This window comes from Ctenopharyngodon idella, chromosome 22 (assembly GCF_019924925.1).
Source record: "Ctenopharyngodon idella isolate HZGC_01 chromosome 22, HZGC01, whole genome shotgun sequence".
Lineage (NCBI taxonomy): Eukaryota > Metazoa > Chordata > Actinopteri > Cypriniformes > Xenocyprididae > Ctenopharyngodon > Ctenopharyngodon idella.
This window is the reverse complement of record NC_067241.1, coordinates 20,572,737-20,689,082: the sequence shown is the minus strand read 5'-3', so window position 1 is coordinate 20,689,082 and position 116,346 is coordinate 20,572,737. Positions and strand designations below refer to the sequence as shown.

Sequence of the window (116,346 nt, the reverse complement as noted above, 5' to 3'; positions counted from 1 at the left end):
TAAAATGTGAAAAAAATGAAGGGGTCTGAATACTTTCACAAGGCACTGTATACACACACAAACAATAATAAAATGAAATGCATGTACAGTAGCTGAAAACACCATTCGTCCAAAACAAAAACTTGCTTTAAAATGGCCAATATATATTTGTTTGTCAATAATATTATGAGAGGACATGTGAAACTAAGCAAATCTAACCTAACAAAACAAAGTCCTTAAACAACCAGAAAGGGGCAGTGTGGTAGTCTCTTTAGATCGAGAGCAAAATATTACAGAAAAACTGTGGGGGGAAAAATCATGTGTATGAGTATTTTTATTAATAAATAGCGAAAAGTAACAATTTACATCTGTATTAGGGTGCTACTAATCACAACAAACAGATTATTGCAGATATTTACTGTATAGTTATGTTATCAGAAAATAACTTTACTTGGTCTATTTACTGTATAAACAGTTTTAAGGGAGTAATTGAAAACCAAAGGCCAGGTCGGTACAAATATGTGGTTTATTATTGTTCATAAATATTTTATTCAATTTTTGACAAACAACCTCTTGGAAAGCACAGGTAGCCTTCAGTTATTTATGGACATTAATGTTTAAAAGTCCTATTATTTTTTAATTCTGTTTGAACAACATGAGGTTTATGAACATAACTTAAAAACCTAAGACCCTTCTGACAATTACATGACTGAACGCTTATGTACTGAAAACACGGCCTGGGTGTCTGCAGTCAATCATCAAATCTTGACAGGCTGAGACAAAGTAAGGCATGGACAAAACACATCTTTCTTGCTTCAGAGTCTTCAAAAATGAAATGTCCTCAAGCATTTCAATTACTAGCTAGTCAAGTGATCAATATGGTTAATGAAAAAGAAAATGACAACCAAAAAAATTAATTATTGAGAGGCCACAAATTTATTAAAATAATTCTTAATAAGATCTAATTGTTGTTTACTACTACTAAAAAAAAAAACGAACAGAAATTGTATTTATATTTTTATTCAGTGATATTTTTATAATAGATAATAAATAGAACACTTTATTACTTTATGACATTTGCATTTATGCATTTGGCAGACACTTTTACCCAAAGAGACTTACATTGTATTTAAAGTGTTTTATCTGTTCATGCAGTTTATCAAACCCATGGCACAAAAAGAATAAGACAATACATTCTTCTAAACATTCTAAAATGTAACATGCATTATTCAGTCACTCTCTATGCAACTTATTTTCTCACTTAATCAGTCTGTATAGAAGAACAACTTAATTTATGCATTCTTTATATTATTTGCATTCCTTCATTTAAGAATTTAATTAAAATAGTTTAAAAGCTGAAGTGGGACAGGATGAAGCATGGCATACGGAGCATATATCAAGCATTAGAACACCATCTGGAAAGCACTTCACACCACACAGACGAAAAAACAGATGTTTCTAAGATCCTTCACAACAGCGTGTTCCTTGTGAGCTGGCAAAGATCAAGAAAACATGCTCTCAATCCCACCGCAGAACAAACAGATGAAACTCAGAAATCAACAGTTTCTTCAAATCCCCACCCCTTCCAATTCACAGATGTCAAACAAATAGGATTTCTGGGAAAGATTCTTGTCTTCATTTAGCACTAACATGTCATTCTGAACCACTATCAAACCATTTAGTTGAAAATAAATACTTACAAGCTCATTATTGTATACAGGCACATACTTTATTATCAGTACTGTAATATCTCAGTCATTAAATATAAAAATCTTCAAATACCAAGAAATTATGTTACTGCGTCTTTTAAAGGGTTAGTTGACCCAGAAATGAAAATTCTGTCATTAATTACTCACCCTCATGTTGTTCCACACCCGTAAGACCTTCGGAACACAAATTAAGATATTTTTGATAAAATCCGATGGCTCAGTGAGGCCTACATAGCCAGCAAGATAATTAACACTTTCAAATGCCCTGAAAGGTACTAAAGATGTAATTAAAACAGTTCATGTGACTACAGTGCTTCAACCTTAATGTTATGAAGCGACAAGAAAACAAAATAGCGACTTTATTCAACAATATCTAGTGATGGGTGATTTCAAAACACTGCTTCATGAAGCTTCGAAGCTTTACGAATCTTTTGTTTTGAATCAGTGGTTCGGAGCACCAAAGTTACGTGATTTCAGTAAACAAGGCTTTCTTTATGGTTCACGTGACTTTGGCAGCTTGATTCACGCTCTGAACCACTGATTCGAAAGATAATATTCGTAAAGCTTCATGAAGCAGTGTTCTGAAATCGCCCATCACTAGATATTGTTGAATAAAGTCGCTATTTTGAGTTTTTTTGCCGCACAAAAAGTATTCTCATCACTTCATAACCTTAAGGTTGAACCACTGTAGTCACATGAACTGTTTTAAATATGTCTTTAGTACCTTTTTGGGTGTTTGAAAGTGTTAATTATCTTGCTGGCAATGATCTCACTGAAATTTCATTTTTGGGTGAACTAACCCTTTAATTATCTGTTATATACACTACTATTCAAAAGCGTGGGGTCTGTCAGATTTTTTAATGTTTCTGAAAGATGTCTCTTATGCTTACCAAGGCTGCATTTATTTTATTAAAAACAGTGCAGTAACACTGTATGAGTATGTGTAGTATGTATATATTTTAATTTAATACTATTTTACTTGTATTGTATTGTAATATACTAGTATGTTTAGGACAAAGCATTTATAATCCCTTTCTTTCTTTCTTTCTTTTTTTTTGGTAAATGCCTTTGTTTAATCTCATCTTGATTTCTTAGTCAATATATCAAAACAAATGTAATTGTTTTCATGTGATGGAAAAGGTGATTTTTTTCCTGAACACTTGTTGTTAATGTTGAAAACAGTTGTGCTTAATGTTTGTGAAAAATATAAATTTTTTATTGATGAAGAGAAAGTTCAAAAGAATAGCATTTATTTGATATATTCATATTCTTTGTAACAATGTGTCTTTACTGTCTCCTTTGGTCAATTTATTCCATCCTTGCTGAATAAAAGTATTAATTTCTTTAAAAGAATATTTCTGACCTAAGACTTCTGAATTGTAGTACTAGTATATATAAGTTGTTATATATGTACTTTACTCAAACATTACAAGCTGTTAAAAAAATAAATCAACAAAATCCAATAAACCAGTTTCATAACAAAAGCAGTACATTTACAAAACAAAATACCAACTATATTGTAATATAATAATTTAGAATAAATTATTAATATAAATACTATATAATTAGTTATTTAATTATATAAGGGCTACAATAAACCATGTAAATATTATACACTATAAAACTCAAAAAGGAGGGGAAAAAGCCCTTTTGTCCCATGTGAAACAATCCATACTTCCAATTCTGAATCGCCACAAATCATCTGCCAGCTAAAGACAAAATAAGCAAAAATGTAAACCAGACAAAAGCCTCAATGTTCCCACAATCTTACTCAATTCTAACTTTCTTTGTGAATGCCAAGGTTACCATGCAAGAATACGGCCAAATAGAAAATCTCTAATCCACACATACTGGAATGGCACCTTCATCAATAACCACCTCTTTTTCTTCCTCCTCAGCAAATTCTCTCTCCTGCCTCAGTGACCTCTTGTTCTGGTCTTCCAAGAACAAACTGGAGTTGGCCGGGATACAGAACTCGCGGAAGCACCGCTTGAAGTTTTCATCCAGGAAGGCATAGAGGACAGGGTTTAAGCAACTGTTAGCGTAGCCCAGAGCAATGCAAAAATGCAAGGCTGCAACTGAGGATTGACTGGCCCCAAGATCCACATGACCCAAGGCCTGGATCAAAGCTAAGACCTGCACCGGCATCCAGCACAACACAAAAGCAGCTACCACAGACAGTACCATATAGGTGATTCTCCTCAGATTCCGGTCTTTCTCTCTTGATCCGGACAGGAGACGGACACTGCGCAGACGTCGTACCATCAACCCGTAGCAGACGCTTATGATCACCACAGGAATCAGGAAAGAGAAGAGGAACACGCAAATCACAAACACAGGCCCCCAGTGTTCTTTTGGTTTAGGCAGGTTCAGCATGCACTCAGCGCCTGCACAGAGATAAAGTCAGGGAATGAATCGAAAAGTTTTAAAGTATCAAGATTTACCATTAATCATGAGTGGACTGATGAAATGGAAAGCAACATCTTCCTCTTTGGAAGGGAACACAAGTTAGAAGAGCGATTAAATGGATGCCTGTTTATGTTACTATTCAAAAGTGCACCAAGTAATATTTCTTCTGCTAAAAAGTGAACAGTACTTTTGACAAATACACTATTGTTCAAAAGTTTGGGGTCGGTATGATTTTTTATATGTTTTTAAGTCCTTTATGCTCACCAAGGCTGTATTTATTTAATCAAAAATACAGTAAAACATTGATAAATATTAATTGAAAATAACTGTTTTCTCTTTTACTTTAAAATGTAATATATTCCTGTGATGGCAAAGCTGAATTTTCTCCAGCGTTTCAGTGTCAAATGATCCTTCAGAAATCATTCTAATATGCTTATTTGATGTTGAAAACATTGCTACTTAACATTTCTGTGGAAACCGTGATGCATATTTTTCAGTATGAACAGAGGTTCAAAAGAACAGCATTTATTTTTAATAGAAAACATTTGTAACACTATAAATGTCTTTACTGTAACTTTTGACCAATTTAATGCATACTTACTGAATAAAAGTATGATTTTTTTTAAAAATAAACGGTAAAAAAAAAAAATGGTAGTGTATGTTTCAAAGGTTATAGACTTATACATAAATATTTAAGTAATCATTGATGTACACAAAGTCATATACATGCACATTTTAATTGTATTTAAATGTCAATTTGGTTTATGTTAATTTAATGTTTTTTTTTATTTTGTATAAAAAATTGTCTGCCCCTTTGCAGGCTGGTCAATAAAACAAAAACTTACTTAGTGCACCTTTAAAACCCTCTGGTGCTCTTCACGTGGTGGTCAAGAATGACAGATTTTATTTTTTTTTTTTCAATTAAATGAATGTACTATATTTTTGTTCGATAATGTTTTTTATTTAATATTTTGTATTTTTAGGGGATTTTATTTTAAGATTCTGAATTATATTATTGCTGAAGTGAAAAAAGTTTAAAAGTTACAGAATATTACGTTTTGTTATGAAAAATGGAAAAAAATACTATTTTAAATTTTTATATGAAATATATGTTTTCAAAAACATGTTTTGCTCTAAAATCAAAGCCATAAATCTAAACAAGTTGTGTTCTAAATTTGAGCTTGATATCTCAAAAAATGAGCTCTCAGTAAGATTTTGTTTGGCCGCAGTACCAAAAGTTTCCACTAGATGAAATTTGTCTCCCATTCATTTCCAATGCGGTCATTTTTTAACACAAGTGTGACTATTTTTTTCAGGACCATTTAACTTTTCGATTCATGTCCATGATTTTTTTTTTTTTTTTCACATAGCAAGTGCCAAAACTTTTACCAAATTTCATACCATTCCGATGAAGTAAAAAATTCTAAAAAAAAAAAAAAAAAAAAAATTCGTTCAAAATTGACCAAAGAGCACCAGAGAGTTAAATCACAGTAAAACTTCATATATTATCATTTTAGGTACAACTGCCTAAGTAAAAGTTGTGTACCAAAAACACCAACATCAACGTGACGTCAACCAGACAAAAACAGATTGACATTTTCATGACATGATGAACAAACATGCTTCGGAAATGGCAGGTTGACACAGGATAATGAGAAAAAAGAACAAAACTACCGTAAACATCCTCCTCCACCTGACCCATGATCATAACAGGCAGTCCTACGGCTGACGCCAGCACCCACACAGCCACGTTGATCAGCTTGGCCCGGAGCGGGGTGCGAACTGTCAGGGAGCGCACAGGGGTGGCAGACGGCTATGTAGCGATCCACACTCATTATGGTCAGGGTGAAGACACTTGTGAACATGTTGTAATAGTCAATGGCCACCACAGCCTTGCATAGAGCCAAACCAAAGGGCCAGAAACCAAGGATGACATCAGTGCCTTGGAAAGGAAGAGTGGCCAGGACTAGTGCATCAGCCAAGGCCAGGTTAAAGATGTAAATGTTGGTGGCCGTTTTCATCTTTGTGTACCTGCAGCATGTACAAATATCACTGTGCAAAATACTTCATAGCATGTTTCTGAAAACAAAAGAAATGTTAGTCATTTAATAAGAGTATTTAAAGCTGTGTTTAATTTCTGAATACTATATATATATAATATTATATACATATATACATACATACATATATATATATATATATATATATATTATTATTATTATTATTATTATTAACTTATGAGTTTTGAGTAAATAAAATACAAAAATAAAATATGTAGGTTTTTCTAGACATAAAATAGTTCTGTGGAAACCAAACACATGACCTGTTCACAACTTCACATGATATTTAAGGGAAATAGTTTTTGCTTTGTATGTATGTATAGTTTTACTCATGGAGAAGATGCATGCAAAATTCTTTTTAACTTAGACATGGAAACACAGTATTATCATATATTGATTATCTGCCATTGTTTGAAATGCCCTCCTAGATGACATGACCTATTGACAAAGACAAGGATGAGCAAGAGCATCATTCACAAAGCAAATGACCGTGACTATATATGGATCTTAAGTATTACAAGTGTTATAATGATAAATATTTCATTAGAATTATAAAGCAGTCATCCTTATATTTAAATATGCAGTTTAAAAGTGATCAAATTAAATATATTCTGGATATTAAGGAAAAACGATTAGTGATGTGGTGAAACCTTAAAAATCCTCAAAAGAGGTAGAATGACACTTTTCAGTCCAAATTCAGTGAAGCTCAGAGACAGGCTGTGTCTTAAAAGGTAAAGAAATTGCAGGCGGCGCTTGGTAACCAGCCTAGCAACAGGTTTTAAAATAGGCCCATAGGACTATATATCAGCACGTCTAAGTAATGACCATATACGTGAATGCATGAACAAGCACATTATAACACAGAGCTTAAAGACAAAGACACGACGCTTTTCCACGTACACACACACACACCATAAGCATGTACAAACTACCTTTAAGGACATTTTCCCTTAAAAACATGAGGTGATGCAGCTAATCTATTTCCTGACTTGTAATTATGAAGCAGTTTTCCTTGTACATTAGATCAGCATGGAATTCCTTCATAATTATACCTTCAGCAAAATACAAGCATGAGAGAGGCGAGACAAAATTACTAGATGGCCGTGCCATCATGTTAAAGCAAATGAACAGGCAAAGAGTGCGAGTCGGTAAATTAAGGGGACATTTAGCATTTTTTCTCTGCAATCAAACCTACATTAATTCCTCTTTCCCTGAATTAAACCTCAGCAATTGCTGAAAAAAAAAATGTTTAATGATTGTAACACTCATTGTGTATTCTGTTAATGCGAACTCTTTCTGTGCTGATCGAAAAGCAGTGTCTTGGTCTCAGTCTACAGCTGTTTCACGCCAGGGAGGTTTGGATGAGAACCAAATGTTTATTTAGCATTGTAATGAACAAGCAGGCTTGAGACACGACGCTGGCAGGAAAAGTAATTAGCAAGCATCAGAAAAGAAAAAAAAATAATGGTGTTGTAAATATTTCACTGTATTAATGTACAGTTCAGGGCAAGAACATGCTGAGTGCTCTAAGTGGTGGGTAACAAGCAAAAAATGTGGTTGCAGGTCTGCTCTGGTGAGAAAACAATGCTGAATGCAATAATCACACAGCCATATAATTGGTTTAAAAGGGAGGAGAAAACGTTTCTCATATCATTTGTTGCATTCAATTAAACTGTTATGTATTTGGCTGAAAATAATTTGGTCGAAGAAAAGCAAAGTATGTTGCAGGATGCAAATTAAAATAGATATTCATAGATTGTTTGTATTTTTGTTTACTTTTTATAACCAATTTTATTCTGTGTAGGCATGAAATTTGGATGCTCAAACAAATCCAGCTGAGAACCACATACAATAAAACCTAAAATGAACATTCCCAGAAGGTTTGATAATGGTTTTCCTGAAAATAACAGAGAACCATACATTAGCGTTATGGTAATATTCTGTGTTTGCTGGGCACTGCTCTAATCAAAAATGTGAATCATTTTAAATAATAACCAAGGACAAGTTAATAAAAAGACATGAAGTGATGTTGCAGCAACATGAACATATGATTATGCTTTTTTACCCTATAACGCCAACAATATCAAATTTGATTCATGAATTTCTAAAGCTTCTAAATATCTTTACTGTACTTCTAAATATCTGTACTGTTAGTGTAAAATGCCTTCTGCTTGATAGTTCATATTTTAGCAAGTAAAAGACCTTTTAGTATAGGCCTAATTCTATAAATGTCCACCTTCAGGTCGTCATCTTTTTGTTGTGAAATTTTAAATAATTTGTACGAAGTAAATGTAAAAATAACTTTTATATTGTTAGTAGAGATGCACCAGTACTAAATTTCTCAGCCGATACCGATAGCTGATTATTTGGAATGATTTCTGCCGACAATGATAGTTTGATTTTCTTAAAGAAAAACAATCTTTCCCAACTAATGCTGTAAACTATACAGGGAATCCTCTCATTTGGTACATTACTACAATATTAGAGGTTAAAATTAACAACAAAGCCCAAACTATTATATTCGATTGCTATTTATTTTCAGATATAATAGTAATTATACACTGAACAATTTCTTCACACACAGTATGAGTTGCAGTCTGAACACGTTTTCCCACCCCCTTTTGATTAAGAGGATATAATGGGCCCTGATCATCGGCTGTTTTTAAACTATAGGCCGATAGTGAAAAGAACTGTTTTTATCAACCAATACAGATTATTAGCCGATACATCATTGCATTCCTAACTGTGAGTAATATTTCAAGATGAATATTTATCGGACTGAAGTAATTTGGGTTTATCACATTATGTAAGTAATTGTAAATATGATACAACAGGCTTATTATGAGTAGGGATGCACGATATATCGGCCACCATATATGTTCATTTTTAATGTTATCGTTATCGGCCCGATAAGAAAATTTGTCCGATATATTAAAGCCGATAGATAATGGATTATTTCCTTCAGATGCGCACCGTTCGCCATGACGGTTTTGAATTGCCTTGAAATATGATTGGAGTCATACAGAAAATACAGTTAAGTGCAAAATGTGCAGCGCAAGTCTGTCATATAGGCTACATAAAATTATAATAAGAACATTATAATTATGTGCTTGGGACATGGCTTTAATGATGAACCTTTTGTTTTTGTAATCAGGCTCTCAAAAATTATATAAAAATTTGGATTCAGATTTATCAGCCAATATATCGGTTATCGGCTTTCGAATATAAAAAAGTATCGGTTATCGGTATCGGCCAAAATTTTCATATCGGTACATCCCTACTTTTGAGGCTTTTATTTTCTCACAATAACCACTGTGTTGCACAGTGCATTATATGTTTTGCCCCCTACAATTAGTACTACAAAGCTTTGATCATAAAACATTACTAATACATAGTATTGGGAAACACAAAGTAACGACTGATATTTATATGCGTGTTATGTATGTAGTTTGCTATACTGTTGAATGAATAAAAAAAAAAAATTAATTAAACTGCTGTGTTCTTTTCTTACTCAAATGTGAGCTCCATATTCTCACTATATTATACTATATGGGCCATAAAAGCCTGATATATCAAATATAAAACAAGACATCAAACACATATGTTCCATTTCAAAAGATCAGATTTTTCTGACTGTTATTTCATATGTCAGGCATTACAGTGCTAACTTTATAAACAACCCTAATCACCTTACATGCTTTAAACTGGTTCTCCTCCTCTATATATGGCCATATTGACCTCTCACTCTAGTCTAGCACTTACACTTAGTATGTAGACCTGAAAACTTATTCTCACCTGATAATTACAAACATGACCAGACAGTTCCCCACGAGCCCCACCACGCACACTATCAAGTAGACCACAACGACGGTGATCTTTGCGCTCCTAGGTAGCGGTTCATCTACATCATCTAACGTTAGCTCACTTAAATTCCTCTGAAAACCTGAGTCGTTGAACATCTGTTGGACGTCGGACAACTCGAGCAACTCCATCATGAAGAGAGCGCCTAGAACTGTTGAACAGAAGACAGAATGCAAACAAAAACTTGCATATATCTCACAACAAGCAATTGAATAGACTTAAATCGGGTTTAAACGGCGCCCACACCCTTAAATATCTTTATATCCTCTCTGAGGGAGTAGTATTGTACTTACCTCATGAAAGTGCACACCAAGCTTAAAGTGTGTGACGCTGTCCGGTGAAATTGCAGAAGGATGGATTCATCTTAACTCAAGATAAAAAGATATTCATACCGCTTAAGATTTCATTATCAGCGAGACGAATATCCTCACCATAGAGTCCGTCGCTCACTTCGCGCACATTAGGACGTTACAGTAATCTAACATTGCGCGTGCGCGTGAGTGTGCGCGCGCTCGCGCCTGTGTGTACAAGTTTAGCTCCAGGGTTGGTTGCTACACTTCTCATTCCTTGTTGAATATCTCTAGTGGAACAAATATTGAGATAACCTAGCTAGGTACAAAAGAAATGTTAAGTCCCTGGGTTAAAAAAGAAGCAAATTTAATGTAACAAAATATTTGATTTGTGATAGGCTTCACAATCTTTTTAAACATTGTAAAAGAAAAAATGAATCAATTTTAATTGTCTACACACAAACTTTAAGTAATGTACACTGCCAGTCAAAAGTTTGGAAACATTACTATTTTTAATGTTTTTGAACGAAGTCTCTTATGCTCATTAAGGCTGCATTTATTTCATAATAAATACAGAAAAAAACAGTAATATTGTGAAATATTATTACAATTTAAAATGATGGTTTTCTATTTTAATATACTTTAAAATATAATTTATTTCTGTGATCAAAGCTGAATTTTCAGCATCATTACTCCAGTCTTCAGTGTCACATGATCCTTCAGAAATCATTCTAATATACTGATTTGCTACTCAGTTTTTATCAATGTTGGAAACAGTTGTGTTGCTTAATATTTTTTGGAACCTTTCAGGATTCATTGATGAATAAAAGGTTAAAAAGAACAGCATTTATTCAAAATATAAATCTTTTCTAACAATATAAATCTTTACTAACACTTTTTATCAATTTAACACATCCGTGCTGAATAAAAGTATTAATTTCTTTCAAAAAAAAAAAAGGGAAAAAAATTACTGACCCCAAACTTTTGAACGGTAGTGTGTATTGTTACAAAAGATTTCTATTTTAAATAAATGCTGATATTTTTTAACTTTTTATTCATCAAAAAATCCTGAAAAAGTATCACAGGTTATAAAATAATATTAAGCAGCACAACTGTTTCCAACATTGATAATAAATCAGCATATTACAATGATTTCTGAAGGATCATGTGACACTGAAGACTGGAGTAATGATGCTGACAATTCAGCTTTGCATCACAGAAATAAATTATGTTTTAAAGTATATTAAAATAGAAAACCATAATTTTAAATTGTAGTAATATTTCACAATATTATTGTTTTTTCTCTATTTATTATGAAATAAATGCAGCCTTAATGAGCATAAGAGACTTCGTTCAAAAACATTAAAAATAGGGTAAGACTTTATTTTAGGGTCTTTTAACTAGTTGCTTATTAGCATGCATATTACTAGAATATTGGCTATTTATTAGTACTTATTATGCACATATTAATGCCTTATTCTGCATGACCTTATTCTACATTCTTAATCCTAAACTTAACAACTACCTTACTAACTATTATTAAGCAATAAATTAGGAGTTTATTGAGGGAAAAGTTGTAGTTAATAGTGTTCCCTATACTAAAGTGTTACCAAAAATAGTAATGTTTCCAAACTTTTGACTGGTAGTATATAAACTAAAAATAAAAAGGTGATTTAAATTACCAGTAGCAAGACTTAAGATGTTGTTTTGCTCCTCAGAATATGTTAGTAGCTAGTTAGGGTTAGACTATTCAAAGCATATGGAAGCAAAGTTGAACTTCTTCTTAGCTGATACAGAACCAAACAGGTAACCACCTATAGCTGGTATAATAATGTCCGACTGTTATGACCCTATTTTCGACCTTCTTAAAAGGTTGCAGTGTTTAAATAAGCTTCAGCTTATTTATGGAGACACTGAGGCACCCAGCCAAAAGTGCATTACAATAATTGAGTCTTAAAGTTATGAATGGATGACCTAACTTCTTACCATATGAATCCCATATAAATTTAGCAAAAGGAACTTACCAGACATGTAGTCTTTTTTTTACACACTTGATGCAATCCACCATCTTGGAAAACTGTCAAATTTCATCTGGTCTAGAGGAAATATGTTGTCTTCTGCATAACAATGAAAGCTAAAGGCTAATGGCGTCTAAAAAGAGCATGTATAAATAGTGTTTATTGCTTTATACGGAGAGAAACTGCCCTCTGCTGAAGGGCATTGCACAAGATCTGAAGCTGAAACCTTTTTTGCTGTGGAATTCACCATCACTAATCACAAGTTAAATATATCATATGACTGTTTCAGAACACTGAATTCAGCAAAGCACTATAGGTGGATAATATGGTGTATACTGAGATTTGGATGCAGCACTGACTGAGACAGACATATTATAATGACAATCATGCGAAGCATAATGCAGTTAAAGGCCATTAGGCCACCCCTGTGTCTTCCGTTGAGATTAGTTACTTGGAGGCACTAAAACAATTAAAATGCACAGAAATATAATGAAGAATAAGTGACTAACCTGCTTTCGAAATAATATTGTGGTAGCTTTACACTTTAAGACTCTTTTCTTACCCTATGCTGCACAGCATTTAACACACAGAACTAGATAAAACACTCACATTTAACCTTGAGAAGAAAATTTACAATGCCTTTGCTGGTGCCATCTTATTTACAGTGAAAGCCTTTACTCATGGCTGTTGGTGATGCAGTATGACAGAGAGAGAGAGAGAGAAGTGAAGCTGGAGAATATTTATAGTGATGTTGTGCTGTGGGCTACAGGGTGTTTATAAGGCAGCACACTCGGCTAGCATTACTGCAGCTCGTGGTGGAGATAAATGAGGGGATATTTTGTATCCCTTTGGAGAACATTCTCAGAAATGTGAGGCAATCAATTTTCAACCTGCACTCACAAAACAGCAGCTCTGAAAAGCAGAGGTTGGAAGACTCAGAGCGGTGCCAGGGACAAAATGAGCTGGAGAGGAACTGGAAATGATCGCAGCGACAGGCGAGAGACAATGTGGTGACAGGTGGAAGAGAAACAAAAGATAGAAAAACAAGTAATGTGAAATGGACACTGTGACTTGTTCATTTGAAATGCCTCTTCCTCACCAAGCCAGCATATATAGGCAATATATATATGAAGCATGTGTGTTTACAATGGTATTTGGGTTCAAAACTGAAACAAACTTGCTGGATAAATATCTTTTCTTCTCAAAAGAGATTCTGTATCCGAGACAAACACAAAGTTACCCCTGTGTATGAGAATCACCATTACATCGCCTTTAAATGCCCTCCAGTGCAATTGAATGAGGAGTAATAGCTAATAGAAATGCTTAGAAAGTCTGAGATAATGAAATTCACAATACCAGTGACCTGAATGCTCAATAAAACCCTGTCCTTAAGAGCTCCGCATGGAATGAAGCAATCATTATAGATTTAAGAAGAGGAGAACAGAGGGAAATTGTTACATGCTCAATAACTTAAATGAGAAGTAATGATTAAACTTAATCAGCATAGCATGTTCAGTAAGAACATTTATCTGAAAGAGAAAAGTAAGGCCATTTCACATAAGAGTCTTTAAGATCTCTGAAATAACTTTTTGATCTTTTAAAGATGTTCCTCTATGGTCTAAAGTTAACTTGAATGAGAGAGATCATTAAGCTTCTAGCTAGTTAGTTGTTAATGGAGAATTTTATTATGGTTGTTAGACAATTCTGTTCTAAGTTTTTAGGTTTTGTTTTGTGAATGTATACAGACATCAGTAGGCTATAATGACCTTGTTCTTTCGCCTAAAATACATTAATATGATTCATTAACAAATATTGTAATAGAATTAGTGAGAATTTTAGGATATTTGTCATACATGTCTTAGAGCTTTTATTTAAAACTGTATCAGTATCTTCCTAATTAAGAGAATGTGTTAAAGACAAGAAATCATGAAAAAGACAACATGATATTGCCCTGCCCTCTTCTGGTAAAATTAGGTATTACAGAACAGCAGTTTTCAATTAGCCTACTTGTTCTGTCACTGGTTCACTCAGTAAGATATATCTCGGTTCACTTGACAAATTAAGGGGCTGAAATATTATAAATATTTCCTTACATACAATTTGAAAAGTTTTCATTTTAACTTCATTCACTCGAGAGAAAAAAAAATAAACGTACTGAACAGTGCAACTCTTCATGCACATTTATTAATCACCAACATCGAACACAAGCATAAGGATTTTCAAGAATATTATTATACAAAACACTCCCACACTACAAAGCGAGAGATAAATAACAGATAAATATAATAATCTAATATAATTATATAATAATATAATAATAGGCTATATTTACACATATTAGTTTACTCATGTAATGTACATATTTATTTTCACTTCAAGACAAGTTTTACAAATTTGTGTTAATTAAACTCGTAGCATATTGTTAAAAAACAACATTAAAATAGGCAAATTAAGTGCTAAAATCAAAGTGGTTCCAAAGTCACACACACATACAGAATGTTCATTAGTAGCATTACAAGTAACTTGAGTTACGTAATCAGATTACTTTTTTCAAGTAACTAGTAAAGTAACGCATTACTTTTTCAATTTACAACAAAATATCCAAGTTACTTTTTCAAATAAGTATCGCAAGTTACTTTTTCACATTTATTGACTGACAGATCTCCTGTCACCATGTTGAGAGAAATAAAGGAGTTGTTGTGTGCGCTGTGTGTAAACATGATGTTACTGTAGTTCTAGAATAAATGTGAACATGCATTTACTCATCTCACTCGCACGAAAACATTCAGTATTCCTCAGAATGAATAAAAACCGTGAAATGCAATCTCAGAATTTTACGCAAACTTGTAATAATTAAATATATTAAATTACACAAATATACTTTAGGCCTATGTATATACTAATCTCACTTTATCAACCAATGTCTTTGCTGCTGACCTTCAGTGATCCAATTCAACCATATTAATAAGCAAAAATTACTTTGTATTAGATTTAGAAATAAGAGTGTTGAACTTCCTTCTCCTGTGTCCTATCAAATACTATAGAATAACACAAGACGCATCATTTGTATTGTTTTGAATGGGAGAAAGTGCAACGCGCAATATGGCGGAATAAGTCCCGCCTTCTAAATAAGAGCCAATCGCCGATTGGAAAAGTCATCGCGTCACTGCAGCGGCCGTTAGAAGCTCCGGTTCCTATGGCCCTGTCCCAAATGGCGCACTTCATGTGCACTTTCGGTCTTGTGGACTTACAATGGCCGCTGCGTGCGTGTGTCCATTAAGTCCACAAGACCGCAAGGTGTCCCATTCGTCATTTAAGCTTAAAGAAGGGTGCTCGTGAGCGCCCCCTTTGCAGTTGCTATGCGCACTTCTGCTGAGCCCGCAAGACTGTGGCTGTGTTCGAAATCACCCCCTATACCCTTACATAGGGCACTATTTGAGGGGACAGCCATTTGTAGTGGTGTCCGAAACCATAGTGGACGATGTTGAGTGCACTCATTCAATCCCACAATGCACCGCAATAACGAGTGTACAACCGATGCACGCCCAATGGCTAGAGAATACCCATAATGCACTGTGAGAGTCGCGCGCTGAATGAATTCCCGCGTCTCGCCAGGAGATGGCGCCCGCAGCTGAATCAGTCATCCATTCATTTTCCAAACCGCGCTGGTCCAGCATTATCATACAGGTATAAATTCCTTTTTAATTAATCATTAAATCGTTTAAAAGGTTTGAACATGCTAGTTCAACATAAATATTCATTACTACTGGAGCTGCCAGTTTGCTACATTTCAAAAGATTATTAAACAGTAGCACAAACTATGCGAAATCGGCAGCCCTTCCGGTGCACTCAGTGTCCGAATTCACTCACTCGTTTCATTCACTCCTTCAAGTGGACTATATTAGTGGACTAATGTAGGGAATAGTGAATGAGGGTATAGGGGGCGATTTCAAACACAGCACATGAGCTACGCAGAGGACTTTACCCGGCAGTCAAAGCGGCATTACGTCATGAGTAGTGAGAACTCAGAGGAAGACTGTGAGGGTTTAGGGTGCCATTTGGGACAGGGCCTGAGTCCTGCACTTTCACGATGTAATGCCGCTTTCAATAAAGCTTATTGCTTTATTTGGTGTGAAAGGGCCTTAACATTTGCCAAAAACAGAACTTTTTTGTTGTTTTTATTTAAAACAAAACAAAACAAGCTAGCCCTGCCCAGGTGAGAAAAAGTAATGCAAAAGTAACGTAACGCATTACTTTTCATAAAAAGTCACGCAATTCGTTACTTTTTAGAGAGTAACGCAATATTGTAATGCATTACTTTTGAAAGTAACTTTTCCCAAGCCTACTTTTCTGCACCACTTCAAATTTAATTACTGATAAGGTAAAATAATGTTGAAACTGGACAATGACGAAAACACTTTACAGTGAGAAGATAAGCTACTTTATGAGTCCAGTTAACTGTTTTAAAGTGACTTTTAAAAAGTGGGTTTTGACTTTTGATTTAAAACAGCACAGTTACTATGGGTACTTGGACCTCATTGATGGATTTGTGAGCTTACAAAAGAGGAATCAGCACTCCAGCATTTTCTTAAACGCCTTTCTTAAACTGTCGTCTAAGAACGCGTAAAGGAACGGATTGAGACACGAGTTGGCATAACTCAGTCCCGTGATAAAATAAGAGATACCTATAACCAGCGGGGTGGTGGGCAAGTCTGAGGTGAGGGCGACCACTGTACTCAGGTGGAAGGGTGTCCAACAGAACAAGCAAACGGCAAGCACGATGAAGACCATCATTGTGACTCGCTTCTTGGCTTTATCCAGAGCCTTGCCGTTGGAGTTGAGTCGCGTGCGTCTCAGCTTGTAGAGCATCACGCTATAGAGGATGCAAATGGTCGATACGGGGATGACAAACCCGAGGACCAGCGTGTAGATCCGACTGGCTTTGAACCAGAAACTCTCAGGGCTCGGGAAACTCAAAACGCAGCTCTTCCGGCTCTCCGCGTCGTCGGGACTCACGTAAATACCGGCGAAAAAGGTGAAGGGCATCACGATGAGAATGACTAGAACCCAAACGCTCAGGCTGACCGTCTTGGCTAACCTATAGGTCCGGTGGGGCATCCGTTTGGAGCGCAACGTGGACACCACGACCAGATAGCGGTCCACACTCATCACAGTCAAGAAGAAGATGCTGGAGAAGATGTTGTAGTGGTCTATGGACAGGATCACTTTGCATAAAATCTCTCCAAACGGCCAGTAGTTTAACAGGTGCTCGGCGATATTGATGGGCAACACCAACGTGAAAAGGTCGTCGGCGATGGCCAAATTCAAAATGAATAAGTTGGTGACGGTTTTCATTTTAGGCGCCTTCAAAATCACGTAAATGACAGCGGTGTTGCCCGTGAGTCCCACGGCGCAGATGACTGAGTAAATAACCGGTAGCCAGATGTAGAAGTCGGGGTAGAACATCCACGTTGGAGTAGTGCAGTTGGTTTGGTTATAATCCGGACTGGTCAGGTTGCATAAAGTTTCCATTGTTTTATTCTCCATTTTGTCTTTGAATTCTATCAAAATCAGAACCTATAAAAAGTAAAAAGTAACACTTTATAACAGAAGAAAAAACTACATGCAATGTATGAAATTGTTTCAGTTTGCTTAGTACATAAATATGCATTTTGCATCTGTTAACTAGTTTATCTTTTTAGTTTAAATAAAGTTGTGCATAAAACACAAGATTTTATGTATAATTTCACGAAATAGAAATTGAAGTCAACATACAAGTTAAAATGTTGAGGATTAGTACCTGACAGATCCACACATGCAGGATCTTCTGCTGGTCTGCTCTATTGGTGGTAAATGGCAGAGCGCAACGCTTTTACGCGCTCAATTTTACGCGTGCACGTGTGATGTAAGGCAGACCCTCCAACAGTCCCTCACATTTCATTTTCATTCTGTGTTGTTCAGCAGGAAACACAATACGTTTCACGAAGTGGAATATATCAAGCAGTTAGTCTAAAACAAATGAATACTGCTGTAGAATGAATTGTTCTTGATGCCAACACTTTGGGAGTCAAAAGAGCATGTGTTAAACGGCAGTCAGAACTTAATAAGCAAATTAGTATAATAAAATAAATGAAAATAGAAATATAAAGGAATATAAATGACATAAAAATAATTTGCATTTATAAATAAGCAAATAAATAAATACACACAAGTGGTCAAAAGGAAAACAGCTTGTTTAAAGTGAATTTAATCTGTTTGTGTGTGTCATTTTTGTTCAGACATATATGGGTCATTGATGAATAAGGTTTTTAAAAGTGTAAAAAAAAAACATAATGGAGATATAAGTAATTTTGAAGTTTTATTAAATGTTAACAATGAGATTGTGGTTTTTATAATCAATTAACACTGCTTTTGTCATTTTTTACAAGATGGACAAAATTTGTCACCAAAAAAGTCATTCAGTTTAACCACAATTTCGGTTGTACCGAATGACACTTTTGGTTATACCAAATGACGATATTTTCAAACAATGCTAACAGGCTGATATCTAGCTAGATATCTAGCAAAAGGACAATCAAACATTTTATATTTAGTACAAGTTTTTAAAATATTACATTTTCCATGTTTTATAGCGGTTGTACCGAATGACCTGATGTTTCGGGACATGCGTATGAGCAAGTGAAAACATGAATTTTTCAAATAGTTAAGAGAGAGTTAGTTACTTTGCTTCAAGACCATGTGGTCCTTTGCAGGTGTCTGAATGATGTCACATCCTGTCACATGATACTGACCGCATGACTTGATCCAAAATGGTCCCTTTATATTGGTTACTCCAAATGACATCAATGAAATTCATTTTTCCAGACATTCTTTCTCATAACAAAGCAATGACTTCTACACATAATTTCAATACCATTTTGCACTATATTGATATATGATGTTATAAAATCATGCCAGAATAAAAAATATATACATTTATTACATTTTAAGATATTTTAATCACAAATGAAATGGCTGTATTGGCCTTTGGACGGTTAAACCGAATGACCTTTTGACACTTTAAAATCTTTAAAATACCTTTATATGTAGCAAAATATAATTAAAACCTTTTGGATTCAATAAAAGAGATCTAGTTGTACTACCTTACATACTTTGGATGTCATATCTTTGTTTTTTATTATTATTAAGGCCTTTGGACAAAACAATGACCCGTCACGTCATTGACCCATATACAAAAGTAAAAAATAAAGTAGTAGGCTTACTGACCCTTTGCACCAGTGTTGCCAATTTAGGGATTTTGTCACTAGATTTAGTGACTTACATAGATCAATGATATAGATCAATGAATTTGCCATTATGATGTCATCTAGTGACATTTAGCTACCAGTTTTAGCTACTGTCAATTGAAAGCAGTTGGCAACTCCTTTGCACTTTTGATAAATGTGAGTGCATTAGTTAAAAAGAAGTATAGTCTAATGATGCAAGTGGATACTTGTAAAGCTAGTATACCTGCAGCTGTTTTCCTATAGGGGCTGAAATGTCAGTATGTACAGGCTTCATTTTAAGGCTATTTTTAACATAATTGTCACCATAGTGATTTACAAGTCAACTTTTTTTTCTCTTACAACCCTTTTATGCAGATGACTTCAGGAATTCATTTAAATATATGGTTCTCTAACACCAGCATGCTGCTCTGCTGGAGCTTTAATTATCATGAGGATATATACAGACGCCTGCTGATTTGATGTATATCGACATAAATGTTTTATCATTTAATAAATGTTATTTTTACCTTAATTTTAGATAATGCATGACTCACAATTTATTCATTAGGTTTTCTGAATATATAATGAAATTAGAAGCATGTAACAGTTTTTAAGTGTTTGAGTAAGATGTGAAGCATAGTGTGTCAGTGTAGAGTTCATTTAAGATGTTTTATTCTTAAGAAATTAACTGAAGCAGTACATCAACCATCACTGCTGACATCAGTACTTGCAAAACATAGTTGTCAAGGTAAAGTGTTTGTGGCTGATTGAAATATTAAAAAAATCATACTCTCTAGTCTTCCTTTATACACATATGAGGCTTTCAGAAATCACATATGCTTGATATATAGCATATGATATATAGCATATTTTCAGGTTCATTCTATAAAATTAAGTAAAAGCACTTAAGATGTGTGATTTAAAGTAGCTTTCTCCCCGTAAATCAGAGGCCATTATGTTCTCTCTGAGTGGATGCATATATGTTCTGCTTTAGCCATGACAAAGTATCGATCAAGGTAACATATTAAAAAAAGTGGCTTTCTGATACAAATCTCAGGAACTCTCAGATTTACCTTAAATTAAAAAAAAAAAAAAAAAAAGACATTCAAATATAAATTAATAGGAGTTGTGCTGGGCACAATGAGCATTTTGAACTTTCATGGTGAGGCCAAAAGAAGGAAATGCAGTCTGGGATGATCGATGGACAGGGAAAGGTTGCCAATGTGGAAAACAGATTGTCATGACTCCTGGCTTGAAGACTGATTTGACTTAGAAATGGGTGAGGGTAAAGTTTCAGAGCTGCTTGAGGGAAAAGTAATTGATCCCCATTTTAAAGATTAAGAAATTAAGTTGTCCTATTAAAACTAAAGCTTTTTTCATATTTGGAAAAGCATTTCAAATGAAAAATTACATTTGAAACTGTGACAAGTTTTGACAGACATTGCTTCATGCTAAAGAAATTTTCTGAATTTTTTTTTACTGCAGAATGTGAACCTAATTATTAAAGACAAGTACCCTGATACAGTAATCAAGAAATTACAAACATTTATTCAACACTGCAGTGCCATAAATTGTTACACTGCTGGTGTATACAACTAATAAAGTGTTAATTGCTTACACAAGACCGTTTATGTTATAAATGACACTAATTACCTATTTGCAACATCAAATTCAGCATGGAATATCAAATTTCACTTACATGATTGGTGGTTAATAGTTTGATGCTTTTGGCAGTTTTAGTATTAGCAGCATGTCAGCATAAACACAAATATGTTTAATTTTTGGGGGGGAAACCCTTTAAGTGTATGGCCATATTAACAATGCTGGTCTAGACCAGTGCACTACTCGAAATGCAAAATCAAATGAGTACCTTTGGCTCCCTTTCAAGTTTTAATCAATCAAATCCCATGTGTGCAAACTGATCCATCACATTTAAAGCATTACAGTGAGCGCCAATTAGAATACTCCACCTTGGATGCATTGATTAGCCAATTAAATTCTTCAGCCTCATTAATTCCTTTTGGTGAAGTGGTACGGACCTTGAAAAACAGTCTTACATTTTGAGTTACCAAAACCCCCTACCTGTGTCATGTGCTTGAAAAATCATACTGTTTTAAAACAAATGTTTTGAAAAGTGGCACCAAGGGCACTAAAGGCACAAAAAGGCCCTTTTCTTTTTTTAGACCATATAGACACTGTCATAACCATGGTCATAACACAGAATTTTGCTGTTTGACTTGAAGTGTTTATTCATTTCTATGGTTTTAACAGCATGTGTCCTACCGTGAGAGCCACAATACATAATTTACTCACCCTCATGTCTGTGGCTACGTTCACACTGTCAGTTTTAGGGATTGACAATTGCATTTACTTACAGATGTGAGTCTCAAAATGTATGAACGTGCAACGAGAGTCAGGCCCCAGTAACACAGCGACAGTGACCAAAGTAATATCAAAGATGGCAACGTCCATAAAACTGAAAAGTCTTATCACTTTTGACAGGACAGAGTCCAGAGTCAACACAAAAGATTCATAACGCTCCGAAGCTTCCTGAAGCAGTGTTTTGAAATCGGCCATCACTATATAAGTCGTTATTTTGGTTTTTTTTGGTGCACCAAAAATATTCTTGTCGCTTTATAATATTAATATTGAACCACTGTACTCAAATGAACTGATTTAAATATGTTTTTAGTACATTAATGGATCTTGAGAGAGGAAATGTCATTGCTGGCTATGCAGGCCTCACTGAGCCATCGGATTTCATCAAAAATATCTTAATTTGCGTTCTGAAGATTAACGAAGGTCTTACAGGTGTGGAACGGCATGAGGGTGAGTAATTAATGACATTATTTTCATTTTTGGGTGAACTAACCCTTTAAGGACTCAAATACAGGACTGACGACCATATTCCGTTGATGTGTGTGAAAGTGGCCACATGACTTTCTTTCTACTGTAAAACATAAAGGAAGATATTTTGAGAAATGACGTGTTTTTTTATGTCCATCAATGGGCTGTAATGTTGTTTGGTTTCCAACATTCTACAAAATATCTTCTTTTATGTTCTGTTAAAGAAAGAAACGTATACGGGTTTGGAACAAGATGAGGGCGAGTAAATGATTCATTTTTGGGTGGACTGTCCCTTTAAGGTTCAGCGTTAAGGTGGCAAAAACAATCAAAAGCGCATAATTAAAATCACATTACAGGGTAAAAAAAAAAAAAAAAAAAAAACAACTACTGAGACCACAAATATTGATTTAATTTACCATTTCAAGTGCTGGAAAGGACACAAATTACAGTTTTTAACATAAATTTTATTGTGTATGAAAGGGAGCTTTGAGAGAACTAAAGAGAACTGTAGACTTTTTAAAAGGAAATAACCCTAACCACAAGAAGATAAATAATTAAATAAATAAAACAGAATTATCTATGATAATTTGTTTTAAGTCAACTTTGAAATTGAAGATCAGGGACGTAGCCACCATAAACATCGAAGAAGACATCCTAGGTGCAGATGCTTTTATTTCAATTTTATTTATTTATTTTTAAATTTGATTAAAACTCAAAAACCTTGATATTCATAAGTGAATACATACTTGAAATATTTTTATTTATAACATAAAACAAAAGAGAAAAAGACTAAGTAAATAAGTAAATAATCAAAATGTCCTCTGACACCCTCTTTTTCCTCAGCTCTCTCCTCTTCTTCTCTTCACCTCTAAATAAAACACATGGCTCAGAAAGATGCTCAAAGTACCTGTAATGGCTTACTTTATGTACATTTGCATCTATATAAAAAAAAAATGTTAAGAAAACGTATTCAGAGTGATAAAAGCAAATACCTCAATGGGTGCTTGCAAAATAGGACACAGTGTCCTTTCCAAGGAGAGAGGAAAAGCACAGCACAAAAGAAATGTAGGTTGAGTGATGCAGGGCCAGACAGCTCCACCATATGCTCCATGTTGGAATTTGAGAACACCAATTTGAGGTGCAAACTCAAAGGTGTGTCTCATCACAGGCTGCATGAACTGTTCCATTTCCACACCAATTCTTATGAGTGAAGATGTGAGTATTAACAATCACAGCTAAAATGTATGGTAACACTTTGGTTTAGGGTCCAATTCTCACTATTAACTAGTTGCTTATTAGCATGCATATTACTAGGATATTGGCTGTTTATTAGTACTTATAAAGCACATATTAATGCCTTATTCTGCATGACCATATTCTATATATCATAATATATATCTTTACACTAAGAAAAAGATGTTGTTTTTTTTTAAAGAAATGTTCACTGAAATGTTCACCTAAAATGGTTCTTCTATGGCATTGCTGCAAAAAAAAAAAAAAAAAAAAAACTTTTGAAACCTTTATTTTTAATAGTGTATATTGGCCTTATAATTAAAGCCAGAAATATGAAAGTGTACATTTACTAGATTCAGACTCAAAAAGACATCTCTTTGCAGATACAAAAAGATGTGATTTTTTTTTTTAGATTCACAACAATTTTAAAATATGATTTCGCTTGTCTCTTTGGAGTGTTCTGCTTATTTTAGAAAATGCTTACTAAAAGGATAGTTCACCCAAAATGTATTTACTGTCATTATTTATTCACCCTCAATTGTTCCAAACCTGCATGAAGTTCTTTCTTCTGATATTTTGAAGAATGTTGGTAACCAAACAGTTGCTGGTCCCTATTCAGTTCCGTATAGAAAACAAATACTATGGAAGTCAATGGGGACCAGAAACTGTTTGTTTACCAACATTCTTCAAAAATCTTCTTTTATGTTCAGCACAGATTTGAAACAACTTGAGGGTGAGCAAATGATGACAGAATTTTCATTTTGGGGTGAACTGTCCCTTGAGTTATAATCCTTAGATTTGAAATAGCTATTGTTATTAGCTACATTAGCTGTGTACATTTTGTTATATACAGTATGTTTTCATAAAATGCAATATGAATTCCTAATTATTTATAATTTTGATTAATGTTATTTTTCTTCATAATCTTTATAACCTCTATAACCGCTGGGGCTCAAGCAGCTTTTATTTTTGGTTCTTGCCTTTTTCAGTCCTGTTCGCTGGCCTTTGCCATTAAAGCCAAGATGCTTTTTGCAAATCTTTATTGAAGATTCTTTTTCTTATTTCAGGAGTGACTTATCAAATTTAAAGCCTTTTCTGTTCTTTTCTTCTCATCTTTCCACCCTGTGGGCTTTGATCATTTCCGGCCAATAAAAAACAGCATGTTAGCAACCCTTTGCTAATGCATTAATGAGTGGTGCTGAGCCAATTTTCAGTAATGGCAGGAAGTGGAAGCATTAAAATGTTCTATTTCTTTTTCTCCCCTAATTTCTTTAGCAGCAGCAGTCTGTACCCTAAACAGGCCACATGGATTTGCAACAGTAGTGTCTCAATTAGCACATTTGTTATGTGAAGATGTTTTCCAGCTGGCTGTAGGGTCCATTGATGTATTGAGAGAGTCAGTGCATTATTATGTGGACATGTTAGTCGTACACTTGGGTGCCACTGTGTGTGTTTGTGGATTGGGGCATTATGGATTAATGACGGAGGAGTTTAGCATTGCATGAAGTAGAAGATTTTTACATCTTTTCAAGATACATAACCTGGATTTGGTTTAGGGGTCCTCTCACTGTAGCCTAAGGCCATAGTCCAGAAAACATACGGCTAAATAAGCTCAAATCATAACGCCTCTTGTTCAGTAAATTACCAGCCCTTACTGTTTTATGAGTTTAATAATGTTCGCAAACAGCTAGACAGCCAAGGTTGTAGCTTATTTTCCTCTAATGACCTCCCTGCAGTGCAAAATGTATTGGCTTGAAATATAAACTAACAATAAATCTACATAAAATTACATAATCACAAAAGCAGCATACCATGACTGCAGTCACAATATTTTAGAATGAGAGACCACTATTCAAAAAATCAAATCATAACTGCTTATATTATAGCCACAATTGCGTAACAATGCATAATCGGTCTCTGCGTATGACTAAAAAAACCTCATTATTAAAAACATAATATTTCATTTAACGATAAAAACAAAACTATAAAATAATATAAAAACTAAAATAATAATATTAATTTGATTTCTCTGACTTTTCATTGCAGACTTTAAAGAGCTTAAAGGGATAGTTCACCCCCCCCCCCAAAAAAAAATAAAAATAAATATATATATATATATATATATATTCCTTATTTAAACAGGAAATAATTAAGGAGAAACTAAAAGATTAACGCTAAAACGCTATAATATTTCAATATTTTCTCTTGGCCTTAGATTATTTGTCCAAATTTCTCTTTTCATGTAACATGAAATTGCATATGCATTTTCATTACAATTATCCTCTATGGATTTATGGATTTGTCAGTGAGCTAGATAAAACAAGCTAAATGACAACATAACAGATGAAAATGGCTGAATGAAAATGCTTTCAAACAGAATGATGGACAATTTTCTGAGGGAGTCTAATGTTTATAATTGAGAGTAATAAAGCAATAAGATCTCAGTGTAGAATTTTAAGTTGCTTAAAATGTTTGTATGCATGAATGAAGACATTAATCATCTCTGCAGGGCGAAGCATCCAAAAGCACGCTGAGTGCGTCTGCGGTCACAGGGTCCTGCTCTGACTCTCACTCTGCCCTGGAACTCAAATCCAAATCAACACAGTTGTAGCCATTAATTTTCCCAGATGAAAGGCAGTGTTTAGCATGTTCTTTGCATAATGAATGTGATCATGAAAAGTTCTTGGCCTCTGAACTAATGAAGAAAAATATTGTCATTCAGTCTGTTGCCTGGGGAACAAGCTCAGCTCACGGTGCTCTTATTGATGACCAATAACAAAGACTGAGAACTAATAGAGATGCTTCATCCTTCCTAATCCCTGATGGATTTGCTTATGCGGTTAGCCTTTTCCAAGCTAAATGTAGAAGTTTTCTTTCCACAAGGATCAAATCTGTTATTATACCTTGTTGTTTGTATTCTGTCGTTGTATATTCCAGGTTGGCAGAGGCAAAAGACTTGTTTGCCAGCATTCAGGGAACAAAGGAAGCAGAGATACCTCTAAACAGAATGTGAACAATGACCGAGGATGACACTAGACAAATCATTGGACAAATAACGCAGACACACAGTTTCAGACTGTGGATAAGATGAAAGGCATCGAATGGGAGAGGAAATATGTATGAGTGGGAGAGGAGAATAAAAGTTCGAGCTAATGAGGACAGAGTGTTTTTCCCTCTCTCTATAGCTGTCAGAAGATTTAAAGATGAGGGGCTCATGCAAAACTGAGGTTGCTCAGGTCAGTAGATAGAAGAGACTCTTACCAAAGTGCATGTCAAAACATGAAGGAAATTCAAACAAACACATAAATACATACTCAAGCTGAGACACGATTTCAAGCTCTTTGACAGATATTTTAATGATGTTCTCCGCATTTCTCCAGCAGGGGGCAGGATATTAAAAAAGCAGTCTCAAGCCGTATCAAGAGGTGGCGCTAGAGAGCCATGTTCAATGCATGCTACTCAAGATTGCAAACATTTATTTTTAGCATTATTTAAACCCTGTGTGAAACCGTAAACATTTCATATTCCTTTTACGTCATAACATTCGACTTATTTAATCAGATTTTAGATCCCACTGTACATGACTATAATTAAATCTGTACAGCAATTAGAAGTAATGTTCCAGTAAGCTTTTTAACACACTTTGTAGAGGACTGCAAACTGCACAAATTTGGAACAGTGAAAAGAGCCTCTTTCTGTCTCTCTGTTTGTTCACTTGACATAATCATGCAAATGTAAATTCTCTAACAGCTGAAAATCTAGCAAAGCAAATGGAAATGTTCACACACCGAATGCCATATACTTTAAGAGATACACATGACCTCAGCAAACTGTCTGCAATATTTATATATATAATATATTACTTTTTTCGCATCACTCTTTTTTACATCACTCCATACACCATAATTACAAAGGCAAAAAAAAAAAAAAGAAGAAGAAGAAGCAAATTTAATAAAAATAAAAAACTGAAATAATTACATTGCATAAGTATTTGTACGTGTTCTGGGACATTTAATTTAGCTCAGGAGCATTCCCGTTTTGTTGGATTATCTTTGAGATGTTCCTACACTTCGAGAAGAGTTAACATGTGGCAAATTCAATTGAATGGACATGATTTGGAAAGGTACACACCTCTCAATAAAAGGTCTAGCAGCTGAAAATGCACATCAGAGCAAAAACCAAGAGCTCAGAGACGGGATTGTGTCGAGACACAGATCTGGGGAAGACTACAAAAACATTTCTTCTGGATTGAAGGTTCACAGAAACATGTAGCCTCCATAATCCTTAATGGAAGAAGTTTGGAACAACCAGGACTCTTCCTAGAGCTGGCCTTCTGGCCAATCTGAGCAATCAATGGAGAAGGGTCTTAGTTAGAGTGGTGACCAAGAAGCTGATGGTCACTCTGGTTGAGCTCCATGATCATAAGGAGATGGGAGAAACTTACAGAAGGACAAACATCACTGCAACACTCCACTGATCTGCTTTATAGCAATGTGGCCAGACTAAAGCCTCTCCTCGGTGAAGACAGGTCACCGTGATTTTGCCAAGTAAGACATGTTCCTGGATCAACATATACATTCCTATCCGAAAATTTAGTCCTAACCTTTTCCCAACCCCTAAACCTAACCCTACCCATAACTTATCCCTAAAATCAGAGGGAAATGATAGTTGAATAACACTGTTGTGGAAGCACCTAACCCAGGTTGTAAGCCTAAACTTGACATAAATGGTAAACTTGTCCCTCAAATCTGATTGTTTGATTGGAATGATCAACAAACATGTTGATCCAGGAACATGTTGTACTTGGTGAAATCACGTTCACCGTGAAGACGCATGAAAACCCACTTGGAATTTGCAAAATAGCACCTAAAGGACTCTTTCAGACTGTGAGAAACAAGATTGTCTGGTCTGATGAAGCTCCAAGCATCATGTCTGAAGCCGCTCATCACGAGCACAATACCATCCCAACGGTAAAGCGTGGTGGCTGCATCATGCTGTGGGTATGTTTTGTGGGCACTTGTCAGAGTAGAAGAAAAGCTCAACGCAGCAGAATATAGAGATATCCTTTATGAAAACCCAATCCAGTGCATTCAGAACCTCGGACTGGGCAGAAGTACAATGACCCTAAGCACACAGCTAAGACAATGCAAGAGTGGCTTAACTCTGTGAATGTCCTTGAGTGGCCCAGCCAGAGCCTGGGCTTGAACCCAATCGAACACCTCTGGAGAAACCTGAAAATGTCTGTCCACCGATGGTCCCAATCCAACTTGACAGAACTTGAGAGGATCTGAGGAGAATAAAGGCAGTAAACTGCCAAATGCAGATCAATTGTCAAATCATACCTAAAAAGACTTGAGTCTGTAAAGATGCTTCAACTGCGTTAATGGTACAAATACTCATGCAATGTAATTATTTCAGTTTTTCCTTTTTACAAATTAAGTTTTTCACATCTGTTTTGCTTTGTCATTGTGGTGTAAGGATTGTAGACTGATGTGTTTTTTTTTAAAGCCTTTTAGCATAAGGCTGCAACAAAACAAACTGTGAAAAAAATGAAGGGGGACAAATACTTTCACAAAGCACTGTATATATTTCATATATAAGCTACATTCATAATATCTGCATTATGCAGGCATGTTTTTACATGTTGCTTGGCAACAATCTGATCAGGTATAATTAGTACATGCAGCGAGAAAGACGTAAAATGATTATCTCTGCAAATCCTTTTTTAATCTCACACATCCAGTGTAATATAATTGTATATTTAACACAATACAAAAAATCTTCTCTCATTATATTTGGTTCTATAGTGAACTGTAAAATATTTACATGAATTGATTTGATCATTATATGTGTGTGGATGTGTGACCCACACTAACTTATGTCTGACTCTGCAGTTCTGTCAATGCATGTTGTGATGAAATGTCATCCACGCATCAAAGATTCCCTGGGGATTGTATCAAGAGAGGTTATCCGATGTCACAGAGCACAGAGAGATACCCTCAAATACACAGAGAATTATTCCCCAGCATTCGATATTTAATCTTCTTTCATTTAATCGGTGAGGAATGTCAACGTAAAACAAAGCTCACATTATCACCGCTCCTCCCTATGGAGTCCGTTATGACTGTGGTCCCGGCATCCATTGTGTAGACAAAAGAAAGAATGACCACAGGCTGATGTGTTGCTTATCTCAGTGCGGCGGTACAGTTGATAGGCTTTCGGGTCCTTTTGTGCTGCCTTTATGGCACAGGAGTCATTCACATGCCCTGCTGTCTACACGCCTGAGGCAGTTCCTCTTTACTCTCTTCTTTTCCTACTTTTCCCTTATCCCTCACTCCCGATTCCAGGAGCATATGTCACTTAGAAGTGCTCTGCTAATTAGAGAGCTCTTTTGTCTGTGGGTTTCTCTTTTCTTTGCTCTTGTTGTTGATGGTATTGTCACTGGAGTATCTGTGGGAGTCCTGCCGTCCCGACAGAAGGTTTTTATTGGACTCTTAATGAGTTTACCTCGGGTGGTCTCCTCTGCAGATCTGGCCCAGAGTGAACAGAGCCAGATTTCAGCCATCAGGGCCTCTTATCTCTTCAGTTCAGGGTGTTTATATGTATGTGTCTGTGCGTGTCCTGCGCAGGGACACAGGGAAGCGCATTATCTTAGGAATATGAGCTTTATCCAAGCTCATCCTGATTGTTTTTACAGTGCAGCACTTTACAGAGCGTGAGGAGATTTGCCAACAGTGCTGGCTTGATTTCTCGCTCTCTTGGGAAAGTGGCACGTGTGCCATGTCACAACTAGTAAATAAGAGCTGACCCTCAGTGACCCTGCCCTGGCATTCTCTAGGGTCATCTCTCCTACAGCACCTGCTCTCTGAAATAAAGAGATCAACAAAGGTCACGGCCCCTGTGTATCAAACATTTCTGTGGGTCAGAGGTCAAGCATTGACCGGTGCGGCTGTCCCAAATTGACTCTGATTCACTGCGTCCAATCGTAACACAACCCGGAAGCATTTACTTCCCTGATGTGCTGACAGGTCTTGTCAGAGGTTCTGGTGTCCAGTTTGGGACATTTACTGTTAAAGTATGTTTTTACTTCAAATTTGTATTAAAAAAAAGGTCCTTAGCTCCTTGGGTAGGTATAGGTTGGGGTAAAATGCCCCCTGGGGCAAGATGAACCCCCCTCCTACCTTAAATTTTTTCTCCTGGCCATAGATGATCTCACCTCAGCACTGTTGATGAATGGCTATGCTATTTTTTATTTTGTCATTTCATCTGAATATTAACATTTGTGAGATTTAGTTAGTCGAAACAGGTTAATTGATCTAATTTTGTGTCTCTGGAAAATAGCAATGTATGACATTGTATTGCGTTGAATATCAATGTTTATTTATTAAAGAAGGATTTGTGGACACATTAATGTTTTTAGATTTGTGAAGTAAAATTTTTTTTGAAGTAAAAAGATCAAATTAGACCCTTGGGGTAAGTGGCAGAATTGGCAAGTATATGTTTCTACTGGTGTTATTATTTTTACATTGTATAACTACCGTAATTAATGGGTTTATTATTTAGTATTTCCATGAATTAGAGGTACATTTACATGCTTTCATTAAAACATATAGGTAAGTTGAGTGAAGTCATTAAATTTGCATTCATAGTGTTGCTATTATGACATATCTTCAATTAAAATATGGGCAATTAAATAAGTACATATTCACATGCAAGTCATAGGGCTCATTCACACAGAATGTGTTTTTGCTTTGAAAAACGCGAGACGCGGGCAGTGGAATGGAGAAAAACGCAAGGTCTTGAGATGCGTTTTTTAAAAGTTGAACTGATTTTAACTTGAGCGCCGCATTTTTAGGAGGCCATGTCATGTGCGAGACGCTGCAAAAGACGCAAGACGCAACGGTTTTTCACGTCCGTCTAGCGCGTGTTTACGTAGAAAAACAATGGAAAAGTAGCGCGTTGGAATGGAAAAACGCATTCTGTGTGAACGGCCCCATAGAATACCTTTCAGATGAATCTCTTTTACTTGGATTCTGCTTTGTCTGTCATTGGTTTATTATCAACTCAATTGTCAATATAAAATTTTAAATACATTAGTTTTAGTATTTTACATTAATGACACTTTAAATATATATATATATATAAAAGTATCAAATTTCATTTATACATTCCGTAAAAGTTTATCAAGGGGGGCCTCTTACCCCAGGTAGGGGGACAAAATATCCCAGTAGGGGCCAACTTACCCCTCTTTTTAATATTTGACATTTTGTGCTATAACAAATAAATTAGCAAATGTTTCTATTTATTTCCTATATATAACACACTGGCTGATGCATCATCATCCTGCACATGCTAAACTTATATCTAAATATGTTACCATTTAAAAGTAAATCCACTTTGTTCTTAAGGGGACATCTTCCCTCATGTTACCCTGTACACAAAAGTTTGGGGTCAGTAAGATTTTTCTAAAAGAAATGAAAACTTTCATTTAGCAAACAAGCATTAAAATGAATTAAAATAAAGATATTTATAATGTTAACAACAGTTAACAAAAGTGTTCTTTTTAAATCTTACTTATTCTAAACTTTTAAATTGTAGTTATGGTTTCCACAGAAATATGAAGCAGCACAACCATTTTCAACATTATAATAATACAAAATGTTTCTTGAACACCAAATCAGCATATTAGAATGATTTCCGACGGATCGTGTTCTTTCAAAAACACTAGAAAATCTTACGATCCCAAACTTTTAAATGGTAATGTGCATTTGGTCATTTTTAAAAGACTTAAGTTTTAAGTTGCACTCGCATTTAACATGCTTTCATTTAGTTAGATTACAATAAATATGGAATTTAGAGTATAACATAAAAATAAAATCAAAAAATGAATTATATTAAAAAATAAATAAAACATAAAAGGGAGGAAAAAGTAATACTAGAATACATGTAAATAGTTTACATAGGATTGATAATGTAAAATTGCTCCTTAACCTTTTGTGATTAGCCTACCCAGTGATTACTATGAATCACTATTATCTAAAAAGTTGCAGATGGCGACTGAGTATGGATATTTGAATAGGAATTTCCAAACCAGCCAGTCAGCTGTGCATGCTCACAATATCCACCAATTTAGTCTTTGTAGTGCTGGGGAAAGCAGTCTCACCCCCCTTCAGATGTACGTTCTTTCTATACTATTTAGATTATTTGCATACAGATGTCTAGTCAGCCCCACTTTGGGCCTGAAAGGAAGGGAGGGAGGGAGTGAGGGAGTTGCTGACTAGCCCATAATTTCCAAGCATACTTCTTAGTGCCATGGCTACTGTGTTTCGATCACTGGGCACAGGTGGCATCTTAATTACCATGGATATTTTAGCGAGAAAGGGTGAGGGCCATTTGTATTGGATCACTAATTGAGCAGACCCTCTCAAAATACCATTAGCACCACTTGGACCATTAAATTTAAGGGCCTGATGACACGGAATTACATAATGGCTTAGCCAACATTTAAATAGAGCAACTTTACAGGACTTCTGCACTCAAATATGAGGGTATCCATCATATGTGAGTCAAGATCACCAATCTAGACTTTTGTGTCCAGAATGTGAATAATTAGTGAGGGGAATTGTGGGGCATGGGAACAGGTGGAGCAAAGTCTGGATGAGGGGAGATTGTCTCAGTGGTGAGAGAGAAAGAGAGAGAGAGAGTATGGTGTGAAAAGAGCTTGTCTCCTGTTCTTTCAGCTACTTTTTGTCTTATTCTCTCACTAAGACAAGAAAACCTATACTTTAGGACAGCTGCTAAGCTGATTTTCCCAGAGATTAGCTGCATATCTGTTGTGTCAAAGAACTGACCGCAAAATGCAAGCTGTTGTCTTTTATGTGTTAGTAGTGAGCAAAGTTTGCTTAAAGTGAAAGTTCTTATTGAAGTTTTGAGGTTTTAGTCCACAAGCAATCAAAGGCCTTTATCTTTTCACAATATAACAATATTGCGCAGCCATTCAAAACAGACGTACGATAGAAGCTTACATTTTGCACGTCGAGACAAGCAATGCATAGTTTTAATATTTTTAAACGTCTTCTTTTTACTGTATGTATTTGAAATCAGTTAAGTTTTTCTTAATTATATACAATATGCAATATTCAGTATATACAATAAAAAAAAAAATTCTGACATATTATTAATCTAAATATTTAGGCCTGATTTACAAAAGCTGTTACTAGAACATACTTTTAATTTAAAACTTTCATGTTTTATAACTTTATTTTATTAGAATAGTAAAATAGAAAAATAGATGGACAGGACCTTTAATTTATACTACAAGGAAAGTTGCAAACGTTTTGCAAATGTACACCCACAAAAATAAACACAGTTAAATGCTTAATTTGCCATATGTTTTGTTTATTTATGTTGTTCAGTGTCCAATATCACTTATTGTTCAGTCATAATTTGTTTTCCTGTTATCTCATCTAAACTTTAGTTGTTTCTTCTTTCAATCCCTTCCCCCATTTTTTTCTCACAAGATTCTTAAAAAAAGGAGACTAGCTGGGCTTGCCTGATATCACCCTCCAGGGTGACAGCTGTGCCAAAAAGCCCTTCACCACACACACACACACACACACACACTCACGCACACGCACACACAAAGCTCATTTAGAGAGCCTCGCTCTGTGGCCTGGAAATCACACTCTAAGCTCCGCCCTAAAGTGTGGTCAGCCATTGTTATTGTAATGGGGCCGTGTGCATGTGTATAAAGGAGAGAGTGGGTTTATGTCTTCCCTCCCCGTAGACATATTCCACACACAACTACAAGTTTAGCCCTCAGATTTCATTCAACATGAAACTGATTACTAAAGCCTGCAAAGTTTAAACAGATATCATCAACCATTATGTATGAGAAGAAGAGTGTAAATAATTAATCAACACTCTCTCAAAGCGACAGATTCAAAACAGACACCATAAAATGCCCTATCATCAATATTCACTAACATTATACAGTCTGCAGTCTGACAGGCTCCAAGTGCTCATATGTTCATACGAGTCTTTCAAATAAAGCTCTGAAAGCTTTTCACACTTTCTACAGGCCTGGTGTCTACTAAGTGTAAATGCCTTAATAAGCACCCCGGCCCCCTCCACACGTCCCATGGTCCCCCTCCTTACTCACCATGGTAACAGCAAGTTGGGGGGGGGTGTTCTCAGCATCATTATCAGCAGGCCCATCTGTCATGGGGGGTAAGACTTCAGATCACGTAGAGGCCTACGTGGGCTCCAGCAGTAACCCAGCACATATGCCTTCTCACTGGGCTGACAGGGGAAAGGGTGGGGGAGAAGCGAGGTGCACCAGATTGAGTTTGGGAAAGAATGAGAAAGATCTGAGGTTTCATTGATTGATTAACTGATTTATAAACTGAGATTTAGTTTTAAAGAATCAAATTTCTAAACACTGAATGCTGAATTTATGTATTTCTTTAAAATATCTAAGAAAAAATTATTTAAAAATGTGTTTTAAAATGGTTTGTAATGCAATCTTGAGGTCATGAAAGGTGCTATTTAGTTCAAAATGTAAAAATGAAGTTATTGTTCATGGGTGAACACTATCAGGTTAACCAAACAGAAACCACAGGGATGAAATCTGATGTTAGAATATAAGCTGTAAAACTTTATGTGTAAAATAAGCTACATGAGATTTACTTACTATTTTTAAGTAAGAATATAAAATTTCATGTCTTGTTTATAATTTAGTATAATGTTTAATCCGAACATCCACAAAAGCTTTTCAAAAATGGAAATATCATGGTTGACCAGTTTGAGGCACGTAGTACAAAAAAGTAGGCAGGTGGCAGACAATGGCACAAAACTTATCTCTACTAAAGAAGGAAAATAGCTTCAGTGACCGTGTTTAAATGTGCTTAAAATATGTATTTTTTTGAGGAAATTCAAAATCACTCAGTAAAAAGTTTTATCGAGAGATTTTCATTTAAAAATTCTGACACATGACTCGAGGCGCACAAGACAGGCTTTTGTTTTCATTTTCAGAGGTCATTGTGTGGGGACACAGGCAGTGAGGCGCGCCCTCATTGGCTTGTCGAGAGGAACAAACACTACCCCGACCGCCGCTGATTGGTGGACGCAAGCGTGTACGAAATAAGACCGCCCACCTCTGTCTGTAAGTTTTGTTTAAAGTAACTTTCTCTAATGAAGTTGACTAGTTTTGCGGTGTCGAAGACGAAGAAATCACCGCAAAGATGAAGTTGTGTAAAACTTTTCTCGGTGAGTGCTGGACTTCTCTTTACTGTTTTATTTTGCTCGCGTCAAACTTAGTCTGGTTCGCTGTGGTTTTGTTGATATCCTGGGTTTGCTTAACTTTTTGTTAACAATAATTCACAGTAAGTTCATTATTGTGATTTATTAAAACTCGAATGATACGTTTTGTGCCATGTTTTTTTTCTCTCTCGTGTAATCTGCTATGAGAATTCAAACCTGCGCAGTGCAAGCAAGCATGTTTCCCCTTCTTTGTTTACTTTCATTTTTAGTATTAAAATTATTAATCTTGACTGAATAGACCTGGATTACGTTTATCTCTTTCAAAATACTCTGCTATTGACGAACGCATAGTATTGACCCAGATCCCGGATTTTTGTATCTTTAAAAACGTGCGAAATGAAATCCCTGTCCAGACAGTTTTTAAACAAAGGCAACTTTTGTCTCCCAGTGGGAGTTGTGCTTTAAACTCAGAGGCTGCCTGACTTCTGGCGTATTAAAACTTTTGTATTTGGGAGGGATCAGTCCATCTGGCTATGGGGGTGTTGTGCTTCTCATTCGCTCAGCTGGCATCCTATGTAATATTTATACACAGTGTCTGGCCAGTAGGAACAGACTCTGGCTTTAATTGTATGCTGGGCTATCCATCTGTATGAAACTTTAGGATGAGGGGTAAGCAAAGTTCCAGCTGGTAACCGAAGAACTTCGGTCTCATTAAATATGCAAAACTCTCAAAGGCTTCTGCTAACTTCTTATATGATACAAAACTTTTTTGTTTGAAGTTTGGTAAAGCGTTTCCCCCTCCCCCTTCACTCTATTGTAGAAAGACACGTGACCTATAATAATATATTAGTAGTTTAGGCTATTTATAGGTTGACATTAATATTTAATCATTAATCCAAGTTACCAATTTCACTGTGTTTGGTTGGTTACTCTGAAAATAATTATGTTAACAACATCTCTGTTAGATAAAAGAGTTTCTTGATTTTATCCATCAGTACAGACATTCAATGTATCCCAAAAAGAACTTATTGTCTGATTTTCGTTAATGATAAAGAAAAGTGCTTTTACGCCTCTTTGATTTTACTCGAAAAAATCAGGCTATCAATTAAACTTAAATCTTCACGTTTATTTGACATTTTTACAGTGGGGTAACCTCTACAATAATTTAACAGTTTAAGTGAGACAGATGAAGTTAATTCGATCATATTCCACAAAACTAGGTCACGTTGTTAGGATATTAAAGAAAAGTAGTTCAACGCTTTTGAAGCGAGGCAAATGTGTCATTACGCAAGAAAAAATAGATCCATATTGAAGGCTTCAGTTTCAGAAACGATGCTCTCTCCAGTACAGTCTCTAGTGAAATGTGTTAATACTGAATATTGTAGTGTACGACAATCGTAAACGCAAACTTATTTTAATGCAATACTCTGTGCTTTAATCGTTACACTGCTGAATACTCATTAAAAACAGCATTTTTTTTCTTCAAACTAGGCACTTGCTACGGATAGCGCTCTTGTCCATGGTACTGAACCAGCGCTGTTCTGGGTGCTGAACTTTCAGCTCAACTCAAGCGTCTAAATGTAGAGATTCTTTCAAAAAATAACTCGAATTAGTTTAGGTTGTACCTGAAATGTCAAACGACTGCGTGTGAGTGTTTTATATCGGTTGGGTGGGGGTCAATAGCGGCCCACTCTCCATCTTGTGTTGTACATGATTTACTATGATGATGATGATGTCACGGCGCAGGGTAAGGAGGGGTGGACAATGGGCCTGTGAACGAAAGGTAAGTCAGTATCGTTCGACAAAGCGTGTGGAGAGATAATTTTGGCAGCATTTGTGCTCACATTACCTGTCGATTAATGGATATATGCGTCTTGCTTACAACATGAAGAGGTTTCGGACCGGTCCTGAGCGAATTATTAGAGGATTTTAACGGTAGCGGCACGAGACTCATTCTGAAGGGGAGGTGTACAACACTGAAGTTAACACACAGAGCCTACAAAGAGCAAGAGGCCGCTCGCATCTCCTTGAAAAAACGACGTTTGCTTATGGTATTTTTTTTGTTTACCAATTCGGATGCTGATGTGGATGAAAGATTCAGTTTTGGAAAGGTTTGCTGGTTTGAATTTCCGTTACTATTGAAGCCAAATGGACGTCGGACTTGTAATCTCTTAAAGAAGAAGTGCCATTCCACCGTGTTTACATTTCTAGCACATTTTGTCTTAGTTTTGCTTGCGTGCAATAAGTCACAATTATGTTGTGTAAAAGGACGATTATACAATGTTTTCCGAACAAGTTACATCGCGGATTTATTTTCAAGAAACCCAAGAACTTAAAAGGGCCTCTGTCGTATCAATAACAAAATATATTCATGCTGTCAAATTACAATTTCAGCGTTGTGCTTGTTTTTAAAACAAGCGAATCGAAAACGTGGAAGTTTAAATGCAAGCGGAGTATTCATTTGGAAGTTTGTTTATAGTCGGATACATGTATAAATGCAATGTATTTTATGGGAGTGGACAGACAGACATTAGAAACCCTTAAGCAACGCAAAAGCGGCATATGTTTCGTCTTGTGTGCGTGCGTTATTTACGAGAAACAAAACAATGCGAGCGAACCATCTGTTTACTTCAGGCTAGGCCTACATAATACACTATTCATTTATTAGATTATCTTTGAGTTTTACATTTAAGTTACTGTTTATTCATCGCTTATGCTTGTTATAGGACCTCTGTAGGTTGGGCTTTAACCGTTTTTACTATGATAATACAGTCAAGTTTTGTAAACATGTTCTGCTGAATATTGTTTCTCCTCGATGAAAGTGATAGTGTTATAAAGGCGGAGGGTTTGGCTGATAGTAATTGAAAGGCGTGGTGTGCAAGAAGAGGTTATGCGCAGCATCATCATGGTGCTTTTTCGAAGCCAAAGGCCTGATGCGACAAAAGAAATACTAATATTAGTCTATACTAAAACGTAAGAGCAATTTGTGACTCCCATTGGTCCATTTCATAGATGCATGGGCCTACTACATGGGAGTTAAACAATGTTTTTGTGCCCTCTAAATCATTTGAGAGAGTGGGCCTAATGTTTGAGAAAAAAATTGAAAAGGGAACTACTCAGGTCAAGTGAATGGCAGCATGTAAATTTTCCATGTTAATGTCTTTGGAAATTCCAAACTGTAAAATGAAAAATGAAAGCAATATTTTGAAGAACATCATCAAATTTTTTAAAAATAGTTCCTTTTCAGAAGTATTTTTATGTTCCTCCCCTTTTGTGTTAATCTTTTATACAAGGTTTTCAGCAAATGCACTAAAATCAATTTAACCTGTTTCCCTGCGAACAGACACGGGACAGTGAGTTTGAATTGCGTATTGCATCATATATGGCAAGTGCCACAATTGTTGCGGTTCTCACGGGAATTCCCTCCCCTGTTACGTGAGTGACGTGAGTGAGCACCAGGTGCTGCTTAAAACGTAATCAGACCACATGTAATGACGCCCTGATAAAAACAGCTGGGTCACGGCCGCATCACCCAGGATGAATAATCAACACCAGAGCCATGAAGGCACGCAGATTCTGTCAGACCGTGATGTACTGCTGAAAGCCTATTCAGTGACCAAACTGCATGTGTCCTCTGGGGGATATTTAATGTTTGCTTCTGGATTAGGGGTGTTCATCTTTTGGTGATCATCCCTTGGAAAATGAGCATTACAGGCAAAGATTTGTTTACTTTCTGATTTTAGAAGCTCAGCTGCTCGCAAAGCATAAATATGTGTTTTCAAACTTATATTTATTTATAAAATATCCTTTATATATAAAAAATAGTACTTTATTATGCTTCACTAATGGGAATCCACTATCAAGACTTGCTTTAGTGTGACTTTTAATGAGTTTTTTGTTTTTTTCCCCCCAAAATGTGTAAAATATTTGGACATGTCAGACTGAAATTGTTGTCTTATCCTTTCTATCCTACAGAGAATGAGTTCAGGGGGCAGCTGCTGAGCCAGAGGTGGACACGAGGGGATAGAGTTAGCAGCTGTGAGAACAAGAGGAGTAGGAGACTCAAAGTGAGACGTGTGTGTGTGTGTCAGAGTAGCTTTATTTCATCGATTAACAGGCTAAAAGTATAGTTCCCTTTCTGAAGCTCTGACATCTTTCTCACACCAGGAGGGCCCCATTTCTTTCTTATATTTCACTTCACTTCCACCTAGGATTGGGAGGGATGTGCAATTGAAAGAACTTATTGGATGTGTATTATTGATTGAGCTCTTTAAAAAGCATTTAAGAGGATTGGGGGCTACTCTGGTGTCTGTGAAATCAGAACCGCTCAGATCTGAGGATAAAAATCCCAATCTGAAAGGTATTGATGTCAAATATGTCATTTGAAAGCCAGAGAACAGTGATATTATACTTTTTATATGATTTTAGGGACACATTAGAGAATAAATACTTCACACATAATAATCTCGTAACCACCTATGCGTTTGTGTTTCAGATGAGCCAAGACGCAGATGAGAAGCGGACAAGGACACGCTCAAAAGGAATCAGAGGTAAGAGCCTCTTAAAAACTCGAAAAAAAAAAAAATAATTTTCTGTCTCTTTCAGTGAATTTATTGACTGACGGAGCTTGTATCTCTCTCCTCATATCAGTTCCTCTTGAGCTTGTTGGACAAGATTACAGGTGAGATAATGAGCTTTTATGCTTATATAGTGTTACTCATGTTTAGAAAGACCACAGTTTAGTAAGTTAATGAATGCAGCTAATTGAAAACCCTGTTTTGCAGCTGCCCTACTCCAGGATGCGACGGCCTAGGCCACGTCAGCGGAAAGTATGCACGACACAGAAGGTTAGTAGTAAGAATTCTGTCTCTTATAACTGCCAATACCAAAAACAGAAATAAGTGGAGAAACTGAGTTTTTACCAAACCTTTTCATCCTTTCCAGTGCATTGGGCTGCCCATTGGCTAAGAAAAGAAAACTCCAGGAGGCTGAGGAGAATCAGCCAGCCCCAAAAAAGAAACCCAACCCCCTAAAGCTGGCCATGGATGATGGGTTCAATGCAGACAGCGACACAAACAGTGAAACAGAAGCAAAAGATGATGGAGTGGAGTCTGAAGAGGACACTGTTGATAAAGAGATGGAGGTGAAAGAAAAGACACCTACATTAGAAGCAATGACAGGTGGGTAAATGATTAGTTCAACAGTTTATTAGTTCAACAGTTTTCTCCAAACTGGTCAAGCAACATCCAAATTCCTTTAGTTAATAATTGGTTTTGTAATTTCCTTAGAAGAAAGTTTACAAATGGATTTAGAAGAGAAAAAGACGCCTGTCCGAGAAACATCAAGTCCAGTGCCAGAGAACGAAATTGAGAAAGAGGAAGCCAATATTGAGGCCACGCCCATCCAACAAATCACAATGGATACCGAGCCAGAGGAGGAGCTACAGGTCGCCGAAGAGATTCAAGCTCGAGAAGAAGAGATAGAGGAGGAAGCAGAAGAGATTACGGAAGAGGAGCGAGTGACCCAGCAACTGAAAGAGACCGACGAGCCTGTGACAACAGTTGAGGAAGAAGAGGAGGAGGATGATGAGGACGAGGAAGAGGGTGAAGAGGAAACACAATGTCTGAGCCAGAAGAACAACTCGGACCACCAGTACTTCAGTGGAGACTTTGGCAAAATCCAGACCAAAGAGACTGGGGAGACACAGAAGGACAGTGAAGATGATGATGAGGAAGGAGATGAGGAGGAGGAACAATCCCAGGTAGAGCCTTCCTCCCTAATCGCCCCTGCCCCCGCTGCTTCAGCTCAGGAATTAGATGTGATGACACACAGCAACATCCATCCTCTTGGTGAAGATGAGGAGGAGGAAGAGGAGGAGGAGGAGGATGACGCTTCAGAGAAAGACTCACCAACTGTAGTCATTGAGCTGGGTTCAGAGGGAGAGGAAGAGGAAGAAGAGGAAGAGGAAGATGACGGAGAAGAAGAGGAGGCAGATGAAGTAGACGATGACGAGTTAGACAGCATGTCACAGAGGTCAGAGGTCACAGATGACTCAGAGACGTACGACATGACACGAGGGAACCTGGGACTTCTGGAACAGGCCATTGCACTGAAAGCTGAACAAAATGGCCGCAGTTCTGAAGAGAGCTGCTCTCCTGAGCAGCAGCGCTACCACAGCCCAGAGGAGAGGATGAGTAAGGCCATGGACATCGCCGCGCGTAGAGCATACTATGGCAAAGGTGACAGGAAATGCTTAACCCTTGTAACCCTTTATGACCTCAATTAAATTTAGATAACGTGCAGGTACAGTGTGTGGGGGTGTGGAGTTTCATTTGTTTTTTTGTTTTTTTTGCATTTGTCTCTTCACTCTTGGACACAGAAGGTTCTAGATCAGAGAAGAAGGAAGTAAAGTGCCCTACTCCAGGATGTGATGGGACAGGTCATGTGACTGGATTATACCCACACCACCGCAGCCTTTCTGGGTGCCCACACAAGGACAGAATCCCTCCAGAGAGTAAGCATTGTCTTGCACTAGTACCATAATATGCGACACACACACACACACACACATATGTTGGTGCACCTATCATTATGATTACATTCCATAGGCGTAATGGTTTTTATACTGTGCAAACTGTATATTCTATCCCCCTAAATAACCCCACTAACCCCACATCTAAAACTACCCATCACAGAAAACTTTCTGCATTTTTACATTTTTAATAAAACATTTAGTATGTTTTTAAGCCATTTTAATTACGTGGACTCAGGAACTGTCCTCATTAACCATGTTTACGTTGTAATACCAGTGTAGTACCCTTGTCATTATACAAATTTGTGTTCTCATAAATCATATAAACAAGCACACACACACACACACACCATGTTTTATGGGGACTTTCCATAGATGTAATAAATTTTATACTGTACAAACTGTATATTCTATCCCCCTACACTACCCCTAAACATACCCATCACAGAAAACTTTTCTGATTTATAAGCTGTTTTCCTCATGGGGAGCAAAAATGTCCCCACAAGGACAAGGATTTTGGATATTACCATCTTTTGTTCCCATAATCTAGGGTATACCTGAACACACTGACATTTACATTTATTTAAATAAAAAAGTATAAAAATGTAATTATTCTTGTGATGGCAAAGCTGAATTTTCAGCAGCCATTACTCCAGTCTTCAGTCACATGATCCTCAAAAAATCATTTTAATATGCTGATTTGGTGCTCAAGAAACTTTCATTATTATCAACAGTCGTGCTGCTAAATATTTTTGTGGAAACCATGATACATTTTCCATGATGCAGAAAGTTCAAACAAACACCATTTAAAGAGACAGTTTTTGTAACATTATAAATGTCTTTACTGTCACTTTTGACAAATTTAATGGATCCTTGCTGAATATAAGTATTAATTTATTTAAAAAAACATTTGAACGGTAATATATATTCACTCTATATACTAATGTGTCTTTTTTGCCACTAGTCTTGGCAATGCATGAGAACGTACTGAAGTGTCCAACACCTGGATGCACTGGACAGGGACATGTGAACAGCAACCGCAACACACATCGCAGGTACTGCACCTTAACTATTTTAACCTTTTGAGGCCTCAGTTTCTGTTCACAAATGTTTCCCAAAAGTCATGTGCTTTTCTTACATTTTACACTTTTAGTCTCTCTGGCTGCCCTATTGCTGCTGCAGGGAAACACAAAAGCCATGAAAAGCAGGCACAGCCGCAGACCTCTGTCAGTGATCCAGCCACTGGAGGCTCAAACTCTGACAGAGTTCTCAGGTGAGTGTTTTCCTCCGCTTTTACAGACAAAATAGCTTGCTGGGTAAACATTGTGACTAAACACTCTTTCCTCTACAGGCCAATGTGTTTTGTGAAACAGCTGGAGATCCCTCAGTACGGTAGCTACAGGCCCAATGCCATGCCGGCCACTCCTCGGGCCAACCTGGCCAAGGAGCTGGAGAAGTATTCCAAGGTGTCCTTTGACTATGCAAGCTTTGATGTACAGGTATTTGGCAAGCGCATGCTTGCCCCCAAGATGCCCACCAGCGAAACCTCACCTAAAGCCTTCAAATGTAAGCACATCCCTCATTCCTTTTAAAATAATGAATAAGAAACACATACAATAGATATCAACAGATAATGAACTATTGATAGCAAATTGAAACACATATTATTATAATTAACAGCCAAACCATTCCCTAAAGCCCCATCCCCAAGCCACAGCCTGTCTGGAGGCTACACCAAAAGCAGCTCCTCTTCCACCTCCAGTGGGTACGATTATACCCATGATGCCGAAGCCGCACACATGGCTGCCACTGCCATTCTCAACCTGTCCACCCGCTGCTGGGAGAGACCTGAAAACCTCAGCACTCGACAGCCAGATCAGGCCAGCAAAGTGAGTTTCTTCCTCTCTATCTGTATCTGTCATTCAGTCTAGAGGAAGGTTGAATTCCATAACATCTGCATTATATACACTATATTCTAATTTATTTTTTTTCTACAATCTAGGACATGGACATTGAGGTGGATGAAAATGGCACTCTGGACCTCAGCATGAAGAAACCCAAGAGGGAAGGAGTCAGGTCACCAGACCCATCTTCATCCTCGTCATCATCTTCTCAACATCATGGCGTCACCTCACCCCACTCCAGCCACACCTATAAACAAGAGGAGTGGGAGGGGCCTCTGGATTACACCAAGTCAAACCGACAAAAAGAGGAGGAGCCAGAGGAGGTAAATGTCTATCAATTTGAGTAAGATATATTCACACATTCTCATTCTCACTTCATGGTTGTAATAAAAATGTATTTTTTAAATAAAAAATAAAAAAGGAAAGTCTTTTTATACATTCTATGAATTCAGCTGTTTTTTTGGTTTGATGTGCCATTATCCTCAGGTGGAGTACACCACACATTCATATGCCTCCTCTGACGGAGAAGATGATGATGCCACTCAGGAGAGCATGGAGGACAGGAAGTACCCTGGTGAGGTCACAACCTCCAGCTTCAAAGTCAAATTTCAGCCCAAGGACTGCAAGAAAGAGGTCTTGCTGTAAGTGTCTGCTGCAACAACTTTATTTAACACACAGACACACACACACACACACACACACATAGAGCAAAGCTAATAAAAGTAGTTTATAACTAGTGTCTTGCTAAGACACTAATCTTAAAGGGGGGGTATCACACACAGTTTCTGCCAATCTCATGTTAATCTTGAGTACCTATAGAATAGTATAGCATCCTTCATATCGCTGAAAAATCTTTAGTTTTATCATATTTATAAAAGATACAAACGCTGTACCGAGTCTTTCCGAAAACAGCCGAGCTCCTGGAGGCGTGCCGTGTGAGCAGAGCTAAAGAGTGACGTGCACGCGCAGCTTTTGCATAGTGATCGTCTGCAAGCTATCAATGGTCAGCTAAACAAATGTATTTAAACACACACAATACACCATCGCATTATCCATGGATAACTTTTGAATCGCTATAATGAATATAGCAATAGTGAATGATGAATAACGAATTTATGAATTCACTACGTTCGTGTTGTTTACATTATATACACTTAGGCGCCTATTGCCAACAAAACAGACATTTGAAGCAGTTTTACTCACCACCTGCGGTTCCAACTCATGACTGGGATCATTACCGCTGTGACCGCTCCATCTTTCAGTTTCAAACGATCTGTAAATCCAGTGTAGAACTGGGCCTTGTTTATGAAACCATAAAAGCACAGATCCCGAGGGCTCGAACAGCCACGGAAAAACACGAAATATTCTCCATTCATTTTAACCAATAAAAAGTGATTGCAACTATCAGTTTCTATGGTTATTTTAATAACAAATATCGAGAGCGCATCAATGTAATGCGTGAGCACAAATCTCTCAGCTCCACTTAACGCTGGGTTCTTTGGGAAGCAAGGTTATCTTTCCCTCACAACAAAAAACACACTTCTTTGGTGACATTGTTGATTTCGTGGTCTAAAAACAAATTGATAAATCTTTCTCGAGTAAGTCCTGTGCAGGGCTGCCAATGACTTCTGTAAACCCGAACGAAGCACGTTGATGGGCTCTGGCTCTGGTCGACGTGTACGTGCGCGCTCTTCCGGGAGAAATGCCCGTACAAGGAATTCCGACCTTTCTGATGTCACACAGGCACATACTTGGAAAAAAAGATCCTGAAATTTAAGAGGATTTGGAAGAGTATTTTTGGCACAGAAATGTCATACGTCCAACTCGTGTTTTGAAACTTTGGCCATGTTTAGCATGAGAATCCAACTCTTTAACAGTGTAAACAAGCATTATACACCCCCTTTAAAAGGAATAATTCCAAAGAGATTTAATGCACGCTTCATCTCTCTCCAGATGTCCCACCCCAGGTTGTGATGGTAGTGGACATATAACTGGAAACTATGCATCTCACCGCAGGTATGCCAGAAGCTATGGCATGGTATTTCTAGTCTGACCAGCCCCACTCATGTTTTCTTTTTTCTTTACCTATTTTTCTCTCTGCTGAACCCTCACAGCCCCTGCTCTCTATAGCATAAACCTATATTAGTGACTGCAGTGAAAACAAATACTATACGTCTCTTTAATGCATTTAGCATGTACTACACATTGTACCTTAACATAAGTACTACTTTTTCCATATTAGCCAAGATTTACTCACGTCTCTTTGTAGTTTATTTAGGTTAATTTACATTTATGTATTTTAGCAAAGAATCCATTTATAATACAGACATAGATTACAGAGCAATATCTTCCGTCTTCAATTAAATCTTCTTCCCCCTATTCTCTATTCTGGTGTTTTTCTACTGCTCTTCAGTCTCTCTGGTTGTCCCCTTGCTGATAAAAGTCTTCGGACCCTCATGGCTGCCCACACTGCTGAACTCAAGTATGTCTGTGCTCTAATTTTTCCTCTAATGAATCCTCACTATACTTTACTGATTACTGCTTTCACATGACTCTACTGAACACTTCTGTTACTGCCAAACACTGTTTACTGTCCCTTTTGCTGGCTATTCTTGCACTCTTTGAACCAGCAATAACTTTACATTTTCAGTGGTCAAAAACAGAATTTTCTTGGACAGTGTCCTAGAGACTCATCAAACCAGCTGAGAGATATTAAGCATCCGGGCTGAAGCCCAAATGTTTATTTAGATTTCCAGCATGATTGTGTGTGGGATATTTGAATTGTATCTGTCTAAAGCAGTGCTGTTCATGCTAATGTGTCTTTCACTTTCTCTTGGTGACCTCCAGATGCCCTACTCCAGGTTGTGATGGATCAGGACACATCACTGGAAACTATGCTTCCCATAGAAGGTATGTTAATTAACAGCATTACAAGATGCACTTTTGGATTCAGTGTCAAAAATTGTATAAAAAATATCAACCTGCACACGTAGCAACATAATGACATAAGTTTCTCTGTTGCAGTCTGTCTGGATGTCCACGTGCCAAGAAGGGAGGAATCAAAACAACCCCAACAAAGGATGACAAGGAAGATTCTGAACTCCTAAAGTACGTTTTGTTTTTGTTTGTGTTTTTTTAATGAAACAGTCTTATTTTGTTGTACGAAACCAGTGGATTTGCTGAGCACAGCCTGTATCTTTTGAGAAAGCCAAAACTGACTGCCAGTTCATCACTTACCTCTCTATAGGTGCCCGGTGCCAGGTTGTGACAGTCTGGGGCATATCAGTGGGAAATACGCCACCCACCGCAGTGCCTATGGGTGCCCGCTGGCAGCACGCCGGCAGAAGGAGGGCATGTTAAATGGCACACCATTCTCCTGGAAGGCCTTCAAGACTGAGGGCCCGACCTGCCCCACGCCAGGATGTGATGGATCAGGACATGCCAACGGCAGCTTTCTCACTCATCGCAGGTACAGACGAGGCCTAGTGAAATATACAGATAAATATTAGTATATAATTTTAACCACCCAGTATTGGTCCAGATATGGGACAATTATTAAAACTGTGCAGTCATGTTTTCATGAAGAGGTTATATATTTTCCTATATAACAAATATAACTAAAACCATTTTTGGAAGTGCAATACTAATATGCTTTTAAATATTAGTAATGCCTATTTTTGACTTTTTGGGGTCGTTGAAGGATGATGTAATCAAGACAGTAAGTCTTGTGTCACATCTCATGATCACAATGTGTTTCCAGTTTATCAGGTTGCCCTAGAGCTTCAGCTAACAAGAAGAGAACCAGGTTCCCAGGAGATGACTACATCAGCAAGAAATTCAGGGCAAGTGATGGTAAGATCAAATATCATCTGTTTCTCTTCTTTCGTCCACAATATGTTCATTTTGCGCTCTTTATTAACATGCGTGCCGTTTTTCTATCCCTTCAGTTCTTGACAATGATGAAGACATAAAACAGCTGAACAAAGAGATCAATGAGCTGAATGAGTCAAACTCTGAAATGGAAGCAGACATGGCCAACCTCCATACACAGGTCTGCTTTTATCAAATACATCATATACACTACTACTCTATATATACTACTCTTTATATTGTAATATATAATAAAACGTATAAAACTTATTCCTGAATTTTCAGCAGCCATTACTCCAGTCCTCATTGTGTGATATTTTGTGGAAACGTGATCAGTGTTTTTCAGGATTCTAGATGAATAGAAATTTCAAAAGAACAGCATTTGAAATATAATTTTTTGTAAAAAATAAATAAATAAATAAAAAAGATAAAATCTTTACTGTCACTGTTTATCAATTATTTATGAAAGCTTGTTTCTGCCACTAAATAAAAAAAATTAAAAAGGTAATTGCGACTTTTTATCTCACAATTCTGACTTTATAACTTGCAATTGTGACTTTATATCTCGCAGTTGTGACTTTATATCTCGCAATTCTGACCTTATATCTCACAATTCTGACTATATCTCGCAATTGACTTTATATCTCGCAATTCTGACTTTATATCACGCAATTCTGACCTTATATCTCGCAACTGTGATTATATCTCGCAATTCTGACTATATCTCGCAAATCTGACTTTATATCTCGCAATTCTGACTATATCTCGCAATTCTGACTTTATATCACGCAATTCTGACCTTATATCTCGCAACTGTGATTATATCTCGCAATTCTGACTTTATATCTCGCAATTCTGACTATATCTCACAATTCTGACTTTATATCTCGCAATTCTGACTATATCTCGCAAATCTGACTTTATATCTCGCAATTCTGACTATATCTCGCAATTCTGACTATATCACGCAATTCTGACCTTATGTCTCGCAACTGTGATTATATCTCGCAATTCTGACTTTATATCTCACAATTCTGACTTTATATCTCGCAATTCTGACTATATCTCGTAAATCTGACTTTATATCTCGCAATTCTGACTTTATATCTCACAATTCTGAGAAAAAAGTCAGAATTGGGAGATATAAACTCACAATTTCAAGAAAAAAAGTCCTTACCTTTTTTATTTTTTATTTTATGGTGGAAACAAGCTTCCATAATGATTGCATCCTTGCTGAAAATTTTTTTTTTTCAAAATAAAACATTTTACTGACCCCAAACTTTTTAACGGTAAATGTCTCTGAAACTCTAATAAAGCCAAATATGTTACATTTTCACTCTATATATGGTTTAAATGTAATCTGAGCATATAGCATTTGGCCCTTCACTGATAACCACATGGAAAGGCTAAACGAACAAACATTTTGAAGCAATTTTAAGGATAAATCCTCTTGATGTTCATCACATTCTTTGAGAGTGTATTGTAATGATAATATTTACAACACTTCAAATACAATTTTACAAAGCATTATCTTGGAGCTGCTGTTCATCCAAGCGTTTCTATTCTTAGATCTCATCCATGGAGAAGAACCTCAAGAGCATGGAGGAAGAGAATAAGCTCATAGAGGAGAAGAATGAGGCTCTGTTCATGGAACTGTCAGGCCTGAGCCAGGCTCTTATCCGCAGCCTTGCCAACATCCGTCTACCACAGATGGTCAGTCCACTTGCTATCTATTACCTTTTATGACTATGCCCAGCAAACACAAGTATTGTACATTATACTTTTCTTTCCTTTTATATAGCTTGCTTTTAACAATTCATAATCTATTGTTTACCACAGCAAGAGCCCATCACTGAGCAGAATTTTGACACATACGTGGATACGCTGACCCACATGTTCACCGATAAGGAGTGCTATCAGAACCCAGAGAACCGAGCCCTACTCGAGTCGATCAACCAGGCCGTCAAAGGCATCGAGGTGTGAGCAGAGGAGCGGCGGCTGCAAGACACTGTGGGTTGAATAACCAGACCAACAACATAAAAATACTGTTTAAGGACATTCAGGTTTTGTATGTGGCACCCTCTGAAAACGAGGATCGTCACGAGACCCGTGGAAGACAGAGAAAAGGACCAAATTCCAAATTATGCTGCTTAGCAATTTTGATGACATACGAGATCCTTTGCCTCTTAAACCAAGACGGCTCTTCTTCTTTTGGGGTATTTTTTGGAGCAAACCATTTGTTACTGTTTTCTAGAGCAACTCTCACCGACACTGATCTGCCTTTCTTACTTCCCTCAGTGCATGGAGGTTGCCGTGAACAATAAGTCATGAGATTGTCGTGTGTCTGTGGGGGTGAGTCTATGTGTGTATGCGTAACAGAGTGCTTTATGTGTAATGTCCGAAGGTGAATTGATGATTAATGACCTCCCTCAACAAAATAAGATTAGTATGCAGCACTGCTACATTCGATCCCTGTATGATAATGTTGTCTCATATTTGGTGTAAATGTGTTCCTGTTCCATTCAGTAATATTTATCGTATTTGAGAACATAGATATTGCACTACCATGAATAGTTTGTAGTTCCATCGTCATGTTATTATTGTAATTATTATTATTATTATTATTATTATGGCTATTTAAATTGGGTCCTTGAAATGTAAGTTTAATTTATTATTTATTCATGTTAAGGTTTATTTTGTTTATTTATTAATCAGTGTCTATTTATGGACTTAATTTATTTCACAAAGCAAAATTCTATACACAGCTTTTAGACAGTTATTAAGAGGAGAGACGTTGCCCTCTGCGCTGTGAAAGAGGCAATATTTTAAGAATATCGACAGCAAATTGTTTTATAAACCTTCCTATTTATTTTAAAGACAGAGATTTATAATCTCTTTTTTAAGTGCAAATATTTTCTACCTAACAATTTTTATATTGTTTTTTAATATTCTCATTTATTTAATGAGTTCTGTTTTCCATAAAAGTATTTTGACACCCTCCAGAGTGAAGTGGGTTGAACAGATATGATGTATTTATTGTTATTTATTTAGTATTTAAGAACAAATTGAATGGAGATCTTGTTGCATATTTATTTTGTAAATGTCTCTGTGTTAGTGGTTGCTGCATATGGATAGTCTTTGCCCATGTTGTTGATAAAATAAATGGGAATTCTATCACCTACAATAAAGAGTATGTCATATGTATTATAACCAGGCTTGTATTTGCCTTTGATATTGTCACATTAATTTTGAGTTATCTGACTTTTATCACACCAAAGATGAAAGACAAATCAAACACTCTCTCAGTAGGATACTTGGCTGACATCTGCTGGATAGACAGTGATTCAGTCACGATTTCTCTTCAGCTGATTATGGCTACATAAAAAATATAACTTACAAACATAAAGGATGTCTTTGTATTTTGACAAGATTAATATTAAGCGATACTGAAAAATGATAGATAATATTCAAGCCAAATATTAACTAAAAACCCTAAAACAACAACATTTTTAACCTTTAAATTTAAAATTGTAAATTTTTAGAAGAGACCAGAGCTATTTGTCACATCTTTTAAATGTTATACATTTATTTTACTGTATACATGTTTAATAGCAGGCTCATTTGTGACAACTTACCCCATGGTGTGACAACATGCCCTTTTCTCCTGTGCAATAACGGTGGAAATGTTATATTACAGGTGCTGGTCATATAATTAGAATATCATCAAAAAGTTCATTTTTTTATTATAAATTATTTTTAAAAATGAAACTTTCATATATTCTAGATTCCCTACATGTAAAGTAAAACATTTCAAAAGTTTTTTTATTTTATTTTGATGATTAGAGCGTACAGCTCATGAAAGTCCAAAATCCAGTATTTCAAAATATTAGAATATTTCCTAAGATCAATCAAAAAATGGATTTGCAAAACAGAAAAGTTCAAGTTCTTTAAAGTATGTTCTTTTGTGCACTCAATACTTGGTCGGCAGCACATATTACAGCAAATGACTTGCTCCTAGCACAAATTACAGCATCAGTGAAGTGTGGCATGGAAGTGATCAGCCTGTGGTACTGCTGAGGCACTATTGAGCCTTCAGATCATCTGTATATTGTTGGATCGACTGTTTCTCATCTTTCTCTTGAAAATATCCCATAGATTCAGGTCAGGCATATTGGCTGGCCAATAAAGCACAGTAATATCATGCTCAGCAAACCACTTGGAAGTGGTTTTTGCACTGTGGGCAGGTGCTAAAGTCCTGCTGGAAAAGGAAATCAGCATCTCCATAAAGCTTGTCAGCAGATGGAAGCATAAAGTGCTCCAAAATCTCCTGGAAGATGGCTGCATTGACTTTGCACTTGATAAAACACAATGGACCAACACCAGCAGACGTCACGGCCCCCCCAAATCATTATTGACTTCAGAAACTTCACACTAGACTTCAAGCAGCTTGGATTCTGTGCCTCTCCGGTCTTCCTTCAGACTCTGGGACCATGATTTCAACATGAAATGCAAAATTTACTTTTATCTGAAAAGAGGACTTTCGACCACTGTTCACTGTCCAGTTTTTTTTCTCCTTAGCCCAGGTAAGATGCTTCTGACGTTGTCTCTGGTTCAGAAGTGGCTTGGTAGTCCTTTTCCTGAAGATGTCTGAGTGTGGTGACTCTTGATGCGCTGACTCCGGCTTCATTCTACTCATTGTGAAGCTCTCCCAAGTGTTTGAATTGGCTTTACTTGACAGTATTCTCAAGCTTGCGGTCATCCCTGTTGCTTGTGCACCTTTGCCTACCCAATTTCTTCCTTCCAGTCAACTTTGCATTTAATATGCTTTGATATACACTCTGTAAACAGCCACCCCATTCAGTAATGACCTTCTGTGACTTATTCTCTTTGTGGAGGGTGTCAATGATTGTCTCCTGGACCATTGCCAAGTCAGCAGTCTTCCCCATTAGTGTGGTTTCAAAGAACAAAAGATACCCGGAATTTATACTGTAGGGATGGTCATTTAATGAAACTCAAATGTAAATATTCTAATATTTTGAGATACTGGATTTTGGACTTTCATGAGCTGTACGCTCTAATCAACAAATTAAAAAAAAAAAACTTTTGAAATGTTTTACTTTACATGTAGGGAATCTAGAATATATGAAAGTTTCATTTTTTAAAATAATTTACAATAAAAAAAACTTTTTCACGATATTCTAATTATATGACCAGCACCTGTATATATAATTGACTATATATGTGCCCATAAATTAAAACTACATATAATTATTCACAGGAGTGAAAGTGTCAAATATTCCTGGTTTCTCCCATCCTTATCAAGACCAGAGACTCTTGTTGTGTTTATGAATGTCATAAAATAATATAGTGCAGGACCCATGTGCTCTATGGCCCATATTTCTGTTTGTGTGCTTGACGTCACGAAGTCAGCTGGCCAATGTTTACATCCAGCGCTGCTCGCCGTGAACGTTTATGGGGAGAAACCGAGACACAGAAACAACAGGAGACAATTAACCGAGTGGACATCATCAACAGACCATAGCCAGGGTGCCTCAGGGTGTCAGACGATTCGTCTCGGTCGACTGTGAAGTCGTCTGGGTGTTTCCCGTGACGAGTTTCTCCCCAAAATCCAGTCCATCCCTATTTCTCCTGTCTTTGTCTTCATTTTTGACTACTTTTCGAAGGTAAGCGCATTATACGAGTCGTGCTCGCTGCTATAAAGTATGATTCTGACGTGATAATAGAATTATAAACTCTTTTTTCTATATTTTTTTATTGAGCATAACCTATAGTCCCGCATGCAGAATGAACGGCAGGTCGTGATTAAAAATAACAAGCATATGTGTGTTATTTCATATTTAACTCTATTTGAGAAACTACCCGGATGTTCAACAAAAACACTGCACAATATGCGTTTGTTAGCGAATGGCGCAGCTGCATTTGAGCGCGCGGTGATTGGTGGGAACATTCCTCACATCTGCAGTTTCTACACAGCGTCTCTGGGGAAGCTTTAACTTTCCAACAGTGTAGCCCAGCGCCATCATCCGTTAACTGGACAAAAATGCTGTTTTGTTGGGTCCGAACCATGTGCAGTGGTTACAGAAAGTATTTGGACTCTTAACATGAGTGGCCTTAGATTACATAACAGAATAGCTAATAGAGTGGCATTTATTTTAAAGAAATACAAGACAAACACACTTTTTTTATTTAAGAATTCTTAAACTTATGAACATACAGTGTTCAGAATGATTACCAAATGTATTTGGAAAGTTTCTGGTTGTCGAGCAACAGTGAAATGCCCAGATATATATGTATGCAGTCCTTCATCTTGTAAAACATGGTTATCAACAAGTGGGTCACAATCCAGATTATTGTCTGTTCTGTTAGCGGACAGCTGGGATGAAAACAATGCAGAATTCAACTAATAATATGCAACTAACTGTAACCATAATATAACAACATTGTGTCAACCACAGTTTGTTTTATGAGGTCAATAATTGGCTGCCAAGAGAATAGTAACATCAAAATTCAAGAGATATTTTACTGAAACTACACTAATGTTCAAAGGTTTGGGGTCATTTGGATATTTTTTTTAAAGAAATGAATACTTTTATTCAGTTAAGATGCATTAAATTGTTCAAAAGTGACAGTAGAGGCATTTATAATGTTACTAAAGATTCCTATTTCAAATAAATGCTTCTTCAACGATTTTTTTTTTTTTTTTTAAATAAACTATTTTCAACATGGATAATAATAAGAAATGTTTATTGAGCACCAAATCAGCATATTAGAATGATTTCTGAATGATCATGTGACACTGAAGACTGGAGTAATGATGCTGTATTTTTTGATCAAATAAATGCAGCCTTGGTGAGCGTAAGATATTTCTTCCAAAAACACTCCTAACTTTTAAATGGTAGTGGAATAAATAAAATGTTACATTTTTAAAATAATGTCATGTTAATAATTTTGCACATTATTGGGTCTGTTAATATCATGGCAATTTGTATTTCAGTATTTGTTTTTAAAGATATTTTTGTTTACTTTTGTATGTTAATCATTTCTGGTACTGTGACGGGGAACCACTGTCCTCAAGCGAAACCAGTTGTGAACCACTGTTATAGAGCTACGCAAGAAACAGGGTAAAGTGGTTGATGATCAATTAATCTTTTTTTTTTTAATCAACAGGAAGTATGTTACTAGTGTTCAATGTTGGGGTAACGCATTACAAGTAACTTGAGTTATGTAATCAGATTACTTTTCCAAGTAACTAGTAAAGTAACGCATTACTTTTTTAATTTACAACAAAATATCTGAGTTACTTTTTCACATTTATTGACTGACAGCTCTCCTGTCCCCATGTTGAGAGAAATAAAGTGTAGAGTTGTTGTGTGCGCTGTGTGTGAACATGTTATTGTAGTTCTAGACTAAATGTGAACATGCATTTACTCATCTCACTCGCACGAAAACATTCAGTATTCCACAAAATGAATAAAAACAGTGAAATGCAATATCGGAATTTTATCCAAACCTGTAATAATTGAATATATTGAATTACACAAATTTACTTTATGTATTTAATCTCACTTTATTAACCAATGTCTTTGCTGCTGACCTTCAATGATCCAATTCAACCATATTAATAAGCAAAAATTACTGTTAAGAGTGTTAAACTTCCTTCCCCTGTATCTTATTTTTCTTTAATCCAGAATGGCAGCACATCTGAAAGGTATGTTTGAGCTGCGCCCTCTACTGTACAGGAGTAAATATGAATTTCCTTCAGCCTGAGGCTTATTCATTTCACTTTTGGTGTGAAAGGGCCTTAACATTTGCCAAAAAAATAACTTTTTTTTTGTTGTTATTAAAAAACAAACAAGCAAGCCCAGCCCAGGTGAGAAAAATTCAATTCAACGCATTACTTTCCATAAAAAGTAACTAACAAAGTTACTTTTTTTTTTAGGGAGTAACACAATATTGTAATTCATTACTTTTAAAAGTAACTTTCCCCAATACTGCTAGTGTTCCTTCTTCGGTTATACTTACATGTCTTTAATTTTCTTCTTGTCTGTTTTGTCCCAGACAAAATGGGAGGTGCGGTCAGTGCCGGGGAGGACAATGATGAGTTGATTGACAACCTGAAAGAAGCCCAATACATTCGCTCTGATCTGGTCGAACATGCCTTCAGAGCCATTGATCGTGCTGACTACTATCTGGAAGAATTCCGTGACAGTGCCTACAAGGATCTGGCCTGGAGACACGGCAACATCCATCTTTCTGCACCCTGTATCTACTCTGAGGTGATGGAGGCTTTAGACCTGCAGCCTGGCCTTTCTTTTCTTAACCTAGGCAGTGGCACAGGCTACCTCAGCACCATGGTGGGACTTATACTGGGTGAGTTAATAGAGAATTTGAATGATTTGATTTTTTGTTCTGCTTATTTTCGCTGATTTAAAAGGGTTAGTCCACCCAAAAATGAAAATTCAGTCATCATTTACTCACCCTCATGGGCTTTCTTTCTTCTGGGGAACACAAAATAATTTATTTTGGAGAATGTTGGTAGCCAAACAGTTACGCTTCCCTTTGAGTCCCATTGTATTTTTTGTCCATAAAGTGGAAGTCAATGGAAAGCGAAATGGTTTGGTTAACAACATTCTTCATAATACCTTATTAAAAAAAATAAAGTCATACAGGTTTGGAACAACATGAGGGCGAGTAAATGATGACAGAATTTTCATTTTTGGGTAAACTATCCTGTTTGAGTTATTGACATTGAACATTTTCAGTACATTTTCTGCACATTATAAAATACCTACTATGTGATCACTGACTTTCTGTGTCATATTTTTAGGGCCATTTGGTGTGAATCATGGTGTTGAATTGCATGAAGATGTAATAGAATATGCTTATCAGAAGCTGGACTTCTTCATCAAGATGAATGATAGTTTTGACAGGTGTAGTAACTATTGGGTTTTTACTTTTGTATTAAAAATAAACTCATTCCCTTGTTGAAAGACTAGTGTGCAAAATGATGGATAAGTGACTGACATTTCTAATCTTTTTGGTCTAGGTTCGAGTTCTGTGAGCCCTCCTTTGTAGTGGGCAACTGTCTGGAGATTGCCCCAGAAAGTAAGCAGTATGACAGGGTTTACTGTGGCGCAGGGGTCCAGAGGGAACATGAAGACTACATGAAGAAGTTGTTGAAGGTTGGGGGAATCTTAGTACTGCCACTGGAAGAAAAGGTGAATAATTGAAACTCAAAGCAATCAATGCATCTGGTCTCAGGTAATCCAGGAGATACATGTGTGAAATGTATGTATTTGCATTTCTCATTTGTTGTAGCTCACTAAAATTACTCGGACAGGATATAACACATGGGAAACAAGAAAGATAATTGCTGTGTCCTTCGCACCACTTGTGCTCCCTAAACACAGGGAAAATGGCAAACCGAGAGCAGTGTCCCTACGTAAGTAACCTGCTGTATTTTGTTTACACATAAATTGTTCTGATAAAACTATATTACATTTTTTAGCCTAATAAAATAATTTATTTGTTAAGGTACAGTATTAGAAATACTTTTATTCAGCAAGGATGCATTAAATTGACAAATGTGACAGTAAAAACTTAAACTATTGCAAGTAAATGCTGTTCTTTTGAATTTTCTATTTATCAAAGTATCCTGAAAAAATGTATGTTTCCACAAAAATATGAAGCAGCACAACTGTTTTCAACATGATTTCTGAAGAATCATGTGACACTGAAGACTAGAGTAATGGCTGCTGAAAATTCAGCTTTGCCACCACAGCAATAAATTACATTTTAAAATATATTAACATTGAAAACAGTTATTTTAAATTGTAATAATATTTCACAATATTAGTGTTTTTACTGTATTTTTAATCAAATAATGCAGCCTTGGTGAGCTTTCAAAAACATTTAAAAAATCTTACCTATAGATTTAGTTTATAATAATAAGATTTGCGTATATGTATGAATTCAGTAAAAAATAAAATAAAATAAAACGCAGCTGCCATGTTCGAGGTGCGGAGTCTTCAGGATTTGGCCCGCATCACCATCCGTCACATTCTAAAGAAATCTGGGTTTGGATCCTTGCCACTATCCCGGAGAACTGGATTGAAGCGAAGAAATCACCTTAAACAGAAACGTGAGCACCGTGACACCCCTCTTCTGACCAATAGTTATTTGTTCATGAGTCGCTTGATTCCCGGACCCATGGACAACAGCAACAACCAGTCATCCACAGACAATGAGGATGAAGATGAAGACTGCAGAAGGGTTTGTGAGCAACTAGAGGAGAAAGAAGAGAATGGGAGGAGGAAGGAGGGCAGTGTTTTGGTGATAGAGACTCCAATAAACCTCTTAAGGGAGAGGATCCTCTGCCTGCCTTTGCCAGAGCCTCTCAAGATGTATCTTCTTTACTACAGAGAGAAGTAGACCTCTCCTTTCAGTGCATAGTCTGTTATAGACTACCCACAGCTACCTATCACTGTTACATTAAGAGCCCATGGCTCTTTAGTTACACACTTTCACATTCGGCTAACAGTTTACTAAATCATAAATTCAGTGTAGTCTCACTTGTTTTGTGTGTGTTATATACCATATAGTTTCAGTTCTTAGATTTACTATGAAAAGTGAAAATCAAAATATTCTTCTGGTATATGGATTTGTAAAAAATGTCTAATTGTGTGCTCAATTACACTTATATTGTGTGAAAATACAAAGGCACGTTTAAAAAAAATGTGATCGTCCAACAATCTCTGTAGTAAAATTTTGGGATAAAAGACTTTGATTTTCTAAAGTGTTTTGCCAATTTAAAACTGTCTTGGGTTTGTACTGTTTAGAGGGCTTTTGTGTTTGCATTTTTGCTATTTAAAAATATAAAAGGTATAGTCTATAGTTGTGTAATCAGTTATAAAATGGTGCTCAGAATTGTGGTCATGCTCTTTCAAGCGATGTAGAATGCACTGAATAACTCACTGTTTTTAAATTAAACTTTTATATTGTCTATATCATGACCAAAACACTTCATCTTAGAAATATCAGATTTTTTTTTTTTTTTTTAAGTTAAAAGTATGGAATGTTCAGTGAAAATGTTATGCAACATTTTTGCTTATTAACTATAATGCATCATCATGCATATTAAATATGAATGTGGCACACAAAAGTTTATCAGTTTAATCAGGTGCCAAAACATAGCAAAGACTAGACGGTCCAAATTGTTATGCCGTATGAATCAGTTTGCATTTTCCAAATGAGTTTGGAGGACACAAAAACCAAAGCATGTATGTATGTATTCTGATACATATACAGACTGCAACCATTTAATGTAAAACTGAAGTCTAAACATGGGAGTCACACGTGAGACAGATTAAATGAATAAATGCATAATTTAGATTTCTAAAAGTATGCATCATATTATATGAGGGCTGGAGACAAATATTTCCTAAATGGGTGACATTAAAGGGTTAGTTCACCCAAAAATGAAAATTCTGTCATTAAGTACTCACCCTTATGTCGTTCCACACCTTCGTAAGACCTTCGTTCATCTTCGGAACACAAATTAAGATATTTTTGATAAAATCCGATGGCTCTTTTGTTTCGAATTAGTGGTTCAGAATGTGTATCAAACTGCCAGTGTCACGTGATTTCAGCAAACAAGGTTTAGTTACATCATAAGTGTTTTGAAATTTCAATGGTTCACCACTGGGGGGTGCGTGACTTTGGCAGTTTGATACACGCTCCAAACCACTGATTTGAAACAAGATTCGTAAAGCTTCGAAGCTTCATGAAGCAGTGTTTTGAAATCGCCCATCACTAGATATTGTTGAATAAAGTTGTTCTTTTGGGGGGGGGTTTTTTGGTAAACGAAGTATTCTCGTTTCATAACATTAAGGTCGAACCACTGTAGTCACATGAACTGTTTTAAATATGTCTTTAATAGCTTTCTGGGGATCTGAAGGTGTAAATTATCTTGCTGGCAATGCAGGCCTCACTGAGCCATCGGATTTCATCAAAAATATCTTAATTTGTGTTCTGAAGATGAACGAAGGTCTTACGGGAAACAAATATCATGATTCTCTTCGATAGCACCCCAACACATCTTTGGCTCACCTTACCCTCAGTTAAATAAGTTCAAATAGAGAAAATACGCTCACTTTCAGCTTTATTAGATTTGAATACTGTGCTTAACCGCCAAGTACAGACTGGACTTCACTTTGGATAAGAAAATAAAAATGGAAACAAAAAAGAAGAGTGAAAGCACTTACAAAATAACAAAAATGTATTTTCTTGTTTAATGATTAAAAAAATATTTCTTTGCAAGACATTACACACAAAATTCTCCTAAAGCTCTCTTCAGAGAGGCATCAAGAGAAGAAAACAAAAAGGAACGCCACCATTTTCACACTGAACTGATGACTGGTGTCAAGTAGATGAGGTAAATGTTTTGTTGGAGAAAAAAAAGGCACAATTTACAATCAACTGTGCCATGTAAATTCACGCAATAATACCAATAATAACAATATCATTATTATTGTAATCATAATAATAATAATAATAATAATAAACACCATCATAACAGCAATAGAAAAAATATGCAACAAAAATACAGACTGAATTTTATCTTACAAGTCATCTTCCAGCCCTACTGTATTGCCTGGCCCATCAGAAAGAAAAAAAAAAAAAAATCTGGCCCGTTTAAACACTGCAGTGTCCTCATTCTTTGCTCACAAGAGTCCAAGATTTGTGGTGGTATCCAACCACTAGCAAGGGGCTAGAATTGTCTGGAGTGGTCAAAGTATTTGCTCTGACCAGTTGATTCAGTTTTGAGGAGCTGCAACAAATTATCTGACGACCAGACATGACACGCACAGTTTCGAGGGGCCAATGCAATCGTCATGGCAGAAAGCGCCACAGCCCTGGCACATGATCATAGCCTTAAGTCGGCAGGAACATTTGAGAGCCACTTCTTCTGCAGCACTGTCTGCAAATGCCTGAATGCTAAGCGTGGCGCTCTGGCCTCCACCACTGCTGACGCTCACACGTGGCCTTAGCTGCAGTACACCATCGGCTAAACTGCGGGAGAAGCCGCTACCATCCACCACAGACACGTTAGCTGTGTAACTGAAGCTGGATGAGGACCCTCCGTTGCCCCCACTCTGCTGTAGTTTTGGTAGCTTGCCATATAGCTGGTAAGGGAGACTGGAGGCAGATGAGGAAGGGGAGGAGGAGACGGGGGAAGCGGAGGTGTCTGCTTGGCGGGCATATGGATTTTTCACTTGTTCCTTTTTGGCCATTCTGACAAGAGACATTTCCATATTTAGCAGTCCTTCCATAGCTCCACCACCTCCATGAAAACTGTCCAGAGGCTCCTTTTTGGTTATTACAACAGAAGTATTGCCACTGATAGGAGCAGGTGAGTTTTTGGTCAGAGCTTGTTGGCACGAAGGGCGTGAGGAGACTTCATTCTTTACTGTAGCTACAGGAGAGAGCTGTTGCTGATATGTCTGATGCTGAGGTGGTTGGGGTTTGCTTGGGCGCCAGTTAATCTTAACAGTAGGTACAACCTCTGATGGACAAAGATCGCCGTGTGGAGGTGAGGGAGCATCAGGTGCAGTTCTGCACACGGACTGGGAGAGATTGTTAGGATGCTGTTGAAAGCCAGCTTGCCTCTCTGGAGTTTCACCCCGTGGAGGAAGAGGTCCAGGGTGCTCTTTAATGACAGCTGATTCATAAACTGGAGCATTCTGAGAGTTCATATCCATTGAGGTTCTAGCAGAGGAGTTTGATGGAAGGGATGTTATGACAGGTACCGCTCCTGGGGGCACTGCACCTCCTGATTGTTGAGAACTGAATTGAACATGTGAGGATCTTGGGCTAGATTCCTCAAACAAACATGCCATTCGAGATGGAGCAGAACCCGGCGGGGAAGAACCGAAGTTTCGACCAGGTCCAGGAGACAACTGAACGGATGGGGCTTTGTGTTGGAAGTCAGAGACACCAGTTTCTATAGGTCCTCCTGACTCAGACGGGCCTCTAAAACGTGGTCCCAGATTTCTTGGAGGTTGACGACTGGCTGAGTTACCTGCAGGGGAACCTGGAAGTCGATTAATTTCCAGCTTGCTGACTGAGTGAGGCTGGGGTAAGACCTTCTCTAAGGGAAGGCTGCCTTGAAGAAGTTGGGTGACAAGAGGGTTGTTGGCCTCTACAGAGGAAACTGGCCGAGATGAACCTTGGAGTCTTCTGCCAACTGGAGGACCTGCAGAATTTTTTAAAACAAAATCTTCTCCAGGACCTCTGCTCAGAGGTTTGGTGTCATCCTCTGTTGAAACAAACAGCTTCACACCATTACTATTATCATTCAGCCGTAGATTTCTGCTTTGGTCCCTCTCTGCCTGTGTCAGGTAAGCTTGCACTTGGGCTTGTGAGGGCGCAGTGGTAATCTGTTCCTGAGCATGGTTTATAGCATGGGTATGAATTGTATGCTGCTTGTGGGAATGAATGACTGGCTGGTTTGGCACACCATTAGGGAAGCGAGCCTGTATGACAGTTTGGGTATGGCTGGGGTTAGATATATGGGCCTGTATGACTGGTTGCTGGTTCTGAGAAGAATTCAACATTGATGAAGTGAGTCGACTTGAGGTCTGAATGACAGGTTGATTCTGTGACTTTGTATTTTGAGCTTGCATGCCATTACTATCCATCTGGGTTCCATGCCAATCCACGGTTTCATCCTCTTGAGTTTCATTTTCAAAGTCAGATGCTGTCTCTGTTGAATCACTGTGTGCTCCAGTGTCTTCCTCGCCAGCATTATTTTGTAGACAAGGTAGAGAGCCTGATTCATATTTGCCATCAGCATCACTCCCTCCATTCCTATGTTCTTGTAGCATCCCCCCTCTCATGGAATGCTCCTCACTACTTTCTACCCATCCATTTCGGGCTGTAACAAGTGTCTCTTTGGGTATTTTCAAGTCTGAGCCATGCTGGATAACTCCAGTTGTCCCTGGGTGAAGCTCACCACCATTCTTTTCACCTTCCCAGGGTTGAGAAGAAGCTGCCAAGGTCCTGATGACATCCACACCCTGGGCACCAAATCTTGGCAACGAGTCTGGTATAGAGGTGGGCACTAAAGAAATGGCATCATTTGATGCTGAGGTGCAAACAGGAGTAGTCGTTCTACTCTCACTGGACTCTGCTTCCTCGCCTCTCCCCTCTTGGTGACTACAAAAAGACTCTGGTTCACTTGGCGTAGGCACTGGGGTGTCTAAGGTCTGCTCCGAGGCTTTATCACTTGGGCCGGTAGTCACCTCTTCCACTCCACAAATCTCCTCCACCTGGTCCTGGGAAGCAGGGCTGTCGGTTGCAGGCGGAGATAGCGTGAGTGTTTTCGGAGACTCTGATGGTGGTAGAGATGGGTTTGAAGACACAGAGGAGGGAGATGGTTCAGTCAGTGGGGTGGAGGTTTGAGGCCTGTCTGCTGAATCTACACTGGACAGCTGTAGTTGTGCTCCAGACGAATGAGAGCTCGCAGGCGATTCCTGCTCCTCCAAATCAACTCTTCCTCCTCGTCTTCCTCCTCCTCCTCCTCCTCCAGGTTCAACGGGACCTGGGTGCTCTCTCGAACGCCTCCCGCTGGAGCGATCCGGTATCCCAGTACCACCCCCCGGGCCGCTCCCCCCAGGCCCTCCCCCTTCCCCAGAGGCTGCAACAGCAGCAGCGGCTTCTCGCTGGGCACGGGCTTGCTGTGCACGGGCCTTGATGTCCGCCAGGGTGCGCGCCCCTGTCCCAGAGCGCCGCGACCCTTCGTTGGGGGGGACGATGCGGGGACAGATTTGGTACGTTGGCGGCCCCTTGACCCAGGGCGGTTTGATCCGGGAGAGCTGTATCTAGTGGAGTGGGTAGAAGATAAACACGCATATGAGACAAGGTTTACACTCATGGAGATTAACTACATAGGTTTACAAAGAACTAATAAGAAAAAAATAAGATGTCCAACATACCCGGATTGGCGGGACCTTGGGCTCCTCTGTTGTAGGTTGTGGCTTTTCTGAGTGCACACAGTCAACTGTGTTACGAAAGGACTGACGCTCATCCAGCCGCGCCCTTTTCTCGGGAAAGCTGGTGAAGGCCTGGGACTCGTCTGGCCTTCTCTTCTGCTCCTTGAGCTGAATTGCTGGACTTGATGTGGCAGGACTGGCTGCGGGGCTGCTCTCCCTGCTGCTTGCGCCAGTGCCTGCTGTACCAGTGGTAATGACTGAAGCCCCATCATCCAGCGGATCGGTGGCAACAGCAGCAGTGGAGGAGGAAGAGGAAGAAGACGAGTCTGAGCTTGCAGCAAAAGTCTGTCTGTCTGAGGCAGAGGAGGGAGAGGAAGAAGGCGATGATGATGATGACGTTGAAGAGGAGGAAGAGGAAGGAGAGGAGGTGGATGCAACAACTGGTTCGGGTACTTCAGGCAACAGGCGTGTGGAGGCTTCTGGTTCATCACAGGTAGAACTTGTGGATTCTGGAGGAGGTGTGGGTACAGGAACAGGGGAGGGGACTGCCTCTGCAGAGAGGTTTTCTTCTGGAGTTTCCAGTCCAATGTCTGTTTGGAGGACCACCTCTCCCTGAACCGCTGTTGCTTCTGGGACTGGTGATGCAACTGATGGTACAACATCTGGAGTTGGAGTGCTCTCTGTTGTTTCTGCTGAAGGTACAGCTGCCGTTGTATTTTTGCAAAGTGAGCGCCGGGCTCTACGTCTGAGGTCAGCCCGTGAACGCCGTCTGATACGGCCTTCCCTCCGTCTTCTTCCAACACTTCGCCTCTTGGGTGTAGCCACTGTAGCAGAATCAGAGTCTAGAACTGCACCAGCAACATCTCCAGCATCGCTCATTGTGAGCTTTAACGACTCTTCTCTTGTCAAGCCAGACCTAAAAAAAAAAAAAAAAAAAAAAATAGAGAATAAAATATTTTAATTTAACATTAATATTCAATTTAAGCATCTTAATAATTCTGAGATTCAAAATATTTAACCTTTGGCCATGGTACTCCTCAAAGAACTTCTCCTTCCATGCTTCTACTTTCTTCTCCTTTTCCATCTCTTGTCTGAAGCGGACCTGCATCTCATGAGTGAACTCACCTTCAAGAATGTAAAAATATTTCCCCTTTATCCACCAATATCGTACATTGCCTAGAGCCACTTGTCTTAGTCAGTTTCTGTCATTTCTTTTCATATTTTATAGGACAGTAGTAAGAGCCTCACCCTCAGCAAGACGCTCTTTCCAGCTCTGAGAGGCATGAGTGAAAAATTCATTATTAAGGGCTGAGCTGCTTAGCCGAGCAAGGCCATCGGGACCAACCTACGCATTAAAAGAATGGAAATTAGATGACAAAAAAAAAAAAAAAAAAAAAAAGGAACATTTATACAATTGTAACAACTGAAAATTAAAAAAGTCTTTAAGAAATATACCTGTCTGTCCACCTCTGGTAAGAGCTGGAGGAGTTGCTGCTGGGAGTGAGAGGGAAAAGCAGCGAAGGTGCGCGTGTTGATGAGAGCACGAATGTTGGTGTTGACCAGGATGGAGCCTGGAGTCTCAAAATCCACCTCCACTCCTCCTCGATTCCTTTTCATGGGACCTGCAAAATACAGTCTTACATTGAGTATAAGCAAGAATGTTTCTTTATGAAACCTAAGAATGTGTGCACGGCAGAGACATATTTATGTAATATCCTCAGAGCAGAATCTGGTCTACATTCACATATATTTATGAGTATATGATACATGCATATATGAAGTGCTAGTATAGCTGTATAATCGGAGGATGTTATAGCAGAACTCTAGTAAAGCATTAACAATAGTCTTATTTTAAGTTCACCTGAGCCATTGATCAATCCACACAGCTTTTACATTATTATCAGGTCAACATTACATCAGCTAATGCTGCTATTAATAACCAAAATCATAATGTCCATACAGAAGCACACTGCAAAACAAGTCTACAATGAAATTCAAACATAGTCTTTCAATAAGCTAATCTTAGATCTTAGCCAGATTCTACAGAATAAAATACAGTACATTGAAACAAACACTGACAAAAAAAATTGCAAAAGACAATCCACAGTTTGAACTCTGCTATAGACTAATGAGGCTTGAAATGATTCAGGTTTCTATGAGTTTGTCCCATTTATGCACAGGTAAAAGCAATAAAATGAGCTGAAGCAAAGGAATAAACATTGACTTCCCAATTGATATATGCAGATATTGATACCTTTAATTTTAGAAGTTTAAGTCAGTTAGGTAAACTGACACATTTGAGAAACCAGCATGACAAAAGATTCACATAGCAACCTATGTGCTTCATTCAATAGCATCAAGACAAAAAAACATTCTACACAATACGTTTTTTGCATGCAACCATCCACTGCAAATAGTAAATGATGAAACTAAATGAAAAAATGGCTATTTGTTTATTTCACTATTTCCTCCAGATGGCTTAATTGCTGGTTAGAAATAAATGACTGGGAATAAAGTGGCTGAAATAAAGACTGGAACATTGTCATTAGATTGACACAAACTTGTTAGCTATTCACTCACTCAGTGTAATACCTGGAAAGAAGTTAATTATTGATGTTGTGGGGGACAGTGGTGAGCAAGGGGCTTAGGGGAAGTAATTAATACATGGGGGTCCTTGGTTTCATCCTCTGTACCTGAACGAAGACCACGTATGCTCTTGAAGTGCTGGGTGCGTTTCCAGCCCAGCTCGGAGCGGGCACGGAGAGTAGGGCCTGGACCCCCCCTAGAGCCTTCCCTGCGCCTCCCCGCTGCTCCTGAGGGTAAAGGTGGGGGGAGGATGGAGGCTGGTGAGACTCTCTGAGAACGAGTGAGTGTGGGTAGGGCAGCTGAGGCATGAAGGCTAGTGGCACTAAAGAGGCCAAAGTGACAGGCATGTGCGTGAAACACAAAGAGTCAAAGGGACGGATATCCCAAGGCACAGAGACAAAGAGGAAGAGGGGTGAATGGATATCTCTAAGGCACAAATGCAAAGCAGATATCCAAGGGGAACAGAGCAGGGCTGACAGGACAAACCAGAAACACTGCTTTCACACTGAGGGGTATTGACGTTCAAGTGACAAAAATGTCAGTGGCTTCAAGAAAAGATGCTGTTTTTAGTGCAAAGTTAACCAAGAAAAAGAGGCGGCGGCTGTCAACAAGAGGGAACTGTGGGAAAACAGCCCTTGAGGAGACTGCACTATAAATGATTAGAGAGTGTCAATGTGTAAAATTACAAACACTGTCAGGCCACTCAGATAAAGAGCATCCACAGTCAGAGGAAGCAGGTATACAAACCACTGCAGAGTGGGGGGGAAATACAGAAAGGGGGAGGGGGTGAAAAAAAGTGAACAAGAAAAAGAGCTATTGTAACCTGATGGAACGTGTTCACCGTTGACTTTGAGGGGAGTGAGCACTACACGGGGCATCATCACCGCTTTCTTCCTTTGTCTCCCTGACTGTAAGAGAGATGGGAGAAATAATCATGAGCACATACACACAGGTCCTCCACAGAAATGGAAAATAACAGTATGCTCAGAAGAGAATTTAAATTGAAATGCATATAACATCTGATAACATTTGAGAATGTTACGGATTTAAAAAAATCCTAACATTCGTCTTTAAAAAAAAAAAAAAAAAAAAAAAGGAAAAAGATTAATGCAGGTACAAAAAATACAAAAGGAAAAGACAAGGTATAACTGTCCTGGAGATGAGTGGGCATTTTCAGTTCATTCTCAATGGGAGTTGAGTGACTGGCCTGAGCAGTGGATTGTGGGATTGACAAGTGGTAAGAGCATCAAACTTCAACATTATGCAGAAAATTTTCAACTTTCAATTTTCAATATGCAAATGAGAGGGAAAAAGCATGAAGGCAGTCATAAGTTTCAAAATCTGCTGATTAGCACTGAGGTTTCTTGTGGATTCAGTGCTTAAATCACAAACAATTGTACTGCATTTACTGAAAATGATCAACAAAGCAAATGATCTGATTAGGATCTGACAACAAATTCAAATCAGGAAATCCCTGACCTAAACAATTCGCAAAGACAAAAAAAGTCCTTTGTCATGACTGATGTTGTCAGTGTTATCTATGGGGTTTTCTTGATATGACTCATAACGTCAACTTTCTGCACTTCACTAATGACTCATTTTCACATACTGGAGTCATGTATTCAGCTGCCTTCCTGGCATAACTAGTGATCTGAGGAGGAGTTGAGTGCAGTGCATAAGGATGATGGTGAGATGGAAATCCATGCTTGGAGGGTCCTGCATGTAAAAATTAGTTATGAAGGTGACGGTTCATTGTAAAAGTGAAGTTAGGCACTGCAGGTACCTGTGAGGAGCGACTGAGTCTTGTCTGTGGTTCTGTGGAACAAGAGGCACTGGAGGAAGTCTCATCCACAGAGGCTAGAACAAAGGAGGAAATGAGCAGAACATCCATCAATAATTTTACCTCAACAATTTGTACTTTAATTTTGTTCATGTGGTAATGTGATAGAGAGAGAAGAAAAAAAAAAACATGTCACCAATTTTTTTTTAAATTAATTTTTAAAATACTGATTAAGTATTTCTACTTATAGTTGCTCATTAAAAAGATGAAAGAAACTAAATATTCACTCTTACAACAAACTACAACATATACGGCAGTAAAATATCATAATTTGGCAGTAATTCACTGTCATTTCTTATTGGTTATTCACTTGGCATAGGTGAACACTTCTGTTTCCTTTATTATGCTTGTTGGCTGATTGTTTGGTATTGGGAAGGGGGTGAATAGTGCAAAAGTTGACTATTTTAACATATTTGGCTACATTATTTATGCATTTACATTACATTTGTCTTCATGTTTCATCACAATAAAATGTACCAAAATAAATCAATTTTGCATTCGATTGTAAAGGAAGAGCATTTTCAACCAAGTCACGAATGAATTCACACACTACCTAGCCTCTCTGTGACTAAGCACTCACTACTCATAAATGCACAATATTTATTGATTGCAAACTGCTCTGAAACTGCAAGCCTACAGAATGTGCAACAGTGCCACATTTTTACTTTGAAACAAGCAAAATTCACATATATTTAGACATTTTAAGAACCTGTGGGAACCCAAATAGAATGGCAGCTACTTCCTGAGCAAAAGATGAGATGTGCAGTACTATACAACCATATTAAACTTTCATGCACCATTTATAATTAATAATGGTAGTAGTATTCAGTATATACTTTGCAATAGGTATGCAAATATTCTATTCCGAAACAAAAGAAAAAGATACACTTAGGGCAATTGCTTTATGCAGAAGAATACGAGACACCATAAGCATCATATTTAATTATGGAAAATGCATTTTAAATGGAAGAATAGTAAATAAAGCTGATGTCTAGAATCATCAGGCTTCAAAATAACATCAAACCACATCTACCAAGGATGAAAAGAATTCCCCCCCCCCAACACAAGTGTGTAAAAAGGAGCAAATGTGAAATACATTGTAATTTCCAGGCATATTATCGCATGTATTCTCTTTCACGCCACACACAAATACATGTTCTAAACCACTCTCATCTAGGTCACTGCTGGATGCGTCATGTGCCGCAGTATCCATGGCAACACACACATCCAAAGCAAAAAAGAAATCAATGTCTCTCAGGCACTACATGCTTCTTAAGCTCAGGGTATTTAATGCTCATCACCATTTGGAATCAAAGCTTTTCTTAAAAACGAAAAGATGGGGCCTCTACTTTTCAGTTCTTTTATACGCTTCTTTAATTTATAAGCCTGTTTCACTTACTGGAAAAGAGGCTGAATGAATCAATTCTGGGAAAAAAAAAAAATAAAAAATTGAAAAGAATGAATAGTCCACACACCATCATTTTCACCACTAGCAGCAGCCGTCTCTGTAGAGTCACAGCTTTCCTGCTCTGCTCCTTCAACTGTTGCTGTGGTGGATGCTGTTGGAGTGCCAGTCCCATCTCCAGACTCGTTCGCTGTCGGACTCTTTGTCCACTGAAGTGCATTTTTCTGTAGGCATCAGTGGGTACATCCATATTTAACATAAATGGTTCATACAGCATTATTTTCAGCATTATATTTGATATATAGTAATGTCATTGTAAATATTTTTATTTTCTGTTTTTATGTGCTTATATATGCACTTATAGACCTTATTCACAGCAGTGCCACCTTTGATTTTTAACAGGAAAGAAAGCAAGTCTGTCAAGGATAGACATACATCTCTTCAGTGGGTTGTACTGTTATTTAATGTGTTCTGGGATTGTTCAGCTGACGAAACACTGCAAAAATATCAGTAACATTTTATTTTTGGTGCCATAGTTACACGTTAATACATGTACTTACTATAGTAGTAACAGTAAATTATGCATAATTACAAGTAGCTAACCCTAAACCAAACCCTAACTGTAACTCTATAGCAAGTACATGTAGTTAATAGTACTTAATACTTATTTGAGTAACTACAATGTAACTACGGCACTGTAAAATAAAGTGCAACCATAATATCTTTCCAATAAATTTCTGTAGACAAAAAAAAAAAAAAAAAAAAAAAAACCCTCAAGAAAACATGAGCTGTGGAAAATTATAAGATCTAGGAGCTTTATACAACTTTTTACAGCGGATGCCATTGAAAACACATCAAGTCTATTCCCTCACAGCCTCGCTTTCATACCTGTCAAGGCGCTGCTCTGAATAAGGTCTATATGAGAAGAAACCTAAATGCTTTATAAGCAGCATATATTCACCTGATACATCAGTTTGATACTGTAAATGTGGTATGATGTTGCATGATCACCAAACAGCAAAGTACAGTCTGATTTAGATGATCGTTTGCTCCATTCTTTTAGTGAAGTTCAAAAGGTTTTGTGTAATGAAAATGTGTACCTTAAAATTAATTTTGTCACTAAACTTTTGCCATGAAAACACTACTTGTATGATAAATTTATTACTATTACGTTTTAGAACTTATTAATTTTATATTTGAGGTACAATTGTCTGAAAACACATTTTTCCATACTCAGTTTTCTTTTTTCCACACTATCCGGACCTGGAAATTACTTAAATTTAATTCCATACTTTCCCAAACTGTGTAGGAACCCTGAAAACCAGAGTGAAAATGTTTGAGACACAGAAAGAACGTTAAAAGGTTTTATGGATTCTCTACCTTTAGGGTAAACAGACTCATCCTTCCAGGCAGCTTAAAGAAAATACTGTTCTTCACTCGGTCACCTCTGACCTGAGAGTGAAGCATGGTGACCAGGCAGGCCAGTGGAGCTGTGCCGCTAAGAGAAGGTGAAAGAGGGGTAGAAACGTGTAAGTATCACTTAAACGATTTTGACGATGCTAAAAATGCAATATATAGAGCATTAAATTCATCTTACCTTCTATTTTGAGGTGAAAATGATTTGAGAAAAAGAGAAACACAAAATATCCCATTATAAAGATACTCCAATAAAGCCAGTCAACTTGCTACTCAAACATGGAAACAAATTTCAAGCATGAATATCACTGCTCAAACAGAAACAGTACAGTTATGTATATGAATGCTTTATACCAGACCTCATTTCTTTCAGCCCCTTTGTTTGGATGACATGCAGAATCTGTTTGGGTGTCATTGGGGCATCAGAAAAGTTCTCCAGAACCTGCAAGAGGTCAAACAAAGGAAATCAAATCAACAGCTTTCCAATTTAGTATGACTATTTAGTATGTCTTTTTTTTTTTTTTTTTTTTTTTTTTTTTACACTTGTGAAATACACATTTTTAAATTAATGATTAGTCTATTAAATGGCCATCAGTGTAATTGGTTTTGGGTTCATCTAGCCCCAATCAAATACATTTCTTTGGGGATGTTTACATTACGTTTTTGTGTTCAAAAACAGCCAGGCATAGTGCGAATGAATGATCCAGAGGGGTTTTTTAAATTATTTTTAACTTGACACACAATTTTAAAAACAACTTGGTACAAGAGACTCAAAAACAGATGCACTGTGACTGTCAAAGACATCCACCTGTATCTATGGACGTAGCAGCAATTTAAAGAGGATGAATTAAAAAAAAAAAAAGACAACCTTTCAGTGAGGGTTTTAATGTGAAAACCGCTTAACAGTTTAAGCACAGCACGCCAGCTTGCCAATTACAACACCATAGCAATTCATACTTATTTTAAGACCTTCATGCCAGTTTTAACAGAAGCACTCAGCTTTCTTATTTTAGGTCCATATTACACAGGTTCTGCACAATGTTTCGGCAAGCATAACATCGAACTGCAGCAGCTCCACACAGAAGAGCAATTCCAGACAGGCTTTTAGCCTATATGAAAGTAGAAAAAAAAAAAAAAATTGACACTAACACAGACGAAATTATGTAGTATGTGTGAAACATAACATTATTCACAGAAAATGTGGAATGGGGGAAGGGTGTATTAATCATAATACCATATTATAAACATTTCTCTCCCCATTGATACAGAACAAATAATTTCCACCCCGTTCTAGTGCACAAGAGCAGGTAACCTTCTGACCACTTGGTGGTTAAAATGGGAAGCACTGCATCCACTTCCACTGTGCTCAGCTAAGTCTAGAATCAAGGACACTGAAACAGGAAATGGAAGAGCACAAGCTATAAAAGAAATGTGCACTAAATTAAATTATAAAATACCAGGTGCACTTCCTGCAAGGAAGCAGGCACGAAAAAAACGTCAAGCTGTGAGAACTTCAACCGAACTACTATGACAAACTTCAGTTATTTATAACACAGTCCTGACAAGGCACCAAAGCTTGTGTGTACATAGTGCAATTGAAAGGCGCGGCACATTTATGCATTGCTTCTGTTGAGTCGTGCATTGTGCCAGACTGGTCTCTATTCCTCTCACCCCAGATATTTCATGGTGCCATAGGGAATGAAAAATGGAGCAATATTATACACTACCATAATTTATAGCGCAGACGCTATTCCTGACATGTATGCATTTAAAAATGTGTGGCTTAGGATTCTTGAAGTCATGATGAAACAAAAGTAGTGACATCTTTTCTTCAGCACTGATGCGCAACCTAGTGAAGCAGAGTATGAAAAAAGAAAAAAAAAGGAGAGGACTTCTATCCATTGGTTGCAGATTGGATGGAGGTACATCTGAATTCAAGCTTGCAGTCGATTGTAAGAAAGGGGCAGATAAAATAACTGAAGTCTGTCGTTTCAATGGAACATCAAATTATGACATTTTAATAGAAAATTATGCTGTCATTTTTTTTTTTTTTAACTGAAACATGCAATGATGAATTGTTCACGTGTCACAATAAGATCAATAACATGCATTTAGAAAATAGATACGGTGAATTTTCATTTTATGCCAACTTTAAAGGGTTAGATCACCCAAAAATGAAATTTCTGTCATTAATTACTTACCCTCATGTCGTTCCACACCCATAAGACCATCATTCATCTTTGGAACACAAATGAAGATATTTTTGACAAAATCATAATTACCACATTTAAGGCCCAGAAAAGTAGTAAAGACATCATTAAAATAGTCCATGTGACTACAGTGGTTCAACTTTAATGTTATGAAGCGACGAGAATACTTTGTGCGCAAAAAAAAACAAACTATTCAACAATTTCTTCTCTTCCCTGTCAGTCTCCTACGCTGTTGACATTGTAAACACAGTGCAGCGCTTCCGTGTTCTACGTCAGAACAACAACTCAGTATTGGCCGACGCTGTTTACATGAGCAGCATGACGCATGTGTGTGATGCTGACGCAGGAGCCGGCCAATACCGAGTTGTCGTTCTGACGTAGAACACGGAAGCGCTGCACTGTGTTTACAATGTCAACAGCATAGGAGACTGACAGGGAAGAGAAGAAATTGTTGAAAAAAGTCATTCATTTTTGTTTTGTTTCTGCGCACAAAAAGTATTCTCGTCGCTTCATAACATTAAGTTTGAACCACTGACGTAATAGTCACGTGGACTATTTTAATGATGTCTTTACTCATTTTCTGGACCTTGAATGTGACATTTACATTGCTTTCTCTTGGGGATCAGAAACCTCTCAGATTTAATCAAAAATATCTTAATTTGTGTTCCAAAGATGAACGAAGGTCTTACGGGTTTGGAATGACATGAGGGTGAACTAACCCTTTAAGATACAGATCTGGGGATGTCTGAAGTACTGGCCAAATATGTTCTGAGAAACTAGCAAAAACTCTTTCTGCACAAAAAGGCTCTGAAGCTCATTTAAGTCAGTGACGTTTCCCCTCATTCCCACAAACATCCTATTTGATTTTGTAGAGAATGCAATATTAAAACAGCCACAAAAAGCAAACCACAGCTTCACCCACATCCAGCATCAGGACTAATGAAAACCAAATTTTCTTTCACAAAATAAGTCATGTCTTTTCAACACACCAAAAACGGCTACACACCATTACAATCACCTTAAGGAAGGAACCATCATGAATGACCAGAAATACTAAAATAGGTGGCCTGCTTCACATTTCCTATTGCAACCAAGTGTATCGCCAAGATGATCAGATATACATTGGCCTTAAGCCTAAGTATCTGGTTGCATCTGACTCCCAAAGCTGCCATTTCACACTGCTGCTTTGTTTCAATGTCATTATATAATGCTGCAATGCTCTTTGAAGCTTCTTAATCACTCATACAACTGAATCATTTAAAAGACCCGATCGTCTTATAATTAACGGAACTGAAAATTTGATGGCAGGTAGTAAGCAGCACTTGCATTCAAAGTATTCAGTCTATTTGGTTTTGATTGTGCTCGTGCCCACATCTCCCCGAGAGCCTGTCCCATTACTACAGGTGAGGAGCTGGTAGGTGACTACTCTTCCTGGTATACAGACATGCCCATACCTGCTTCCCAAAGCTCAATCACTATGTGTGATACCTGCAAAAGAGCACAGTCCTGAAATTTGTTTTGTTGGTATAAGTTGATAATATTCTCAGATATAGATCACCAACAATACTTTAAGTAATACAGATATCTAACATTAGATGTGTTTTAATTCAGATTTGGCATCACATTTAATATGATTTACAGGTTCTAAACTGTGACAGATAATTGTGATAAATGATACAAACAGTGGTTCTCTAGCAAATGGGATCCCCACCCAAAACGACCACACTTGAGTTTCGAGATCTACTCTTACCAGATATCACGTCTGTAGCTTCGTCCAACCTTTCTCGCGCTTAATCTCAAACTAGCCATAAGCAAAACTGCAGAAATACCCAAATTCAAAGATTGTCTGGTCTGTTTGGGTGGATCAAATTCAAGAGTGAATGCTGTTATGATCACCTAAAAAAAGCAGACAAAGACCTGACAGACAATGATTATAACCACACAAAATTTATCAAAGAAAGCAAAAACGCTTATGAATTCAGCTGCACGGGTGTATTTTGTCTGTGACACTGTTTCTAACATGATTCTGATAAGGGAGAGCATTTTATTTGATGTGGTCTCATAACAGCTCAGTTTGTACTAAAGCTCTTTATAACGAAACTAAGCTGAAGGTCTAGAGGTCAAACATGTATCTCATTTAAATGCCAGTCATTGCATCAAGATTAGACACATTTTCCATTAAATCTGCACCAAATGCAACAACAACAAAAAAAAAAAAAAAAACTATGAAGACACATATCATATAAAACAATGCATCTTCTCAGAAGCATAAACTGCAGAATGAATAATTCACTTAATATATGCACTACAGACCAATTTCATAAACCAATGGATCACCACTGTGGAGAATAAAGAAGAAACCCTCCCATCATAACAGCATAGCTGTGTTTTGTCTTTACATGATAAGAGACACGAAAATCGTTTTACAACTATAAACAGATGTATACTGATACAAATATAAATCATTAAAATACTCAATGTTCCTAATAAATTTCACGTTTAGTATCCAAAACTAACAAAGAAGATCAATTGATTACGAACTAGATAAAAACAGAATTATGGCCTACTATCTCAGGTGCTGCATAAAACAAACAAGAAGCACAAATGAGTATTTAAGACACACATTTGTTAAAACTGGTCTTTAATAACAGGAAGCGATACCACACTGAGTATTTTCAGAATTTTATTCAGCTCGTTAAAAGAAACCCTGCAAACAAAGGGTCAAACAGGCAGAGCTGCTGCTAATACGCTAGGCTACCAGCAAGGGCTCTTTCATTCAAATGGGACACAAACACTAGAAATGTAACGCTTATGTTGTCAATGTAAATACAGGCATCGTGTATTAAGAGCCATGTCAACACAAAGATTATGAAACATCTCACATTGTCTATAAATACACAAAAAGCAGCGGCGGCGCCTGAATGTGTCCAACCCGACAACAGCTCGAGCCCAGCGCGAGACAGCTTTGTTCGCGGCTCTCGTACAACACCCCTAACCCTACGCACAGGAATTAAACCGCTATAATTTCATTAAAAATTATTAATATATTACCATACGAGCTGCCTCTGCCCACGTGCGCTCCTTCTTTCTCTTCTGTTTGTCCTTCATGTTGTCGCGCGGGTGCGGATTTCTGCAGCGGATATGAAACGTGTGCGTGATACACGGCAAGCCCGCTAGCGTGCTAGGCTAGCTGCAACACCAAATGGGTCTTTGATTCCTTTCCACCTCTAGTACTTGCGTAGTCGCTCCGTTTAAACTCGCACGCGTTTCCGTAAAACGGTTTGCCAATAAAGCGATCGATTGTTGCAGCAGCGGCGGTCCAGGGAGTTTTTTGTAACGTTTCACTGGTTAAATAGTGGTAAACACAGACAGGGCGCAGAACAGACTCGAGCCCCAGCAGCTTTTGGCATACTGCAGGAAATCCTCACTTTGGAATGCAAGACGACGAGGAGAACACAACAATGAGGTCAAAGGTCAAACACACTGCAGGAATGCAACACAAAAACAATTCTTCCCATCCCCCTCTTCTTCAGTCGCTCCTACAGCCGCGGCTCATCTGACGCATCTGACGGGATGAGGCCACTCCCATTGTTATGTGCGGCGACATCAAACGTGATTCATATTAGGCAGCACGACGCAGATATGAAAATACTAGAATTATTATTTTTTTGTGCTTTAAAATTTCTCTATGGGTGTCTACTACATAAAACGATCTCAAAGCGTTATTTAAAGTAAAATACAGCAAAGAAAATGAAAATATCAAGGTCCTGAGGACGAACTCGACCAATTTAACAATTGTTACCTAAGCAAATGAGCGTTATAATTAAATGATAATTACATGTTTTAAATATGGAAACTGTTTTACAAGCTTCATTTTATGGAGCTTTGACAAAGGGGGATCTTTAATTAAACAGCTCTGATTATGTGTCATATAAAAATGTTCAAGTGAAATCTATTCTTACATTTAAAGTTGACTATAAAGTTTTTTTTATTTTATTTATCATAATGTTTTCCAGAAGTGTTAAATAGGCCAATATGCTTTGCTTAAATTAGTTACTAAAGTGCATTTAGAACCATTAGACTTTTATTTTGAAAAGCTTGAGTAACGAATAACCGGAAAACATAACTGAAATAAATATAATTCAGTTCGTTACAGTGATTGTTTTAGTGAGTAAGGAAATGTTGGCTCAGAGTGATGTTATTGATTGTAATATAATGTGTATATATCAAAAAATACAGCAAAGAACATGTTCATGTCATAGCTTTTGAGACACTGCGGGGCTTTTCATAGCCGCCATCTTTGTTCGGGGCAAAGATGCCGAAAAGTTGTTCTGCATATAATTGCACAAATAGGTACAATAACAAAAATCCCGAGATCACGTTCCACAGGTAGGTAATGATAGATAAGCTCACTGTCATTATTATTTTTAGGGCATTATATATAAAAAAAGGTGTGCTAAATATATTTTGCAAGACATTCACCATCATCCCTTGTCAGGTTCCCTTTCAGCAAACCATCGGTTCTGAAACAATGGTTAGATAATATTGGACGTGACGACTTCCAGCCAAGGAAGCACATGGTTATTTGTTCGCTTCACTTCACCCCGGACTGTTTTAGTGGTTTGGGCAACCGCAAAAATCTGTTGTGGAACGCAGTGCCAACTCTCTTTGCAGCCCCACATCAGGATGCAAAGGTAAATCAAGTCATTTTAAAAACAACTAATACACAGTGTGCTTTTCATCTGTCTCAATGTCATCTTTCTACCGTCAGCAAAATAATTCTAGGAAGAGGCTGAAGAGGGCTTTAAAATCTGCTGCTGATAAATGTGATGGCATTGCACCTGATAGGACACCTCCTTTCACTGAGGATACTCAAACTGAAGAGATGCATGAGGATGCTCAAGACTTTCACAGCAATGTAGAGGATTACTGTCAAAACACAAAGGTGAATATTTTATCTTACAACCTACTCCTATGTTTCTGTGTATATACAATACTTATGCATTAAATGCTTTTTTTTTTTTTTTTTTAACCAGGATTTAGCTGCCGCAGACCACACCTATGCCCTTTCGGATCCATGCATGGCCAAAGCCCGTCTGTTTAATGTTTTAGATGCCAACAGATGGCTACAGAGAAGGTTGCAGACCAAATGCAGAGTGATAAAAAGAATGAAAATTAAACTGCAAGATGCTCAAAGAAAACTTTTGACTTTGCGTCGACAGCTCAGCTATAGATACACACATCGTCAAAGACATTCACAGCTCCCAATACAGTGTGGCAGTGGCTCCAAGACCTAGTCAAGCAGCAATAAAGACCTCAGGTTGCACAAACATCTTTGAACTATAAAGAAGGCTGAACTTTGGTCATGGGAAAGGGGTTATTGTGTGCAACAAATATGTTTCTTCAAAAGGAAGAAAAGTGTTTTTTTTTTTTTTTTTTTTTTCTGTAATTGGACATTTAAGTCCAAATAAATCTGTACTTTGGTTTTGATAGGACTTGTATGAAACATTTTATGCCCCCCCCCAAAAAAAAAAGAATATTTTAGATTAAATAGAAAACACTTTACACTAATACATTTGTTACGGTATTTATTAATCAGTGTTAATGTTAGTTACTAGTGCAACTGTTCAATGTTAGTTAATATTAGCTTTGGTCCATTATATTAACAGAAACAACTTCTGATTTTAAAAACGTATTAGTAAATGTTGAAATTAACCAAGATTAATACATGCTTTAGAAGTATTTTTCATTTTTAGTTCATGCCAAGTAATATTTAATATAATCTTATTGTAAAGTTATAAAATTATATCAAATATCACACTGCTAATTACGTCGAGGAAACATTATGTAAGGTTTAAATAACAAATCTGATTCTTGTATATACCATTCAAACACAGTACACATTTCAGTCGTTCCTTGATGATTTATTTTAAAAATGACAGTCTATACTTGCTGCAAGTGGTTGGCCATTAAGTATAACAATAAACACCTTTGAACAAAACCAATACTCCAGCCAACAATTATAGATTGTCTTTTTTATCATCATTCAAATGGCAAGTGTGCAGAATGAACACATTTCATATAAATTATATTACTCAAAAAGGAAACGAAGAGGTGTTGTACAGCCAGTTTTTCAAATAAAAAAATTTATTCTCTTTCATAAGACCCCAAATACCAAAAAGACAAAAAGTTTAAATCAACAAAAGACTGTAATAAGGGTGTAGATCTTCCCTATGTGAAATATGGCACTAAAATGCAGGGATTAAGGGAGATTGAGCCTAAAAATCCACTATTATTCCTTCATCCACTGCTATTCAAGTCTTTGGACACAAGGTGGGAGACTAGCCCTACATGAGACTTAGTACACAGTTCACATTCTGTTTCTTCAACCAGCACACATTGACAGTACCGGCATATTGTGTGCATTGGCCCCTTCAATTCCTATGACACTGCTGGCAGACGTGGAGTACGAGAGGTGGGCCTCCAAATATTAGACTCAAGGGAGTGAGATGAAAGAGAAAAATAATGCAGATGATTAAGCAGTCAGGGTTTCACTAAGAACATGCCTTGCCTCCTAAACACTTGCAAGATCTTTTATTTAGAAGCCGGTGGTACAAAATGTCAGACATAGAAAGAAGGTTGACAGCTGGGGTACACCAGCTCCTGTGGGATTCAGTGAGTCGGATCAAGCAGCAATGGTTTCTCTGTGATGTAATGAGGGTAAAATAGCTCTCTCTGGTGAGTGCTGATTACAGGCACTGTTGTGGATCCATATTTGAAGAGGGGCTTTGTTTAAAAATGGTTATGGAGGCCTACCAACACAAATATATATCTTTTGTCTAGCTTTTTCTGGGAAAGGCCATCATTTTATTAGTGGAAATCCAGCAAATTAAACGTTCCAATTAAATGTTCTAATTTTCAAACAGACATCATGTAGAATAATATTTAAAACAGAACAAAATAAAGGATAAATAGGTATATGAAGACTTTTAAGGGCACAGAGTGCTTTCCAGGGCACTACTCCAGAACATCTGTGTCTCATCAGTCTATACCAGTCCAAGCTGTCCCTTTTAGCTCAAGAGATACATGTTCCTAACTGTCATTATCAATCCTGTGGGCTACAAGAGAGAGGGAAGACAAAAGAACATGGGATTTTGAATTACAATTGGGAACAGCATTCATCTTCACTGCTGGTAAACACATCATGAAGTGAGGATTACATGGATTAAAATAAATGCTCTAAAACCAATTGCAGACTGTCGTGCTTGATTTGCATACTCACATTGTTTTGGTATCCTGAGTGCTTCTGTGTCACCACACAGAACTTGGTGCATCACACCTCTGAACTGATACAGCATCTTCAGACTCTTTTCCTCACCTACACAGGGGTCGTAGAAGCCTGGTAAACCAGCCTGAGGACATTCATGCAAAAACAACCAATTAATGCCTGCAACAGCGCTTAACATTAGGGGTGCAGCAGATCCAATTTCTCAAGGTTTGTTTTTTGTGGGTTTCGGAAAAGTTTGTTAAATATTTTGTAGAAAACTATTAGAAGTGCAACATTAGGACATTTGAGGCCAATATGTTGAGATTGACATTTTTTCAAAGAACCCCTTTTAAATGCATTAAGCTACACTTTACAATGCCAACATTCAATGGAATAAAGGAAACATACTACCTTTTACAAGTTTGCGGTTGGTAAGATTTTTTAAAAATGTAAGTGTCTTATATTTTACAAAGTAAAAACAGTAGTATTGTGAAATATTATTACAATGTAAAATAAATGTAATTTTAATTAGGGCTGTTTATAGATTACAAATTTTAATCGTGATTAATCGCACCCGTTTTGTGTGATTAATTGCAATTTATTGCATACTTAATGTGAAATTAAGCATACACCATTTATCTTGCTTCACACGTTCATTTTGTCATAATTTGCTATATCCAGCAAAGTAAACCATCAGATTGAAGGGTGATTGTCACAAAACTGTACTTTCTACAAGCTAGTAAATTTAGGTGTCTTTCCAAAAAAAGGACACTTTAATAACCAAATGATATGAGTCCATATAATTCTTAAATTTATTCACACACATGATAACAAAAAAAAAATTACAGAAAAAAAACTTTTGAATTCACAGTGTATAGTATATGTACAGTGCAAAAGCAAAGAGCTTGTTTACATTTTAGACAAGTCAAGTTGCCATACCAAACAGGACCACATGGGGATGCTAAAAACAACAACAACAAAACAAAACCAACCACCTCGACCTGACTGCATACACATAACACGGACCCAATTCAGAATTACTAAACACGTGACAAATCAAAACTTTATCCTGAATGTGTGTGGAAACAATGTACTGAAATGTGTCTGTGCATAAATACAATGTGTGATCAGTGCATCGACAGCAAACATACACAGTTTGTTTGCACATCAATATAACGGGCTCATGCACGCTTACTATACAACTCTTGTATATCATCATGATCGTCGTTACCTTGATTGCAATCTTTGCAAAACTTTACTAGCAAGACACTGGTTTGCTTTATCCAGCCGAGAAACGTAGTTTGTGTATCATCTGGTTATACAGCGATGTTCCGTTCAGTCTGTATTTCACACAGCGCGATGCATTAGGGCTCGCGCTCTTCAGAAACAATCACAGAATATGACAGAGCTTGTGTTTTAAAGCGAAACACACTGGAATGAATAATTCACTGAAAATATAACGCAAGTCTCTCGAAAGTGAAATCAGGTTAAAGGGTTTGAATAGTAATTTCCGTCTACCAGGGTTACAGGTGTTTGCGACAATGTAGATGCTCAGTGGACTCCATGCTTAGTGGACTCCAGACTTTTAAGATCATCTAACTGCGTGACGTAAATTACGTTAATGCTTCAGTCATTTATTTGTGTTAAATTATTTTTATATATTTCATTTATTCCTGTGATGACAAAGCTGAATTTTCAGCAGTCATTACTTCAGTTTTCAGGGTCACATGATCCTTCTACTAGAGAAACCTTTTTGTGAATTAATTGCTGTTCCAAAAACTCAATACTCTCATCCCTTATTTCTCTTTTGTAAGAAAACAAATGACAAAGTGCTTTACCTTAGAGGCTTCTGTGAGAATGAGCTTCGAGTCCTTCACCAGGCACTGTAGAGGCACCGTGACATCAATGACCCTTGCCCTTTCGTGTTTACGGCTGTTGTCTGTCACAAACTTGCCATACCAGGCATTGAGGATGATCAGACCTGGAATACAAGAACACTGAGTCACCAATCCTCACTTAGCAGAAAGTTCAAATCATAGTTTGGTCATGACCAATGCTATTGGGAGTTATGCGGTCATACCCATTCTGGACTCCTCTGCTTCGATAATTCTACGCACCGACTCTTGCATCAGCAGAACCTAGAGAAAAGATTTCAAGTAAGACTGCTTGTATATGCACATAGTGAAGGCACACATTTATCACCCTGACACAGCGACTGATGTGCAGATAGAAACGATAGCCTGACGCTAACTCATTGTTTCTCCAAACACAAAGCGCCTGCCGTGAAAGTTATGACCACTTTAAACGGCCATGCATTATAAATTATTTGCAGTGTATTTAGACATTATGAACTCACAGCTGCTTCTGCCTCTTGCTTTTTCTTGGCGACGTCTGATGCCGAGCTCTCCCGCTGCTTCTCAAGATCCCTAAACAAAAGGTTCAATGTTAATTTACCATTTGCTCTTCAACTCAGTTTCACAGCCATTTAAAAGGATTTCAGTCTATTATTTTCCAGACTCACGGGGGATAAAGTTCAGAGAAGAGTGTTTGGAAGTCAATTGGCCCATAAAAGACAACAAAATGAAACAGGTGGAGAATGTGACTGCAATTTTGCAGATGTAATCAGCTAAAAAGGCTTACTGTTCCTGCTGAGCACGAACATAAGGTCTGATAACCAGCCGCTGGATGGCCAAGTAGAACACAAGGGGTCCGACAGTGGCATAAAACACGGCGCTGGGTAGAAGCTGGTCTGTTAAGTGAATGGGGAAGAAGTACGTCTGACTCGCTCGGTTCAACCTGAGAGACAAAAACACCACAATTTCAGAGCTACTGAAAAACTGCTAATGAGACACTGCTTCAAAATGATCAAAAGCATATTACTTGATCTTGAGAGAGACGCCCTGAGGTACTCCGACACTGACAGTAGCACCCAGGACACTGTGCCTGCTGATCTTAGTCTCGGCACCGTATTCCACCACCGTACCGAAAAACCCTGACCTGCAACACAAGTGCTGTTTAGATTGACAGGCTAGAAACAGAAAATGTGAATCATCAAACATTTGAGAGGACGAATGATTGGTTGTGACTAGCCACAAATAAACTGCAGGTCATGTGAACACAGAATCTATGATATCAGTCACAGTCTGCATTTACACTGCAAGGCCAAATGCACAGATCCTCTTTGTTTACATTCATTTTAGACTTCAACCCCTAGGGGGTCCACAACAATACTGCAGTTTAATTTATAATATGGATCAAATAAAAATACAATGTTAACTTAAAGGGATAGCTCACCCAAAAATGAAAATTGTCGTCATTCACTCACCCTCATGTTGTTTCAAACCTGTAAGACCTTCGTTCATCTTTGGAACACAAATGAAGATGTTTTTAATGAAATCTGAGTGATTTCTGTACCTCCATTGACAGCTACCACTTTAAGTCTTCAAAAAGTTAATAAATAGATCGTAAAAGTAATCCATATGAATTGATTGGTTTAGACCAAATTTTCTGAAAAGACTCGAACACTTTAAATGATGAACAGTTTGAATTTAAGCTTTTATTCACAGATAAACATTGATCAGCGAACATAAACAAAAGCTCAACCGAACCTCCTTGATGCACAAGAACAAACATCTTTCGGAAGCTCAAACGTGCTGCGTAACACACGAGAATGCGTAGACTGTCAATGGAGGGACAGAAAACTCTCAGATTTCATTAAAAATATCTTCATTTGTGTTCTGAAGATGAATGAAAGTCTTATGGGTTTGGAACAACACGACAATCTTCATTTTTGGGTGAACTAACCCTTTAACTTCAACTAAAGCTTGAAACAAAGCTTAAAAACTCAAAATAGGCTGTATGAATATAAAGAAAGGTGAATTTTACATACAGATACACATTAGATTTCTAAAATAAAATTAAAATACCTCTTATTGCTCATTTTATTTGTGCATGCAATTATAATTCACATTTAGGGAATTCAATTAAAAAAAAAACTGTCCAACATATACTATTGGGAGAATCTTAATTTCATCATAAAAACCATGAATAAAACTTGTCAATAGATAATTATTAAAAATATTTTGCATAATGATACTCAAAAATAAAATAATATTGGTAGACAAATTTTACCATTACACTTTAAACTGGAAGTGTGAGATTTTTGGTTAAAAGTGTAGCCAAAGAAAAAAAAAAACATCTATATGTAAAACACAAAAAGACAAAAGGCAGCATCCAGAGATACATACTTGACAGAGCCCTTGATCTTGGTCTGATCATCATCCTGGAATTTGTACTGGTAGCTCATCATAATAAACGTATGTGGAATTCCCAACTATGGCAATAAAAAAAAGTGGTAAGTCCTAAAAACAATGGTTGGGGGGGGGGGGAAACAAAAAAAACTTTGGCATAAAGATCAGGCAATGTCTGTGCAAAACAGCAACTGACCTGCACAGCAAAGGTGAAATGGCTGCTTTTGGTGTCCCTGACGATGCTGGTATTCATGGAAGACTGAGTTCCCCATCGCCACTGTAAATAACCCATAGTGTTTTTGTCCAGGTGGCGTGCAAGCATAGTAGTGAGACCCGGCCGTATACCACGGGATGAAAACTGCATGCCACAATGAGCTGTTGTAAAGCTGAAAAACACAAAAATATCTCAGTATACAATATACTCAATAGTATGCAACTTATAACAAAAAAATAGCATACATTTTTCAAAAACGGCTAAAACATAAATAAAGGTTTCATAATTAAAGTAACTTGCTCAAACACCAGTGATATGCACTGGACTCACCAGCGTGAAGTCAAGTTACGGAAAATCTTTAACCCGAGGAGAGGGCCATGTGTGTCTCCTGCCCCAAACTCAACCTGTATTAAACATATATAAATCATGTTCGGTTTCATGCTCAGCAAACATTATAATCCAGTCCATGATTAGTATGTAAAGCATTTACTCAATGTCCTCACCTCTCCCCACCCCTTAGCCGAGGTAACTCTTCGCAAGGCCAAGTTTACGTTTCCTCCCCCGTTGCCATTGTGTGTGGAGAGAGAGCCAGAAAGAATGGCTGTGTCTGAGGTTGTCAGAGGGGCCTGTGGGAGCAACGATAGAGTCAATCAGATCAGAAGATCAGAGTTAATGACATAGACAGTGCCACTTGAAAGTTTGTGAACCCCTTGCAGAATCCGTGAAAATGTGAAAAATGAACAAAATAAAAGAGATAATACAAAATGCATGTTATTTTTTATTTAGTACTGTCCTGAGTAAGATATTTTACATAAAAGATGTTTACATATAATTCACAAGACAAAAAAAATAGCTGAATTTATTAAAATGACCCCATTCAAAAGTTGAACCATTGATTCCTTAATGCTGTGTGTGGTTACCTGGATGATCTACGACTGTTTTTTTGTTGTGTGACGGTTGTTCATAAGTCCCTTGTTTGTCCTGAGCAGTTAAACTGAGCTCTGTTCTTCAGAAAAATCCTCCAGGTCCTGCAGATTCTTCAGATTTCAAGCATTTTTTGCATATTTGAACCCTTTACAGCAGTGACTGAATGACTTTGAGATCCGTCTTTTCACACTGAGGACAACTGAGGGACTCAAACACAACTATTAAAAAAGGTTCAAACATTCACTGATGCTCCAGAAGGAAACACGATGCATTAATAGATGGGGGGTGAAAACTTTTTGAATTTGAAGATCAAGGTAAATTGTACTTAATTTGTCTCCGGGAAACATGTAGGTATCTTCTGTTGCTTCCAAAGAGCAGTACTAAATGAAGAAAACTGATATTTAAACAAAATAAGAAAAATTTGGACCTCTTCATCCTGTTCAAAAGTTTTCACCCCCCGACTCTTAATGCATCGTGTTTCCTTCTGAAGCATCAGTGAATGTTTGAACCTTTTTTAATAGTTGTGTTTGAGTCCCTCAATTGTCCTCAGTGTGAAAAGACGGATCTCAAAATCATTCAGTCACTGCTGGAAAGGGTTCAAATATGGAAAAAATGCTTGGAATCTGAAGAATCTGCAGGACCTGGAGGATTTTTCTGAAGAACGCTGGGCAATCTAACTGCTCAGAACAAACAAACAGTCACAAAACAAACAAACAGTCGTAGATCATCCAGGTAACCACACACAGTATTAGGAATCAATGGTTCACAAACTTTTGAATGGGGTCATTTTAATAAATTCAGCTATTTTTTTGTCTTGTGAATTATATGTAAACATCTTTTATGTATTATGGCACTGTATGTGTTTCCATGATAAAGAAAAAATCTTGTAAAAGGAAGGAAAATCTAGTTTAAAACACTTCTCTCTTAGAAATGTGCTCTTTGTATTTATGTATCAAAAGTTTAAGCTTATTGACAAATATAAATATATGCAATGTATATATATAAAATGTATTTTTAAAAATATTAACAAATACAATAGGGAAAAAAAAAAAAAAAAAAAGAATGTCACGTCATTGACCCTTATTCTGAAAGAATATTTACATGTAAATACTTTCATTGTATCTAATCATAATTTAGTAACAGATGGCCTACTGTCGTTCAAAAGTTTGGGGTCGGTAGGTTTTTTAAAAATGTTTATGAAAGAAGACTCTTATGTATACTCACGCTGCATTTATAATATATGTTATTTATATATATATGTGTGTATGTATGTGTGTGTTTGAATATATATACATACATGTATAAAATTGTGTGTATACATACACACACACATATAATATGTAAACAACTTATGTTAGATGTGATTAATCACAATTCATCGATTTGACAGCGCTAATCATTTCTTTTAAAAAATATACAGACCCAAACCTTTAAACAGTAATGCATCTATGAAGTTATACATTAGAAGAAACATCATGTAAGGACTGTACCTCTATGGACTGAGATATGTGCATCCTGTTGATCTCAATGTGCGGCAAGCCGCCGCCACCACCACCAGAGAGCTCTTCATAATCCTCCTCGTAGTGATCAAAGAGGTCTGTCGCATCAATACCCACGCTTATTGTCCCCTGAGTGAGACAGCGAACAATCAGCGAGACCTGTATTAATGTTGACAGTGACTGCTGCTTTGAAGGCATTAGGTCAAACCTTAGGGTTGGTCCTTTGCTGTAGTCTTCTCTCCTCTCTCTCTCTTTGAAGTCGCTCATACTCTTCACGTATCTCTGCTGGCGTTCTTTTCCTCTCTACTACCTAGAAATTTTATTGTGTAGTGAGCACAAAAAGAAGATGACACAAAAGCCCACTGGGAAAATTATTTGCTTGAAATGTTATAGAACTATGGAACAAATGCTAAATGAGCGCTAACAAATGCCGAATCTTCAACTTACCTCCCATCCTTCCACATCCAGGCCTCTCTTCCCATATATGTCATAGATTGCTCTAGATTGTGGGTCGCTTAGTACTACAGAAGCAAATAAATCACAGTCATCAAAAATTCGTGAGTTGGTATTAAAAACATATGTTTTCAGTAAAGAAAAGCCATTTGTTAAAACATTACAAAACACTTTCTCCACATAATGTAACAAAAGTGGCTTTGTCAGAGGCTTTAAAAGGCTGAGTGTGCAAAAACATTGTACCTTCATATGCCTGGTGCACCAAGTTAAAAAGCTGCTCTGCCTGCCTCTTAAGCTCTGGATCTCTGTGCTTGTCTGGGTGGTAGAGCATGCAAAGTCGGCGATATGAAGCCTTGAGCTCGTCCTGTGTGGCCTGAATATACAGTTAAAGAGAAATGGTTCATCTTACAGATCAATCATCATAAACCTAAACAACAGCGTTGATCTTTGGAGAAGAATATAAAATAAAAAGGTGCAAAAATCAAGTCCAGAAGTGGCAATCAAGAACCTTACAAGACTTCTGTAAGCACACTAAAGTGACAGTTCTTATCTCAAAAATGCAAACTGTCATCATTTACACCCTCTCCAAAAACATAACTTTTTTTCTTCTGTTCTGTTCCACATAGGTTAGACAAAATGAAAAAGTCAAAGTCACCATTTGATTTGATTATATAGCAAAAGATGACTAAAATTCTGCATAACACCCCCACAAAAGTAAGTTACACAGGTTTGGAGCAACCTGAAGGTTTTTACTTTTGGGTGAGCTATACCTTAAAATGACCTTAACAGCAGGCAAAGACAAAATAATCTCAGAAAAACTGTTTGATTAATGTTTTAATGTAATTTGTAGAGTTTTCGTGATTGAAGTCAACAGTTTAGTAGCAGTTTCACTTTTACAGTTGTGAAGCGTCAACAAGAATCACTTACTTCTCATTGAAGTCTAAAAAGAACAGAAGGCATTTACGTATTATATGCGTCAGATTAGTGACCATGCAGTTAAATTCCTGCATAAAGCCAATGTTAAGTAAGGGTCACGGTGTGCTGCTGACTGAGCCATAGCTTAACGACATGCTGTAGGATCCTGATTAAAAGCGCGCTATCTAAAGCGCGTGCTTTTACTATTCACTTGCGACTCTCTCATCTTAAACTTCTCCTTAAATAGGATTATGTCATACCTCTCTGCGGACGTTTAACAAAGAATAATAGTCATCATTATCGATTTCATCTTCTTCCAAGGCCGCCGCCATGTTTTCCACCTTTCATCCCCGCCCCAGCGCCCGATCAAACTACGCTGATCTTTGGTGTGTAGAGTCGGAGCGCATGAAAGTCTTTAGCGCCCCCCTCAGGATGGGAGGAACACTGACCAAAATGCTGTCGGGGTGACTACTTTGGGACTGTCCAACTCCAAATCATAGATATGTATAATACCCACACTTGTGGGGTGCTTCTCAAACGGAAGAAACACAGTTTTATAAAGTACACATGGGCCTACGCATCTCTGTACCAATAAAATATGCAACGCTTCACATTTTACTACAAAATTCATTTTCATCTACACTGCAAAGTTTTCCTTGACATTGTGTGATTTCAGTGCACGTAACTTCCTGACCTTGATAAATGATGGGCCTGTCCCAATACCCACACTTGCATTCCCTGCACTTGACCATTTACTTACATGAAGCATAACCCAGAGTTTGGCCAAAGTGGGTGTGAAGACTGCAAGTGTTTTAAGACTTTTGATTACTCAATGGGACATACTTAACCAGTGCATGCTTGTGGTGCTTCATTTGCAAAAGTTTTACAAAATACAATCTCTGCACCAATAAAACATTTTACAACCAAATTATATGTGACATCTAATTAATTTAACTTACACTGGAAGGTTTTCCGAGACATGACGCAAAACTGAGGCACTTCTGAACGTGATGAATGATGGGATGCGCCTCAAATACCTCTCCGAAGCAGTATTAGAGTTAGTGTTTATTTGGTGTGCGCTAAGTGTACTACTCTTTGGCATTTTTCAGTCACTTATTTCCTGTTGCATGTATACATGTGCTCTCAAGAGGTCAAGAATGCAATATTGGGACAGGACCAATACTGCTCTGGTGAGGTATTAGCTATAGTGTGGATTTAGTGTGCATTAAAGGCACTGCAAATTTCTACTAAAACCCTCTACTGTCTCGCACACTAACTTCCTGTTACATACACACGCTCTCTCAAGTGACCAAGACTGTAAGTGTGTGTGTATTGGGGCAGGCCGAGGACTGCTCTGATGAGGTAGTCTGGATTTAGTGTGCATTAAGGGCAAAAAGCTTTGGCATATTTCAGACCCTGGACAGTTTTGCACACTAACTTTCTGTCACATGCGCACGATCTCAAGTGGACAAGGCAAGTATGGGCATTGGGACAAGCCCTTTGTTTGCAATGTGTGCTCTGTCCAAGTATATCTTGAGTGTGTTTTTATTACTGATGGGATGTAGTGAGCATTGACTAATTTAAATACTTTTACATGCAATGCAATTCCAATCTTTAGTAGGTTTTTCATTATCCAAGAATATCTAGAAAAAAATAAATACTTTGGTTTAATATGTTGACTTAATATGTATCCATATTTTATGGGAATATTGTTTAGTTTATTTTAAAACAAATTCCTTCAAAGATGACATGGGGAGTAGGTTTGATTTTGACATTGGTGGGGACATAAAAGCATGCAGCAAAAGAAAAAAAATATTCATGGATTTACATTTTTAGTCTATATTGACTTAAATTCTGTTATGTGATAAGTTAAAGGCTAAAGACGACAAGAAGGCACCTTAACAGAGATTTAACTTTACCTTTACTCTGTGCAATCGTCAACATCTGTCATCAGCATCAGAGTACATAATGTATATGCAGTACACTATAGTATTACATATACATTATACTCTGCTGCTAATGAGTCTATATAATATCTAGAGCACTTACTGTGAAGTACACTGTTTTGGGGGGGTCAAAACGCTCTTAATGCACATTATTTTTTTTTAATGTCAAAAATGAACTGAATCAATGATGATACTGAAAGAAAACGCGACCGGGAGACTGATGTTGTCGTATAAACGAACACAACTTTCACGCGCATCTGATTGACAGGTAAACCGCGCGCTCAGTGTTGTTTTTAATTTTGTGGATATTTTAGCAAACAGTTTGCTTCATACATTCAGTTTAACAGCATTAAGTTAAATTTAAAGAGGGTAAACTTTATTATTCACCTGAAACTGTGCACGTAGGCTATGTTTCAAACACTTACTCTGTCCACTAAATGCACGTCCTCGAAAGAGCGCAGTTTTCTTATTTACTTCTTGGGAAATGACCCATTTCAGATGCGTCCAAAATTACAACAACAGTGGTTACATATAAACATGTAACCACTGTTGTTGTAATTTTATAAACATATGTTTATATGTAACCACTGTTGTTGTAATTTTGGACGCATCTGAAATGGGTCGTACCATTTATATATATTTTTAATCAAAATTATTGCTAGGGACAATTCAGTATCGCTGATTATTGATAGAGACATGTCCCTAGCGTCCCTACTAAATTCCACGCACAAGAAGTTTAACCATCTATATGACATCGTCATAAATGACGGGTTTAAAATACAATAACAATGTATACCATTCTTTTTTAAATTTTAGTAATATCATATGACATCCCCTTCAGCCAATAAAATTAAGATGTATTTGCCACATGCTTGACATTTTTGGCAACAGGGAAGTGAAGGAGACATTAGCACATGTTAGGTCACATGCTGTCAAGGCACCATAGTGAGTTCATTTAAGTTTTTGGTCATTTTTAATGCACATTTTTTAAAAACAATAACTCACAGATCAAAAAACCTGTGTGTCATGCATAAATGACAAAGTTCTTTTAGGGAATACATATTTTCTGTTCATTACTGGCAGGCAGTATGTCTTTTTGCCTGTGTTTTAGGTTGATGTTACTAAGTTTTATAGAAGACAGAGAGAAAAAGCTGTAGGCTACCTTTTCCAGAAAGTATTGATGATAGTGAGTGCATCAGAAAATGAGGTTGTAGTAAGAAAGGAAGAAGTTGAGGATCAAGGAGGATGGAAGCAGTGATGGTGATGGCAGAGATGAAGAATATAAGTCATAGATTGTTGTGGAAGTCAGGCATTTGGGTACATTATCCTATGCCAGTTTGGAAGTTGTGATCCATTCTACAACAAAAAGGTCAGATGCCATTGCCCATTGGCCTCACACTGACAATCAGGGATGCTCCAAAAATGACAACTAAACATCGAGTTACATGTGGAAAGAGTCCTGTTGATTTTCACTTGTGCTACAATCATTTGGAATTCTAAGAAAGAAACAATGTTTTTAATGCTTTCTGAAACACCAAGACATGGTTTCACTACTTTCCATGCAGTGAAGTTGCATCTGAATTTGTCAAGTTTTTTTTTTTAACATTTTCACATGTCAGTTCCAAATGAAATACAGCAGCACAAGATGAAAGCTTTTTAATGTTTTTTGAAACACTAAGACCTTTTTACTACATTTCAGACAGTGAAAATCCATTTGAATGTGTGTGAAGTTTCAGACAATCTGCCAAAAATAATTTACCCTATAGGACAATGTCGGTTATAAATAAAGGCACCATAAAAAAGGTCAAAGGTCAGATTTTGGAAAATCATTTTAGCCTTAAATATATGTAAAATATAAAGTCATTAATTGTTTTCTAGCTGTGATTTCATAATTACTCCCATACAGAGGGTTAATTTATTATTTTTTTCAGTTTAAAAACTCAAAAGGCGCCCTCTTTTGGCCTTAATTAACATTCGGTTAGTAAATGGACTAATTGACGTCAGACCCAACCTCAGTTCCATTAGTGTTGGAAAAAATAGACATTAAATCAGTGTCAGTATGTGTGGAATCATTAAATAAGTCCACTTCGAATGTATTTACTGATGAATAAAATCAACTTGAACCTCTGAAAGCAAGTTGAAAAGATGGAAACAAATATGTCGTGAAGTAACAATAACAAGAATCGAGTAGTCTCTATGTAATGTCATGTGTGACCCTTATGTGATACTGTCAAGAATAGATTGCAGATGTTCGCAAGGAATAGTGCTGTAGTATAATTTTCAGTCCCTCAGAGAATTCAAGTGCCTCAAAAGTTGTTCATTTTTCAAGCTTCATGTATTATTATTAGAACACGTTCTAATCCTAAATTAAACCGTATGCATTGAATTTGATTTATTAGGTCCACCAAATATGCTATTTCAAAATAGTCACAATGTTATGTTTATTTCCATTACCAGATGTATCGTCTGATACTGGCCCGAATGTTTCCTCTCCACGGGTCATTTAGAATATTTTATTCAACAATCCAAGATTTTTCTCTTAGAAAATGAACAGATAAGGATTTGGAAAGCACTCATGTTATCAAGCAACTGCAAGCAATAAAGATGACGCTTTAAAGATAACATTTCATGGCGGGTATTCGCTGCGGGCGGAGAGACATTTAAGGCATTATCTATACGCTCAATGCAATTAACGAATGCTTAATCTAACGAATAATTAATCAGCTTGGGTATAATGCGACTTCCATATTCCTAAACGCAGTTTTGAGGTTTTCTAGGCAATTCAGATGGGACCTAAACCACAGGATTATTCATATTCTATCATAACAGGCTGTCAGAAACTATTTGTCTGGCGAGCTGAGCTGTGTAGGATACTTTTAGTGAACCATTAGGACTTTTTGGAGGTCTGGGTTGTGAGAGTAGAACGCTGCTGCCACCTGGAGCTGTCCGTTCAGCACCATGGCGCAGCTATTCAGCGCATTCAACCCAACGTTACTTCATCTTCAAGGTTAACTTATGGACTTCTAGGCTATATCTTAATGGTATACATTGCTTTAACAAAATAAAAAGCAGTTGTGTGTGTGTAAACTGTAAAAATACAATATTTGCATACGCCTAATTGAACTTGTCACAATCATTTGTTGCCATTTTTACGTGCCTTTATGAGTTTTAACTTGATTTCCTTCATAATTAAATGTAAAGTGGTCGAAAAGGTTACGTTTTCAATTTTAGTGGGTTGAACATATTTCACAGGTAGCAGAGCTATGATTTTAAAATACAATAATGCCAAAAACAGTTCGTTATCATTTATATATAGGCTAAATAGCTTACATTATCACCTTTAACGTATACATAACAAATAACTTGTCGTGAATCGCTTACGAATAAAATGTCAGCGCAAATAGCTCAGAAAATACGATTTCTGCCTCTGAATTAAGCAACTTGAAACATTTGCATCGCCTTTTCATTTGCACGCGAACGTCTCACGAGCGCTCACTTTGGATTGGTTCGGTTCTTCTTAAGGTGTATCTACACATCACACTTTACCCAATGGTTCTCAGAGACACTTTAAAGGGGAGGATATTTGCTTTGCTCTCGCAGGCCATTTTAGAACAACATGGTCAGTCATAGTTCGACAGCCAATGGTGAGTGCGCTCTGGTTGGGCTTGCCTCTGCCTCTCCAGTCCCTTCTCGTGCTGCTGTCCTCTGCGTGAACGCGCGTGGTACCCAACGCTCGTGAAGAGGAGGAGGATGTGGCGCGCGGAGGGGAAATGGCTGCCGAAAACAAGCCGGAAGGTAAGTCAGAAACATCGGGGATATTTTTTACTTGTACGACAAGAGTGTGCGAGGGGAAAAATTTGGAGGCAGGCAAGGAAGAGCCGCCAGTTGAGAACCGAGGAGCTTTTGGGATTGTAAAGCCTCTGTGTTTATCCTCACACACTCGTTATTCCAGCACGGAGACATCACATCACATCACCCTAGCCAGCATCGGTAGCTAGCCAGCAGTGTGCATCACATATATTTAAAAACAAGCCGGAGCAAAAGCGCGAGCGCCTCTGAAAATTCAAAAATCCGTCTCGCGATCCGTTTCCTTCAGCCTTAACGGTCGCGCTCAAAGCAAAACTTGTGAGCTGCAACGGCTGTCGATTTCTAACTTCTTTTTTCGATTTATCAAGCTTCTTCGGTTGCGTAAATTGTTTCTGAGTTGGCGGGTATAGAGTTCTGGAGACCGTAGTTTGACTTAAAACTACCTTATATCCTGGATAAAATGCTACTGGTAAGCTTGTTTAATAGTATTTCTTTTCTCTCAGTCACTTTCACGCGTCCATAGACTCCAACTGACCTTCTTTTTAGCGGTTTTGTGATGTGTGGTCAAAGCAATTTCACTTTCAAATTTGCTTCAAGGACACATTCTTCCATACCAGTTTGCCCCCTTTACGTCAGATAGACATAAACAGCAGTTTAAATCTCTGAACTAGATTCTTGTATAACCCAAGAGAAACCATTACAGAACCAATGGAATGTGGCGACAATAACGCAAAAATAATTTTTATTCTTTTGTCAGGACGTAAGAAGATGTGTCATTGAAGATTGTTTCTCTTTAACACTGTTTTGTACACTTTTCAGATTTGTCTCTAGTATGAATAAGACAATAGTTGCTTTCACTCTAATACAGTTGAATATAATGTATGTCCACAGTATGTATTTGGCTGAAATACAAATTAGTTTTTTTAAATGACTAATTATTATTGTCAGAAGTAGCAACAGTATTGTTTTAGTATTATTGAAGCTCTTTAGAAAGAATGAGATTTTAAACAGCTTTGTCAAGCTGTCACCACTCATATAGTAGGTTTTATTGTATATAAAACGTATGAACAACGAGGTTTTGGGAAGTCGTCATTAGTTGCGAGGATTTTTGTTTGTAATTCACCTTCAGAATCGGGATCAAAGCAAATAATCTTTTATTAGCCACAAGGTGGCGACATTGAGTTAAAAGAAACTTTATTTTGGGAAATCATGATAACAGATATCTTGAAAATATTCGATTGGCTAAAGCGAATATACAATCAGTCTATCATGGTTTTTGAAAGCTAACAAACTAGCTTATAAAACACCCTTTAAAGATCGCAATATGAGTTTATAAATCATGCTGGATGATGATATTTTCATTTTCATGATGCTGAATAGCTTAGTAGAAGGTTTAAGATAAATTTGATTATAAAATATCACTTCTGTGTAGAAAATTATGCATATTGATGAACTAATAAATTATCCTAATATAAGTGACATTAAAACATGACTCCAGACAAATCCAGGGTTCTGATTCTGAACATATAGAAATCCACAAGGGGGTGGTATTGAGCTTCCTAAATGTTCACTTTTATATTTTTAACACTGTGTCAGCTAAGAATACAAGCATTACCATAAATATACATCTCCGTTTGTTTTCAAAACAGCACTGAGGCTAACTACCTAAACTAGCTCTCTCTCTCTCTGTGTGTATGTGTGATTGTGGGTGTGTGCATGTTAATTGTCAATCTCTGCATGTCTGTGTGTGCATTTCAGATGCAAACAAACACAACCAGCCTTGAAACGTGTCTCAGACTGGCCTGCTTCCTGCCAATGCATCTCAGTAACCAAGAGCTTTTTAGAAACCCTGACTTGTGACTCCCATTGCAGAACAGGCTTGGTTATTTTTGTCATGCTTGTCAGGTCAATGTATGGGGGAGGAGCTAGTGTTCCACACCTCCATATTAATATAGAGTGCTCTGCACTGTATAGCTACAACTAAATTCAGAGTCCCATATAGTGCATTATATTTAAATTCTAGGCCTACACACTTTCAGCATGTTTGCTAGGGGAGTTTTCCATTATACGTTATGCACGCCATTAGTTTTAGTACCGATTGTTGCCTGTATTTTAACCTTTTGTCCTTGAAGCATTTAAAATGTTTGCATAGAGCATGGTTCTCTAGGGCCTTATTATTTGGCAGGGTTTTTTGCACATAAGGACAGGCTGTTCTTAGCTGGAGGCTGCTATGAAAACATGGTTAATGTCTCACGCACCCCATAGAGTTCTTCTGTCTCCTGAAATGACCCAGCTCACTTTTTACATTGCCAGGAATTGGGACTGTACCTATGGAAGGTGGCGATTGTGGATTGAGATTTGCTAGAGAGGACTGTACAGTTAAAGGGACAGTTCACCCAAAAAATCATTATTCATTTACTCACCATCATCATTTTCCAAACCAGAAAAATATCGAAAATAGATATTGAGGACATGGGGGTGAGAAAATGATGAAATAAATGATTTTAGTTTTTGGGTGAACTATGACTTTAAACAAAATATGTCAGTGATGCTCCATATTTCTATACAGATCAATTTGAGTTTGGTGGTTCCTTCAGAGAATGGCAGAAAGGCCGTTACAGGGTCTGTTTATCACAACAACTGACTATTTAGTAGAAACAGGGAGGATATAAGCTTACAAAGCAGGATTTATAATATATATTGAGCCATTATGTAGAAAAGATTTCTGCATAGTTCTTTCCCCCCGCAGTTCTTAGTTTGAGAATATGCTTTTTAATTGAATTAGTGAATGGCAGGGATAGATGGAGATGGCACTTCTTCCTGGGGAGTTGTGACAGATCCTTTCGGCTTGTCTCGATCTTTCCCTACCTGCCTCACACAGAAACACACATTAACTTCATCGATTGGTGTAGCTTACTAAAATTGAGCCTCACCAAACAGCCCTGGGACCACAATGAATGTGATTGCTGCCCTCATTGCTACCTGTTAAGGGCTATTTCTTGACTGTTTATTTCAACACCTAAAGATTTATCAGTAAGGGCTCGTTCACACCGAATGCGTCTTTGCGTCTAAAAACGCGAGAGGAATGGTTTTTAAAAAAGCGCGGTGCAGAACGTGAGGGTCTCGAGACGTGCTTTTGAGACGTGATGCAATAAAGGCAATAAAGAACAAATAAAACAGCTGATTTGCTACTGTAAACAGAAGCTCAAAACGCTTGCCCCGCCTCCAAGTTCTTCTGATTGGTCCACTGTTTTGGAACTGACATTGATGTGCGGCGCTGCGTATAAAAGTTGAAATTCTTTTAACTTCACACGGCATGTGAGGCGCTGTAAAAGACGCGAGGCGCAAGCATAACAGTCATACGTGTCCGTCTAGCGTGTTTACATAGAAAAACAATGGAAAAGTAGCACACTGGAATATAAAAATGCGTTCTGTGTGAACGGCCTCTAAGACTGAGGAGCAAAGTGAAAAAATACATGACACACAACATGCCAGGTGTTTTTGAACAAATCAATTAGCATCGGAGTTACTATATGCTAGGGGTGTAATGGTACATGTATTCGTATTGAACCATACGATATGGACGTCACGGTTTGGTTCATGCAGTTACACAACGAAATAGGCCCTCTCCCAAATGACACCCTAAACATTTGCGGTCTTCCTACGAGTCCGCACTTTCGTGACGTAACGCTGCTATGACTGTCGGGAAGAAGTCTGCTGCGGCGCTCGCACCAGTGCGGGCTCGGCAAACGTGTGCATCGAGGGCGGCAGCCATTGTAAGTCCACAAGACCGAAAGTGCATATGAAGTGTGCCATTTGGGACAGGGCCATATAGTCAGTCACAGGCAATCCACACTCCAATCCAGAAGGGGGTGCCACAACAGGAAAAAGATTAGAAGAAGAACAATGTTTTTTGAATGCTTAAAAACAAAATCCACTAGGTAGTGCGAACGCGTCAAATGCGTCTTTCTGCGCTCATGGACAAAGGAGAATACTTCGAAAGGCTCGCTCACTCAACTGTGTGCAAAACGGAGCGGAACACAGAAAATTAAGTATAGGAGGGTTGGGCTTAAGCTTTGAATGTTTAAATATAGTTTAAGTGGAGCAAATTGTAAAACTCTTAATGTACAAGTTTTATTTTTCATCATTCAGTTTATTTTGTATTTTTATAACACAAGATGCTTTTCAGTTTTGTAGCTGATTGTGACCAAATACCTTTTGTTTTTTATCAGCCCTGAAAAAAATATGACCTATGCAAGAGTGCATTCTGTTTACTGCTTAGTGCTTAATACACTATAGGAGGCTGTACTGTACTAACTAGGGGACTAAATGCCACTAGGTGGAACAAACTGTGATTTGCACTACTGTCTGTTCAAAATAAATGAAAAGAAACCTAGCATTGTGGATTTGTTCCTTTGTCCGGTAACACTTTAGTTTAGGGTCCAATTCCCACTATGAACTAGTTGCTTATTAGCATACATAGTACTAGTATATTGGCTGTTTATTAGTACTTATAAAGCAGATATTAATGCCTTATTTTGCATGACCATATTCTACATCCCATAATCCTACCCAATACCTAAACTTATCAACTACCTTACTAACCATTAATTAGCAGTAATTAGAGGTTTATTGAGGCAAAATCATAGTTAATAGTCAACCCTAAACTAAAGTGTGACCATTTTTCCTGTTGTATCGAAATCGTACCAAACCGTGACCTCAAAACCGAGGTACGTACCGAACCGTGACTTCTGTGTATTGTTACACCCCTACTATATGCAGTGGTCTAGATTGTTTTCTCCCTAGGCAGCGTATAACCTTACAGCCATTAACAGCTGGAGCCATCTATGATACTTTGTTATAGTTAATGAAAATGTGCATGTTGTCTCAAGTTACAATGGAACCGGGTTGCTTTTACATTCCTTGTCCATACCCCTGCCTGCAAATGAAACTGCATTTTCTCCCCACAAGGCAGCACCCTTAGGCCAAAGTAATCCCTTTAAATGCACCCCTGAATGTGCTTGATAAAAAAGGGGGGGAGAAGCAAATAGGCATGCTGAACTCTGAGGCCGAACGGTGCATATTGTTTGGGAGAGGTGTTCTTCAGCATGGATATGGACACATTTGGGATGCATGGGCTTGCTGATGGGAGGGAGACCAGGGTTCGGCAGACTTGACACTGCTGACCCCGGTAAACATCCTTATAAGTTCCTGCTATGTGCATGGGGGAAATAAAGACTAAAACAAAGTTGTGAGCCATTGTACATCCGGGAATGTGTACTTTTCCTAGAATTCTTTTTTGTCTTTTCCACTCTCTCTCTTTGCTTCCTGAAGGACTGAAGAAAATCCGTAATCCGGATCGAATGTACAGATCAGCTGTGTGTTATTCGGCCCATGCTCCTCCTAAGAGTGTCAGTGATGACACAGAGACGAACAGTAAGAGCTGCTTATTAATATTGCATTCGTGGCATTGCTCGAAGGGGCCACTTGCTGCCTAATCTATTATTCATCCATCGATTCATTTATTTACCTCTTGATTTCATTTGTCGTCCTCTCCTCCTTTGGGATTTCCTGTTGGGGCTTTCTGTGATGATTGACGAGTCAATGCTTTGACGGGGGTATGTTGTCGATATCAGATGTGTTGTTAGTAACTGAAAGTGACAGTGGGTGGGTAAGACCTGGCACACCTCGTGCTTCAAATGCTAGCGTCGACCTTTGAAAAACATCCATCCGGCGGACCCAATAGCACAGTGAGACTGAGCTCTACTGATTGTTGAAATGATTTGTCAGTGCTACTAGAAGCTTTTCCCTTTAGAGTATAAAACATGCATATTTTATGTTGGACTTTAAGCACAAAGCATTTGTTGTGTTCAGATCTTGTGTATGTTAATACGGCTTGATGTGTTGTGGAGCTCTGATTACCCTAGAAGTGGCACTGTTCTCATGTTTAATAGGCAGTATATCTTTTCTCCTGGCACCTCTGAAGACTTAGTTGATCTGTGTAATTATGCCCGTTCATTTTTTGTGTAAATTTGTAAGTGGAGTTAAATCAGCCTCATCTTCTTGTTATGCTGTCTGCTCATTACGCCATCAAGCAAGTCTTTGCCATTTCAAAGCTCAAAGATTTTAAGAGATGTAAAGTAAATGGCAGAAAAGGCTGTTTGCAGTCATGTTGATAGTATTTCAGATGGCGTGTGTATATATGTTAGCATGCCTCCATTTGTGTCTGTTTTAAAGGGATAGTTCACCCAAAAATGAAAATTATCCCATGATTTACTCACCCTCATGCCATCCTAGGTGTATATGACTATCTTCTTTCAGACAAACACAGTCGGAGATATATTTAAAAATATCCTGGCTTTTCCAAGCTTAATAATGGTACTGAATAGGTGGCCAGATTAAAATAAAAATAAAAATAATCCATACGGCTCCAGGGGGTTAATAAAGGCATTCTGAAGAGAAGCGATTGTTTTTTGTAAGAAAACCACTGCGTATTAACTATAACAACTAGCTTCCGACAGACTGCCGTACGCATCGATTTACGGTGGAGGAGTAACCTCTGACCCGATGCATAACGTAATGATAAACCCGGAAGTACACAGAATATAGCAAAACAAAACACTGGTCACAAATTAGAAGTCTAAAATGAGAAATTTTAAAGAGAAATGTCGATATAAGAGAAGAGGAGCTTCAGTTTGTTGCGAGAGGCGGCTAAGCTTATGATACTCCTACATCCTGCGTCATACGTCGCGTCAGGGGTTACTCATTTGGCGCAAGTCGACTTGCGCAGTATGTGTACGGTGTTACAAAAACACATCGCTTTGCTTCAGAAGGCCTTTATTAACCCCCTGGAGCCATGTAGATTATTCTTATAATGGATGGATGCATTTTTTTGGGCTTCAAAATCTGGCCCCCTATTCAGTACCATTATAAAGCTTGGAAGAGCCAGGATATCTCCGATTGTGTTCGTCTGAAAGGAGATAGTCATATACACCTAGGATGGCTTGAGGGTGAGTAAATCATGGGATAATTTAAATTTTTGGCTGAACTAACCTCTAAGTATCAAGTCTCACACATACACCAGCATGATGTAACCATTGTGTTTGCTGTCTGTAGTGGCCCAGTTAACGCCCAGTTTGGTGCCTAGAGGTTTTTGTATCACCAGGACAGTAAAAATGCAGCATGGCTTGGTGGAAATAGGCATGTGAGTAATCATGTGAGTAATTGTGGGAGTAGTTATGATAAGGATAAAGGGCTTTAGTGAGGATCTGTCGGCGTGTCCTTTACTGTCTGCTGTGTGTGTGTGTATGTGTCTGTGCATGTGTGCTTGCAGGTCCTCACCTCCTCTTTCCCTGAGATGGGATTTTCATGGATGGGTGAGCTTGGCTGAGGCTGAAAATACATAAGAAGGCTCGTTTTTCTCTTCAGTTTGTTGCAGGCACTTTGGTAGCTGAATTAAGTCGCTGTTTGGGCTTTGTGGATTTAGGCCAGTCTCCTACTGTATCTGAACGCCGACAACTTTAAGATGAGATATTCGTAATAATTTAGTCACCGTAGAACCAAAAAGGCTGCACACTCTAGATTTAGTTTAGAAATAACTTTCACTATGTGAAAAAGAAATGTATTACTGGCAAACTTCAGCCAGAATTGTGATCACTCTAGTGGATACGGCTGGTCACTAATGTCTGCTGAGAGCTCATCAGATGTACCCAAGACTCGGACATCACCCATTAAACCACATCAGTGTTTTAACAAGGCTGCCTGCCGGTGATTTGTCACAGTGGCTATAGCCAGCCTGACAAACAGCAATATGGGCAGACACAGCTGAACACTGCTGCGTATAGTCTGTCTAGTCTGAGGATTCAGGGCAAATAATGAAAAATAGAAAGTGTCTCAGTATTTCCTATGGTTATATACTAGCAACATTCAAAGACAGTGAAGGCAGATGGTTTGTCCATATATTTGCCTAGTTCACATTATTAATGTATTCCTTATAACACATAATGCTTCTTATATGAGCTCACTTTGTTGTCTGTCCTTTTACAGGCAATATTACTGCTTTCTAATACATCAAAAAGTTGAACAAGAACATAATCAGGTGAAAGAGAGATGCTGAAATGATGTTGTTTGTGCTTCTTAATTTAGACACCATCATCCTTTTGCTCAGCAAAGACCAGGTTTTTGCAATTAATCAAGCATTGATTTTTCAAAGAGCAAAGCATGGAAAAGAAATGATGTAATCTAGATTTAAAGAGATGGCACTGATTAACTGTCTATTCACAATAACACAATAAAAGACCACAAAATACTGTGGACTAGATTATTTCCTTTAGACTCAAATTATTGGCCAGAAATAAAAAAAATATATAAAATGGTATGAGCCTGACAAAAAATTAATACTTAATGGCCAAAGTTGTAATGCTACAGTTGACTTTATGCCATACAAATCAGTTTAATATTACAATAAATCTTTCAAACTGTTATGAGATGCCTGTTAATATTACATTTTTTAAAGGTACATTTTGCACTTTGCCTAAAATGCCATCATGTCAACGTGCTTTATTTTTCTCAAATAAAATGTGAAGGTCTATATTGCTGTTTGATTGGCTGTTAAACATACAACCTCTCATCCACAAGATCTAAAGCAGCGTCACATGCACATTCATAGTAATGGACGCCAGGTCTGAAAGGTTTAAGATGTGGTTCTCTTTATTATGCCCTCAAGAGATGTTCAGTCACTCACAGTCAGTCGTGCCAAGAGTCATTTTCTTACTTCTTCTCGCAACTATCTCGCTTAAGTGTAACTGATTGCCACTGAATGGTAGCATATGATTTAGTCAACATTATGCTGGTTCAGAGGGCTTTTGCTTTTATGCTTCAATCCATGCTTCTTTTTTTCCTTTCAAGATAATGGCCAGGTCTAGTTTCTTAAAATGTGGAAGTACTCTCAGTCAGGTGCTAATTGTGACTTGGTCTCGGGCCTTGTTCCAGATAATCATTTGTTCCTAGTTTGACATCCGTTTAAGAAAATGTATAGTTTATTTTGAGTAATTGATTTATTGATGTGGTGGTTTCAAAGATGTTTTATGATATCATGTGATGATTCTATCTCTTAGATTAGATAAGCTAATTCACCAGAGAGTTAGTGAGTGGAATATCAGTCATATGTAAATGGAGAAAATGAGAAGTCTGTGAAACTGTTGTTATCCATGTTAGAGCTGCACAATTCTGGATAAATTGAAAATCACAATTTTGTTTCAAATAGAGATCACGATTCTCCCACAATTCTGAACAGACAACTAAACAAAATAACTAGTAACGTACTATAGGTGTCATGAACAGTCCAAAGATGAAGGCAGGTTAATAAAAACAATTACAAGGTTTATTTAAACAAGAAGCTAGCACTTGAGGCAGCATGCCACTAAAACACGAACAATACTGAACAAATGAAGAGTGCGCAAGGAGGAACTTAAATACACAATGGTGATGAACTTAATGATGAATAGCTGTGATGATTGAGTTAGTGTCCATGGAAACAGATGAGTGGCGAGAAACTAAACAAAGGGAAACATGTGACTGAAGATAAACAAACTAAAAGTCCATGAAAATGAATTTAACAGAACATAACTGACAATAGGGTTCCGACAAAATGTCAATTGCTACAGTCTTTTTTAAAATGTTTAATTAAGTGAATTATTTAAGTGAATTATTTAAAAACTGTTTGAATGAATGATTCAATGACTCACTCATGAACACTTCACTTGTTTCATTACTGGATGAATCATTGTTTTTGAATGAATCTTTTGAATGAATGGCATAAACATTTTTAACAGTCACTTGTTACGACCTACTGGTGTAACAATGTAATTAACACAATCTTTAATTAAAGTTAGTTTAAAAACAAAGGTGATTTCTTCTATTTTGATCACTACCATAGACATCAGTGTTTCTATTTGAGCTATAAACTTTTATCCCATTACTTCTGTGATAATCTGAATGTTTGTAACACAGAAATAATGATACTGTGTGATTGAAAAGACTGTTTGTGAAGCTGTTTCATACCTATACATGACAACTGTTCTCTCTGGCTCAGCGGCAGCGCCAATGCAAGTTTGAATATTCCGGTGTGATTTTGTCAAAGATTTAATAGTCATAGACGAATCTTTGACATTTAGGAATAAGATCACGTGAGTGTTTGAGTTGAGATCGCAATCTTTTAACAATTAATCATTCAGCTCTAATCCACATTAATTCATTTTACATCTGTAGTAATTCTTAATGGCTTTTTTAACAGCTGTCTATTATTTGCTTTTGGCCCTTGTGCATGTACAAACACACACCTGTCGCTTTTACTTTAAACCTTGTATGCTTGTCTCCTCTTAATCCATGATGCTTAGAAGCTACATCTAAATATGTTGCCCTGCAGGACTCTCAATATTTGTTCTCATTGACCTTTACAAAGCTTTACAATATTCAATAACAATCATGGTATGCAATTTTCCCCAAACCCACAAGTATATGTAAAGGAATATTTCACCCCAAAATGAAAATTCTCTCAGAATCTGGTCACGTTGGGCTCTGTGATTTCTGCACAAAACGCAGACAAAAAAAAAAAAAAAAAAATTAGAACTCAATTCACAAAGAAATTAATAAAATGAATTTGGGCTGCACTTTAATTGCATTCAATTATGATATGGCATAGTACAATAGTACAATTTTATAATGCTGTATAATGCTTCTAAGGCTGTAATCCAATTAAATTAAATAAAAAAAGGGACATCTATCACTCTTCACTATGGAGTAATTCCAATTATAACAATAACTACTATAAGAGCCATAATTTGAATAATTTAATTTAATATTAAAGTTATAAGTGCATGAATAGATATAATTTTAATGAGTTTGGATTTTTATGTATATTCCTTAAACACCCCCATGTTTATTCCGTAATGGTTTGCTCCGTTTTATCATTGGACAGCCTTTAGCGCCTTTCATTTTTGGCGCCCCTTAGTATGAAAGAAAGAAAGACGGAGCTACACAGTTTTTTGACCGGAGTTTATTTTATTTCTGTTTATTGTACAAGAACATTCAGTAAAACCATTGAAAATTGAACGAAGACCCGAGTCAATTCCTCGCCCGAGAGAAACAAGAAAGATTATTGTTACTACAAAAGTCAAAAAACTGCTCATGAAGGAAGTTGAAGGCAGCTCGCGACAAACGCTGCTTGGAATCATTGAAAGACGTTCCGTGAACCTCAGCGAATATTAGAAAGACGGTACAAAAGGACTAAAGGTACTGTGATTGAAGTCTTTTCACAAGTGGAGTTTGTGAATATTTAGAAGACTACAAATGATTGCAGCAGCTTTATTTAACTGCGATGGTTTGCGTGAAGATCGGCTTTCTAATTAAGCGGATGATTCTGTGCATGCGAATGTGCCGGGTAATGGCCACAAGAGGGCGCCAAAGCCTACTGAAAAGGCGGCTGAAGAGAAAATTAATCGACTTAAAAATGAGAGACAAGGGAAATTGGCACAGTTAACACGCAAAACGAATGAAATTGACAGATTAATGCAAGATAAAGAAGATGTGAAGACTGTTGAAATGGAACTGAATGTCTTCTGCCAGACCTTATGTCAGTTTGAAGAGTTGAATGCTGGAATGTTACTCGTGTTGTCTGATGAAGATGGGAAAAAAGATCAGATTAACTGGTTTCAACCCAAGATTGAACATTTCCAGCAGTTTATGATTGATGTGAAAAAATGGATTTCAACCACAAATAAAAGAAACGAGTCTGATGAGCATGAACCTCATGATGAAGATGACGATGGTGTTAAACCAAGTGATAGTGTGTCAGAAGTGATGGCTCCTCATCATAGAAGGAAAAGTGGATCTGTGACAAGTAGTTCTGTGGCATCTTCAACCAGTTCTGCTCGTGTCAAGGCAGAAGCTAAGCGTGCAGCACTTTTAGCTCGGGTATCTGTTTTAAGAAAGAGGCAAGAATTAGAGGCTGAAGAGTTGAGATTGAAGGCAAAAAGGGAGCAGCTTGAACTGGATACAGAAATTGCTGCATCAAATGCTGAACTCAAAGTGTTAAAAGAGTATGAAGATGGTCAAGATGGCATGAATGATTATTACAGGTCACAGACTGGGTCACAAGCTGGTGATTCATTCAAAGGCCGAAAGGAACGACAAGTTCATCCAGTATCTAACCCGTGTAGAAAGTCTGAGACTATGTCAAGCACCCAGGATCGCGGCTCTATCCAGAGACCATCTCAACAAACCACAGATCATGGTAACACTCAACAGTCAACTGATGATGGCAGATATTTGTTTAAGGTGATGCAACGCCAAAACGAAATAACTGAATTGTTGGTAAAACAGCAGAGCTTGTCCCAGTTACCTCAGCGAGATGTACCAATATTTTCTGGAGATCCTCTTGCTTATATTTCCTTCATAAGGGCATTCGAGCACACGATTGAGAACAAGACTAATAATCCACAAGATATATTATACTATCTTGAACAGTTCACAAGTGGTGAACCACAAGCTCTTGTTCGCAGCTGTGAACATATGAGTCCTGCTAAAGGATATAAAGAAGCTAAGCGTCTCCTTCAGCAGCATTATGGCAATGAGCTGAAGATAACTACAGCTTACCTCGAGAAAGCTCTAAAATGGCCACAAATCAAAGCAGAGGACAGTAAGGGAATGAAGACCTATGCCTTATTCCTTATTGGATGTAGAAATACCATGGCTGATGTTGAATTCATGAATGAGATGAACAATCCAACAAACATGAGAACAGTGATTTCAAAACTTGAGAAACCTGATTCTGCAGTCCAAAGGGCTTGTTTGTTCTGTAACAAGGAACACATGCTGGATTCCTGTATTAAGCTCAAGGAGCAGGAATACAAGGACAGAATTCAGTTTCTTAAAAGTAAAGGTCTGTGCTTTGGCTGTCTAACACAAGGACACATGAGAAAAGATTGTAAGAAGAGAATATCATGTCCAGATTGCTCACTAAAACATCCAGGCATCCTACATATCGTCAAACAAGAAGATAACCGAGATCAAAAGTCTGAAGACCACGACCTAGCAGTTTCCAATGCTCTTCTTTCACTGTGTCAGGAAACTTGTGGATATACTGGGGCTGGCGATGGTGAGTGCATCCTCTCCATTATACCTGTAAAAGTGAAATCAAAGAAGAGTGAAAAATCAGTAGAGACTTATGCTTTCCTAGACCCAGGAAGCACAACCACCTTTTGCACAGAAGATCTCATGCATCAACTGAACATACAGGGCAAGAAGACTGATTTTCTACTTTGTACTATGGGTCAACAAAGAAAGGTGCGTGGATACTTGCTGTCTGACTCGGAAGTGTGTGGTGTAGAAAGGAATACTTATATCGATCTACCCAATGTCTTGACTCAGCGACACTTGCCTGTGAAAGAAGGAAACATTCCTAAACAGGAGGATATTGAGAAATGGCCTTACCTGCGTGAAGTTCGTCTTCCACATATTGAGGCTGCAGTAGGGCTACTTATTGGAGTGAACGCTCATAAGGCCATGGAACCATGGAAAGTGATAAACAGCAGAAATAACGGGCCTTATGCAGTGAAGACAGTTCTTGGCTGGATAGTCAATGGACCTAAAGAAGAGAGCATCAAGACAAGAAAATCTGGTATACAGAGCTATACAGTGAATCGTATATCTGTGGAGAAGATTGAAGATTTGCTGGTGAAGCAGTTTAATCTTGATTTTCCTGAACGTCGTTATGATGATAATTCTGAAATGTCTCAAGAAGACCGACAGTTCATGATGTCTGTGACTAAGTCTACTAAGCTTCTGGATGGTCACTACTGCATGAGATTGCCTTTGAAAGATGACAAGATCAAGATGCCGAACAATCGGGATGTAGCGGAACAGCGTCTCAAGAGCCTTCAGAAAAGACTCAAAAGGAATCCTGAGTTCCATGAGGACTACACCAGATTTATGAACAACATCATTGAGAAAGGGTATGCTGAGAAAATACCTGATGAGAATTTGCACCGTGGTGATGGAAAGGTGTGGTACATTCCTCACCACGGGGTTTATCACCAGAAGAAGAAGAAAATCCGTGTTGTCTTCGACTGTAATGCATCTTACCAAGGATTTTCTTTGAATGGTCAGTTACTTCAAGGGCCTAACCTCACCAACACGCTTACTGGGGTGTTGTCCAGATTCCGTGAAGAGCCGATCGCAATGATGGCTGACATTGAATCAATGTTTTATCAGGTTCGAGTACCTAATGAGGATGCAGACTTCCTGAGGTTCCTCTGGTGGCCGGACGGCAACCTAAATCAAGATGAAGAGGAGTACAGGATGCGTGTACACCTGTTTGGTGCTACCTCTTCACCGAGTTGTTCTTGTTACGCTCTTCAAAGAACAGCAGAAGATGGAATCAACAACACTACTCCAGAAGCAGCTCAGACACTCTTGAAGAATTTTTACGTTGATGATTGCCTTAAATCAGTGGCAACTGAAGAACAAGCAGTCATTCTTGCAAGAGACATCAGAGTGCTTTGCAATCGAGGTGGGTTCCATTTGACAAAATGGACTAGTAATAGCAGAACTGTACTTTCATCCATTCCTGAAGAGGAACGAGCCACTGACATGAAAGATTTAGATCTGGACAGCGGGTTGCTTCCCATGGAAAGAGCACTGGGAATTCTGTGGTGCACAGAGAATGACACGTTTAATTTCAAGATCGAAGTGCAAAACAAACCACTTACCAGAAGAGGTATATTGTCTGTTGTTGGCTCTGTTTACGATCCTCTTGGGTTCCTAGCACCATTTGTGCTACCAGCTAAGCTCATTCTGAGGGACCTGTGTAGAGAGAAAATAGCCTGGGATGAGGAAATTGTAGAGAAAAAGGCTGGGAGATGGCTGTCCTGGTTAGAGGATTTGCATAAGCTCACAAACTTCAGTGTGAGTAGATGTATCAAACCTGCAGGGTTCGGGCATGTCAAGACCTTTCAATTGCATCACTTTGCAGATGCTAGCGAGAACGGATACGGGACTGCCACATACCTCTTGTTGACAAATGATCATGATCAAAGGAGCTGCACGTTCATGATGGGAAAGTCCAGAGTGGCACCACTCAAGCAGGTCACTATTCCAAGAATAGAATTGACAGCAGCCACAATCGCAGTCAAAATGGATAGGATGCTGAGACAGGAGCTTCAAATTGATCTTAAGGAGTCTAACTTTTGGACTGATAGCACCACAGTGCTGAGATATATCGAGAACGACTCCACAAGATTCAAGACGTTTGTTGCAAACCGAGTCTCATTAATTAGAGAAGCTTCTAAACCTTCTCAGTGGAGATATGTGAGCTCTGCAGATAATCCTGCAGACCAAGCTTCGAGAGGCCTAAATGCAGACAACTTGATTGGAAGCAAAAACTGGATCAAAGGACCTAGTTTTCTGCTGAAGCCACAATGTGAGTGGCCAGTTCGACCTGAACATTCAATGTCATTTGCAGATGATGACAACGAGCTCAAAAAGGCTTCCTCTGTTAACGCAATATCCACTCAGAACAGTAAGGAAGGTCTAGAAAGTCTTGTTTGTTATTATTCAAGCTGGCATCGCCTAAAGAAGGCCATAGTACGGCTAACACATCTCAAAGAAATCCTGCTGGATGTAAGTCGCAAGAGGAAGGAGATACAGATGAGGATCAATCATGCAGAAAGAGATCCCAATATACAAAACATTCTAGTACAGAAAGAAATGGATACCTACAAAAGAGGCTTGAAGAAAAGAACACCTACCATGGAGGATATGGTGAACGCTGAGCTGGATCTAATTCGTTACAGCCAGAAACAGAAGTTTCAGGAAGAAATAAAAATGCTGCAACAAGGAAAGATGCATGTCAAGAAAGACAGCTGCATATACCGATTGGATCCTTACCTTGAGGATGGCGTGTTAAGAGTTGGAGGTAGATTGAGCAGATCGGCGATGCCTGAAGAATCAAAGCATCCCATCATCTTGCATAAAGACCTCCGTATATGCTCCCTAATTCTTGAACACATCCACCAAAACATTGGTCACTTGGGACGAAACCATGTCCTGGCAAAGCTAAGACAGAAATACTGGCTTCCTCAAGCAAATTCTGCAGTTAGAAGAACAATTCATGCTTGTTTTGTCTGCAGACGATTACATGCAAAGACTGGTGTGCAAAAGATGGCAGATTTGCCAGAAGATAGGCTGCTACCAGACAAACCACCATTCACTAATACTGGGGTTGATTACTTCGGACCGTTTGAGGTGAGAAAAGGACGCTCTATGGTCAAGAGATATGGTGTGCTCTTTACCTGCCTCACCATTAGAGCCATCCATTTAGAAGTCGCACCTTCTCTCGATACGGATGCATGTATCAACGCTATACGCCGATTCATCTGTAGAAGAGGTCATGTCTCAGTAATCCGTTCTGATAATGGAACGAACTTCACAGGAGCTGATAAGGAGTTGCGTGAAGCATTGCAGAATTTGAATCAGTCAGCGATTCAAGAAGAGATGCTAAAGAGGGAAATTCAGTGGATATTTAACACTCCTGGAGCATCACACCATGGTGGAGTCTGGGAACGTCAGATTCGCACGGTAAGAAAGGTTCTGAATTCCACGCTGAGACAGCAGGTGTTGGACGATGATGGCCTACATACATTACTGTGTGAGGTGGAATCAATCATCAATGATAGACCAATTACCAAAATGTCTGACGACCCTAATGACCTCGAAGCCTTGACCCCTAACCATCTGTTGTTGATGAGGAAACAAGTAAGCTTACCTCCAGGTGTGTTCAAGAAAGACGATGTCTATGCAAGGCGTAGATGGAAACAAATTCAATACCTGGCGGATCTTTTCTGGCATCGGTGGACGCTGGAATACTTACCTCTCCTGCAGGAACGTCAGCGATGGTTCAGGTTGAAAAGAAATTTTGAGATTGGAGACATTGTCCTGATTGTGGATTCCAATGCACCTCGGAATTCCTGGATGATAGGCCGCATCATCAAGACAATGCCTGACTCTAAGGGATGCGTTCGCAGTGTGTGTGTTCAGACAAAGAGCAGCACATTGAATCGACCCATCTCCAAAATATGTCTTCTACAGGAAGCTGTCTGACTTTAGTTTGAATGGAAGTTCAAGTTGTGACTCCAAGGACTCTTATTCTGAAGGTTTATGGCTCCTATATAATTTTAAGTGGTAATTGATATAGTTTGCCAGCCTATACAATTAGAGGCTGGGGATATAAGAGCCATAATTTGAATAATTTAATTTAATATTAAAGTTATAAGTGCATGAATAGATATAATTTTAATGAGTTTGGATTTTTATGTATATTCCTTAAACACCCCCATGTTTATTCCGTAATGGTTTGCTCCGTTTTATCATTGGACAGCCTTTAGCGCCTTTCATTTTTGGCGCCCCTTAGTATGAAAGAAAGAAAGACGGAGCTACACAGTTTTTTGACCGGAGTTTATTTTATTTCTGTTTATTGTACAAGAACATTCAGTAAAACCATTGAAAATTGAACGAAGACCCGAGTCAATTCTTCGCCCGAGAGAAACAAGAAAGATTATTGTTACTACAACTACAGTGATTACACACACACACACACACACATATATATATATATATATATGTGTGGCCCGCCCCCTGCTGCCCCGCCCAGCCCTGGCCCATCATTGGATCTACACAACGAAAACAAATAACCACCATTAACCACCAATAATCGCAATAAGCTCCGCGTTTTGTTACTTTCAAGAAACAAAGTGTCATCTTTCAAATTCTGTCCATTTTATCTCAAAATGCAAAAAAAAAAAAAAAATGCAGTTTTCAACGCTCTAATGTGGCATGACAGATCACTGTACAGGTGCTTCATTTCAATTGGCAGCAAGGAGCGTGAGTAAATGCGATCATCTCTTTCTCTTTAATGCTAGTTACAGAATAAACATGAATGAACATCTGAAGGTATGTTGAAAGATACAGTGCAACTTACTGAAACGTGTAATATCTTGTGTAATCGTTCAATTAGTGTTTCAACAGCGGAAAAATGTCAATAAAATAGTTTGAAACACTGTGTCACGTAGCATTTACCTCAGGTGAGTCCACAGCTTGTTAGTTCGTCAGATAAATAAAATGTTCAATGACGTGCCAAAAGCAGTATAACCAGTCACTTACGCCGTCATCACCCGGGTGTTGATAGCGTGTGACGCGAGCGCAGTCTGCTATCTGTGTTTAAACTAAACTCATTTAAACCTTGCCAATTTAAACATTCATCCGTAAGACACGAAAGAGAACAGAACGCGCGTGCTGTGAGGAGATTTGTGTGTGTGTTCTCATCCGAAGTGCGTACATAAAGAGCCGCGTCACAGCGTGCAAATACTCTTGTGCAAATTCCCTTTCAAGTCTTGCATCTAAACGGACAAATTCACACAAAAATTATGTCAACATGCCCAACTTAGCGAGTATCCTAACAAACATAGTAGGTTATGTCTCAAGAGAAAAATGAGACAGACAACGCATGTGTATCAGTATCAGTGTACTGGATCTTTGAATTATGTCTTAAAGGGACAGCAGTCTAATATTCCTGCTTTATGTGTTTTAATGTTAATTGAACATCAAAGCACGAATAAATTCTCTTGACTGAATAGCTTTTGTAACTTCAATAATGTTTCATCTTTATTTAACTATTCAAATAAGTTTATATGCAGTGTTATTTTATATTTGATTACTTTATTCAATATCTGTACCTGAAAGCTGTTAGATACCTGAAAAACCTGTAAAGCATGGTTTATTGTATTTGTATCTTAGCTCTCATGTATTTATTTGTGCTGTTTCTTGTAGTTAGATTATTTGTTTTTATTTTCTTTATCTTTATTTGACAATTGTCCTATTTTTTACTGAACATAGCACATAATGAACTGTACCGAAACCGTGACACTAAAACCGTGACATAAACCGAACCGTGAGACATCTGAACCGTCCCACCCCTAATTATTTTAATATTGTCTGATAACCGATTTAATAATATTTAACTCAAGCCCTAAAAAATAATGCTAATTATGTTATCTGCCTTGTTGTTAAATTGTTAAAGTTTTATGATTTCACTTGACTATTCTCTTGTTCTCTTTGATTATAAAATCAAATTAAACCACATAGATTCCAGAAACATAGAATACATTAAAAAAAAAAAAATGTAATTTGGGGAAAAGATAAAACAGATTTTTCATGGGACCCTACTCACCCTCATGTTATTTGTATGACCACCTTTACATCTACCATTAACATCTGCTTTCTCAGTGTATTTCATAAAAATTCATAAAAGCTAATTTTAATGAACTGCATTTTGTGTAATTTACATTTGTAAAACAGAAGTTTAGTTAATCGATTTGGGATTAATCTTTTTTCTTAGTATTAACATAGCATTGATGAAACTAGGCCAGGGATTTCCAGTTCCCAACATGCTTTGCAAGGAACTGAATGGGGAGAATTATTGTTGAAATGAAGTGCTGTTTTTTAAGCAATATTAGAAAAGGGAAAGACTTGTTTATTCTGTTAAATGTTTTGATATATGTTGGGATTTAGAAGAGTAGTTTTTTGGTGTTTTGTGGAATTACCGCTGTGGTGGAGAGTGGAGCCTATGCTTAGGTTGTGGAGTGTTCATGCTTATGCTGTTTCATTTGAAAACCGGTTACTGTGCAAGAGGAAATGGAGTATGAGTATGAATATCTTTTTATCTCTCCATCCCTACCATGTTTTATACCAACACCACACTTTACTTAAGGTAAATAAAGTATAATTTAGCATGCTAACAAGTGCTATTGTTTGCTAACTGCAAAATATTTTTTTGGGGTTAGATTGATGTGTCTGATTTGATCGGGTTAGTTTAATGTGTCTGATTTTGTTGTGTTTACACTGGTTTCTGCTACACTGTATTAGAATTTATTGGGTATTTGGCTGCAGTTTTATTTAATGTTTAGAAATCCCATTTCCTATGTGTGGAACCACTGTCCACAACTGAATGAAGTTGTTTTTTGTGTGTGTGTGTGTGGAAGAAAGTCAGTCAAACACGTTTGGAACAACATGAGGGAATTTAATTTTTTTTGGTGAACTCTTCTATTAAAAATAATAAAAAGAAAACCCTGCGTAAACATATACAACAGACAGGTCTCTATATACAACAGAAGCTATTCTGATTCTTCTGAAAGCAGCCCTGACTTTTTTCTCAGGGAGTTAAATTTAGATGACAGCCCAATCTCTGGACAGCACAAGCTTGCCTGAGAAGTCTGTGGCCCCACCAGGCCTTAGTTTAAATTGAGTTCATCAGTTGAGCTGTGATAGCTGGATCAGAGGTTCTGTGCAATGGCAGACTTCTAACAAATAGCCCAATGGCAATGGCTCTTCAATAAGAGAAGCCAGAAATTCATTGAAGGAGAAAAAGATTGGGTTTTACCAGATCATTCCAAAAAAAGGGAAGCCCTTTTCATCTCATTTTATGATTGTGCTATTCCTGTATATATTATGTCTACTATATAAAAGCTGAGGAATATTTCATCATAATAGCAATCTGATTATTATTTCAAGTCAATTCTCTTGCTCTTTGGTCACAAGAACTTTATTAGATCACTATTGAATGGATCGATACCGCAGCTGAGAGTGGTTTTGCAAATAGTGTCTCTTCTAATGTTTAGTGATTTTATGGGTGGACTACTGGGGGGAAATGCTATAGTCTCTTATGTTTTCATTACGTTCAGGGTGACACTGCCAATTGCCTACAGCATGTTACGGGGGAATGCATATTGAAGCAAATGCCAATAATGTATTTGTGAATTTTGACAACTAGACCTGAGCTCTGAAAAAGGGGCCACATAATCGTAATCGCCTTTGAAAGTGTCTGAATTGGTGTCATGCGCTATTGATATTTTAAAACGTGATTGATGATAACTTTTAGATTGAAGGTTGAATAAACTGTCTTGCAGAGGGAAACAACAATTAAAAGCAATTGTGACTCACTGCTGAAGTACACACACAAACAGAGAGAGAGAGCAGAGAGTTTTGCGTTGTGGATGATATTGATTTTAGATTTGTTTTTTTCAGACCTCTCAAGTTTCATGACCCACACTTGTCTCCAGGGTGAGACTAGCTCAAGCTGGCGTGACTGATATTGTTAAAGCTCCTAAACCGTCTCCTTCAGGAGTGGCATCTCAGATAATCTCAGGATCAGTCGCCTTCTCCCCACAGAAATATATGTCCACTTCTATATGACACACTTGTTGTCCTCTTACTAGGGATGGGCACGAGTACCCAAATACTTATTTGGAA

The 116,346-nt window shown here is 37.7% G+C and overlaps 8 protein-coding genes across 30 annotated transcripts in view; 4 read left to right on the top strand and 4 right to left on the bottom strand.

The window, feature by feature from the left end:
• Positions 1-2,379: 2,379 nt before the first annotated feature.
• On the bottom strand, positions 2,380-10,501 carry LOC127505488 (delta-type opioid receptor). The gene is given in 5 exon segments (XM_051881074.1): positions 2,380-4,075; positions 5,772-5,898; positions 5,900-6,128; positions 9,953-10,169; positions 10,312-10,501. Coding segments are annotated over 4 exon segments (1,107 nt in total). The 5' UTR covers positions 10,153-10,169; positions 10,312-10,501; the 3' UTR covers positions 2,380-3,524.
• Positions 10,502-14,659: 4,158 nt separating this feature from the next.
• LOC127505330 (neuropeptides B/W receptor type 2) lies at positions 14,660-19,886 on the bottom strand. Its single transcript, XM_051880796.1, has 2 exons — positions 19,836-19,886; positions 14,660-17,903 (listed from the first exon to the last, which is right to left on the bottom strand). The coding sequence occupies exons 1-2, from the start codon at positions 19,884-19,886 to the stop codon at positions 16,896-16,898; spliced, it is 1,059 nt and encodes a 352-aa protein (XP_051736756.1). The 3' UTR covers positions 14,660-16,895.
• A 15,925-nt stretch (positions 19,887-35,811) lies between these two features.
• myt1a (myelin transcription factor 1a) lies at positions 35,812-51,448 on the top strand. Of its 2 annotated transcripts, XM_051880481.1 has the most exons (23): positions 35,812-35,938; positions 39,908-39,999; positions 40,428-40,482; positions 40,583-40,613; positions 40,717-40,779; positions 40,877-41,112; positions 41,221-42,171; positions 42,312-42,446; positions 43,429-43,519; positions 43,618-43,737; positions 43,816-44,030; positions 44,145-44,353; positions 44,467-44,691; positions 44,855-45,009; positions 46,322-46,384; positions 46,782-46,850; positions 47,216-47,278; positions 47,393-47,476; positions 47,616-47,837; positions 48,129-48,220; positions 48,316-48,419; positions 49,808-49,951; positions 50,078-51,448. In XM_051880481.1, the coding sequence occupies exons 1-23, from the start codon at positions 35,914-35,916 to the stop codon at positions 50,219-50,221; spliced, it is 3,588 nt and encodes a 1,195-aa protein (XP_051736441.1). In that variant the 5' UTR covers positions 35,812-35,913; the 3' UTR covers positions 50,222-51,448. The 2 variants fall into 2 exon arrangements, with proteins under 2 accessions (XP_051736441.1, XP_051736442.1); XM_051880482.1 differs by lacking the exon at positions 46,322-46,384.
• Positions 51,449-53,653: 2,205 nt separating this feature from the next.
• Positions 53,654-59,263, top strand: pcmtd2a (protein-L-isoaspartate (D-aspartate) O-methyltransferase domain containing 2a). 4 transcript variants are annotated; one of them, XM_051878987.1, is made up of 7 exons: positions 53,654-53,922; positions 55,335-55,380; positions 56,318-56,629; positions 57,087-57,189; positions 57,306-57,477; positions 57,578-57,701; positions 58,263-59,263. In XM_051878987.1, exons 3-7 carry the CDS (start codon positions 56,323-56,325, stop codon positions 58,688-58,690), a joined length of 1,134 nt encoding a protein of 377 aa, XP_051734947.1. In that variant the 5' UTR covers positions 53,654-53,922; positions 55,335-55,380; positions 56,318-56,322; the 3' UTR covers positions 58,691-59,263. The 4 variants fall into 4 exon arrangements, with proteins under 4 accessions (XP_051734947.1, XP_051734945.1, XP_051734944.1 ...); XM_051878984.1 differs by lacking the exon at positions 53,654-53,922 and adding an exon at positions 55,948-55,967 and having other exon boundaries at positions 53,938-55,380; XM_051878985.1 differs by lacking the exon at positions 55,335-55,380.
• A 1,139-nt stretch (positions 59,264-60,402) lies between these two features.
• asxl1 (ASXL transcriptional regulator 1) lies at positions 60,403-77,247 on the bottom strand. Of its 4 annotated transcripts, XM_051878981.1 has the most exons (13): positions 76,760-77,247; positions 71,858-71,940; positions 71,680-71,682; positions 71,463-71,580; positions 70,153-70,306; positions 68,621-68,694; positions 67,661-67,745; positions 66,945-67,064; positions 65,707-65,873; positions 65,500-65,596; positions 65,271-65,376; positions 64,255-65,167; positions 60,403-64,140 (listed from the first exon to the last, which is right to left on the bottom strand). In XM_051878981.1, exons 1-13 carry the CDS (start codon positions 76,814-76,816, stop codon positions 61,099-61,101), a joined length of 5,019 nt encoding a protein of 1,672 aa, XP_051734941.1. In that variant the 5' UTR covers positions 76,817-77,247; the 3' UTR covers positions 60,403-61,098. The 4 variants fall into 4 exon arrangements, with proteins under 4 accessions (XP_051734941.1, XP_051734942.1, XP_051734940.1 ...); XM_051878982.1 differs by lacking the exon at positions 66,945-67,064 and having other exon boundaries at positions 76,760-76,831; XM_051878980.1 differs by lacking the exons at positions 71,680-71,682; positions 71,858-71,940; positions 76,760-77,247 and having other exon boundaries at positions 60,403-64,134; positions 71,463-71,655.
• Positions 77,248-77,452: 205 nt separating this feature from the next.
• Positions 77,453-79,245, top strand: thap3 (THAP domain containing, apoptosis associated protein 3). The gene is made up of 4 exons (XM_051878988.1): positions 77,453-78,097; positions 78,207-78,402; positions 78,480-78,653; positions 78,745-79,245. Exons 1-4 carry the CDS (start codon positions 78,024-78,026, stop codon positions 79,003-79,005), a joined length of 705 nt encoding a protein of 234 aa, XP_051734948.1. The 5' UTR covers positions 77,453-78,023; the 3' UTR covers positions 79,006-79,245.
• A 592-nt stretch (positions 79,246-79,837) lies between these two features.
• Positions 79,838-89,658, bottom strand: dnajc11a (DnaJ (Hsp40) homolog, subfamily C, member 11a). The gene is made up of 16 exons (XM_051878983.1): positions 89,494-89,658; positions 88,562-88,691; positions 88,313-88,386; positions 88,074-88,175; positions 87,857-87,994; positions 85,943-86,065; positions 85,770-85,843; positions 85,422-85,611; positions 85,223-85,308; positions 83,856-83,972; positions 83,616-83,771; positions 83,332-83,401; positions 83,056-83,113; positions 82,814-82,956; positions 80,991-81,120; positions 79,838-80,826 (listed from the first exon to the last, which is right to left on the bottom strand). Exons 1-16 carry the CDS (start codon positions 89,563-89,565, stop codon positions 80,801-80,803), a joined length of 1,689 nt encoding a protein of 562 aa, XP_051734943.1. The 5' UTR covers positions 89,566-89,658; the 3' UTR covers positions 79,838-80,800.
• A 5,162-nt stretch (positions 89,659-94,820) lies between these two features.
• camta1a (calmodulin binding transcription activator 1a) overlaps positions 94,821-116,346 on the top strand; it is a 394,274-nt gene continuing 372,748 nt past the window's right edge. For 8 of the 16 annotated variants that reach the window (XM_051880173.1, XM_051880170.1, XM_051880161.1 and 5 more), the window contains exons 1-2: positions 94,824-94,974; positions 100,321-100,422. In XM_051880173.1, coding sequence (XP_051736133.1) covers positions 94,950-94,974; positions 100,321-100,422 — 127 coding nt within the window. In that variant the 5' untranslated portion in view covers positions 94,824-94,949. Of the gene's footprint in view, positions 94,975-100,320; positions 100,423-116,346 lie in introns of all 16 variants that reach the window. The other 8 variants (XM_051880167.1, XM_051880168.1, XM_051880163.1 and 5 more) reach the window with 5 other exon arrangements.

Coding starts and splice junctions, on each gene's coding strand:
- asxl1 (XM_051878981.1), bottom strand. CDS start 76,816: ATGAAGGACAAACAGAAGAGAAAGAAGGAGCGCACGTGGGCAGAGGCA. Junction 67,746..68,620: donor GACTCAGTCGCTCCTCACAG/GTACCTGCAGTG, acceptor TCTCTCTTACAG/TCAGGGAGACAAAGGAAGAA. Junction 65,377..65,499: donor GAAAGAGCGTCTTGCTGAGG/GTGAGGCTCTTA, acceptor ACATTCTTGAAG/GTGAGTTCACTCATGAGATG.
- LOC127505330 (XM_051880796.1), bottom strand. CDS start 19,886: ATGAAGCCTGTACATACTGACATTTCAGCCCCTATAGGAAAACAGCTG. Junction 17,904..19,835: donor CTATAGGAAAACAGCTGCAG/GTATACTAGCTT, acceptor TACTTTTTATAG/GTTCTGATTTTGATAGAATT.
- myt1a (XM_051880481.1), top strand. CDS start 35,914: ATGAAGTTGTGTAAAACTTTTCTCG. Junction 44,692..44,854: donor AAGAGGAGGAGCCAGAGGAG/GTAAATGTCTAT, acceptor CATTATCCTCAG/GTGGAGTACACCACACATTC. Junction 47,279..47,392: donor AACTATGCTTCCCATAGAAG/GTATGTTAATTA, acceptor TCTCTGTTGCAG/TCTGTCTGGATGTCCACGTG.
- dnajc11a (XM_051878983.1), bottom strand. CDS start 89,565: ATGGCGGCGGCCTTGGAAGAAGATGAAATCGATAATGATGACTATTAT. Junction 88,692..89,493: donor TGTTAAACGTCCGCAGAGAG/GTATGACATAAT, acceptor CTGTATATTCAG/GCCACACAGGACGAGCTCAA. Junction 87,995..88,073: donor AGCAAAGGACCAACCCTAAG/GTTTGACCTAAT, acceptor TGTCTCACTCAG/GGGACAATAAGCGTGGGTAT.
- pcmtd2a (XM_051878984.1), top strand. CDS start 55,196: ATGTTAATAATTTTGCACATTATTGGGTCTGTTAATATCATGGCAATT. Junction 55,968..56,317: donor AATGGCAGCACATCTGAAAG/GTATGTTTGAGC, acceptor GTTTTGTCCCAG/ACAAAATGGGAGGTGCGGTC. Junction 57,702..58,262: donor ACCGAGAGCAGTGTCCCTAC/GTAAGTAACCTG, acceptor AATAAAACGCAG/CTGCCATGTTCGAGGTGCGG.
- thap3 (XM_051878988.1), top strand. CDS start 78,024: ATGCCGAAAAGTTGTTCTGCATATAATTGCACAAATAGGTACAATAAC. Junction 78,098..78,206: donor CCCGAGATCACGTTCCACAG/GTAGGTAATGAT, acceptor ATCCCTTGTCAG/GTTCCCTTTCAGCAAACCAT. Junction 78,654..78,744: donor ATTACTGTCAAAACACAAAG/GTGAATATTTTA, acceptor TTTTTTAACCAG/GATTTAGCTGCCGCAGACCA.